Here is a 121,958-nt window from a genome sequence, read left to right on the forward strand (position 1 = left end):
ATTTCCCAATTTGGAATTATGAATTTTTCCATTTTTCCAATTTCTTTAATTTTCGACTTTCGACTTTCTATGTCTTTTTTTTTTCTATATTTCGATTCTTGGATTTTTACATTTACGATTTTCGGTTTTTCGGTTTCTTGGATTTTCAAGTTTTCTATTATTTCATTCATCGAATTTTTAGTTGGTTTCATTTCTTTTCCAAATTTTGATTTTTCAATTCCTTTTTTCTACTCCTCAGTTTTAGACTTTGCAATTTTTTAGTTTTAGATTATTCAATATTCGAATTCTCAATCTATCTATTTTTCGATTCCTCGAATTTTCAATTTTTACATTCTTCAATTTTTAGCTCTTAGGACTTTTTCGACCATTTTTCAACTATTTTGATATTTGCGGAACATAATTATCCCCACCCACCCACCCTGTCTCCCTTTCAGTGATTGATATTATCGGTCAGAATGAAATGAATAACCTTATACTTAACAGAAATAAAATTAGTCGTTAGAATGAGAAGAGGGTGGGTGGGCGGGGCTAGTACTTGCTAAGATAAAACTGATTTAGGCAAATGACATATCCTCTAAGAAAATAGTGGGTGGGTGGGAGGGGCTAATATTTGACAAGATGAGACTGATTTTGGCACTTGACATTTTCGACCATTTTTCAACTACTTTCAAAATGTAACTGAACACATTTTCTTGTAGATTTCGATATTCAGAAGCTATTTTCAGCTTCGTTGTAGTATTTTCGACTTTCGATATATCTTTTTTCTATATTTCGATTCTTTGATTTTTAGATTTTCAAATTTCGGTTTTCCGATTTTTTTCGATATTCGAATTTTCAGTTGGTTTCATTCCTGTTCAATTTCTCAATTTTTAAAGTTTTCGAATTTTTGATTTGTGATGTACTTTCAATTTTTTCGCTCTTCAGTTTCAGACTTTGAAATTTTTTTTACTTTTCGTTCTTTCGATATTCAAATTTTCAAGTTTTCTACTTTTCGATTTTTTTATTTTTCGAGTTCTCGATTTCTCGATGTTTCAATTTCTCAGTTATTCGGTTTTTCAACTTTTCGGCTTTTCGATTTTTCATATTTTCAATTTCCCAAATTTGGAATTTTCCATTTTTCGATATTAGAATTTTCGACTTTTCGACTTTCGATATACATATCTTTCTTCTGTATTTCGATTCTTCGATTTTTAGATTTTCAATTTTCGGTTTTCCGATTTCTTGGATTATCATGTTTTCGAATATTTGGTTCATCGAATTTTCGTTTTTTTCCGTTATTCGAATTTTCAATTAGTTTAATTCCCTTTCAGTTCCTTGATTTTTCAATTTTTCAATTCTTCAGTTTTTAAAATTTCCGCATTTTCGAATTTTTGATTTGTGATTTTTTCAATTTTTCCGCTCGCTTATTTAGACTTTCAATTATTTTAACTTTTCGAATTCCCAAATTTTCAATTTCATTCTTCAGTTTCTCGATTTTTTATTTTTTACTTTTCAATTTTTCTTTTAATTTCTTGATGTTTCAGTTTTTCAATATTTCGATGTTTCGATTTCTTTGTTATTATATTTTTCAACTTTTCGGCTCTTCAATTTTTAAAATTTTCGGTTTTCCAAATTTGCAATTAACGATATTTTCATTTTCCGATTTCTTAAATTTTCAAGTTTTCTATTATTTCGTTCATCGAATTTTCGATTTTTTCGATATTCGAATTTTCAATTGGTGTCATTTCATCTCGATTTCTCCATTTTTCCATTTTCAATTTTACAATTTTTTTAATTTTTCGACTTTTCAGTTTTAGACTTTTCACTTTTTTTGCTTCTTGATTATTCGATATTACAATTTTCAATCATTTTATTTTTCGAATTTTCAATTTTTCAATTTTTACATTCTTCAGACTTTCGATTTTTCATGACAGATTTTGGCACTTTTGACATTTTCGACCATTTTTCAACTACTTTCAAAATGTAACTGAACACATTTTCTTGTAGATTTCGATATCCAGAAGTCATTTTCAGCTTCGTTTTGGTATTTTCGGTCTTTCGATATTCAAATTTTCAATTTTTTTACTTTTAGATTTTTTGACATCTCGATGTTTCAGTTTTTCAATCATTTGGATGTTTCAATTTCCCAGTTATTCGATTTTTCAAATTTTCAATTTCCCAATATGGAATTTTCAATTTCCCAATTTGGAATTTTCAATTTTTCCATTTTTCCAAATTTCAACTTTTCGACATTCAATATAATTCAAATATTTATTTTTTTTTCTATATTTCGATTCTTGGATTTTTACATTTATGATTTTCGGTTTTTCGGTTTCTTGGATTTTCAAGTTTTCTATTATTTCATTCATCGAATTTTCAATTTTTACGTTATTCAGTTTTTAAAGTTGTCGGTTTTGTTTTCTTTTCGATTTTTCAAATTTTCAATTCCATTCTTCAGTCTTTCCATTTTTTAGGACAGATTTTGGCTCTTTTGACATTTTCGGAACATAATTTCCTCACCCACCGACCCTGCCTTCTTTTCAGTAATTGATTTTATCAAGAGGGTGGGTGGGCGGGGCTAGTACTTGCTACGATAAGAGTCATTATGGCAAATGAGACACTCTCTAAGAAAAGAGAGGGTGGGTGGGTGGGGCTAGTATCTGCTAAGATAAGACTGATTTTGGCAAATAAGAAACCCTATAAGAAAACAAAGGGCGGGTGGGCGGGGCTAGTATCTGCTAAGATAATACTGATTTTGGCAAAAATATGCTCTAAGAAAAGAGAGGGCGGGTGGGCGGGGCTATACTTGCTAAGATAAGATTAATTTTGGCAAATGACGTACCTTCTAAGGAAATAGAGGGTGGGCGGGAGGGCGGGGCTAATATTTAATAAGTTAAAACTGATTTTGGCACTTTTGACATTTTCGACCATTTTTCAGCCTTTTTCGGGTATTAGTTGGACATCTTTTGAACATAATTAGCCCCAAATTATGTCTTTTTTTCTACATTTCGATTCTTCTTTTTTTAGATTTTCGATTTTCGTTTTTCCGATTTCTTGGATTTTCAAGATTTCTATTGTTTCATTCATCGAATTTTCAATTTTTTTTCGATATTCGAATTTTCAATTGGTTTCATTTCTTCTCGATTTCTCCAGTTTTCTATTTTCAATTCTTCGATCTTTTCAATTTTTGCACTTCTCAGTTTTAGACTTTCCAATTTTTTTACTTTTCGATTCTTTGATATCTCGATTTTCAGTTTTTCAATATTTGGATGTTTCAATTTCCCAGTCATTCGATTTTTCAAATTTTCAATTTCCCAATTTGGAATTTTCAATTTTCTATATATTTTTTTTTACTTTTAGATTATTCGGTTCTTTAATTTTCGACTTTCTAATTTTTACGTTCTTCAGTTTTTAGAGTTGTGGGTTTTTTTTCTTTTCGACTTTTCAAATTTTCAATGCCATTCTTCAGTCTTTCTATTTTTTAGGACAGAGTTTGGCTCTTTTGACATTTTCGGAACGTGATTTCCCCACCCACCCACCCTGCCTCCTTTTCAGTGATTGATTTTATCCGATCTGAATGAATCTTATACTTAACAGAAATAAAATTAGTCATTAAAATGAGAAGAGGGTGGGTGGGCGGGGCCAGTACCTGCTAAGATAAGATTTATTTCAGCAATTTACATATCTTTTGAAACTTCGACTTTTAGATTTTTTATTTTCGTTTTTCCGAGTTCTTGGATTTTCATGTTTTCGAATATATGATTCATCGAATTTTCGATTAGTTTCATTTCTTTTTAGTTCCTTGATTTTTCAATTTTTCCGTTCGTTAGTTTTCGGCTTTTCAAATGTTTTGCTTTTCGGACTTTCGATATTCAAATGTTCAATTTTTTTACTTTTCGATTTTTTGATATCTCGATATTTCAGTTTTTCAGTATTTGGATGTTTCAATTTCCCAATTTGGAATTTTCAATTTTTCCATTTTTTCAATTTTCGATTTTTGTTTAATTTTGATTTTTCGATTCATTATGTTACGACTTTTCGACTTTCTATATTTCTTGTTTTCCTATATTTCGATTCTTGGATTTTTACATTTACGATTTTCGGTTTTTCGGTTTCTTGGATTTTCAAGTTTTCTATTATTTCATTCATCGAATTTTCAATTGGTTTCATTTCTTTTCGGTATCTAGATTTTTCAATTCTTTTTTTCCACTTCCCAGTTTTAGACTTCTCAATTTTTTACTTTTAGATTATTCGATATTCAAATTTTCAGTCTTTTCATTTTTCGATTCCTCGAATATTCAATTTTTACATTCTTCAATTTTAGCTCTTAGGACTTTTTCGACCATTTTTCAACTATTTTGATATTTGCGGAACATAATTATCCCCACCCACCCACCCTGCCTCCGTTTCAGTGATTGATTTTATCCGGTCAGAATGAAATGAATAATCTTATACTTAACAGAAATAAAATTAGTCGTTAGAATGAGAAGAGGGTGGGTGGGTGGGGCTAGTACTTGCTAAGATAAGATTAATTTTGGCAAATAACATACCTTCTATGGAAATAGAGGGTGGGTGGGCGGGGCTAATATTTGATAAGTTAAAACTGATTTTGGCACTTTTGACATTTTCGACCATTTTTCAGCCATTTCCGGATATTAGTTGGACATTTTTTGAACATAATTAACTCCAAATTATGTCTTTTTTTCTACATTTAGATTCTTCTTTTTTTAAATTTTCGATTTTCCGAGTTCTTGGATTTTCAAGTTTTCTATTGTTTCATTCATCGAATTTTTGATTTTTTTTCGATATTCGAATTTTCAATTGGTTTCATTTCTTCTCGATTTCTCCATTTTTCCATTTTCAATTCTTCGATTTTTTCAATTTTTCCACTTCTCAGTTTTAGACTTTCCAAGTTTTTTACTTTTCGATTATTCGATATTCCAATATCTTCAGACTTTCGATTTTCCATGACAGATTTTGGCACTTTTGACATTTTCGACCATGTTTCAACGTTATTCAAAATGATTTTCATCTAGTCGCCTATGGGTGCAGATTTTCATCAAGCGAAAGATAGGAGTTGAAGCGATTTCAAAGCTAGATGAAAATAATTTTGAAACGTCTTTTATATACCCACTAAATTTTGCTTACGTGAATTTATAGCGCTTAGCTCTTGCAGCGTAAATTAAGCGAGAAACACTCATTCCAAGATTTCCAAGAATAAAAAAGGTAAAAAACGTACGAATCATCAAGTCATCACACAAATGTTCTAAAAAGAGGTAGGGGGGCTACTACACGCATGCGGCGTGATAAGAAAGTGACGTTCAGCTGTTCGTTCTATGGCTAATTCATTGAACCTACGAAACGCACACATAAAAATACGGAGCTACGACATGGCTACGACCGTACGAATCCGTAAAGTATAAAGATACACCTTTCAACCGAGTGCGAGCTCATCCTCAATTCCTAATTATATTTTCACCATGTTATGATCACTACTGGCCTTAGTTCGACTAGTGTTCGGCTCGGAGTGTAACAATAATTGGATTGTGAACGTGACAGTGTTGTTTTTTAGCAGTGAATTGGAGATTTTTTGAGTTGACTATCGTTAAAAAATAAATTGACAGAGAAGTTGGCTGTCAAATCCGAAATAATCGATAGATTAAACCTAAACTTGACGAGGTATTGAAGACATTTTTGGATTGGGTGATACGGATTTATTTTGGTTTAGTGTTTAATGGCGTCATAATCGACGACTTGAACAACGTAATTTTGCGTTGAAAATTTTAGTGAAAATCACTACTAGACAATCATTGTGATTGTGAGAATATGGCAACAACGAAAGCGACCAGTAGTGCTCTTAGGGCCTTAGCTGTTGAATACAAGAGTTTGCAAGAGGAGCCTGTCGAAGGATTTTGTGTAAAGCTGGTGAATGAAGACAATCTATTCGAATGGGAAGTTGCAATATTTGGACCACCTGATACGCTCTACATGGGAGGGTGTTTCAAGGTATTTATAAGTCTTTGTTTGGTGTTTTAACATTACCCTCAAGGAACTGTACAATTTATACTGAGTATTGAGTAGTTGATACCCCACATTGTGAAAGTAAAGTACGTTCAGAGATAATCTATTAAAATCTACAGTAACAATTTAAACATTGACCCTTGAATGAAAATAATTAAAATTACCACGTCACACTTTTTTTTATTTATTATAGTTGTGTTGTATAGCACTAGTGAATAGAGTGCTGACCCATGCTAAGGACAAAGTACCATGACACATACTTTACTTACCTTCAAAACACTTCATTCTTTCCCTTATAAGTACTGTATAACAAAATGATTTTTGTTGTCACGTGTAGTTTAAGCATTGTTTATTATAATGCAAGCAATTTTAGTCTTAAATGTTGGGTAACATACGCCGTTTAAATATATTCAGCTATTACAAAGGATTATCAAAATTTTGAAAGATATTGGTACGGAACAACTTGCAAAATTTTCGTGTGATGGTCAGATGATCTAAATTTAGACGTTTTTGAATCTTGATAATAGAACTCAGTACAGAAATAGCCGTACAAAGGGATCTTCGACTCGTTGTTGGGGGCATTGCCACGTGATTGGTTGTTGCGTTATTTGTTTTCAATTTTTTTATTCTGTTCTATACGGAAGGATAATAAAGAAAATATGTATCTTCAATAGCAAATTGCCACCACATTAACAAGGTAATTATAATTTATTAAAACGTTACCTTGTTGGTTGTTTATTAATGTTGTTAATTAAAGATAACGTCGCAGACAAAACTTTAGTAACAAAGAAACGTCATTTGTGTTCAAATTTTCAGGAGATATTGTTGTGTAATAATTAATTAGTCAAAATTGTATAAGAACATTTACAATTTAATTTTGAAATTGCATAAATCGTATGATTTGCTTTGTTCATGCCGAGGAACTGATGTCGTCTTACAATTTTCTTGAATAATATGTTATTTAAATGTTAAAAAGTAACACAGTCCTGAAATCGTTTGAAAAAAATAGCAAACATAATTAAATAACAATTTTTCTATTTTTAGGATTTTAGATTCCCCGATTTTCAGTTTTTCAATATTTTGGGATTTTTCAACTTGGCGATCCTTCAATTTCTGGATTTTTCGTATTTTCGATTTCTTAATTTTTTTATTTTTCGATTTCTCAAATTTTCGGATATACATATCTGTTTTACTGTTTTTCAATTCTTCAATGTTTCGATTTTTAGTTCGATTTTTCAATTTTTTAATTTTTCGAATTTTTTTTGTTCTAGATTTTTCAGTTTTATATTTTGTCCATTTTTTTCTTAATATATGAAGCCTTGTTTTCCCAACAAGAAACTGACAACATGTTTAACTGTCCTATTATTGAAAAAGAACTCTTATTTATTAACAAAAAAAAACTTAGCCCCACCCACCCGCCCGGATCTCAATTGTGATGAGTTTTTCATTCCAAATCAGACGAAAGGGCGGAATTTAACTGCAAAATCCTCATTTCTCGATAAGAAATTATCATATGAAATATATTTTTACATCAATATTTCTCTAAAAATTTCTACCCTTGTAAAAAAGCATATTTCATATGGTAATTTCTTGTAGAGAAATCAGGAATTTGCAAACAAACTCCGCCGCTCAGCTCATGATGAATAAAACATTCGTCACAATTGACAAGGGGGTGGGTGGGCGGGGCTTATATTTTGTCCATTTTTTTTCTTAATATACGAAGTTTTCTTGTCCCAACCTGAAACTGACAACATGTTTAACTGTCCTGTTGTTGAAAAAGAACTCTATTTATTAACAAAAAAAAAACTTAAGCCCCACCCACCCGCCCGGATCTCAATTGTGATGAGTTTTTCATTCCTAATCAGATCGAAGGGCGGAGTTTAACTGCAAAATCCTCATTTCTCTATTTCTATATTTTGCAAACTAAACTGCGGCCGTCAGCTCATGATGAATAAAACATTCATCACAACTATAAAGGGGTGGGTGGGCGGGTTTTATATTTTGTCGATTTTTTCTTAATATACGAACTCTTCAATTTCCAACAAAAAACTAAAAACATGTTTAACTATCCAGTCATTGAAAGAAAACGTTACATGTTGAAAAATAAAAACAAAAATTAAGCCCCACCCACCCGCCCTGATCTCAATTGTGATGAATTTGTCATTCCTAATTAGATCGAAGGGCGGAGTTTAACTGCAAAATGTTCATTTCTCTACATGAAATTATCATATGAAATATGTTTTTACATCAAAATTTCTTTAAATATTCTACCCTTTTAAAAACATATTTCATATGGTAATTCTTGTAGAGAAATGATGATTTTGGAAACGAAAGTCCGTCCTTCAGCTCATAATAAATAAAACATTCATCACGATCGAGAAGGGGTGGGTGGGTGGGGCTTATATTTTGTCCATTTTTTCTTAATATACGAAGTCTTTTTTCCCAACAAGAAACTGAAAACATGTTAACTATCCTGTTGTTGAAAAAGAACTCTATTTATTAACAAAAAAAAACTTAAGCCCCACCCACCCGCCCGGATCTCAATTGTGATGAGTTCTTCATTCCTAATCAGATCGAGGGGCGGAGTTTAACTACAAAATACTCATTTCTCTACAAGAAATTATCATATGAAATATTTTTTTACATCAATATTTCTGTAAAAATTTGTACCCTTGTAAAAAAGCATATTTCATATGGTAATTTCTTGTAGAGAAATCAGGAATTTGCAAACTAAACTCCGCCGGTCAGCTCATGATGAATAAAACATTCGTCACAATTGACAAGGGGTGGGTGGGCGGGGCTTATATTTTCTCCATTTTTTTCTTAATATATGAAGCCTTTTTTTCCCAACAAGAAACTGACAACATGTTTAACTGTCCTATTATTGAAAAAGAACTCTATTTATTAACAAAAAAAAACAAAACTTAAGCCCCACCCACCCGCCCGGATCTCAATTGTGATGAGTTTTTCATTCCTAATCAGATCGAAGGGCGGAGTTTAACTGCAAAATCCTCATTTCTCTACAAGAAATGATCGTATGAAATTTTTTTTACGTCAATATGTCTCTAAAAATTTCTACCCTTGTAAAAAAACATATTTCATATGGTAATTTCTTGTAGAGAAATCAGGAATTTTCAAACTAAACTCCGCCGGTCAGCTCATGATGAATAAAACATTCGTCACAATTGACAAGGGGTGGGTGGGCGGGGCTTATATTTTGTCCATTTTTTTCTTAATATACGAAGTTTTCTTGTCCCAACCTGAAACTGACAACATGTTTAACTGTCCTGTTGTTGAAAAAGAACTCTATTTATTAACAAAAAAAAACTTAAGCCCCACCCACCCGCCCGGATCTCAATTGTGTTGAGTTTTTCATTCCTAATCAGATCGAAGGGCGGAGTTTAACTGCAAAATCCTCATTTCTCTACAAGAAATTATCATATGAAATATGTTTTTACATCAATATTTCTCCAAAAAAATTCTACGCTTTTAAAAACATATTTCATAAGGCAATTTCTTCTGGAAAAATAAGAATTTTGCAAACTAAACTCCGCCGGTCAGCTCATGATGAATAAAACATTCGTCACAATTGACAAGGGGTGGATGGGCGGGGCTTATATTTTGTTCATTTTTTTCTTAATATACGAAGTTTTCTTTTCCCAACAAGAAACTGACAACATGTTTAACTGTCCTATTGTTGAAAAAGAACTCTATTTATTTACAAAAAAAAAAACTTAAGCCCCATCCACCCGCCCGGATCTCAATTGTGATGAGTTTTTCATTCCAAATCAGACTAAAGGGCGGAGTTTAACTGCAAAATCCTCATTTCTCCATAAGAAATAATCAAATGAAATATTTTTTTTACATCAATATTTCTCTAAAAATTTCTACCCTTGTAAAAAAACATATTTCATATAGTAATTTCTTGTAGAGAAATCAGGAATTTGCAAAAACTACACTCCGCCGGTCAGCTCATGATGAATAAAACATTCGTCACAATTGACAAGGGGTGGGTGGGCGGGGCTTATATTTTGTCCATTTTTTCTTAATATACAGGGTGTCCCAGAATTCGCGCCATTCCCGTGAATGACATGTTCCCTGTCCCGAACTGTGCCGTAATTCGCAAAAAGAATTGTCCAGGCTTTAACCGTGTGAGAACTGGAAGGCGATTAAGTTGACCAATAGAGAGGCTGCTTTTATATCCGAACGTTTCTATGTTCAAAGTTACCTATGCCAAGAACAAAAAATCGGGTAATACTAAAGTTGAATGATTTTTTTCCGAATCCCCCTCCGTCAACAAAAGGAAACAGAAGTGTGGTTATAAATTTAATCATTTTGACAATTGTTTGTCATAAACTGTCACGAAGTTCATCACTGACCTGAAGAGACGCTTCTGCGCCAAAGATGACTGATTAATGTACACAGAGACAGAGACGTTTACTTTAAGGCAAGTAGCATGGGACAGAAGTTATTTCTGCTGCCACTCTAGTTAAATTGTGTTTAACTGGGCTGTACATGTCATAAGAGAAGCTGTTTCATTTCATCGTAGGCAAATAATACATTTATTACTATTCTACATAGAGTAGCTACCGAAGAGGAGGTATTAGAAGTCATTTTCTTAGAGCCCCGTGAATAATCGTCGGCACCCAGACCAACAAGTGTTTCACCGATTGTTACATCGAGCAAGAGAAGATGGATCTTTTCAACCTAGTCGGAAAGGCCGTGCTGGGGCTCCACGGAATGTACGTGTGGGTGCTGAAGAGCAAGTGTTAGAAAACATGGAAGCGGATCCTAGGAGAAGTGTCCTCTATGTAGCGCAAATGAGTGGATGCTCAAGATCGACCACTCATCGTATCCTTCAAGAGAGAATACTGCATCCTTACCATTACACGAGAGTGCAGCATCTGCGACCAACCGACTACCCGTGACGAGTACATTTTGCTCAGTGGTTTTTGCGACAAAATGAACTAAATCCTGATTTTTCACGGCGCATTCTTTTCACCGACGAATGTTCATTTTCCCGAGAAGGAATGTTTAATGCACACAATTGGCACTTCTGGGCACACGAAAATCCACATCTCACTAGGGTGAGAGCATATCAGGAGCGATTTACTATTAATCTATGGGCTGGAATCATTGGTACTACTGTGGTAAAAATTTTAATGCATCTGATAAAATCACTAAACTCCGTTCCTGTTTTTTAGGTGGGGCCGTTTGTGTTACCTGATCACCTTAATGGGGAGGCATATGCTAATTTTCTACGACTAGAGCTTCCGGCGTTGTTGGAAGACGTTCCTTTGAATGTACGGCGGAATATGTGGTTTCAGCACAACGGCGCTCCTCCACATAATTCGATACTTGCACGGCGAACATTGAAAAGAGTCTATCTATCTATGTTAAATAATATACAACACAACATAATGCGACGAGCTAGAACTGGCATTGAAGTTAATGGTGATCATTTTGAGCACATTGTTTAATAACGTTACAGTACAACGATTCCGGCCCATAGATTAATAGTATTGCTCTTGATATGCTCTCACGTTAGCTAAATGTGGATTTTCGTTTGCCCAGAAGTGCCAATTGTGCGCATTAAATATTCACATGCTGGTCAAGGAGCCGATGATTGGGGAAAAGACCTGTATATTCGCACACAGCAGTGGCTGCATAGCGTTTACATTCTCCATAAATTAACATCATTTCCAAATATTCTTTATACTAGTATGAATAAGACATCAGTGACTTAGTGGTATTGGTACTGATTTGTTTATAGTTTGTATTGTTCTTAAAAAAAATGCAACTACACGATTTTTGTTATAATTTTTATTCGTATCTTTTCACTGTCTAGAAAGTACTCGCAACTTTAAAGAAACTGTTTTAAATCATCATGTGCAACATCAATATTATTCTTGAATAAGTCTCAGTTTTCAGTATCTCCTCCACATGATTGACACCACAGCAGATACCTATGATCTTAATACACCAGAGAACTGGAGTCTCGTCTCTTTTTTCGTTGCTTAGATTAGGTATCAGCAACAAAGCTGTTCAGTAAAAATTGATACTGTTTATTGAAAATCATAAGCACCGATTAATCAAAAGCAATATTTATGTTTTAGTACACTAAATAACGTTCTTTGAATAGACATGTGGTACTCTTTTTTAGACATAACGATAAACTTAATATCAGGGATATGATGCAGAGTAAATTCTGAAAATGTACTAATTTTCGTTAAAAATAACAACACATTATTCACGGGGCTCTAAGAAAATGACTTCTAATACCTGCTCTTCGGTATCTACACTATGTAGGACAGTAATAAATGTATTATTTGCCTACGATGAAATGAAACAGCTTCTCTTATGACATGTACAGCCCAGTTAAACACAATTTAACTAGAATGGCAGCAGAAATAACTTCTGTCCCATGCTACTTGCCTCAAACTAAACCTTGACGTCTCTGTGTACATTAATCAGTCATCTTTGGCGTAGAAGCGTCTCTTCAGGTCAGTGATGAACTTCGTGACAGTTTATGACAAACAATTGTCAAAATGATTAAATTTATAACCACACTTCTGTTTCCTTTTGTTGACGGAGGGGGATTCGGAAAAAATTCATTCAACTTTAGTATTACCCGATTTTTTGTTCTTGGCATAGGTAACTTTGAACATAGAAACGTTCGGATATAAAAGCAGCCTCTCTATTGGTCAACTTAAGCGCCTTCCAGTTCTCACACGGTTAAAGCCTGGACAATTCTTTTTGCGAATTACGGCAGAGTTCGGGACAGGGAACATGTCATTCACGGGAATGGCGCGAATTCTGGGACACCCTGTATAACTCTTCGATTTCCAACAAAAAACTAAAAACATGTTTAACTATCCAGTCATTGAAAGAAAACGCTATGTATTGAAAAATAAAAACAAAAATTAAGCCCCACCCACCCGCCCTGATCTCAATTGTGATGAATTTGTCATTCCTAATTAGACCGAAGGGCGGAGTTTAACTGCAAAATGTTCATTTCTCTACAAGAAATTATCATATGAAATATGTTTTTACATAAAAATTTCTTTAAATATTCTTGTAGAAAAATGAGGATTTTGGAAACGAAACTCCGCCCTTCAGCTCATAATAAATAAAACATTCATCACGATTGAGAAGGGGTGGGTGGGCGGGGCTTAAATTATGATCATTTTTTCTTAATATACCAAGTCTTCGTTTCCCAACTAGAGACTGAAAACATGTTTTACTTTCCTGTTGTTGAAAGAAAACTATATATATTAAAAAAAAGAACAAAGATAACGTTATTATACCGTGTAATTGTTTTTGCCAATTCTGCAATGTTCGGTTTTTAATCAATCGATTTTTTAATTTTCAGTTTAATAATTCTTCGTTTTTCAACATTTTGGTTTTTCAAATAAACATTCAATTTTTGATTTTTCAATTATTCGAATTCATTGTTTCCATTTTCCAATTTTTTTGATTTTTAATTTTTCAAAATTTCGATTTTCAGTTTTTCAAGTTTTGAATTTTCAATTTCATAATTTCACATTTTTCGATTTTTAAGTTTTGTTATTTATCTATTTTGGAATTATGTATCTGATTTTTCAATTTTTCGACTTAAAAATGATTCCATTTTCAGTTCTTTATTTGTCCATTTTCTCAGATTTACAGTTTAATAATTTATCGATTTAACAATTATCCAATTTTTCAACTTTGTAATTTTGCAATTTTTTTTCAGTTCTATATTTTTACAATTAATTTTTCAATTTTCCAATTGTCAGGTTTTTAATTAATCAATTTTTTGTTTTTCAAAATTTTGAATTTTTCAATTACATACCTATTCAATTTTTGATTTTTCAAATATTTGAATTTCATTGTTTCGGTTTTCCGTTTTTTTTTATTTTTTATTTTTAAAAATTTTGATTTTCAGTTTCTCAAGTTTTCTATTTTAAAATTATTCGAATTTCAATACTTTATCTTTACAATTTCCCAGACTTATTTTCTTTTTTAATTAATATTTTATAGTTTTCTTTGTATAACACGATTACTTAAGTACATATTTCACATGGCAATTTTTCATAGAAAAATAAGGATTTTACAATTAAGCTCGGCCCCCCGGGTTACGACGAATAAAAAAACCATCAGAATTCAGATAGAGTGGGTGGGCGGGGCTTATATTTTGCCAATTTTTTTCTTAATATACACAGCCATCTTTTCACAACAAGAAACTTAAAATATGGTTAAAATGTATTATTTTTGCAAGGAAATATGGGGCGGAGCCTAATTGCAAAATCGATACTTCCTTTTCTAAATTTTCGAAGTTAAACATCTTTTAAGTTTCATGTTGTGAAAAAAAATCCACACATATTAAAACAAAAAGGCAAAATGTCTACTGGTTTACAGAGTGATAAGAATGTTTTGCAAAAATTTTGATTTTTTATCAAGTTTTTAACAACGTAACCTGTGCAACTGTACAAAGCATTTTTTTCTCTCAAAGAAAGTTCTTTTTTCTTCAAATTCCAATTTCTAGATAAAGCTAAATTTTCTTTTTCTTTAAGAACATCGTTTTCTTTTCTGTTATTATTTCTAATATAACTCAAAAAACTAACTAAAAGTGTAGTTTAGTCGGTTTCGTAACTTGAGTTATTTGAAACGTCCAAATATTGAGAAACTGATAAAAGTTTTAAGTCATACACATATTTAAATTGATTGGATGTCGACCGAATTTGGCAAAATAGATTTTCAAAACAATCTTGAGAAAATCTCGATGTTAATAAATATGAGTATTTTTTTTTTCGTTCAAAAACAAGTTTTGCAGGTCTAAAATTGATGTCGTGGTCAGAATTCTATAGTTTCCCTATAGACAGTCATATTAAACCTACTCAAGGCCAAAATAGTTGATCTAGAACTAATCAACTGGAACCACCTATGTACAACATCAACAAAAACAGCTGTCCCTAGAGAAGATTTGTCTTCTCTCTCCTCTTCCGCATCAAATTTTATTCCACAACTAACGTTTCGATTCAAAACGTTTAGAGAATTTGACATCTTCATTTTGTTAAAATGATTAGATTGTTTAAAGATCCATATTTAATTTAGACGCAAATTGCCTTCTTCTTCACAAAAATCTTTAATGCGTTGCACGTCAACCAAATCAGAAGCTAGTTTATATTTTTCAACAAAATCGTTTGGTAATTGAATGATTTTGTTCTGTACCAAACATTGCTTTATATTTTTTAATAAATGTGGCCCATCTGCTAAAAAGTAAATTTTTTCGCCATTAACTGGCTTTAGGACATAATTTTTTGTATCGCATTTTCTTCCAGCTTTTATTCCAAAGGTTTTCCACATAGCTTGAAACGCCGATCCCATATCTGAGGTTACAGAATGAACCTTCAAACCAATTGCACCGATTTTCGTAAAACCTTCTTTAAGAACGTTAGCTAGAACTGCCCCATTCATACTGTCTCCAGTAAAATAGTATGAAACAATTTGTTTCCAGCGAGTAGTAATACCTCCCACAAGAATTACCAACGCTTTTGTCGCTACTCCCTCATGTTTTGGTAAAGTAATTCCCCCAATATACGTCCCACTATGTACACAATAATCAATCCCAGCTTTTATATCCATTTCGTCCAACGCCACCATACAATCCCTCCCAAAATCCCGATTAAGCGATTCACATTTAATTTTCAAAAACCCTATAATTTCATCCAAAACTCCAGATTTAAACTCTAAATTTTGTAAATGAAAATTCAATGTTCGAATAGCTGGAAATGGTAGTTTCATTTTTCTTAACAAGTTATATCCACTGGTCCCACATCCAAATTTAAGCTTCAAAGATTTAATGATTGTTTGCTCGGAACATTTTTGAATTTTTTGCCTTTTAGAGCCTCAATTTGATCCTTTGTTAATATATTTGCCAAATTTTTCCTTAAATTTGCATTACACATTTTTTGCAAGTATAATTTTTGACTTAATTTTTTATTACTAATTTTTAACATTCTAACTTTTTTCTTAGCGTATCATTTTCATCTTTACTCGGCGCAATGTTCATGTTTTTTAACCATAGTGCACGAAAATACGGCTTTTGTGGAATAGCTTTAAAGAACATTCCATTCTCAGATCTATTTTTACAACCTTCCACGCTACAGCCAATCATCGTTCAAATTTCTACTTGACGAACGGTTATGAATGTCAAATTGACAACATTAAAATAAAATTTCTTTTAAACATGGCCGACTAGTATAAAGATTATGGCCTGTCCAAAGGAATGTCAAAGGTACATTACGTGCTGCCATCTATTAATAATTCAAAAACGACAAAAGAATTATTAACACCTTTTGAAAGGCACAAAGGCATTCATACCGAAACAAACCACCATTACACGTTTTGAAGTCCCATAATGTCAAGTCAAATTAAAATTTTGCTAAATTATTAAGTGTAATTATTAATAGATGGCAACACGTATCGTACCTCTTGGACAGGCCATAATCTTTATACTAGTCGGCCATGCTTTTAAATAGGCCGAAAAATGATACACCAATAAAAATGAATCCCGCTCTTTGCCTTACTCTTTTCATAATAATTATTATCTAGGTACACTAATAATAAGAATTGGTTTAAATTGATTAAAACATATAAATAGTGTTAAATTTAATTTAATGTTAGATACTGGTGCTGAAGTTAATATTTTGCCATTTAATTCGTATTGCAAAATAAAGCATAAAGTCAGATTAGAAAAAACTAATATAACACAACTAATACCTATTGGAACAATAACTATTAGAACTCAGTTTGTTATTGTAAATGGTAATCAAACAATTCCAATTTTGGGTTTAAAAAGTTGTATTAATTTAAATTTAATTAAACGAGTTGATTTAATTGAGGAAGTAGATTCAAAAAATGATTTCATTAATATGAATAAAGATATTTTTGATGGTTTTGGATGTTTTCCTGATTAATATAATATTCAGTTAAAAAATGATGCGGTTCCTAAAGCTAATTCTGCAAGAAGAGTTCCTATAGCAATTAGAGATTGTTTAGAAAAAAGTTTAAATTTACTTGTTATTCTAAAAACTAAATGAATTTATACTGAGAGATTTTTATGAAATTCCTTCTCTGGATGATATTAAACCAAAATTACTTCAAAAAAAATTCTTTACCCTTTTAGAACTCAAAGATAGATTTTGGCATGTGGGATTGACAGAATAATCTTCTAAATTATGTACATTATTAGTATACCTTTTGGACTGTATCGTTTTAATCGTATGCCGTTTATGAAGAATTATTTATGAAAGACATTGTACACACTGTCAGAGTTACGGAAATTAGCTTCACACAACAAAAGTTTGAATTATTTGTAAAAGAAACTAATGATGATCCAATGTTAAATAAAATCATGAATTTTGTAAAAATGGCTGGCCAGATAGAAAATATAATTGTCAGAGAGAACTGAAACGTTTTCTTAATTTAAAAAATCATATTTGTATATGTATAAAATCAGTTATTATATTATGAAAACAGGTTAACTGTATCTAAAAATTTAAGAAAACTAATGTTAAATAGTTTACATGGAACACATCTTGGCATCACCAAGACAAAACTAAATGCAAAAGCAACAGTATATTGGCCAGGAATAATGAGTAACATAGAAAACATGTTTGTATTGATGAGGCTGATACGTGTTTAAACTCCATATTAATTTTAATAATAATGAAAAAACTTTCAGAGTTTAAAAAATATATTTGTAGTCACTGCTACACGTGTTTCGGTACACAGTACCGTCTTCAGGCAGAAGAGAAACTGTTTCTCTTCTGCCTGAAGACGGTACTGTGTACCGAAACACGTGTAGCAGTGACTACAAATATATTTTTTAAACTCTGAAAGTTTTTTCATTATTATTAAAAAAAAAATAGAAAACATGATTATGTCGTGCATGATTTGTAACAGATTCAGTGCAGCTAATATTAGAGATTTAGTAGTTGATAATATTCTTATTGATTATTATTTTTCTAGGTGGTTGGAAGTAGAAAATTAAAAAACAAGACAAGTAATTCAGTTATATCAATTTTAAAAACAAGTTTTAGCAAATATGGAATTCCAAAAGTAATTATGCCAGACAATATGCCATTTACAGTTTTGGTTATAAACAATTTGCAAATGAGTGGCATTTTACTATTGCAACGTTTTTTTCTTCTCAATATATGTATATAGTTTTTTGTGAATAACACAATAATTAAACATGTTTTCAATTTCATGTTGCGAAAAGAAGACTTCACATATTAAGAAAAAAAATGTATAAAATATAAGCCCCGCCCACCCACCCCCTCTCAATTGTGATGATTTTTTTATTCATTGTGCGCCGAGGTCGCAGCTTGGTTGCAAAATCCTCATTTCCCTGCAAGAAATTCCTAAGTGAAATATGTTGTTGAAAAAGTAAAATTTTGCAATTAAACTCCGCCGCTCGGTGTGACAACGAATAAAAAAATCATTACTATTGAGATAGGGTGGGTGGGTGGGGCTTATATTTTGCCATTTCTTCTTAATATACATAGTCTTCTTTTCACAACAAGAAACTTAAAACATGTTCAAAATTTTTATAGGGAAATATGTATTTTGCAATTACCCCTTGGTCTGACAACGAATAATAACATCATTGAGATCGAAACTTTCTTTTAGTTACTTATGTTTTATTTGAACAACACGATAGTTACATTAACAAGTACTAGCCCCGCCCACCCACCCTCTCACTTCTTAGAGGGTATGTCATTAGCCAAAATCAGTTTTATCCTAGCAGCTGCTATCCCCACCCACCCACCCTCTCTTTTCTTACACGGTATCTCATTTGCCAAAGTCACTCTTTATCTTAGCAGGCACTAACCCCGCCCACCCACCCTCTCTTTTCTTAGAGGTTATGTCATCTGCCAAGATCAGTCTTATCTTGGCAGCTACTAGATAGGATAAGACTGATTTTGGCAGATGACATAGCCTCTAAGAAAAGAGAGGGTGGGTGGGCGGGGTTAGTACTTGTTAGGATAAGACTGATTTTGGCAAATGACATTCTCTAAGAAAATAGAGGGCGGGCAGCTGAAACTTCTAAGATCTCATTTTGTCAAAAATTTAGAAAACTATTCAGTACTTCGTAGAAATTCTAAATATTTAAAAAAGAGACTAGTTGATTTTGAATTTGACTCAATTGTAATTACAAGTAAACTTTGTCTAGAATTATAAGAATTTTATGGACTCCCAAAGTTAATTCGTTTTACAGCCCTGTTGTCAATTTTATTGTACAGCTGAAGAGCGGGGCGAACTCAGGTACAGAAAACATCGGCTTTCCCCTGACAGGCTCTTTACCTGTACAATAGAATTGATGCCTGGGCTGTAAAACGAATTAACGTTGGGAGTCCATAAAATTCTTATAATTCTGAACAAACTTTACAACAATACACGACAACGTTCCTTTTGTATACAATAAAATTTTATGGTGGTTTAAGTCAATTAACTTTACAGTGGTTCATACCCACCATAAGTTACAATTTTAAAACCGGACAAGTAAAAGACCAGTAATCCGAGCGGTACCCGAGAGGTACCCTTCTTCTGGTTAAACAAAGCGACGCATGCCAAGCCGGTGGGACACTCGGTGGGTGAACAGCTTAGCCAACCCCTTGTAATGACATTGTAAAATTTTATTGTATACAAATGGAACGTTTTTAGTATACAAACACCTACTAAAACACCAACACTTCTCATAGCACCAACACCAGAAATATCAAATAATAATATGTGTGTTACACGAAGTGGAAAAGTTGTAAAGCCTCCTCAATGGTTGATTTATTAAAAATTATTGTGTTTTGGAATTAAAAAAAGGAAGATATTGTGTAATAATTTATTAGTCATATTTTTATATAGATTATAAATCTAGTTAGATAAAATAATTTTAAACCTTACATAACTCTGATAAGCTCAGTTCATTATTTTCCATCGCTATTATTTCATTGGAAGAATCTAATTCATTATCTAGGTCGCCGTGATCATCTGATTCTGATTCAGGTTCTCCTAATGAAATAATAAATGGAGGAATATTTTCGAATATTTCCCATATGATTTTTTTTGAGTCGGCGAAAATTCTAGTTTTTCAGTAAGTCTACAAAAATTTTGCCATTGTCAGAGGTACATCTAGAGATGGCTTCCAGTCATAAATTTGCTACCCAATTTGGAGATTTAGGTCGCGAATTGATATGCTTATTGCAAAAATTCTTAGGATTGTATTGAATGTAATCTAAGAATTTACGAATTACACTTAATCTGTTTTAACAGTAGTTAGGATTATTCTCTGGTTGTTGGGGATAACCAAACAACGCTGGAATTATTTACAAAAAATTCTCTTTGCATCGGAACCGTAAAATGAGCACGAAATTGTAATTTAGCTTTTAATTTTTAGATCTGGCAAAGTATTTTATGTGAGTTGTTAAAACAGGGTCATGCGAGCACATGTGGTCTAATGCTTATTACTCTAACTTAAAAACAAATGCAAACAAAATTGTGGGTAAACTTTTACATACATTAGCATGGTAGGTAATACAAAAAAAATGTCGCTTAAGAGTTTCGAACTCTTTATGTTGAAAATAATTGGCTAGCGGAAGTTTTAATGACAACGACATAGTTTGAAGAAAACAGCTGGTCATAAATTCTTAAGTGAACAACCCTGTTTCTATCAGTTATTTTTGTTGTTGATCACTGTTTCAAAAATGTATAACTTGACTCAATTTCTTGTTAATAATGATTGCCAGATTATCTTATATTTGAATAGTTACTGAACTGTATATTTTTTGACAGTATCTCTGAATTCTAAATAAGAAATAAAAAAACTAACAAATAATTCTAAAGTATATAATATACCGGGACGATTTTTTAACACGCTTATATTAGCTTCACTTCTAACAAACTATGTAAACAAATCTAGGAAGTGTATTCGTATTCTTACTCTTGACAGTAGTGACAAAAGTCGTGTGCACGGTGACAGAAGTAAGGTGTGGAAACCTCATTTATAACTTTCCTCAAAATCACTGATTGAAAACACAAATCGCGTGGTTTGGATTATATGTCAATAGCTGTGTCCAGACGGTAGCAACATCTAGAGACATAAGTTGAAATAGAATTTATGGCAATGTCATTTATTAGCCAATCACAAATGTTGAATCATCCACCAATCATACTGTCGGACATAAAGGCTCTGAAAACGCTTTTTTTCGCGGCGATTTACAATTCCCAAAATAAATTTTACGTACCTTCATTCTGCTCAGCTTCGGGGTTATTAAAGGTTCTGTAGATCGCCTGCACAATTATGGACCACGTGTCCGATTTCGCGCCAACACAATACAAGAATGACGTCACAGAAGATGGCAACAACTGCGTTCACTTAACGCCCACCTTCTCGATGTTACCTTGACGAGGATTTCACGACAACAACGCAAACGCAACCCTTGGTATATATACTGGGATTTTTGCTCGGTACTATGGCGCCTTTGGCGGAAGGTGACCGAAACGAGGGAAACAAATAAAAATAAACAAAATATTAAGTAGACTTCGAACCGAAACACATACGATTCACATGAAACACCAACTAAAACTGTTGTAGTGCTTCCTCCAAAGAATCTGTCATTTAATTTATTCTTAAATAGACTTACAAGTTGAAATTTTACATAGATGGACAAAGTGTGCTGGTTACGATTTCGTAGTAAATAAGCCTACTGGGATGAGTGTTCTGTTTAGCAAATTGGAGCTGCTTGTTTCCTCACCTTACTTCTATCACCGTGTTTGTGTGTGCCATTTACCGTCAAAAGTGTGTTTTTTAGTTTTTTCCTCCCAAAAAGTAGGGGGGGTCCACTCTGCACTCTAAACTTGTCCATATGTCACAAAATTTGAGTACAATTGTACTCTTGACAGTAATGATAAAAGTCGTGTGTGATATTTAGGGGAAAAGTGCCTAAAATGATCCCCTCAGGTCAAATGATCCCCATCAATTGTAAGAAAATTTGTGGCTCCATCTACCAAACATAACTGTCATTTGATTAAGCGCTCTGTAATTAGTACCTTCTGAAAGTTTGATGGCGTTCTGTGTATTCTGCACAGTTTTGTGCCAAAATATGTAAAATAAGCACCTCTGATCTAAGGTAAGATATATTTTAAAAGTCCATTATTTCCATTTGAAAGGTCTTATAGCGGTGGTAGTTGTTTTGACAGAATTAGATACATTTCAGTCGTAGGTTAGTTATGATCTTTTTACCGCATGTAAAAATTGAAGATTAGTTTACAATTTTTGAATGCGGATATGCTACCTAAGGCGAAATGATCCCTTTTTCTTGAGGCAAAATGATCCGGGATCATTGGGCGGGGCTAGTACCTGCTAAGATAAGACTGATTTTTGCAAATCATATACCCTCTAAGAAAAGAGAGGGTGGGTGGGCAGGGCTAGTACCTGCTAAGATAAGACTGATTTTTGCAGATAACATATCCTCTAACCCCGCCCACCTACTCTTTATTTTCTTTGAGGGAATACCATTTGCCAATATCAGTTTTATCTTAGCAAGTACTAACCCCACCCACCCGCCCGTTATTTTCTTAGAATGTATGTTATTTGCCAATATCAGCCTTATCTTGCCAAGCACTAGCTCGGCCCATCCGCCCTTTATCTTGTTAGAGGGCTAGTACCTAATAAGATAAGACTGATTTTCGCAAATGACATATCCTCCAAGAAAAGAGAGGGTGGGTGGGCGGGGCTACTACCTGCTAAGATAAGACTGATTTTTGCAGATGACATATCCTCTAACCCCGCCCACCCACCCTTTAGTTTCTTCGAGGGAATACCATTTGCCAATACCAGTTTTATCTTAGCAGTTACTAGCCCCACCCACCTACTACCTGCTAAAATAAAACTGATTTTCGCAAATGAAATACCCTCTAAGAGAGGAGAGGGAGGGTGGGTGGAGCTAGTACCTCTTAAGACGGGGAAATTTAAATAATTTAAAAGAATTTTAGGGATTTTCGTGTTCTATTTTTGGGAAATTCTCAGTCTTAAGAGGTACTAATTCCAGTCACCCGCCGTCACTTTTCTTAAAGGGTATCTCATTTGCCAAAATCAGTTTTATATTAGCAAGTATTAGCCCCACCCACCCACCCTCTCTTTTCTTAGAGGGTATATCATTTGCCAAATTCAGTTTTACCTTAGCAGTTAGTAGACCCGCCCACCCGCCCTCTCTTTTCATAAAGGCTATATCATTTGCCAAATTCATTCTTATCTTAGCACTTACTAACCCCACCCACCCACCCTCTTTTTTCTTAGAGTGTATGTCATTTGCCAAATTCAGTTTTATCTTAGCAGTTACTAGCCCCACCCACCCACCCTCTCTTTGCTTAGAGGGTATATCATTTGCCAAATTCAGTCTTATCCTAGCAGTTACTAGCCCCACCCACCCACCCTCTCTTTTCTTAGAGGGTATATCATTTGCCAAATTCAGTTTTATCTTAGCAGGTAGTAGGCTCGCCCACCCGCCCTCTCTTTTCTTGGAGGGTATCCCATTTGGCAAAATTAGTCTTATCTTAGCACGTACTGATGACTAAATTATTGTCTCAAACTCTTCCAGAAATTATACACCCCCTATTTTCGGTGCTTTTCAAACTTTTTTTGTTTTTTTTTTTTAAGAATTTATTTTTTTGTTACTTTTTGAAATAAAATATTTATCAGTTATGTCATGATTTGATTTTTCTTGTTGATGCTGTCCCCTTATGGTCAAAATTCAAAGGGATCATTATGCCCATGCCGAGGGATCATTTTACCTATGGGGATGCCTAAAATGATCCTTTTGTAAGGTCCTGGAAAAACGTTAATAACTTTTTTTATAATTATCGAATCACCAATTGGCTTATACTGTTACCTAGATAAATCAATGTTCATACAAATAATGCTACAGTTTTACATGAATAATAATAATTTGTACTTTTTAAAGAATTTCTCCCTTAGGGGGATCATTTTAGGCACCTTTCCCCTACTATGAAAACCGTGTTTTTTTTTAACTATAATTATTCACTCTGAACATACACCATAAAGTTCATATATTCAATCAGAAAAAAAAACATCAATGCATTGGAAATACGTAACCAATGTTCCGTAAAAAAGTACATTCCTGATTTTGTAGAACAAAAATTCAAACAAATTGACACTTTTTTATTTGGTAACTTTGGTTGCATACTTCCAATACATTTTTTTAAAACTGAACATAGTGGTTAAGCCCATACTTACTTTCATATGTTCAGAGTTAAAAAATGTCTCGACATGATATTATTCATTTAAATTTGAAAATTACAAATAACTTTGCTTGTGACATGAAAGAATCCAGTTGGCACCACATTCTAGAGCTAAGTGTGCTGTGTATGGTATAAATGACGTGACGTGCGCAGAAGCGATGCGCGAGGTAGCCGCCGATTTCTGCCATCGGTTGTCGCTGCCTGCAAATGTTGGTAACCGATTGGAGCAATGGTTTGCGTCTCTGCTAAAAAAAGTCGATAAATGTCACATGGCTTTCTTGATAGTTAGTTTGACTTTGAGTCTATCGGATTGGCGGATGGGCAGAATTTCTATGTATGACACATATCATTTAGCGGAGTTTGGTAGAGCCATCTATTAAGAGAAATTGAAAATACTAAATGTATAAGATTGGTTGCATACTTGAATTACGAACAATTGTGATTTTAATAGAATTTTTAGATCAAAAATTATAAATATGTCTTTTATTTTAAAAAGTGTTGTCTTTTTATGTGGTTATTATTACCCCATATTTATTTATAATAAAATTGGCTGTGTAAATGGGGACCCCCGTCGGGAGCATCAGTGGAGTCCAGTTGACAGAATTTGGGTCTAGTCAAATCCATTCCAGTCGAGTCAGACTTATTCCATACATAATCACTGTAAGAATTATTAAACTGAAAATTAAAAAATCGATTGATTAAAAACCGAATCTTGGAGAATTGGCAAAAACAATTGCACGGTATAATAACGTTATCTTTGTTCTTTTTTTTAATATATAGGATCTTCTTTCAACAACAGGAAAGTAAAACATGTTTTCAGTCTCTTGTTGGGAAGCGAAGACTTGGTATATTAAGAAAAAATGGACAAAATATAAGCCCCGCCCGCCCACCCCTTCTCGATCGTGATGAATGTTTTATTTATTACGAGTTGAAGGGCGGAGTTTCGTTTCCAAAATCCTCATTTCTCTACAAGAAATTACCATAATTATGAAATATGTTTTTAAAAGGGTAGAATATTTAAAGAAATTTTGATTTAAAACATATTTCATATGATAATTTCTTGTAGAGAAATGAACATTTTGCAGTTAAACTCCGCCCTTCGGTCTAATTAGGAATGACAAATTCATCACAATTGAGATCAGGGCGGGTGGGTGGGGCTTAATTTTTGTTTTTATTTTTCAATATATAGCGTTTTCTTTCAATGACTGGATAGTTAAACATGTTTTTAGTTTTTTGTTGGAAATCGAAGAGTTCGTATATTAAGAAAAAATGGACAAAATATAAGCCCCGCCCACCCACACCTTCTCAGTTGTGATGAATGTTTTGTTCATCATGAGCTGACGGGCGGAGTTTAGTTTGCAAAATCCTTATTTTTCCAGAAGAAATTGCATTATGAAATATGTTTTTAAAAGCGTAGAATTTTTTAGAGAAATATTGATGTAAAAACATATTTCGTATGACAATTTCTTGTAGAGAAATGAGGATTTTGCAGTTAAACTCCACCCTTTAGTCTGATTTGGAATGAAAAACTCATCACAATTGAGATCCGGGCGGGTAGGTGGGGCTTAAGTTTTTTTTTTGTTAATAAATAGAGTTCTTTTTCAACAATAGGACAGTTAAACATGTTGTCAGTTTCTTGTTGGGAAAAGAAAACTTCGTATATTAAGAAAAAAATGGACAAAATATAAGCCCCGCCCACCCACCCCTTTTCAATTGTGACGAATGTTTTATTCATCATGAGCTGACCGGCGGAGTTTAGTTTGCAAATTCCTGATTTCTCTATAAGAAATTACCATATGAAATATGTTTTTCTACAAGGGTAGAAATTTTTAGAGAAATATTGATGTAAAAACAATATTTCATATGATAATTTCTTGTAGAGAAATGAGGATTTTGCAGTTAAACTCCGCCCTTCGATCTGATTAGGAATGAAAAACTCATCACAATTGAGATCGGGGCGGGTGGGTGGGGCTTAAGTTTTTTTTTATCACGCTTTTATTAGCTTGGGTTGTATGTATGTATGTAACGGAATCTTTGAGCTTAATTTTCATCGGTTTCTAAAAGTCTGATCATCTTGAAACTTTGCACACGTCTCAAGGATCGATGACAATGCAATAATTTGATAACAGTTTCCCATTATCCTTATTAGGACCGCCAGGATCCTCGATCCTACGGAGACCACTGAGTGGTTCTTTCTAGAAAAATCTAAATAAGTAATTAATTCCCCAATTTATGAATTTGTCGCAGACTAAAAAATGAAAAATAAATAATAGTTTAAAAAACTAAAAAAACACGCTTTTATTGCTAATCGAACTAAAAACTAGAAAATAATTTTTAATGACAGAGTTTAATATTACAGTAGTAGAAGATCAAACAATCAATCATAATAAATCACCTCAAATTAAAATTATAATAAAATTTAAGTTATTAACAGAATAATTCAATTCAGAGTAAAAAGCGTGGGGTGCATTTTACTGCGGTTCATAACTATCCTCTCATAGATAGTTGCCAATAGAATGATTGTAATATTTAAAATATCAAGCACCCCACGCTTTTTACTCTGAATTGAATTATTCTGTTAATAACTTAAATTTTATTATAATTTTAATTTGAGGTGATTTATTATGATTGATTGTTTGATCTTCTACTACTGTAATATTAAACTCTGTCATTAAAAATTATTTTCTAGTTTTTAGTTCGATTAGCAATAAAAGCGTGTTTTTTTAGTTTTTTAAACTATTATTTATTTTTCATTTTTTTTATTAATAAATAGAGTTATTTTTCAACAACAGGACAGTTAAAAATGTTGTCAGTTTCTTGTTGGGAAAAGAAGGCTTCGTATATTAAGAAAAAAATGGACAAAATATAAGCCCCGCCCACCCACCCCTTTTCAATTGTGACGAATGTTTTATTCATCATGAGCTGACCGGCGGAGTTTAGTTTGCAAATTCCTGATTTCTCTAAAAGAAATTACCATATGAAATATGTTTTTCTACAAGGGTAGAAATTTTTAGAGAAATATTGATGTAAAAAAATATTTCATATGATAATTTGTTGTAGAGAAATGAGGATTTTGCAGTTAAACACCGCCCTTTAGTCTGATTAGGAATGAAAAACTCATCACAATTGAGATCCGGGCGGGTGGGGCTTAAGTTTTTTTTTTGTTAATAAATAGAGTTCTTTTTCAACAACAGGACAGTTAAACATGTTGTCAGTTTCTTGTTGGGAAAAGAAAACTTCGTATATTAAGAAAAAAATGGACAAAATATAAGCCCCGCCCACCCACCCCCCTTGTTAATTGTGACGAATGTTTTATTCATCATGAGCTGACCGGCGGAGTTTAGTTTGTAAATTCCTGATTTCTCTATAAGAAATTACCATATGAAATATGTTTTTCTACAAGGGTAGAAATTTTTAGAGAAATATTGATGTAAAAAAATATTTCATATGATAATTTCTTGCAGAGAAATGAGGATTTTGCAGTTAAACTCCGCTCTTCGATCTGATTAGGAATGAAAAACTCATCAGAATTGAGATCCTTGCTTAAGTTTTAGTTTTTTTTGTTAATAAATAGACTTCTTTTTCAACAGGACAGTTAAACATGTTGTCAGTTTTTTGTGGGGAGAAGAAGGCTTCGTATATTAAGAAAAAATGGACAAAATATAAAAATATAAGTCGCGTAAATTAGTACTAGCGAGAAGTAAACTGAGTTTTACCCACGCCGATTTTAAATACTCATACAACGTAACAATAAATTAGGAAACAAAATTTTAACGCATGTTTTGTAGAGTTATAATATAGACAAATTTTAATAAGAGGAGCAAAATTTCAAGTCAAATAAAGATATAAAAGAAAAAAGAGAAACTAATATAAATATAGTGTAAAATCCTTCATCCGTCTGTCATTATACAAGGTGTTACGGAATTGATTGCAAAAAATTTAACCGGTTATAGAACTCATCATTGGCGTAAATTTTTCTCTATAACATTTTGTTCAAAACTCTTGTTCAAGAATTAAAATTGAAAATATATGGACTATGAAAATATCGCTACCCGCCTATATGTAATTAATACCTACCTTTTTCGATGCAACAAAAACTTTAAATGTAAATGTAATTAGGTTGTCGCTCACATATGTTCATAAAAAAAAACAATAATAAATATACTTAACTCACTCGACATATACATACTTAGTAAAACTTTTCTGACTTAAGCGGCTTAAGTCAAACCACCCTTATAAGTCAAACTGACTATTGTACTGTATTGTATTGTAAAATTTGTTGTTTTCTGCAGTGGCGGTTCGTAACTTTTTGAAATGGGGGGACACAATTTGATTGATTGATTGATGAGTTAAATATGAAGATACAAAACGTCTTCACAAAATTGTTATTGTTAAAATTAAGAACAAATCACCCCATTTTCTCGAAAATGTGAGAATACGCACGTGTTTACATAATAATGTTAAAATAAGAATTATAATATCCAGAACATTTTGTTCGAATGTGCTTTAATTAACAATAATCGTAGTCCTCTATTTTGAGAAGACAAACTCATTCAAAGAAAACTAATTTCTACGTGACATTCTTTCGATGTATAAACATAAATAAACAATTGAGCTTTAGACTGCTAATAAATAATAACTTATAATTGTTTTTTTTTTGCTTAATTTTACAAACATTTACTGTAGTTTTTGAAAGAACAAATGCTATCGATAGTTTTACTCGAAATCTAATAACAGTTGTCCAAATGATTTTGTTAAGTGTAGTGTATCAGTTTTCTTGATAAATCATTGATCAGCACAAAATACACCAATACGTTTCCAACTTAATTGTCTTGATATCAAAGATCAACGACACATAGAGACATCACATATATGTATTGTATATTATTATCACATTACTTGGCGGGCGTTTTTGAAAATTTGTAACCGTAACTTCTATTATTCTTATACAAATATAAACTTTTTTTTCCAGGCAAGAATGAAATTTCCGCCGGATTACCCATACTCTCCGCCGTCAATTAGGTTTTTAACCAAAGTTTGGCATCCCAATGTATATGAGGTAAGGATAAAATTGAAAGCAGTACAGTTGAATTTAATTTATCATTTCCATCACGTGATCACAGAGCGTCGGTACAGTTAACACTTCATGTTTAGTAAACGTCGAAAAACAGTAATATTTTTCGAAAATTTTAAATTGCAACTTTAACAAGAATTTTTATGTGAACAAAGATACAGGTGGACGTACAAACCGACCTTCTATAATTCCTCCATCGTTCTGGACTTTCCAAACACATATAATTTGTCATGTCTATATTATAGTTCCCTCATACTACACTTTACAACCACCAATGACCTTCGTGGTAGATGCGGTTTTTTTCTCGGTAAAAAAAGATAGCAATAATAATTTTGTTGCGGCGTGTAAACAAAATAGTCACTTGATGGAAAAGATAAAAAAATCCGACTTTATAATGCAGAGAATATTTATTGTTAAATATTATAAAGTGTGTTTAATAGAGTTGATACATGGAATGCCAATAAAAGTAGTACATAAAATTTATAAAATCTTTTTTCTTAATAATATTAAGGAAAGTTGGAATCACTTCTTTATAATCTTTATTTGCTATCAGTTGTTGGCTTCTATAATGAACAATGATTTTTTGAAAAATCATTGTTCATTTCAAAGTTTAAAGAAAATCTAAATTTTATAGTCACATTCTTGAAACTATTACTATTATTTATTAAATGTGGCAGAAATAATATATTCTGAGTCTGAATCCACGCCACTGCAAAGACGTTCTACTTTCGGACTGAGAAAAAAATAAATTGACACTATGCGCAGACCACGTGATGTCCCTTTCCTTTTGCACTAAATTGAAAAAAAGGTTAAGTTATTTAGTCTTTGACTGAATTTCGTATATAAAAATTGTAAAGCAACAACAGGTTGCTGTTGTGTTCATGCTCTACTTTTTTTACTCTCATGAAATTATTAAAGCGAAGAAATTTTAATGGTTAAGTGAATAGCTTATGTGATAGAATCACTTTCATTTAGTTTCACTTTTATTTCATTAATCATACTGTGGTTGTTAATAATAGTTCAGTTTAGTTTACTACTTCGGTTAAAAATTTTTAAACGTCTTTGTTATGTTTATGAACTGAAATTTCATTAGCATGAGTTAAACGTAATAATATCCGGTGGTACATCATAAAAGAAACTCGTTTTTTATTATTAATATATTAGATGTATATTATTTTAAGAAAACTATTGAACATTTATTAAACATATCCGATGCCAAAAAGAGTTTAAAACGTATAAACGTAAATATTTTTTAATGAAATTGTTTATTCGATTTTATGGTTTGTGTCTACAATTTTTCTGTCGAAAAAATATTTTTAATTTCTATACAATAATTTAATTGGTAAAAGCAGTGGTAAAAGTAAAAAAAGAAAGTATTATGTACAATCGCACGCAAATGTTTTGAGCCTATGGGCGGATCATTTTTGCCGGTCGTCACCGAAGGAGGCGGTCCAAATCGTCCAAGGGCAGAATTTGTAGGTAGGCTCAAACTACAACGAAATTTACGTGTTGACCAAATTCTTACTCTGAATTAGTTTTAATTTTATAAATACCCTGTCTAAAATGTTCAGAATATGATGAGTCTATACTTGTGATTTACCATTCCATTTATATTTTTTGGATTTGTTTATACATACAGGGTGACTCAAAAAAAATAATGACTGAGTCAATTTATTTTATTGAAGAAATCAAGAATTGCAAAACTGAATACTTTGAAATCTTGTCGATTAGTTGTAACCTGAGCCCAATTTTTTTTGCAATATGTGTGATGTGCTATTAGTTTCCGTAAGTTATAAAATTAGAAAAAAAAACCTATTTCTGCTCTAATAAAATCGAGAATATGCTCAAAATCACACTAATATTAGGTCTAATTGTGTAGTTATAAGATTCATATTAAAATAAGTCACGGACATTTTTTGAAGTGTACTACATTTCAAAAAACAAAAAAAATGTTCAGTTTATAAACTTCATAATTTTGGTTTAAAGTTTATCAATCATGTTTGAGGCTTTATTTTATCCGTTTCATTTGTTATCCGGTCTCTCTTGAGTCGAGGTGTAACACCGGACCGAACGTTCTTCGACCGATAGGATAATTTATTACTTCCGACATCTTTTCGGTGACAAATTTAATCTTCGCATACTTCAGCGTAGTTAGTGAACTCGTTGTGACCACTGAAATATACAAAGAGTAAATTTTGAAATGGAACGAAAGTCGAAGAATACTTTCAAAGCCACGATCAAAATGTGTTTGCTTATCTTCGCCAAAAAATGCATGACGTCATCGTAAAATTTGATATGATGAGTCTATACCTGTGATTTATCATTGCAGTAATATTTTTTAAATTTACTTATACAGCCTGTCTCAAAAAAAGATCACTTCGATTTTCGATTTTTCGTTTTTTGGACCAACCATTTCATCGAATTAGATTTTTCAGTTTCAATTTTTCTATCAACTTTTCGATTTTATTACTTTCCAATTTTCTGATTTTTCAAATTTGCGGTATTTTGAATATTCGAGTTTTTAGTTTTTTCGTTTTTCGATTTTTTAAGATTTCGTTTTTTTGATTTTTCGATGTTTCGATTTTTTGATTTGCCATTCTTTCAATTTTCGATTTTTCGTCTTTCCATTTTTAGATTTCTGGATTTTTCTGTTCGTCAGTTTTTAGATTTTGCATTTTTTTTGCATTTTTCGATTATATTTTACTTTCCGATTTTTTTGATTTTTGAATTCTCGATTTTACGTTTTTAATTCTTCTATTCTCGATTTTTCGATTTTCCATTAATCATTAAATTTTTCGATTTTTCGGTTGTTTTATTTCTCGACCATCGATTTTTCAAATTTCGATTATTCGATTTTCCATTTTCTGATTTTACGATTTTTCGATTTTCGTTTTTCCGCTTTTGTGGTTTTTCGATTTTTCTGTTTGTTTCAGTTTTTATAGTTCTGCAATTTGTTTTATTTTTCCATTTTTCGATTATTTTACTTTCCGATAGTTTGATTTTTGAATTTTCGGTTTTTCCATTTTTCGATTTGGGATTTTTCAATTTATCGGTTTTTTAATTTTTCGATTTTTAGAATATTGATTAATCGAATTTTCGATTTTTGAGTATTTCGATTTTTCGATTATCATTTTTACGATTTTTCAAAATCTCGATATTCGAGTTTTCGATTTTCCATTTTTCAAATTTTCAATTTTTAATTTTGCGTTTTTCGATTGTTGCTTTTTAGAATTTTCCCTTCGTCAGCTTTTAGATTTCAATTTTGTTACTTTCCGATTTTCCACTTTTCGATTTTTTTATTTTTTTTCGATCGTCGTTTTTTCGATTTTCATTTTTCCGATTTTTTAATTTTTCAATTTTTAGGCCTTGCAATTTTTTACTTTTCGTTTTTTTGAGTATTTGTTTCATCGAATTTTCGATTTTTCGGTTTTTCCATTTTCCAATTTTCGATTTTACGATTTTCCATTTTTAGATATTTTTCGATTTTTCTGTTCGTCAGTTTTGAAACTTTGCAATTTTTACTTTTCCACTTTTCTATTATTTTAGTTTCGGATTATTCGATTTTTGAATTTTCGTTTTTTTTTTTTCATTTTTCGATTTCCGATTTTTTAATTTTTCGATTTTTCGGTTTTTTAATTTGTCGATTCTCGATATTCCGATTTTCGATTTTTCGATTTTCCAATCTTCGATTTTTCAATTTCCAGTTTTCGATTTTCTACTTTTTGATTTTACGATTTTTCGATTTTTCTGTTCGTCAGTTTTTAGGCTTTGCAATTTGTTTACTTTTCGATTTTTCGATTATTTTACTTTCCAATTTTTTGATTTTTGAATTGTCGACTTTTAGAGTTTTCAATATTATGAATTTTCGAATTTTCGGTTTTCCTATTTTTCGATTTTTGATTTTTCCATTTTTCGGTTTTTTGTGTTTTCAATTCTCCGTTTTTCGATTTTTCAGATTTGTGAATTTCCAGTTTTTCGATCGACCTACGTATTAGATTCATTGAATTTTCGATTTTCGGTTTTTCCATTTTTAAATTTTTGATTTTCCAGTTTTGTATTTTCAGATTTTCTGTTTTTCGCACATCTGATTTATCAAATTTTCGATTTTTCGGCTTTTCGATTTTTCGATATTTGATTTTCCAATTTTCGATTGTTCAGTTTTGCATTTTTCAGCTTTTAGACTTCAATTTTTTTACTTTTCGATTTTCCAAATTTTCGAGTTTCAATTTTCAGATTTTTGATTTTTCGATTTTCTTTTTAAATCTTTGAATTTTTCGGTTTTGATTTTTCGAACTTTTGATTTTTAATTTTTCCATTTTTCGGTTTTTAGACTTCAATTTTCTTTCTTTTAAATTTTTCGATATTCTATTTTCCGCTTTTCAGAATTTTCGATTTTCAGTTTTCAGACTTTCGATCATTAGAATTTTGGATTTTTCAGTGTTATGATTTTTCGATTTTTAGAAAATTTGAGTAGTCGAATTTTCGATTTTTCTATGTTCAATTGTTCAATTTAAGTTTTGCGATTTTCAATTTGTCCATTGTCGATTTTTAGAATTTTCGGTTTTTCAGTTTTTCCATTCTCAACTGTTAGACTTCAATTTAGTTACTTCCCGATTTTTTGGTTTTCGATTTTCCAATTCTCAGAATTTCCAAGTTTCTTTATTCAGATTTCCAATTTTTTGCTTTTTCGATTTTTCTGTTCGTTTCAGTTTTTAGGCTTTGCAATTTTTTTCTACTTTTTATATTTTGATTATTTTAATTTCCGATTTTTTTTTATTTTTGTTTTTGATTTTTGAGGTTTGTGAATTTCCACTTTTCGATCGACCTAGGTATTTGATTAATTGAATTTTCGATTTTTTGATTAGCCATTTTTAGATTTTCGATTTTTACGATTTGTATTTTTCGATTTTCTGTTTTTTGCATTAGTGAATTTCAGTTTTCCCGATTTTTGGTTTTGCGCATATTTGATTAATCAAATTTTCGAAAAAGTTACCATGCTTACAAAAACTTCAAAACATCTACAATATTTCAAAGTATTCAGTTTTGCTATTCTTGATTTCTTCAATAAAATAAATTGACTCAGTCATTAACTTTTTTGAGACACCCTGTATAACCAAATCTAAAAAATATTAATGCAGTGATAAATCACAAGTATAAAAACTCATCATATTTTATACATTTAAGATAGGATTTATTCTGCAAAATTTTGAGGTGACGTCATAATTTTTTTAGAGGGGATAAGCAAATATATTTTAATTAAATCATGTTTATCGTGACTTTAAAACATCTGCAAGATTTCAAATTATTCGATTTTGCAAATTCAAAATTAAATTGCAAAATATTGTTTCATAATTTTGATTTTTTTTCCAAAATATAATAAAAACTCAACACGGAGTCATAAACTACATGTGTAGGACTATGTTACTGTATATAATTTAAAACCCATTTCCTATGCATAAATTTGAAGTGACGTCATCACATTATTGGTGGGGATGATTAGACAAATTTAATAATTTTGCGACATTTATGAAAAAAATATCAGTTAACAAAAATGGCACGTTTTTATTATTATGCCAGTTACATGTCACTCAACGACAATATCGTTTTTTTTAAGAGTATTTTATTTGAAAAAGTGATGAAATGTTTTATACGGGACAATTGGTCGAAAGATGTTATAAAGCAAAATAATTCATGTCCGGACCATCGTTACTCACGAACGAAAGGGACCATTATTTTATGGGAACAACTAGCTGCTAAATCTTCTCCGACAAATTCGAGAGAACTGGTGTGAGCCATAAATATTTCTTACCAAATGTAAATTTCGTTGTAGTTTGAGCCTACCTACAAATTCTGCCCTTGAAGGATTTGGACCGCCTTCTTCGGTGAGGGCAGGCAAAAACGATCCGCCCATAGGCTCAAAACATTTGCGTGCGATTGTACCTAGTGGTATTAAGCTTATTTACATAATATAATGGATAAAACATCGAAGATAACTAACTCAAAAAATTTTGGACAACGAAACTGTTACTCTTTATTTTTTTTTCAAATTTTTGATTTGCATTTTCAACCAAATCCCTCATTGCGTGGCTTTCGCTGGACCATTTTATTCTTTGTTTTTTCTTATTTCTTCTTTAGCTTTTCTGGTATAGATTTTCAGTCGGTAATCTATCGTTCTTGCAGTAAATTTTGTTTTGCTGTAGTCGAATTTTTCCCAATTTCTTTCTTCATGACTTCCAAAATATTACCATTGCAAAAATTATTATTCTTTAAATAATCTCTCAAATTACAAAATATTGGCTCTACTAAAATTGCTATTTGGAACGCGTTATCTGAAGCGTAATGTAAAGCACCAGTTTTATATTCTTTTAATGCCACAAATTTTGCATAATTTTCATTACAAGTCTTCTTAGAGACCGAAGCAACAATACATTTTTGCAAAAATTTTGATTTTTTATCAAGCTTTTAACAACGTAACGTGTGCAACTGTACAAAGCATTTTTTTTCTCTCAAAGAAAGTTCTCTTTTCGTCAAATTCCAATTTCTAGGTAAAGCTAAATTTTCTTTTCCTTTAGGAACATCGTTTTCTTTTCTGTTATTATTTTTAATATAACTCAAAAAACCAACTAAAGGTGTTGTTTTGTCGGTTTCGTAACTTGAATTATTTGAAACGTAGAAATATTGAGAAACTTATAAAAGTTTTATTTTTTTTAATTTGGGAAAATACATTTTCTAAACAATCTTGAGAAAATCTCTATGTTAATAAATATGAGTTTTTTTTTTTTCGTTCATAAACAAGTTTTTCAGGTCTAAAATTGATGTTATAGTCAGTATAACACTTGTTTGAATAGGCTTCCAAACTGTTTTTCCAAATTTGTCAGGAGCGACTTTTAAGTTTAAAAATAACTTAATGAACTCTTTTTCTTTTTTTTCTTAGCGTTTCATTTTCTTCTGTTGCGTTAAAGAACATTCCATTCTCAACTTTCTTAAACATTTTATTTACTAATTCCTTATTAATGTTGTACAATGATAACTTTTTGTGTTCACTATAATTCGACTGTAATAAATAATCTATTACGTCTTCTTTGCAGAATGGAGACCTCTGTATCAGTATTTTGCACTCGCCGGTAGACGATCCCCAATCAGGCGAACTACCCTGTGAACGCTGGAATCCCACACAAAGTGTGCGCACTATATTACTCAGCGTAATATCACTTCTCAACGAGCCCAACACATTTAGTCCTGCGAATGTTGATGCATCAGTAATGTATCGACGTTGGAGAGATTCAAAAGGACGCGATAAAGAATATGAAAATATCATTAGGTTTGTATGAAGTTTTGTACTGAACGCATTTTTTATAATGATATGAATTTATATACATTATATGGTTTTTGTAGGAAACAAGCAATGGCTGCTAGAGCAGAAGCCGAAAGAGATGGTATCCAAGTTCCACTAACCCTGGAAGACTACTGCATCAAAACCCAAATTAAACCAAATACATCAGACTCACAAGTTGAAATGACAGACTTCTACGACGACGATTATGACGAAGATTATGACGATCCCTCGGATGATTCAGAATATGCAGACGAAGATGAAAACGATAGCGGCAATGGGGAATCGTGATTAACTAAGTTCTATCGCGTCCCCTTTTTTATTTGTACATTTTTTTTTAGTTGTAATTTACTCTCTAATTTTACACGTGTAATGTTTCATATTATATTATTATTTTAGAGATTCAATACATACATAACACTTTTAAGAATACAATATTTGCAGATTACTCAAATGTAAATGTGGTCATCCTTGATAATTTATGTGCAAAGGGAGTTAAATTTGAACGATTCTGTTTGATCTAAGTAAATAAGTAGATGATAATAATAATGATTGGAATGTTGCTTTACTTACCATAAGAATAGCAAAAATATCTTGGGTGAACTATCATTAAGACTGTCATTAACGGGAAAAAACGTTGCAATTTTTTTTTACGATCTCATCAGTTGAAATACCTGTCTTATATCAACCGTGTACATAACAAAACTCACCATATATTTGTCTCCTAAGTATTTTACTGTTTTTATAAATAAAAACGCATCTAGTGTATAGTATCATAATGTGGTAATACCTCAACATCCCAGTTCATGGTATCCTTTATCCTGTAAAGTGAAGTAGTAACGACCGGTAAGGTGAACAACGCATATAACTTCAGTGTAAAAAGTTTAATTTTCCGTGATAAGAGGAAAAAATTCTTGCTTACCGGGTGGGTGCCCTGACCACTAGGCTACAGAGCGGCTGATTTTTATTCGCTTACTATTACTTATATTGTGTCGCCACATGATCTGTCAGCGACTCCACGGTAGTATGTGTACTCTTGCCTAAGCTTGTACACTTATTAATTGGTAAAGTTCCTCTCTTTGTGATTCCGCGCAAATGTTACTTGCGCACAAATTTCGAAAACCCGCGATGTTTGAAAAATGGTCATGAACTATGTGATCGTCAACAAAATGGAACCCTAAGTTGTGTTTTGAGATGGCGAAATGTGGTAATGCAAAGTGGTGATAGCAATACCAAAGTCATTGCAGTGGCGTGTCGACAAATTTTTAATATTGAAGTTTAAGTATTTAACTTCAACAAACCGAGCAAAAATTAAATGGAGCACGAACAACGATAGCTGTCACAGGTCCTCGTCCTTCTGCTTGTTCTCTCTAACCACAGTTCCATACAAACCAAACATTCAAATACATCAAAGCATTTAAAAGCTCGTAAATTCAATAAATCAAAATTAATCCGTCAAGACTACATCGTGAATCGAATTCTCCATTACATAAATAAAACGAAAAAATGTTAAATATGGTCAAAATCACAATAACGTCGCTCGGTACACACTTCGCTATGAGAGGAACGTCAAATCGTTCAAAAACTCCAGTCGTAGGACATATTATAAAACATAACAGAAATCCAGCATAAAATCATTGGCGACATTTTGAGCAACTTCACTTATGTGAGTGAGATGCGATACTGCAGTGATCTACATATTTGTTGATTTATTGTTATAGTCGAAGTGAAACAATTTGTAAAGTGTTAAGTTTGCAATTCTGCCAGCGCACGGTACTAGAGGGATCAAAATATGATTTTATTTTGTTGTTAATAAATGAGTCCTTCGCGGATTAAATTGGGTTTTCTTGTATTTGTTATTGCTTTTTTCATGAACACATGTGGGCGACAACCTGAATAAGGTAGGTATTAATTACACATAGGCAGGCAGCGATTTTTATGGTCTATGTATTATTTTCGATTTAAATTCTTAAACAATAGAGGTGTGTAGGTTAAATTCTTTACATTCAATTCTGATATTTTATTTATACATGGGGTAACGATGGTGACCCTTTAATTTACTGCAGATTTGCTCTTTCGTTAAATTTTACAAATAAAATTAAACATACAAGCTTTAGACACAAGTGACTTCCATTCACTCAAGACATGCGTCCTTCCACTATCAGTGACTGAATAAATCTCAATGTCGAGTGAGGAAGCGAAGGATACCCACTACCAAAGAAAAAATGCATGATCTCTATGTCACTGATGTTTGTTTTTTTTTACTGTGGCGACATAATAACACGTCGATAAGCGGAGAAAGATAAGTGGCCTCGTGGTCTAGTGGTCAGGATACCTGCCCGGTAGGCGGGAGGCGTGGGGTTCGATTCCCACCGAGACAATAACATTTTTCTTCGCTTATCGGAAATCACTGTCGCACTTCGCACTGCGTTCGTATTGTGAGAGTCGCTCACAAACTCCGAGAAACCAGGTAAAACGATACGCTTATCCAGTTGAGGGCAGGCCCGACCATGGGTTTACGGGCTGATTTTGGAATTATTTCTCGCAAGCAACTTGTAAAACAACTCGTGCTACCACCATTGCGGGCAAAGGATAAAATTGTCAGTGCAACAGAGAAAGTGGCGTTAGAGGAAATGATATTGGCAGGTAAAGAAGAACTTGAGTTGGCAAAAGAGGCTGGAGAAATTGACCCATAGGGGGCGTTGTAGCACGAACGGAGTTTGGGGCTCCTGGTCGTGGCTGTTCTCCTACCCACCCGATTCTATCTATCTCAAGCACATTGTGACGGGCTTGGGAGATTTTCAAAATTAACTTTTGTTAATTTATTATATATAAAACTGTAAAACTCTTGTCGTGGACCTTGTGCCCGACATATAGTGAAAATATTATTTATTTGTTCGTAGGCTGGTTCGTGATGATGGTAACACATTCTAGTGACTGGACAAAGGGACTACTTCAAGTATATGCATTTTGCTTAAATGAATAATTATATTTAATTTAGAAATGAGTATGTACAAAAGAGATTTAGTCATATGAGAATAATTTGGTATAACAATAAATTGTAGTGTAGTTTAATATGCAAAGATAATTATCAGAAAATGAACTTCAGTATTAAAACATTTTTAAATAAATTCAAGAAAACCTTATAAATTTGAAACTAAATCTTTGAAAGCATAATAAAACAAACATTTAAAAAAATCTAAAAGAAAAATATAACAAAACTCAAAATTGGTACCATAACTCAAAATTTGGTAAAATAATTCAAAATTTGGTAACATAACTCAAAATTTGGTAACAACTCAAAAATTTGGTAAGGAACATTATAGTAGTTGCGTGGTCAGCGTTCATCAAACAATACAACTGTTTAACTAATAATTTTAATGCAAATTAATCTTTAAAAATAGATATAAATCTCAAAACGTTATCCAATCAAGAATACAAAGGGCGATTTATCATCAAAATTAAACTGAACTTAAAAAATATTAATAAAACCAAAACTTTGAACTTTTTATGAAATCATGCACATTTTTGGAGATGTCAACACTTACCCCCTTGTGTCACAACACAAACACACACTAAACAGGCAACTGGCTAGAGGACTCTGGTCTTTTTTGGATCTTTCGATCTTTTATAAGTAAAGACCCCTCCAAAGGAGTTGTTTTCGCAAAATTGTTTACAAGTTACCAGTTTATTTGGGAAGTCGTAAAAGTATTTGTGTTTCCACCAAATTAGGCTTAATTAACTGTAATATGAAGATTTTTAGTGGCAAAATGTGCTTTTTGTTAAAATTAACAAATTTAAACCATGAAATTATAAAACTGGACAAAGACATCGTGTCCAGCCAAACGGCGCCAATATTTAACTGTGAAATTATAAACCTTGATTAGAATGGTGTGAAATCATAAAATCCAAGTTTCACAAGGACAACCTTGATTTTTACGACAATGACGATTGTTCTGATTCATACCAACATCTCCAAAAATAAGTAAATTTATCTCCATGACGAACGGCCCTTACTGTCGCAAACTCGCGGTTGGGTCTCGGCTATCACGAAGCCGACAGCGTCACGTCATCTCGACCGCCCCTGACTTCTATTCTAAACCTGCATCCTTTGTGCAGATGGCGCGATAAATTCGGCCAGCTCGACGAGGAACCGCGCACTCCGCTTCCGCTACATATTTAGGTGTTATTTAACCTCAGTTCCATTTAAATGTTCAATTTCTATGACGCTGATATTAACGACAACTGAACACGTCTTAAAGTTTCAAAAGAGCAATAAACAACAATTAAATTCGGCATACAATCTTGTGAAATTTTAAACAACAAATAATTCTTAATTTAAAAAATTATACAACAAAGAAAATTACTGAGGATTGGATTTCAACCATTCAAACAAAGAATTTATATTATGTTAAATAATGTCTTGATCCAAGTGATTGGTTACTTAAAATAATTAACTTTGAGAATTTATTGTGAACTGGTTACCCCAACAAAACACATAATGAATAAACACAAAAATATCCAGTCATCGTTGCGAGGAAAAAGCGTCTCGGTGATGTAATTAATCTTTAACGTAGCGAGGAAATACCTCGATGATGTAATGATAATAAGAATGATCACGGACAAAGGGAAAACATTATTTTACCCCCCGCCAGTTCACAGTATAATGAATTTTGTTAATTTATCTACCGTAGATGAACTATTAGCAATCTTGTGTGAAGAATTAAGAAGTGTTGTAATGTAACACTTACGTATTAGCATCCAGAAACTTATTTATATTTAAACAAACAAAATCAAACTAGTCCTGACTAAGTGAATTTCATGAAAGCTCTTAGCAAATGTCTGTTAAATTGTGTTAGCACCAGTTAACGATTAAAAATCCTAACCTGATCGGGGAATTTACAAACAATAAAACAAATTTACAGCATGTGTTGGCGTCATTTATAAATTCACATGTTTCCGATTAAAAAGAGCTACCAACTACCAGAAAAAGAACTAAACGTGCACAAGGCCTAGGTTTAACGATTTTTTTTATTGATTTTTTTTTCTCAAATTCAAATTATTTAAATGTGATTTCGGGCCACTGTTAATTAAATTCAGCGCGAAAATTTGATTCAAATTCGGCCACCACACGTTATTTTATGTTTTTATTGTACCAACGCACGATACTAGAGTAATCAAAATATACAGGGTGTTATTGAAAGGTACGTACAACAAAATTGACAGTTATTCGCGAAGCCTAAGAAGTCTTCAATTCCATAACAGCCTATATATTGTAATAACTCAAACGTTCCGCCAAAATTGACATATGAACGAAATTTAAAAAAACCCGCGAAAAATTGAGTGGCCATGAGCTGTGATCGTCAACAAGATGGGACCTGCGTTGTGTTTTGAAATGGGGGAATGTGTTCTGATGCAAAGTGGCGCAATGCGGAGCGGAAAGAGTGTAGGAAGTTAAAACTAGCACTGAAAAGGTACATCTTTTATTCAGTTTTGGAAAAAAATGATTAGAACTAAAAGGAAATATTTAGTTTTACATGCAACAAAACAAATGGCCGAAAAGGTGGTTCCTCTTTTGAGAGAGAACAACTGACTTTTATGAAAAATCAATAATAAATTCCGATATAAAATTATTAAAGATCGTATCAGGGACATAAACAAAAACAAGCAAGCTAAAGTATTGTTGTAGTGGCGTGTTGGAAGTTCTTTTTTTAGATCTTTTTTTTCCAGCTATAGTCTGTATGCTGATAGATTGACTGACAGAAAAGTTACTAGAAATTAAGTAGCGCGCGAAAATTTAAAAATTTAATTTTTTTATTTAAAATTTTGCGCACTACTAAATTTTAATAAAGCAATGAATTTTGAAGAAACTTTACAGCATTCTAAATAAAGTATGTTTAATCTCTTATAATTCGAGATATCTTATTATTAAGGTCTTAATTTTTAATTTAAATTGCTATACAAGAACTTTGTTAATTAGCCAATAACACGTGACGTCACGCTGTGGCGGGAACTCAGCGTTTGACAAGCGCCGTGAAACTCCATAAGTGACAATGTTAACATTTTCGCATTTTATTTAAAAGTGTGGGTATTTATCTAGAAAATAAACACGTGAATAGCTTCTTTCATATCTTTTCTGTGTATCAGGGTGCTTTTTTGGCGATTTGAGTTTAAAAATACATAATAAAAATAAAAATACAGAACGCTGTTTTGGTCTGAATTCCTCGTCACCCAAAATACACTCTTGTGTTTTAAGCGGTAAATCGGAAATTAATATTTTCGTTTGAGGTTAATGTGACGGGTTTAAGTGAAGGTGTATAATTTGTTTTTAAAGTATGGATAATTTAAGTGATTATGCACGATGTCTTTCCGTCAAAGAGAAAAGCAGATATGTACAAAAGTTAAACAATTTAAACGGCGTATATCCTTATATAATGAGTGCAAGTGATTTTAATTTGTGTTTAGACGATGTCCCTACCATAACAATATGAATATCATTCTAAACTTTTTTATTTTTGGAATAAGTAAAATAACCCACAATGAAATTTGTGCATTCAAAAGTCTAGAGGCATTTATTCAGTTTTCTCTATTTTTGTCTTTCAACATTACAAGTATTACGAGTGGATTTATTTTGATATCCTAAATTTTGTGATGGAACATAATCAGGATGGTCCACATCCGACAAATCTGCAGGTTTACCTAAAAGAGCACTAATGTAGTAATTTATTAAAAATTGTAAATCTAATAGGTAGTTACTGTACCAAAATAAAATGATTGAACAAACATAGGAATACTTTACTTTGGCTTCGTTAAATCCACTCGTTTCAAGGCTTTTAACCAAAGCTTCCGCCTTTTTCCCCATCCTGTATATATTTACCTTTATTGTTGCTAATTGCTGGGAAAGGAAAATAAAATTTGTCCGCATTTCTGGTGCTTCGATTCGCGCAATCTACAACAGCACAAAGTTTAGGCATTTTCTCCTAAAATACAAAATATTATATTAAGATGCTAGTGTATTTAAAAAACATTGATGTACATTAACAAAGAATTAATTTGCAAAACAAATAATATAAGATGCAGCGAAGTTAACCTGTACATCACATTGGAAAACATTATTTTTTAAGCATATTCTAACGTTATGGTGCGTTTTACAGATATCTACACAGTCTAGAAACTGTAACAAACTTACCAAACTATAAAAACACAGTTGACACGCTCTCAAATTTAAATGAATTCCGAAAATATTAGCATTGACTCTTGTGAGAAAACAGGCTAGTTGTCAAACGCTGCCATCTTGATGACCTCGGATGACGTCAGTGTATTTGGCTAATAGAACTTTATTTCTTCATATATCATTTTCAGCAAAATTAAAATCGCTATCACTCTCATCTGTCTCTACGTTTAAATTTATTATAATATTATTTACTTTTACAAACTTTTCTTTGTCCCAATAGGTTTTAATGATATTTTCTGTATGTTTAACATAGCTTTTCCATTGTTCCGGTGTTACATTTTGTAGGGCTCGGTTCCAGGCATCAAGTGGGTTTTTATATTTTAAAACCTCTTTGTCGTAGAAACGTTTTGTTTGACTCCATACCATCTCTATGGGATTAAATATACAATGGTATGGAGGCAAACGTAAAACATCATGACCAGCTGCAGTAATAATATTGTCTACTACATACACTGGCTTTTTATAATGAGCTTTACATAGCTTTAACAGTGTATCTTTTTTATCCAACTCTGAAAATGCGATACAGTTCTTTTGCAGCCACAATTGAAGATCAACTTTTTTCCACGCCGTTGTAGGTCGCTTTTCTTCAAGTCGACTATGGTAACTGGCGTTGTCTAAGACTATTATACTAGGTTCTTCCAGTTTTGGTAACAAATCGTTTTGCAGCCACTTTTCAAAATTTTCAGCGTTCATTTCGTGATGATAATCCAGAGTGTTATTTTTACTTTTAAATATAAGAGAAGCATTTTCTACAAATCTTACTTCGTTACCAGCATTGATTATAATGTATCTACCTAAAATTGTTTTGAGGTAACTTCAGTATTAGACATAAATGCATTGATCCTGTATTAGCCTAAATTAAACTCAGTGTAGTAGATACTCTACCGCCGTCTCCAGAAGTTCTTTTGACAGAACGTAGATCCTCATCCTGCCATGATCGCCTAACGGTTCCATTTGAAAATACCCAAGTTTCATCCAAATATATGAAAGGTTTTTTCTCTGCAGAATTAACATTCTCCATATATTTTGATAGAAATACTTTCCTCAGCGCTACAACATGTGGTTTTTCCATTAAAGCACGTCTGCTATCATCTTTTTTGTATGAAAATCCCAAATTCTTTAATAGAAGTGCTAAACTAGATCTTTTATATGTGTAGATAAATTTAGCTGATAATTCTGCTCCCAAGGTATCCAAATTTGCATGAATTCCTAGAACAAATTTAATGTGATTAAAATTTATTGTATCTATTTGAATTGAATCTCTGGGAATCTATAGAATAGTTAAGTTCAAATTCTAGTTGGAAGAAAATTGCGTCAGAAAAGTTAAATTTGATGTAAGTCTTACTGTTTTGCACCATATCGTACAAGACAAGACGAACTTCACGTTTGATGTTTGGATCCAGGTCAGATGTTGCTTTTTTTGGACGTTTTCGTTTTATTTTTCTTGCACTTGCATCAGTAAAATTTTTATACTTTATTACTTGGTTCCTACTAATTCCGAAACATTTAGCTGTGATCTATAAACATTCAAATACCCATAAGAAACCATGCATACAACTGCACAATTTGTTGACCTCAGCTGGCGATCCCAAGCATAGATTTTTATTTTTGAAGAAAGCGTAAGCATTTGCAATCATCTTTTGCGCCACAGTATTGTCTATTACTGTTAAGTAATTTCGCTTCATTTGGTTTTCCTAAAAAATATACACATGAAGCCTTTTAAATAAGCCATCATACACTTACCTGGGCAATATTACTCATTATTAGATCGTTATTGTTTATGGAGTTTATATTTTTGTCTAGGTAGGTTTGTATTTACCCACAACACTAGTTCACAGATAACACAATTTTAACTTAACTTACAAATATTATAATAAACACATCACTATACGATTAATGTAACCCAATACAAAAATCTAAAGCACAACATAAATTCTAAAAACCCGAAAAAATGTAATTTTTAATTTAAACGATTGAAACCAACGCATGCGCGTCTAACCTCAATGACATTTGTCAAAAAATTCAAGGCTGCAATTCACCAAACTAGAATTCGCGCGCTTAATTCTGGGGACTTTTGTGATCTATGGATATTTAAAATAGTTGAATCTATCACTGGAAATACTATACAAAAATCTCGTTCTTTTCAAGTGCAAAATTACAAATTTCGATCACATAAACACAGCTTGTTCTTAAATGTACACAATGGTCTAATATGTGCTTCTTATCTAAGGAAAATGGAAGGGAATGCCCAAATTATTATGGTGGCGTGTTAGCAGATTTATTAAACCACAGCTACCCCCAGTAAAGTTTCCTTTACCAGTAGGACACCCTCTGCATATCTCGCGTTGGTGGAATCCGGTATGCGAAATAAACAGTCATAAGAATGACAGGAAAAATTTGTCAATCTAGACTTGGACCGAACTCGCCAACCGAATTCAATAAAACAAAGTTACTGAAACAAGAGTACATCATGAATTGAATTCCCCGACACATAAATACATAAAACAAATGTTAAATATGGCCAAAAACACAAAATATCGTTCGATACGTACGTCGCTTTGAGAGGTGCGTCCAAGAATAAATGTTCCAAATTTGGAGTCAAAATCAGCATAAAATTCCCTTTCCCCTTTGTACTCACAATGATATTTAAAATTTAATTATTGAATACCGCCAATTACTAGGTTGGAATTCCAAATGGGAATCTATTTAAATTTAAATAATAATAATTGAAGACGAACCATCCATCCCCTGAGACATTTCACAATTTAGAAAATTATAAAATATTGCATCCAAACATTTCTGGTATAATATTGATGTGTTTTTTTCGTACGAGAAAATAAAATGAACAATTTCTAGAGATTTCGTGAAATTAAATAACAATTTTAACAAATCCGAACGCGTTCCGGGGAAATCCAGCAGCTGAACAATAAATGTCGCAATGTGTGGAATTTCTGAACGTCGCGTCTCGCCGTCGTCGCAATGCATGAGATTGACGAATTATCAATTAAAAATCATCGTAAAATTTATTTACACATGGGGGTAACGATGGTGTCCCTTTAATCTACTGCGAATTTGCCCTTCGGTTAGGTTTCACGAATAAATTGTGGTGACCGAATTTGAATTAAAAATTTCGAGCTGAAATAATTAACAAAAAAATCAATAAAAAAATCGTTAAACACAGGCAACCATGTGCACGTTAACGCTTTTTGGGTAGTTGGTAGCTCGCTGAGGAATTATAGTTAGAGGGTTGGTAGGGACAAGGTGGCTGCTTGGTGGTTAAGTTAGTTGGCTTTGTACTTAATAAAAGGGAGGAAGCCTTTGTTTAACGACAACTAATCGTAACGATGACGACGCCACAGTTTCCCCAACGTGTGTAGCTAATTCTTGCGGCTTTCTAATCGGAAAATGTGAATTTTTGACCGACGTGTAAATTTGCTTAATTGTTTGTACATTCACAGTTCATGTTAGGATTTTAATCATTAACTGGTTCTAACCCAATTTAACAGACATTAGATTTGTTTAAACAAACACTTGCTAGATTTCATGAAATTCACTGAGTCAGGACTCGTCACTGCCAAAGAAAAAATGCAAGATGTCTACGTCATGGATATGCATTTTTTTGTTACATCTTCTTGCTTTTTAATGTTTGAATAATTCGACATTAGTATCTTTAACCTACCTGTTAGAAGTCAACTAGTGTATGCATCTATAGCTTGGTTTTCGCATTAGACAAGTTAATTATTATGTCTGGCACCACAAGACCTGCCACATTTTGATCGCTACATCCGAATGCTTGCAGTTTGCATTCCGGTAATATTCTCCCTCCATGAATATATATACTTACCCTATCTCATAGTCACATGATAAGAGATTTCTTATCAAACTTCTTTATTTTTAAAATTCCCAAAAGACTGTTTACTTTAAAAAATCTACAAGAAAACTCGTATTTATAATAAAATATTTATTTGAATTATTCACAACTTCTTCGCACTCAAAATAGATAAGTTATAGCTTATCTACCGGTGCTGGATACAAATAGAACAATCAGCTCCAAAAATTCGATTCACCAACATCACGTGAAACGAATTTGGAGCTTCAATCACTGGCGGTGACTACGAATTTATCTCGGTGAGCGTTATTTTATATTTTCATTTAAAGCTTCAAATAAAACGAAATGTGCCAGTTACTCAAAAAAAAACTAAGGTAAAATCGGCGAGCTAACGGAAAGTCGTAAACAAAAGCAAATAATATTTCAAATAATCATAATTTTTATTGGGTTTTATACTCTTACAAGCTTTCACAAGCTTCTCGTATAAAAAAATAGGTATAATATAAGGCAAGTATTAGATTGAAAAAAATCCCAAGCGAAATATAAAACCCAGTCCTAAGCAAAAATATATATATGTGTATAATTGTTGTTGTTTACCTCTGCCATCTATAAAAATATATAATATTAATAAAATTATGATAATTAATAACAATAACAATATCACAATGTTAGAATGTTAGTTCGTAACAGTCCATATGTAGGTTGGAATGATAAATGTTATTTAAGACCCGGATTTGCCAGAAACCGGTGCGTAGAATTTGTGAGACTTGGTATCTCTGGTATGTTTGAACGGTCCTTTTGGCAAGTCAATCAGAACTGCAGGACACGGGCCAACGTTCCGCGGCATATATTCCTTCTTGTACGATGTAACTATAGTCGACTTGCTATCACCCAAACTGATATTCGATATATTCGACCGTCTTGTAACCCTTTCAACTCTTTGAACATTCTGCTCTTTTGTAAATTCCCCGTAGGATCTCGCTTCCGACTGACCATAAAAGTGTCCCCCTACCGAAAGATTATCTTTCCTAATAATTTTCTGTGGCCTTTCCACGACATGATATGAAGTTGACGATTGTTGATTACGTCGATTGATAATATTATTTTCTTGAGTCGATCTGTGGATGGAACTTAGACTGCGACGATCAGTATTTTGCGACACGTAGCCTTGATCATGAAGGTTGCAGATGGATTTTCTCATATCTAAAGCTGCCGAACTCGTCGCATGAAGCGCTTCCGTCGAGGTATGCAAACCTTTGCGATGCAGAATTTGGTTGTTGATTTCTTCCGCTGACGTCATCACGTTTTTACGGTGGTGTGTCGATTGTGAGATGTGTTTTTCTGTATGTTGTTTGTTAGCTACTTCTTGGCGACTTGTCACTTGGTTGATATTAGTGCTGGATTCATGTCGCGCGTTATCCACTACGTGACTTTCAGTATGGTGATTCGTGTGATGAACGCGCGTTTGCGACGACGATTTTCGTATTTCTTGGTTAGCTGCTGTAATTTCTTGACGTTGTTGTTGTTGTTGTTGTTGAACTTGATTGTGTGTCGCACCTTGTTCAGTTTTTTGTGCTCCTGTTGTGGTCTTGGTAGTTGTTCGGGTTGTAGTAACTATAGTACCATCAGCTAACGTCTTAGTGTCTGTAGTCACATTCGAGGTTTTATTAGCAGTCGTTTTAACATTCCTATTATCAACAATTTCTTTGCGATCGACGCGGTCGACTTTTCTTGTGTAAGTGTTATAGTTGCTTTGGTTGGTGGTTTGCATTACCGTTGTGTCATTACCAAGAGTGAAGTGCGACTCTTGATGGCGCCGTTTATTAATAACTGCATGTCCTCCTGGACCACCCACTGGTGACTTCTTGGGAGTCGTTTCAAAGGTTTGTTTCGTTGTAGTTATGTATTCGGTTTTACCTTCGCCAACTCTTAACGAGTCTTCGTGTTTTCTAATTTCAGCTCTTTCTCCTCGTGTGACAACAAACTCAGACTTTTGTATCGTCGTATCCTGGAAATCTCCTGTAATTTTCAAATTGTCTTGAGGTCGCTTAACAGGAGCATGTTCGCCTCGAGTTGGTTTAAAATCGTCTTTACTTTTAGGAGTACCAGTGAATTGTCCCTCGGGTTTGAGATTATCAGGATGTTTAACAACCGGGGCTCTTTCACCTGGTTGATATTTAGGTTTCGTAGGTGTTTCAAAATCACCTTCTGGTCGTAAATTATCGTGTGGTTTTTTCGGTGAAGGTCTCTCACCCGGGGCGTATTTAGGTTTTTCCGGACGCTCAAAATCTCCTTCTGGGTGCAAGTTATCGTCATGTCTAATTGGTGATCGGCGCTCACCAGGTCCCACAGTTCCAGGTGTACGTTTCACAAATTCACCTTCAGGTCTCAAGTTGTCTTGAGGCTTGGTAGGTGAAGGTCGTTCTCCAGGTGCATATTGCGATTTTTCGGGTCTAACAAAATCGCCTTCCGGTCTAAGATTATCCTGTTGTCTTATAGGACTACGTCTTTCGCCAGGTCCAACTTCAGACACCTTGGGACGGACGAAGTCGCCTTCGGTTTTTAAGTTATCTTGGGGTTTCTTGGCAACTGGGCGTTCACCTGGTTGGAACTTCGATTTTTGTGGACGGTCAAACCCACCCTCGGGGTGTAGATTATCTTCGTGTCGTATCGGTGTGCGACGTTCTCCAGGTCTATACCCAGGTCTAGTTGGAGTCTCGAAATCACCTTCAGGTTTAAGATTATCTTGTGGCTTTTTAGGTGATGGTCTATCACCTGGGTGATATTTGGGTCGTTCGGGACGCTCAAAATCTCCTTCAGGATGTAAATTGTCTTCGTGACGTATCGGCGTGCGACGTTCTCCTGGTCTATAACCCGGTCTAGTTGGAGTCTCGAAATCACCTTCAGGTTTAAGATTATCCTGCGGCTTTTTAGGGGTTGGCCTATCACCTGGTTGATATTGTGGCCGATCTGGTCGATCAAAATCTCCCTCGGGATGCAAATTATCGTCGTGTCGTATCGGTGTGCGACGTTCACCAGGCCCGATTTTCGTAGGAGTCGGTCTTTCGAAATCGCCCTCCAGTTTCAAGTTATCTTCATGTCGAATAACTTCAGTTCTTTCAATAACCCGCGTATTATATTCATCCCGTTTTCGATATTCGTTAAACTCGCCCTCCATTCTCAAGTTATCTTGTCGAGTAACAATCTCAGCACGTTCACCTCTGGTAACAGAATACGCGTCGCTGGTTTTAGTATCTATGAACTCGCCCTCTGTCTTCAGAGTATCTTTACGAATAATAGTTTCATATCGATCCCCTTTAACAAATTTGAAATCATCTCTAGTCCGTACATCGGTGAACTCTCCTTCCATTCTTAGATTGTCTTCGTGCTTTACCACATCCACACGATCAACGACTACCGTTCGACCGAAATCATCCCTGCGTCGGATGTCCCATTCTCCCTCCAAGCGCAAATTATCTTCGCGTTTAATTACATCAAGTCGTTCTCCTCTTGTAACCTGATAGTCATCCTTACGAGTAATGATAAGCTCACCTTCTTGTTTCAAATTATCTTCGTGTCTGTAAGGTCGTCGTATTTCGCAAGGTCCCACTTCCTTAAGCTCAGGTCTTTCGAATTCTCCTTCGGGTCGAAGATTATCCTCTGGACGTTTTTGTTTCGGACGTTCCGCTGGTTGATACCCGGGTTTGTGCGGACGATCAAATTCACCTTCAGGACGCAAGTTATCATCGTGTTTAATGGGACTTCTGCGTTCTGCTGGTCCGATTTTCGTAGGTGTAGGTCGCTCGAATTCGCCTTCGGGTTTAAGGTTATCCTCGGGTCGTTTTGGTTGCGGTCTTTCTCCAGGGCGATAGCCGGGTTTGTCGGGACGCTCAAAATCACCCTCTGGTCGTAAATTATCGTCGTGTTTGATTGGTGTTCTACGTTCCGCAGGTCCGACTTTAGTGGGACTTGGACGTTCGAAATCTCCTTCTGGACGAAGATTATCTTCGGGACGTTTCTGTTTTGGACGTTCCGCTGGCTGATATCCAGGTTTATCGGGTCTTTCGAAGTCGCCTTCAGGTCGTAAGTTGTCGTCGTGTTTGATAGGTGTTCTACGTTCCGCAGGTCCGACTTTAGTGGGAGTCGGGCGCTCAAAATCACCTTCTGGTCGCAGATTGTCTTCTGGACGTTTTTGTTTTGGACGTTCTGCTGGGCGATATCCAGGTTTATCGGGTCTTTCAAAGTCGCCTTCGGGACGTAAGTTATCGTCGTGTTTGATAGGTGTTCGACGTTCAGCGGGACCGACTTTAGTGGGACTTGGACGTTCGAATTCACCCTCGGGTCGAAGATTATCTTCAGGACGTTTTGGTTTCGGACGCTCGGCTGGTCTGAACCCTGGTTTTTCTGGTCGTTCAAAATCACCCTCTGGTCGTAAATTGTCGTCGTGTTTGATGGGGGTTCGACGTTCGGCAGGGCCGACTTTCGTGGGAGTCGGACGTTCGAATTCTCCTTCGGGTCGAAGATTGTCTTCGGGGCGCTTTTGTTTTGGACGTTCCCCGGGTCGATATTCAGGTTTATCAGGCCTGTCGAAGTCGCCTTCAGGACGTAAGTTATCGTCATGCTTAATCGGTGTTCTACGTTCCGCAGGTCCGACTTTAGTTGGAGTCGGGCGTTCAAAATCACCTTCTGGTCGAAGATTGTCTTCAGGACGTTTTTGCTTTGGACGTTCTGCTGGCCTATATCCAGGTTTGTCGGGTCTTTCAAAGTCACCTTCAGGACGTAAATTATCGTCGTGTTTGATAGGCGTTCGACGTTCAGCAGGACCTACTTTAGTTGGAGTTGGACGTTCAAATTCACCCTCGGGTCGAAGATTGTCTTCGGGACGTTTCTGTTTCGGACGTTCCCCTGGTCGATATTCAGGTTTATCAGGCCTTTCGAAGTCACCTTCAGGACGTAAGTTATCATCATGTTTGATAGGTTGTCTACGTTCCGCAGGTCCGACTTTAGTTGGGGTCGGGCGTTCAAAATCACCTTCTGGTCGAAGATTGTCTTCAGGACGCTTCTGTTTCGGACGTTCCCCTGGTCGATATTCAGGTTTATCAGGCCTGTCGAAGTCACCTTCAGGACGTAAGTTATCGTCATGCTTAATCGGTGTTCGACGTTCCGCAGGTCCGACTTTAGTTGGAGTCGGGCGTTCAAATTCTCCTTCTGGTCGAAGATTGTCTTCGGGGCGTTTTGGTTTTGGACGTTCCGCTGGCCGATATCCCGGTTTATCAGGTCTTTCAAAGTCACCTTCAGGACGTAAGTTATCGTCATGCTTAATCGGTGTTCTACGTTCCGCAGGACCTACTTTGGTTGGAGTTGGACGTTCAAATTCTCCCTCGGGTCGAAGATTATCTTCAGGACGCTTCTGTTTCGGACGTTCTGCTGGCCTAAATTCAGTTCTTTCCGGTCGTTCAAAGTCGCCCTCAGGTCGTAAATTATCATCATGTTTAATAGGACTTCGACGTTCAGCAGGACCAACTTTGGTTGGAGTCGGGCGTTCAAAATCACCCTCTGGTCGAAGATTGTCTTCAGGACGTTTCTGTTTCGGACGTTCCCCTGGTCTATATTCAGGTTTATCAGGCCTGTCAAAGTCACCTTCAGGTCGCAAGTTATCGTCATGCTTAATCGGTGTTCGACGTTCCCCAGGTCCGACCTTGGTAGGAGTTGGACGTTCAAATTCACCCTCGGGGCGAAGATTATCTTCAGGACGCTTCTGTTTCGGACGTTCTGCTGGCCTAAATTCTGGTCTTTCCGGTCGTTCAAAGTCACCCTCCGGTCGTAAATTATCATCATGCTTAATAGGACTTCGACGTTCAGCAGGACCAACTTTGGTTGGAGTCGGGCGTTCAAAATCACCTTCTGGTCGAAGATTGTCTTCAGGACGTTTCTGTTTCGGACGTTCCCCTGGTCGATATTCGGGTTTATCAGGCCTTTCAAAGTCACCTTCAGGACGTAAATTATCATCACGTTTGATAGGCGTTCGACGTTCACCAGGTCCGACTTTGGTAGGAGTTGGGCGTTCGAATTCTCCTTCGGGTCGAAGATTATCTTCAGGACGTTTTGGTTTCGGACGTTCTGCTGGTCTGTACCCTGGTTTTTCTGGTCGTTCAAAATCACCCTCAGGACGTAAGTTATCGTCATGTTTGATAGGTGTTCTACGTTCCGCAGGTCCAACTTTGGTAGGAGTTGGGCGTTCGAATTCTCCTTCTGGTCGAAGATTGTCTTCGGGGCGTTTTGCTTTTGGACGTTCTGCTGGCCGATATCCAGGTTTATCAGGTCTTTCAAAGTCACCTTCAGGACGTAAGTTATCGTCATGCTTAATCGGTGTTCGGCGTTCACCAGGTCCAACTTTGGTCGGAGTCGGGCGTTCGAATTCTCCTTCTGGTCGAAGATTATCTTCAGGACGTTTTGGTTTCGGACGTTCCGCTGGTCTGTACCCTGGTTTTTCTGGTCGTTCAAAATCACCCTCAGGCCGTAAGTTATCATCATGTTTGATAGGTGTTCTACGTTCCCCAGGTCCGACTTTAGTTGGAGTTGGACGTTCGAAATCTCCTTCGGGTCGAAGATTATCTTCAGGACGTTTCTGTTTTGGACGCTCTGCTGGTCTAAATTCCGGTTTTTCTGGCCGTTCAAAATCGCCTTCAGGTCGCAGATTATCATCATGTTTAATGGGAGTTCGACGTTCCGCAGGACCAATTTTAGTTGGAGTCGGACGTTCGAAATCGCCTTCAGGTTTTAGATTATCTTCAGGACGTTTGGGTTTTGGACGCTCGGCTGGTCTGAACCCTGGTTTTTCTGGTCGTTCAAAGTCACCTTCTGGTCGTAAATTGTCTTCAGGACGTTTCTGTTTTGGTCGTTCCCCTGGTCGATATTCAGGTTTATCAGGCCTTTCAAAGTCACCTTCAGGACGCAAGTTATCGTCATGTTTAATCGGTGTTCGACGTTCACCAGGACCCACTTTGGTGGGAGTTGGGCGTTCGAATTCTCCTTCTGGTCGAAGATTATCTTCAGGACGTTTTGGTTTTGGACGCTCAGCTGGTCTGTACCCTGGTTTTTCTGGTCGTTCAAAATCACCCTCAGGTCGTAAGTTATCATCATGTTTAATAGGTGTTCTACGTTCCCCAGGTCCGACTTTAGTTGGAGTTGGACGTTCGAAGTCTCCTTCGGGTCGAAGATTATCTTCAGGACGTTTTTGTTTAGGACGTTCTGCAGGTTTGAACTCCGGCCTTTCTGGTCGTTCAAAATCACCCTCCGGTCGAAGATTATCTTCAGGACGTTTCTGTTTTGGACGCTCGGCTGGCCTGTACCCTGGTTTCTCTGGTCGTTCAAAATCACCCTCTGGTCGTAAATTGTCATCAGGTTTAATGGGGGTTCGACGTTCTCCAGGACCAACTTTAGTGGGAGTTGGACGTTCGAAATCTCCTTCGGGTCGAAGATTATCTTCAGGGCGTTTTTGTTTTGGACGTTCAGTCGATCGATACTCGGGTTTCTCCGGTCTCTCAAAATCGCCTTCTGGTCGAAGATTATCTTCAGGACGTTTTTGTTTTGGACGCTCTGCTGGTCTAAATTCGGGTTTTTCCGGTCGTTCAAAATCACCCTCAGGTCGTAAATTGTCGTCATGTTTAATCGGGGTTCGACGTTCTCCAGGTCCAATTTTAGTTGGAGTTGGACGTTCGAAATCGCCTTCAGGTCTTAGATTATCTTCAGGACGTTTCGCTTTTGGACGTTCTGTTGGCTGATATTCCAGTTTCTCCGGTCTTTCGAAATCGCCTTCAGGTCTCAGATTATCCTCAGGACGCTTTTGTTTCGGACGTTCAGCTGGACGATACTTCGGCTTTTCAGGTCGTTCAAAATCACCTTCAGGACGCAAGTTATCGTCGTGTTTAATAGGAGTCCGACGTTCCCCAGGTCCGACTTTAGTTGAAGTTGGTCGTTCAAAATCTCCTTCAGGTCTAAGGTTATCTTCAGGCCGTTTTGGTTTCGGTCTTTCTGCTGGTTGGTATCCTGGCTTTTCTGGACGTTCAAAGTCACCTTCTGGTTTCAGATTGTCTTGAGGACGTTTTTGTTTCGGACGTTCTGTCGTACGATATTCCGGTCTCTCTGGACGCTCAAAATCTCCCTCTGGACGGAGATTGTCTTCAGGACGTTTCTGTTTCGGTCTTTCTGTTGGTTGGTAACCGGGTTTCTCTGGACGTTCAAAGTCACCTTCAGGCTTTAGGTTATCTTCGGGACGCTTTTGTTTCGGACGTTCCGCCGGACGAAACTCTGGTCTCTCTGGACGCTCGAAATCACCCTCAGGCCGCAGATTGTCGTCGTGTTTAATTGGACTTCTACGTTCTCCTTGTGTCACTTTAGTTGGCGTAGGACGTTCAAAATCTCCTTCTGGACGAAGATTATCTTCAGGTCGTTTCGGTTTCGGGCGTTCTGTAGGTTTGTATTTTGGTTTTTCCGGTCTCTCAAAATCGCCTTCGGGTTTCAAATTGTCTTCAGGCTTTTTCGGTTTAGGTCGTTCGGTAAGCTTGGGAATGTAATCTTCTTTAGATTTAGGAGAACCCTCGAATGGTCCCTCGGGTTTGAGGTTATCTCGGTGTATAATTGCGGTTTGACGGACGTATTGTTCGTCGAATTGTTTATAATTTTCTTGAGTTGTTGTCGTTACTTCTGTACTTTGCGTTGAATAGAATTTGTCTACATCGTCTTTAGTCCAAGTTCTTCGGCGTCGTTGTGGAACCTCAGGAACTTTTTCTGTGTAATCGGTTGTAGTTGAAGTATCAAATACCATTTCGCCTTCTACAGTTAGATTATCTTGTCTCTTTTTAACTAATGTTGTACGTTCAATTACAGTGCTGTAATCAACAAATTCTGATTTATTAGTGGTATCTGTAATAAAGTCTCCTTCGATCTTAGTCCAGGTATTGCGTCTAATAGGGCTAGGCCGTTCTACCAATTCGCCACTGAAGTCAACTCTGGTAGTGGTTTCGTCTGAAATATTCGTAGTTTAATGGCAAATTTTGGTTTAGATCAAAGAAAACATATCTTCTAGCGAGTCTAACTTAGCCATTAACAATGTATTTTGCATTTAAATTTAAGCTATAATAAGAATCAGACTCGGGAAGATCATGTTTTTTTTGGTAAACTCTACAGAAACTGCATCCAAATTTTTGAGTTAAGTAACCACTTATCTCTGGTTAATCTTACTTACCAATAAATTCTCCCCCAACGGTAATATTGTCTTCGTGACGTTTAATCTCTGCACGTTCTCCTCTTATAACGCGATAATCATCAATAATGGTCCGCGTTCCCGTAAAGTCTCCTTCAGGTTTTAAATTGTCCTGAGGTTTTCGTGCAATCGGTCGTTCGGCTGGTTTCCATTGTTCTGGTTCAGGAATTTCAAAATCTCCTTCTGGTCTTAGATTATCTTTTGGCTTTTTCACTGGTTCTCGTTCTCCCGGGGACCACTTTTCTGGAGTGCGTTTCTCAAATTCCCCTTCCGGGCGTAAATTATCTTCAGGTTTTTTAACTGGAGCTCGTTCACCAGGTCTCCAATCTTCCGGTTTGCGTTTCTGAAAATCTCCTTCCGGTTTAAGATTATCTTGAGGCTTTTTAACTGGGGCTCTATCTCCTGGCTTCCATTCATCAGGTTTGCGTTTTTCGAAATCTCCTTCCGGTCGAAGATTGTCTTGAGGTTTCTTGACCGGAGCACGATCACCAGGTTGCCATGGTTGCGGTTGTCTCTTTTCAAAATCACCTTCTGGTTTTAAGTGATCTTGAGGTTTAACAACCGGTGCTCTATCCCCTGGTTTCCATTCATCGGGTTTACGTTTTTCGAATTCTCCCTCAGGTTTAAGGTTATCTTCAGGTTTCTTCACTGGTGCCCGTTCGCCAGGTGCCCACTGTCCCGGTTTTCTTTTCTCAAATTCACCTTCCGGTCGAAGATTGTCTTGGGGTTTCTTAACGGGAGCACGATCACCAGGTTGCCATTCGTCAGGTTTACGTTTTTCGAATTCTCCCTCAGGTCTGAGGTTATCTTCGGGTTTCTTCACTGGTGCCCTTTCACCAGGCGACCACTGTTCTGGTTTTCTTTTTTCGAAGTCTCCTTCTGGGCGAAGATTGTCTTGAGGTTTTTTCACAGGGGCACGATCACCCGGTTGCCATTGTTCTGGGTGTCTTTTTTCGAATTCACCTTCAGGTTTTAAATGATCTTGAGGTTTTACAACTGGTGCCCTTTCGCCCGGTAACCATTTCTGTGGCTGTCGTTTTTCAAATTCTCCTTCTGGTTTTAAATTATCTTTTGGGATGATGATCGGTGCACGTTCACCTCTGATGGCATTGTATTCATCTTTGGGGTGACCTAAGAAAGGCCCGTCTAGATGGAGATGATCATTGTAATCTTCGGGATTGTGGGGACAAGTATGACGGCTGCAATTAAGAAAGACATCTATGTTAGGAAATTTAAACAACTAAACTTGAGTCTAATAGTATAGTAAGTCGTGTAATAATGAATTAGTCTTACTTTTATTTAGATTGTAAAGAAATATACCTACATGATTTAATTAATTCTTAATTACTTTACACCCTGCCAATTTCAACGAACAATAATCTGAAACGATCTTACCGGTTTATTTAGGGTGAATTACTGGTAATAATAATGTTGTACTAATGGTTGGTGAGCACTCTATTGATTTTACATAAAGCGCATTGATCATATTTTCAAACTATGTATGTTTATTCTGCGTTTGTTTTCTTTGCATTTTGTAAGGGGACATTTCTTATCAGCCGCACATTTATGTACAAACTTCTAAAGAAGTTTTATTATAAATTGTATCATTTTGTGGCTTACACTTTAAAGTTTAGACACTTATTTATTTTTCACGCTTGTACAAAAAAACTTGACTTGAATTTATTTGTTTCTGTATAATTATTGTTACCAATTATATATGTATACACTTATAACAAAAAAAGACTTCATCATTTTAAGTCAATTTTGCTGTCAGCAGGTATTATGTTCTATAATTAAATGAACCATGGACTAGTGCTTTTGTAAACACTAAACCTTGAGAAAATTAAGAAAAGAGAATAGCATAGTTCTATTAAAAAAGTCGACCATGACATTATCATTTAAACTTGTCTGGTAAGCTCATAAGGTGCACATTTGAAGTGCACTAGTGGAGATCAGGCGAGAGTGCATAGTAAATTTGATTTCGTTTTTTATTTTAGACCTATAAGGCCTCTCCTCAAACTGCCAAAGTCTAGTATTTCCGAAAGTAAACTAGCAGCACAAAATTACACACAAACCTATTGCACATGAGAACATTTTCAAACATTTTTGAGTAAATCTGGAGCGTTGTGTCCTCCTAAATAATTGCCAGTGCAACAATTCTAATTTTTGTTCAGCTGTAAATAAATAAATAAATAAATAAATAAATATTTAAAACGTGCAAAATATGATCAGTCTATTCTTTAATTTATCATTGCATTCATATTTTTGAGATTTGCTTATACAGGCTGACTCAAAAAAATTAACAAATCAGTCAATCTGTTTTATTGAATAAATCAAGAATTAATAATTTCCACGTGACATTCTTCCGATGAATAAATATAAACGCTTTCAAGTTGTTTTTCTTATCGAGGATAACCTAAGGACGTACAGTAATCGATTACGTCGGGCAATTTGGTACTTTCATATTTTCTCGATATTTCATAAACCCTAGACAAGGCCCTAGCTAGGGGGAGGCTAGGGGATGCCGAGCCCCCCCTATATCTAGACAAGTTATAATTAACCAAATGTGAATTACAACATCGAAAATCAAAATAAAATGCAGTGTTTTATGCAATAAGGGGAAGTCAGAGCAATAAAAAAGTCTGGACCGTCGGCATTGTGATCCGGTTATTCCAATTCGTAGAAAACATCTTTTAGTTTAGTTTCTGTTTCACTCTCTCATCTACAGGTTGATAAGTGTTATCGCTATTTGTCTTAAATTCCGAGTACCATAAATAATTTTCAGTTCAGTCTTCAGTCGCACCTCTGTTTTTATTAAATACGACAGACGTGATTAAATTGTTTCGTTATTTCAATGATTATATTATTAATGGCTATTCAAGAATAACGATAATACAATACTTTTATTACTAGTATTACAGTGCATCTTTCCAAACTGATAGATGCGTCTTTGCAAAAATGTGGATGACATCAACACAAAATTTTGTAATAGAAAAACTCACTTGTAGCAAACGGTTAGCACGTTTTTTTACCTTTACTCAAACATTAGATACATATTTTATTTTAGCTTATACAGGCATTTTAAATGGTACCTTAATTTTCTTCAAAATGATTTGCCACTGCTTCTAGAAGACAGAGATTTAGAAACAAGGCAAAATTTATAGTACCAACAGGATGGAGCTCCGCCACATTTTCGGCTAACTGTGCGGGAATATTTAAATGAAACATTTGAAGATCGTTGGATAGGAAGAGGTTCAGTAAATCCGTGGCACTCTGAAGGAACGGGTTTATTAAACACCAATCCTTAGTGTGGAACATTTGGAACAAAGAATTTCTGAAGAATGCCGTCTTATTACACCCGAAATTTTAGTATGAGTGAAAAGGTCGTTTTGGGCAAGACTCCAAGCCCGCCAACAGAATGAAGGACGGCATTTTGAGCATTTGTTGCATTAATATTGTTTATTTGTTTATGTTTTATATGTAATTTGTTTTTTTGTCAACATCAATTATGCCTCTGAAAATGTATTGTGTGTTGCATTTCAAATCCTGTAAGGCTCGGCATTACTCATGAAACACCCTGTATATTTACTTATCCCCTCCACAAAATTGATGAGTCTGTACTTGTGATTTATCATTCCATTCAAATTTTGTGGATTTGCATATACAGGGTGACTCAAAAAAAATAATGAATGCGTGAATTTATTTTATTGATTTAATCTGGAACTACAAAACCGAATGTTCTGAAATCTTGGAGATGTTTTAAAGTTATCATAGACATGGTAAATTTTGATCAAAATGGATTTGCTCTTCCCCCTAAAAAATTGATGACGCCACCCCATAAAAAAGAATAAAATTCGAAAAATCAAATATTTTAATTTTTCGAAAGAGCCGGATTTGACAAGCTGTACGTAAGTGATCTTCGACCATTTTTTTTTTTTTAAGAATGTCGAACCTTCTCGGGGTCCCACATCTCTTTTTTAAAAATGTAAAACCTCGGGGATCCCAATTGTCTTTCTTTTTAAATGTAAAACCTTCTCGGGGGCCCCAGATCTCATTTTTTGTATATGAAATCTTCTCGGGAATACCAACTGCCTTTTTTAAATCTAAAACCTTCTCCGAAGCGTCAAATGTCTTCTTTTTTAAATGTAAAACATTCTCGGGGCTCCCAATTTTTTTTTTTTTAATGTGAAACCTTCTCGGGGGTCCCAACTGTCTTTAATTACAAATGTAAAACCTTCTCGAGGGCGCAAAATGTATTTTTTTTTAATGTAAAACCTTCTCGGGGGTCCCAATTGTTTTTTGTTTTTTTTAATACAAAACCTTCTCGGGGGCGCCAAATGTCCTCTTTTTGAATGTAAAACCTTCTCGGGGGTCCTAATTGTTTTTTTTTATGTAAAGCCTTCTCGTGGGCGCCAAATGTCTTTTTTTAATGTAAAACCTTCTCGGAGGTCCCAATCGTCTTTTTTAAAATAAAATGTAAAACATTCTCGGGGACCCAAATGCCTTTTTTTAATGTAAAACCTTCTCAGGGGTCCCAAATGTATTTCTTAAAAATGTAAAACCTTCGCGGGGGCCCCAAATGTCACTTTTTTAATATGAAATCTTATAGAGTATACCAACCGCCTTTTAAAAAATGTAAAACCTTCTGGGGGTCCCAACTGTCCTTAATTAACAATGTAAAACCTTTTCGGAGGTCCCAATTGTCTTTTTCAAAAATGTAAAACCTTCTCGGGGGTCCCAAATGTCATTTTTTTTAATGTAAAATCTTCTTGGGGATACCACCTGATTTTTAAAAATATAAAACCTCGAGAGCGCCAAATGTCTTTTATTTTTAATATAAAACCTTCTCGGAGGTCCCAAGTGTCTTTAATTAAAAATGTAAAACCTTCTCGGGGGCCCCAAATGGCATTTTTTTAATCTGAAATCTTCTCGGGATTACCAACTACTTTTTAAAAATATAAAACCTTCTCGGGAGCGCCAAATGTCTCTTATTTTTAATGTAACACCTTCTCGGAGGTCCCAACTGTCTTATTTAAAATTGTAAAACCTTCTCGGGGCCCCAAATGTCATTTTTTTTAATGTGAAATCTTCTCGGGGGTCCCAATAGTTTTTTTAAAAATGTAGAACCTCTTCGGGAACGCCAAATGTCTTTTATTTTTAATGTAAAACCGTCTCGGAAGTCCCAACTGTCTTTAATTAAAAATTTAAAACCTTCTCGGGGGCGCCAAATGTCATTTTTTTAATGTGAAATCTTCTCAGGGATACCAACTGCCTTTTTAAAAATGTAAAACCTTCTCGGGACCTCCAAATTAATGTCTCTTATTTTTAATGTAAAACCTTCTCGGGGGTCCCAACTGTCTTGAATTACAAATGTAAAACCTTCTCGAGGGCGCCAAATGTCTTTTATTTTTAATGTAAAACCTTCTCGGGGGTCCCAATTGTATTTTTCTTTTAAATGTAAAACCCTGTCGGGGGTCTCACTTGTCTTTTTAAAAATGTAAAACTTTCTCGGGGGTCCCAAATGTCATTTTTTTAATCTGAAATCTTCTCGGGGATGCCAGCTACTTTTTAAAAATATAAAACCTTCTCGGGGGCGCCAAATGTCTTTTATTTTTAATGTAACACCTTCTCGGAGGTCCCAACTGTCTTATTTAAAAGTGTAAAACCTTCTCGGGGGGCGAAATGTCTTTTTTTAATGTAAAACCTTCTCGGAAGTCCGAACTGTCTTTCATTAAAAATGTAAAACCTTCTCGGGGGCGCCAAATGTCATTTTTTAATGTGAAATCTTCTCAGGGATACCAACTGCCTTTTTAAAAATATAAAACCTTCTCGGGAGCGCCAAATGTCTTTTATTTTTAATGTAACACCTTCTCGGAGGTCCCAACTGTCTTATTTAAAAGTGTAAAACCTTCTCGGGGGGCGAAATGTCTTTTTTTAATGTAAAACCTTCTCGGAAGTCCGAACTGTCTTTCATTAAAAATGTAAAACCTTCTCGGGGGCCCCAAATGTCATTTTTTTAATCTGAAATCTTCTCAGGGATACCAACTGCCTTTTTAAAAATGTAAAACCTTCTCGGGACCACCAAATTAATGTCTCTTATTTTTAATGCAAAACCTTCTCGGGGGTCCCAACTGCCTTGAATTACAAATGTAAAACCTTCTCGAGAGCCCCAAATGTCTTTTTTTTATTGTAAAACCATCTCGGAGTCAAACTTCTCTTTTTTAAAAATGTAAAACTTTCTCGTGGGTCCCAAATGTCATTTTTTTAAATGTAAAACCATCCCGGGGTCCCACTTCTCATTTTTAAAAATGTAAAACTTTCTCGTGGGTCCCAAATGACATTTTTTAATGTAAAATCTTCTCGAGGATACCAACTGCCTTTTTAAAAATGTAAAACCTTCTCGGGAACGCCACATGTCTTTTATTTTTAATTTAAAACCTTCTCGGGGGTCCCAATTGTATTTTTCTTTTAAATGTAAAACCCTGTCGGGGGTCACACTTGTATTTTTAAAAATGTAAAACCTTCTCGGGGGTCCCAAATGTCATTTTTTTTAAACTGAAATCTTCTCGGGGATACCAACTACTTTTTAAAAATATATAACCTTCTCGGGAGAGCCAAATGTCTTTTATTTTTAATGTAAAACCTCCTCGGAAGTCCCAACTGTCTTTAATTAAAAATGTAAAACCTTCTCGGGGGCGCCAAATGTAATTTTTTTAATGTGAAATCTTCTCAGGGATACCAACTGCCTTTTTAAAAATGTAAAACCTTCTCGGGACCACCAAATTAATGTCTTTTATTTTTAATGTAAAACCTTCTCGGGGGTCCCAACTGCCTTGAATTACAAATGTAAAACCTTCTCGAGGGCCCCAAATGTCTTTTTTTTATTGTAAAACCATCTCGGAGTCAAACTTCTCTTTTTTAAAAATGTAAAACTTTCTCGTGGGTCCCAAATGTCATTTTTTTAAATGTAACACCATCTCGGGGTCCCACTTCTCTTTTTTAAAAATGTAAAACTTTCCCGTGGGTCCCAAATGACACTTTTTTAATGTGAAATCTTCTCGGGGATACCAACTGCCTTTTTAAAAATGTTAAACCTTCTCGGAGACCCAAAATGTCATTTTTTTAAATGTGAAACCTTCTCGGGGCCCAACTTCTCTTTTTTAAAAATGTAAAACCTTCTGGGGGTTCCCAAATGTCATTTTTTTAATGCGAAATCTTTTCGGGGATACCAATTGCCTTTTTAAAAATGTAAAACCTTCTCGGGGGTCCCAACGGTTTTAATTAAAAATGTAAAACCTTTTTCTCGAGGGCGTCAAATGTTTTTTTATGATGACATGATGTTTCAAGTGAGATCATAACACAGTTTTGTGATGTCATCAACTTTTAATAAGGATAAAAATATCACATTTTATATAGGGTTTGTTGAGAAAAATTTTGAGATGACGTCATATTTTTGTCAAATTTTAGTTAGCATTTTATCATCTACACGATATACTTAAAATTCACCCAAACTTCCACAGCAACAGATACATATTCTACAATCTATGAAACCTCGAGAAAATGTGGAATTAATCATTCATCAAATAAATATCTTGTAACACTTTCCTAGTTTAAGCTTAGGACAGTAAAAATTACTTTATTGTACCAAAAAGTTTTTTTTTAATACCTAACTACTTTTAGAAAATATTTGCACATTAAAAAAATAACAACGAAATATTCTTATGCCACGTCTGAATTTCACTAACAATTGCACTTTCCACTATCGTAAACGGTCATTAAACCTTTGTAGTTGTACTTACTCCCTACAATCAATGAGTGTTAATTAATCAACATGTTGTATCTAATTTTATCGTGACTGCGAGAACAATAAATGGAACAGAAACGATTTCTTAGCACTTATTGATTACTCGTAGGTATCTACATATTTAAACTGACCGATGACTATAAATATTTAATGTAATCTTTTGTAATTATCGTACTAAACTACATGCAAAAAGACACCACAATATTTCATCAGTTCAAGGAAGGAACAAGGATTCTTAGAAGTTTAGTGGAATTTTCTGTGAGCGACAGTTTTTTAAGCAAAAAAAAAATGCATGCTATTGGACTACATCTGATTTAGAATATATCATATATGACCACACAGAAACTAATGCATATTGAAATCAGCAAAATGAAATTACTACGTAGTGATGAAAGGTGCGTTATTTATTTTTTTGCATACTTAAATGAATACGAAAATAGTGCGCTAAGTGTGTATAGTAAGTGAAATAATTTTTCTTACCGTTTAATCCCATTGACTAGTTTACGAAGGGTATTTTTGAGTATTAAATTCATATACTTAAATTACTGTTTTTTATTTACAACTATGCAGACTTTTAAAACTTGAGATCTTTATTTTTAGTTATTGAACTATTAAAATATTAACAGAAAAAATATTCTGGTATAGAAGAAGTTACAAATTCGCTGTCATTTGAACAGACTTCGGTTTCGATAACAGTTCTTTTCTTTCAATAATTTGTTAAGAGGATCACACTATAGAAACGACTTTTCTATTTACGTACGATCAATACGAACTTTTACAAATTCCGAACCGTACATCAATTATTAGGTTTCATTGTAGTAAACTAAAGAACAATCGTGCCTATATAACATTAAAAGTGAAGAACAGAACAAAAGACGTCCGACCTCGCGACGCAGAGCGTCAGTACTAATAAAACAAGCGCACAGGGCTGACACCGTGCCCTAGAAATCGGACGGACCGCAACAAATGGCGGATTTAGTATTCTAATTTCAATATTCTTGATAGTTTTCGAGCATGTAAAGGGTGGCTCGATCAGATAAGCATGATAGCTAAAATAGCGAATTAGTTCAAGGGTCTTTAACTATTTATACACTTTCAAAGAACACCGAAATTATTTATTATAATAAGTATTTATAAATTTAGCGAATTATTCGTATAATGCAAATTTGCACGAAAATTAAATCATTTTAAAATATCTCAACGATTTCACTTTTTAAATTAACTAGTCTAAATATGCTAGACGAAGATTGAAAGTTGTAAGTCAACTATATTGATGGGTATATTCGCCTAATATTAATGAAAAATATTTTGACACAAATTTGTTGCGTTCTATGTTTGATCAATGATTTGAAGCCTTCGTATAGGTATGCTAAAAATAAACTTGATGTTAAGTGTCACACTTTCCAGTAAAACTAATACTTGATTCCTTTAGTAATTGTGCTGCGAGTTCTTTATTATCGCAGCGCTGGTGGATTAATCATAGACCGCATTAACACATGATTTTGTTTAGTCAGTTAATTATACGGAATTTATTTGCATAGTCAGAAGCTCATTTAATTTTTAGAAATTCGTGCATTACTCTTATATACGGAAATACACACAGAAAGTAGGAAATTATACCATAGGTCAGCTCAGTTTTACAAAAAAAATCACACAAACGTCATGGCGTGTGTGTTACGTTACTACTTATTATAAAGTTATCTTCTTTTTTTTTGAGTGAGTCGTGGGCGGAGCTTAATTGCAAAATCGATTTTGTGATGAATTTTTCATTCGTTATCAGAATTGGAGGGAGGAGCTTAATTTCAAAATCGATGTTTCTCTACAAAAATTTATCATTTAGAACAGGTTTTAAACATTTGGTAATGAAAAGAAAAACGTACATTAAGAAAACAGAAGGGAAAATATAAGTCCCGCCCACACGCCCTCTCTCAAAAGTGACGTTTTATTTTTAAATCGTCGTGAGCCGGGGGCAGAGCTTAACTGCAAAATCCTTATTTTTCTACAAGAAATTATAGTCTGAAACATGTTTTTAAATAATCGTCTTGTTTAAAAAAAAACTCTATATATTAGATAAAAAAAGAAAGCCAAAGATTAAGCCTCACCTATAGCCGCACCAATTTCAATTATAATGAATTTTTCATTCGTTATCAGAATTGGGGGGAGGAGCTTAATTTCAAAATCGATATTTCTCTACTAAAATTTAAAATTTTGAACAATTTTAAGTATTTTGTAATGAAAAGGAAAACGTATACTAAGAAAAACAAAGGCAAAATATAAGCCCCGCCCACCCGCCCGATCTCAATTGTGACATTTTTTCTTTAAACCGTCGTGAGTTGGGGGTGGAGCTTAACTGCATAATCCTTAATTTTCGGCAAAAAATTACCATCTAAAACATGTTTTTAAGTAATCGTATTGTTTAAAGAAAACTATATGTATTAAATACAAAAGAAAGCCAAAGATTAAGCCCCGCCTATAGCCGCCCCGATTTCAAATGTGATGAATTTTCATTGGTTATCAGAATTGGGGGGAAGAGCTTAATTTCAAAAGCGATATTTCTGTACAAAAATTTAGCAGTTTAAACACGTTTTAAGTATTTTGTTATGAAAAGAAGAACCTATATTAAGAAAAAAACGGCAAAATATAAGCCCCACCCACCCGCCCGGTCTCAAATGTGACGCTTTTATTAAATCGTCGTGAGCCGGGGCGGAGCTTAACTGCAAAATCCTTATTTTTCTACAAGAAATTATAGTCTGAAACATGTTTTTAAATAATAGTATTGTTTAAAGAAAACGATATCTATTAAGTAAAAAATAAAGCCAAAGATTAAGCCTGACCCATAACCGCCCCGACTTCAACAGTGGTGAATTTTTCATTCGTTATCAGATTTGGGGGGGAGGAGCTTAATTTCAAAATCGATATTTCTCTACTAAAATTTACCATTTTGAACAATTTAAATATTTTGTAATGAAAAGGAAAACGTATACTAAGAAAAACAAAGGCAAAATATAAGCCCCGCCCACCCGCCCGATCTCAATTGTGACGTCTTTTTTTCTAATCGTCGTGAGTCGGGGGTGGAGCTTAACTGCAAAATCCTTAATTTTCTACAAGAAATTACCATCTAAAACATGTTTTTAAGTAATCGTATTGTTTAAAGAAAACGATATGTATTAAGTAAAAAAGAAAGCCAAAGATTAAGCCCCGCCTATAACCGCCCCGATTTCAAATGTGATGAATTTTCAATGGTTATCCGAATTGGGGGGAAGAGTTTAATTTCAAAATCAATATTTCTCTACAAAAATGTACTATTTTGAATATGTTTTAAGTATTTTGTAATGAAAAGAATCACGCATATTAAGAAAAAAAAAGGCAAAATATTAGCCCCGCCCACTCGCCCTATTTAAACTATGGTGTTTGTGTTTAAATCGTTGTAACCCGGGGGCGGAGCTTAACTGCAAAATCCTTATTTTTCTACAAGAAGTTAACATCTGAAACATTTTTTTAAATAATAATCGTCTTGTTAAAAAAAACTATATCTATTAGGTAAAGAAAGAAAGCCAGAGATGAAGCCTCACCTACAATCGCACCAATTTCAATTATCATAAATTTTTCATTCGTTATCAGAATTGGGGGGAGGAGCTTAATTTCAAAATGAATATTTCTCTGCAAAAATTTACTATTTTGAACATGTTTTAAATATTTTGTAATGAAAAGAAAAACGCACATTAAGAAAAAAAAGGCAAAATATTAACCCCGCCCGCCCGCCCTATCTCAACTATGGCGTTTTTTTTTTAAATCGTTGTGAGCCGGGGGCGGAGTTTAACTGCAAAATCCTTATGTTTCTACAAGAAATTAGCATCTGAAACATATTTTTAAATAATCGTCTTGTTTAAAAAAAGTTATATCTATTAGGTAAAAAAAGAAAGCCAAAGATTAAGCCTCACTTATAGCCGCCCCGATTTGAATTGTGATGAATTTTTCATTAGTTATCAGAAAGGGGGAGGAGCTTAATTTCAAAATCGATATTTCTCTACATAGTCAAATTTACCATTTTGAACAATTTAAGTATTTTGTAATGAAAAGGAAAACGTATACTAAGAAAAACAAAGGCAAAATACAGGCCCCGCCCACCCGCCCGATCTCAATTGTGACGTTTTTTCTTCAAGCCGTCGTGAGTCGGGGGCGGAGATTAACTGCAAAATCCTTATTTTTCTACAAGAAATTACCATCCAAAACATGTTTTTAAGTAATCGTATTGTTTAAAGAAAACTATATGTATTAAGTAAAAAAGAAAACCAAAGATTAAGCCCCGCCTATAGCCGCCCCGATTTCAAATGTGATGAATCTTCATTGGCTATCAGAATTGGGGGGAGGAGCTTAATTTCAAAATCGATATTTCTCTACAAAAATTTACAATTTTAAACATGTTTTAAGTATTTTGTTATGAAACGAAGAACGTATGTTAAGAAAATACGGCAAAATATAAGCCCCGCCCACCCGCCCGATCTCAATTGTGACGTTTTTTTTTAAATCGTCCTGAGTCGGAGGTGGAGCTTAACTGCAAAATCCTTAATTTTCTACAAGAAATAATCATTAAAACATGTTTTTAAATAATCGTATTCTTTAAAGAAAACTATATTTATTAAGTAAGAAATAAAGCCAAAAATTAAGCCTCACCTACAGCCGCCCCGATTTCAGTTATGATGAATTTTTCATTCGTTATCAGAATTGGAAGGGAGGAGCTTAATTTCAAAATCGATATTTCTCTACAAAAATTTACCATTTGAACATGTTTTAAGTATTTTGTAATGAAAAGAAAAACGCATATTAAGAAAAAAAAAAGGCAAAATATTAGCCCCGCCCACCCGCCCTATCTCAATTGTGGCGTTTATTTAATCGTTGTGAGCTGGGGGGGAGCTTAATTGCAAAATCCTTATTTTTCTACAAGAAATTAGCATTTGAAACATATTTTTAAATAATCGTCTTGTTTAAAAAAAGTTATATCTATTAGGTAAAAAAAGAAAGCCAAAGATTAAGCCTCACTTATAGCCGCCCCGATTTGAATTGTGATGAATTTTTCATTAGTTATCAGAAAGGGGGAGGAGCTTAATTTCAAAATCGATATTTCTCTACATAGTCAAATTTACCATTTTGAACAATTTAAGTATTTTGTAATGAAAAGGAAAACGTATACTAAGAAAAACAAAGGCAAAATACAGGCCCCGCCCACCCGCCCGATCTCAATTGTGACGTTTTTTCTTCAAGCCGTCGTGAGTCGGGGGCGGAGATTAACTGCAAAATCCTTATTTTTCTACAAGAAATTACCATCCAAAACATGTTTTTAAGTAATCGTATTGTTTAAAGAAAACTATATGTATTAAGTAAAAAAGAAAACCAAAGATTAAGCCCCGCCTATAGCCGCCCCGATTTCAAATGTGATGAATCTTCATTGGCTATCAGAATTGGGGGGAGGAGCTTAATTTCAAAATCGATATTTCTCTACAAAAATTTACAATTTTAAACATGTTTTAAGTATTTTGTTATGAAACGAAGAACGTATGTTAAGAAAATACGGCAAAATATAAGCCCCGCCCACCCGCCCGATCTCAATTGTGACGTTTTTTTTTAAATCGTCCTGAGTCGGAGGTGGAGCTTAACTGCAAAATCCTTAATTTTCTACAAGAAATAATCATTAAAACATGTTTTTAAACGATCGTATTGTTTAAAGAAAACTATATCTATTAAGTAAAAAAGAAAGCCGAAGATTAAGCCTCACCTAAAGCCGGCCCGATTTCTAATGTGATGAAGTTTTCATTCGTTAACAGAATTGGGGGGAGGAGCTTAATTTCAATATCGATATTTCTCTACAAAAATTTACCATTTTGAACATGTTTTAAGTATTTTGTAATGAAAAGAAAAACGCATATTAAGAAAAAAAAGGCAAAATATTAACCCCGCCCACCCGCCCTATCTTAACTGTGGCGTTTTTTTTTAAACCGTCGTGAGTCGGGGGTGGAGCTTAACTGCAAAATCCTTAATTTTCTACAAGAAATTACCATCTAAAACATGTTTTTAAGTAATCGTATTGTTTAAAGAAAACTATATGTATTAAGTAAAAAAGAAAACCAAAGATTAAGCCCCGCCTATAGCCGCCCCGATTTCAAATGTAATGAATCTTCATTGGCTATCAGAATTGGGGGGAGGAGCTTAATTTCAAAATCGATATTTCTCTACAAAAATTTACAATTTTAAACATGTTTTAAGTATTTTGTTATGAAACGAAGAACGTATGTTAAGAAAATACGGCAAAATATAAGCCCCGCCCACCCGCCCGATCTCAATTGTGACGTTTTTTTTTAAATCGTCCTGAGTCGGAGGTGGAGCTTAACTGCAAAATCCTTAATTTTCTACAAGAAATAATCATTAAAACATGTTTTTAAACGATCGTATTGTTTAAAGAAAACTATATCTATTAAGTAAAAAAGAAAGCCGAAGATTAAGCCTCACCTAAAGCCGGCCCGATTTCTAATGTGATGAAGTTTTCATTCGTTAACAGAATTGGGGGGAAGAGCTTAATTTCAATATTGATATTTCTCTACAAAAATTTACAATTTTGAACATGTTTTAAGTATTTTGTAATGAAAATAAAAACGCATATTAAGAAAAAAAAAGGCAAAATATTAACCCCGCCCACCCGCCCTATCTTAACTGTGGCGTTTTTTTTTAAATCGTTGTGAGCCGGGGGCGGAGCTTAACGGCAAAATCCTTATTGTTCTACAAGAAATTAGCATTTGAAACATGTTTTTAAATTATCGTCTTGTTTAAAGAAAACTATATCTATTAAGTAAAAAAGAAAGCCGAAGATTAAGCTTCACCTAAAGCCGGCCCGATTTCAATTGTGATGAATTTTTCATTAGTTATCAGAAAGGGGGAGGAGCTTAATTTCAAAATCGATATTTCTCTACATAGTCAAATTTACCATTTTGAACAATTTAAGTATTTTGTAATGAAAAGAAAAACGCATATTAAGAAAAAAAAAAGGCAAAATATTAGCCCCGCCCACCCGCCCTATGTCAATTGTGGCGTTTTTTTAATCGTTGTGAGCTGGGGGCGGAGCTTAATTGCAAAATCCTTATTTTTCTACAAGAAATTAGCATCTGAAACATATTTTTAAATAATCATCTTGTTTAAAAAAAGTTATATCTATTAGGTAAAAAAAGAAAGCCAAAGATTAAGCCTCACTTATAGCCGCCCCGATTTGAATTCTGATGAATTTTTCATTAGTTACTATCAGAAAAGGGGAGGAGCTTAATTTCAAAATCGATATTTCTCTACATTGTCAAATTTACCATTTTGAACAATTTAAGTATTTTGTAATGAAAAGGAAAACGTATACTAAGAAAAACAAAGGCAAAATATAGGCCCCGCCCACCCGCCCGATCTCAATTGTGACGTTTTTTCTTTAAACCGTCGTGAGTCGGGGGCGGAGATTAACTGCAAAATCCTTATTTTTCTACAAGAAATTACCATCTAAAACATGTTTTTAAGTAATCGTATTGTTTAAAGAAAACTATATGTATTAAGTAAAAAAGAAAACCAAAGATTAAGCTCCGCCTATGGCCGCCCCGATTTCAAATGTGATGAATCTTCATTGGCTATCAGAATTGGGGGGAGGAGCTTAATTTCAAATTCGATATTTCTCTGCAAAAATTTACCATTTTAAACATGTTTTAAGTATTTTGTTACGAAACGAAGAACGTATGTTAAGAAAATATGGCAAAATATAAGCCCCGCCCACCCGCCCGATCTCAATTGTGACGGTTTTTTTTAAATCGTCGTGAGTCGGAGGTGGAGCTTAATTGCAAAATCCTTAATTTTCTACAAGAAATAATCATTAAAACATGTTTTTAAATAATCGTATTATTTAAAGAAAACTATATTTATTAAGTAAGAAATAAAGCCAAAAATTAAGCCTCACCTACAGTCGCCCCGATTTCCGTTATGATGAATTTTTCATTCGTTATCAGAATTGGAAGGGAGGAGCTTAATTTCAAAATCGATATTTCTCTACAAAAATTTACCATTTGAACATGTTTTAAGTATTTTGTAATGAAAAGAAAAACGCATATTAAGAAAAAAAAAAAGGCAAAATATTAGCCCCGCCCACCCGCCCTATCTCAATTGTGGCGTTTTTTTAATCGTTGTGAGCTGGGGGCGGAGCTTAATTGCAAAATCCTTATTTTTCTACAAGAAATTAGCATCTGAAACATATTTTTAAATAATCGTCTTGTTTAAAAAAAGTTATATCTATTAGGTAAAAAAAGAAAGCCAAAGATTAAGCCTCACTTATAGCCGCCCCGATTTGAATTGTGATGAATTTTTCATTAGTTATCAGAAAGGGGGAGGAGCTTAATTTCAAAATCGATATTTCTCTACATAGTAAAATTTACCATTTTGAACAATTTAAGTATTTTGTAATGAAAAAAGGAAAACGTATACTAAGAAGAGAGCGCCAAATAAGTTTTATTTTTAATGTGAGACTTTCTCGGGGATCCCAACTTTTTTTTAATATAAAACCTTCTCGGAAGCCCCAAATGTCTTTTTTAAAAAATGTAAAACCTTCTCGGGGGCGCCAAATGTCTTTTTTTTTTTAATGTAAAACCTTCTCGGCAGGCCCAAATGTATGGAGGTTTTTAAGAATGTGAAACCTTCTCGGGGGTCCCAGTTGTCTTTTTTAAAAATGTAAAATCTTCTCGGGGGCCCCAAATGTCATTTTTTTTAATGTGAAATCTTCGCGAGGATACCAACTGCCTTTTTAAAAATATAAAACCTTCTCGGGAACGCCAAAAGGCCTTTATTTTTAATGTGAAACCTTTTCAGGTGGGCCCAACTGTCTTTATTTAAAAATGTAAAACCTTCTCGGGGACGCCAGATGTCTTTTATTTTTAATGTAAAACCTTCTCTGAGGTCCCAATTGTCTTTTTTTAAAAATGTAAAACCTTCTTGGAGGCCGCAAATGTCATTTTTGTAATATGAAACCTTCTCGGGGATACCAACTGTCTTTTTTAAAAATGTAAAACCTTCTTGGGGGCGCCAAATGTCTTTTTTAAAAATGTGAAACCTTCTCGGGGGCACCAAATGTCTTGTTTTTTATGTAAAACCTTTTCGGAGGGCCCAAATGTATTGTCCATGCCTCTGTTGCACAATCAATTAAACAACTTGAGTTTCTTAAATGAATTATGAAATTTTATTCTCCGAATAAAAACCCCATGATATGATGTTTCAAATGAGATCATAACACATTCGTCATCAGAGTGGGAGGAGGACCTTAATTTCAAAATCAATATGTCTCTACAAAATTTACCATTTTGAACATGCTTCAAGTATTTTGTAATGAAAATAAGAACGTATATTAAAAAAAAAGCAAATGACATTCCTTCCAAAAAAATAAAGGGTGGGTGGGCGGGCCTAGTACTTTAGAAAATACGACTGATTTTGGCAGACGACATAACCTCTAAGAACATAGAGGGCGGGTGGGCGGGGTTACTACTTACTTGTAAAACTGTACACGTACACTTCAACATTAAACTGTGATGCGTTAATAAATTCGCAGAAATAATCTCTAACAAGAATTTTAAAAATATAATAGTATCATTAAAAAGAAATTTGGATGTCATAGACAAACAAAAATTGTATAGGTTGTAAAAATACATTTATAGGATATCATTTGTCTTCTTACACTGTTACTTGTATTGCTTATCTATATTTATTTTAATTTATAGAGGTTATCACAAATAGCAATTTCAAATTTTTTAATTTTTTAAGGAGCGAAATAACCTTCGATCAATTTTTTAGAATTTACAATTTATATGTAATTTGTATAGGTATGACATTTTCCTAAATCAGTCGTATCTTAAGCAGGTTCTAGCCCCGCCCACCCGCGCTCTTCTCATTATAACGGTTTTATTTCTGTTTCATAAAATAAATCACTGAAATGGAGGCGGGGTGGGTGGGTGGGGTTCATTATGTGTTCTTTAATAAAGTGTGAGTGGGAATAACTAATAGAATATAGGTTGGTGAAAGCCACCCTTAATATTGTACGACCAAATGAGATATCTCATGCCATTTTTACTGTAGGTAGGTATAAAAAGAAATAAATATGTAACCACACCTAGTATATGTAATATTACAGGAGTAATATACAGTCATTTATCAATGAGCCAAATTATTTAGGTTCTGTAATCTTAAGAACTGATTAAATAAATACATATGTTTAATATTTGTCGTATTTTCAGACTGTTGGGTAAAACAGAACGCGGACTTTATTCATATTAAAATGATACCTAAATGACTCATAGGTAGGTGCTGATGTGGGTTCATTTTAAGTATAGGAATATTTTTTAATTATTACAAAAGTGTACATAAAAATACAAAAGGTACTGTCTTCTCAAAATAAAATACGAACACTTAAATTGGAAGTAAGATTGTGCAAATAATACTTATTTATATCTATATTTACTTATCACATGGGTTTCAGCTCCACTTTTCTTACTTTTGCAATACAAGAAACTAAATTTACTATCTCACTATTTTATCAGTTGACCTTCTCAATAAATAGTACACTTGAAAATGATATGGTGTAGGAATTTTAGTACTCGACGTAATACATTACATTTATAAGTGTGCACGTCGATTTAATTCAGTGATATAATAATAATTACATATCCACGTGTATTACTTAGTTTTTAATTCATTGTAAATGACTATTTTTTATTTTATTTTTATCTAAAAACGTTTTGTACGTTTACAGTTTCATATCAGAAGTATAAACATTACGCCTAACGTTTACAAACTCATGTGTAAAACATGACAGGAGCCAAAATTACCACTACAGAATGAATTATAATTAATGGACTTGTAATCGCCATGGCGGTACAACACTTCACACACTTAGTAGTAGGTAATGACCATGTTACGATTTGGTCATTTATACTTTTTACTTAGATGTCAATCAATTAATTATAATTAAATTAATTCATTTTGCGCGTTACTTTTTCAGCACCTTAAGTAACGTCTAACTGAAAAACCTACGTACACAAATATTTTTTCCTCATTTGCCATGATAAATTATTATTATTAGTTTAAATTATTACACGACTCTTATTCTAGGTACCAATGCATAAAATAACGAACAAAATCATAAATGTGTAACATCTCAACAAAAGGTAAAATTACTTTATAATTACACCAAACAAGGTCAGCATTAGACCTTACTGTGTTAATAATAACGATTACGTCAGTTTGCATAAAAATCTAGTAAACTAAAATAGCACTTACTTTTTCCATAAAGCGTGCAAATGGGATTTTTGTAACTGCTTTACAATCTAGTTTCTAGAAATTCGTACCAGATTATATATTTATTTATTATCCCAAGGTTTGTAGTATACTTTGATTAATTATAATGAGACGAAGTAAAATTATTATTAGACTTCTAGTAAAAATTAAAAAGTAAGTAACGAAAAAAATAACACCCAATATTCATCTAATACATTTTATTATAAACCAAAATAATATTTTATAACAAAGCTGTATCTGTTACAGCCAAAAATCTGGATGCTAAGGGCCAAAAGTCAACACGGATTCATGAATAACACATGTAAGGGCAAATTATTAATAAGTAAAATGGTACGTTTCACCTCACATTTTGTTTTTTAATTCATTATAATGTGCTTTATCTTTTTTTTTTAAGAAAATAGGCCAATTTTGACGTTGAAGAGGTTTTTATTTTTTTGTAAAATGTTTGAAGAAGGAGATTGTACGTAGGGGCTAGGGGAGAAATAGAGAGTTTCAAAGTAAAAAGGTAGAATCAGACCACATGCCACCAGAAACAAAATCAAAGGAAAAGAGCAAGCGTAGGAAAAACAAGAGTGAAAAAACAAGAGAAAAGAAATAAAAAAAAATATATCGGATGAAGAGGGAATTCAAAGATACAGAAGTAGACTAGAAAAAAAGAAATTCGAAGTAAAAGAAGATATAGAACCTATGATAGCAGAACTGATCAACTTAATTGTATAAGCTACGGAAAAAAGAAAGATATACATATGGCAAGCGAGGAATAAATGGATGGAACGGAGAATGTAGTGGGTTGAAGAGAAAAGCAAGGGAAAAATTAAGAAAATGGAAGAATAACAGGGGAAGGAAAGAAGAGAGTACTTAAAAGCAAGAGAGAATTATAGGAGAAAATGTGAAGAAAGAAAGAGAGAAAAACGAAAAGAAGAAGAAGCTTTGGGAGGAAAAACAAGAGGTGATGAAGAATAAAAATAAACTGAGAGGAAAGAGAATATATATTGATAATGATTGGACAGTACAAGAGCAAAAAATTCAAAAGGGAATTAGGGAGGTAGCTAAAAAGGAAAGAAAAAAAAAGGATACACAATAAGGGTGGAATATAGGAAGCTGGAAGTAGGGGACAAAATGTATACATGGAATGAAAATAAAGGATTTTTTATTTTGGGACTACGTGAAAAATTTTGATTTTGTGGGACTAACAGAAACATGGATACTAGAGAGAGACTGGAACAAACTGAAAGACGTGTTGCCAAAGGAATTTCAGTGGAAATTGCAAGGGGCAAAAAAAGAAAACGCAAGGGTAGAGCAAAAAGTGGAATCATAACAGGAGTGAAGAAATATATAAAAGAAATAGAAGATGGGGCGATAGAAATGGAAGGCATGGTTGAAAGAAAACTGACTGTAAATAAAAAAAGATGGAGAATCTGCACAATATATAGTAGAGGAATGAGAAACACGAAACAAGAAATACATACAAGAAAAAATCGAAGAGTCCGAAGAAAAATTTCTACTGTTAGGAGGGGACTTTAATGCCAGAATAGGGAACAAAAGCAGGGAAGAAGACGCGGAAAACACACGAAAACCGAAAGATAAAGTAGAAAACAAAGACCGAAAATTGCTATGGGAATTAATTGAAGGAAGAGTTTGGGAAGTCTTGAATGGGGTGAAGGAAGGGGACGAGGAGGGGGAATTTACCTGGATAGGATACGTAATAGTAAACGGATTAGCAGAAGAAGAGGTAGAAACATTCAAGATAGGAGAAAGAGTGGACTCCGATCACATGCCACTAGAAGTAAAAATGAGGGGCATAAGTAGAGGGAGCGGATGTTTAAGGAATGAAGTAGGAAAAGAGAAGAAGATATGGGTATAGAATGAAAAAGGAATTGAGCATTATAAAAAAAAAATGTTGGAAGTGGAATTTAAAGAAAAAGGAACTGAAAAGAAAATGGAAGAATTAAAAAGAGACACTGAAAAAGCAGCCATAAGAAAAGAAATTGTAACGAGAAATTTAGAAAAGAGAAACAGATGGTGGGATAGCAGATGCAGAGATTTAAAAGCAGAAGCAAGGTAATGTTTACGAAGGTGGAAAAAGGGGAAAGGTATAAAAGAAGAGTACTGGCAAGCAAAAAATAATTATAGAAAACGATGCAAAGAAAAGAAAGAAGAGATACAGCAAGAAGAAGAAGAAAAAATTAAAGCCATAAGAACTGAGCAAGAGGCATGGCAGTATATAAATAAAGAACTGAAGAACAAAATCACGATTAGTGAAGACATACCTACAATACAGTGGAAGAAACATTTTATGGAACTGGAGGTAAATGTAGAAAAAACAAAAATGATGGTGTTTAGAAAAAAAGGGAGAAAAGAGGAGGAAAAAGTGTGGCGTTGGGAAGATCGAATAATAGACACAGTAAAGGAGTTTAAATATTTAGGATTTAAGTTTACAACAACTAACACGGTAAAAGCACACATAAGAGAAAGAAGGGTCAAAGTAATGCAGATAATGAGAATGGTGTGGAGTATAGGTGCGATAATATTTGGACATGACGTAAGAAGAAGGATGAAAATGTTTGATAGTTTAGTTAGGTGTGTATTAATGTATGGAGCTGAGATTTGGGGATGGAGGGAATATGAAGAAATAGAGAGAGTGCAAGAAAAATACTTAAAATGGACATTGGGATTGGAAAAGTATACGCTGGGGTATATAGTGAAAGAAGAAACAAAAAGGGAGAAAATGAGAGTGGAAGCGGGTAAAAAGGTGATTGGATTTGACGAGAAGTTTAGTGAGAGAGGCGATTGTAAATTATTGAAGAATGTTGGAAAGAAATAAGAAAGGGAGGGAGAAAACATGTTTGGAACGAAAGAGACAAGTATTATGAAGGAAAAGGATATGCATGTGAAGTAATAGAGAGACTGAGAGAAATGGGAAGGGGTATGAAAGAAGAGTCTAGATATAATGCAAAGTATAGAAAAATAGTAAAGGATGAAGTACCAAAGTACACACAGAGAGAGAGAAATGAAACTGACAGAAGGAAAATTATAATGATGGTCGTATATTCTACCCCTAAATTCCAAAGTTGTGGAAATAACATTAATCGAACACTATTTTCAGGTTTAAATTTCGTGACATATGGCCAAATTTTGAGAGTACAGTGAACCCCCACTGCCCGATAGTACCAAATTATTGTATTGTCATCCAAATTACACACCTTTGCAAAGTTTCCAATCGATTAGATAATTAGAAGTAGGTTAAAATCGAATTCCTAGATTTGTTTACATAGTTTGTCACAAGTGAAGCTAATATAAGCGTGTTAAAAATAAAATAAATAGTAGCGATTACATTAGTTCTACAAACTGGTTTTCTAGAACACTATATATTTTATACTATTGTATGTCTTTTAAATATTCATCCCAATATTATTATATCCAACTTTGCGTTAAATCTCTTTTTTGAATTTGTAAATATCAGAGCACTTACGTGCTTGCAAAATGCTAAATCTATATGTCCATCAGAAAGTACACAGCTGTTAAAGAAGAACCAAACAATTCAGTCACGTAATGCTGTTTAACAGGATCCAATACCGAATGACGAATTTTTGCAGAATATAGCATTATGTGTGTATGAAGTAACGTTAAAAAATATTTTTACATCCATACAACTTTTTCACAATTTCCCAATTGAATTTCGTTTACTTAATCGTTTAACAATAAATGAACTGCTGATAAACAAATATGTTATACATATGATTCAAGATTCAAGTGATATTTTGATAAAATTGTATAAAGGAGCATCAACGAACAACACAGGTGTTCCCAGAACTCCAGAAAATGAGATAAGCCTTTTTTGACTTATCAGTATCGCAAAATATATTGCGTCATATGTACAACTTTTTTTGAGATAGCCTTTATAAATAATTCTGATGAATAGCAGTGTACAAAGATAATGCTCCTATTCATATTCAACAGTTTATAAAATGACACTTTTTATTTGGAGGACTTGTATTCTTCCTTTTTCCTCTACAATGGGCTAATTACTTCTGAAATCTAAAATTATCTTTTTTAACATTAACCGGCAAGGTTTCGGCAAATTGCATAATAATTGCATGAGAGTGCATTTCATAATCCGGCAAAAGTGACAGCGCTGAATCGTTATATAAAATTTAAAAGAGATTATAGCTCATTCCAGCAGTTGGAAGTAGGCCATTGCAACAGACTCCTACTTATCTCCGACTGGCCTTCCAATGAATAGCTTACCAGAAAACAACACCGTACATGGCAGTCAATATGAGAAAGAACTCGGCATTACCAATACCGGCCGGTTGTTAAGAGTCGAATCTCCATAGTCGCATGTTATCATTATGCACTTATGCAGCCAGTTTTTTATCCTTACAAAATAAGAAAAAATCAACAATTAAAGTGAAGAAAAAACTGATTTCGTTAGCAGTGCATTATTTGCTATTACCTTGTGTTCAAGGTTGCTAGTCCAAGAAACTATTGTTAAAAAAAATTACCTTGCGGCGCGCAATTTCTAAAGTTGTGAAGACTGCATATTTTGTTCTGGGGGATTATTAATTCAAGTTTGTTTCGTGTACCTATTTATTACTATTACGTGTCAAAGTAACACTACACAATGCTTACTTTTAAATTTAAATTAACGTAACTGATACATACTTAAAGACTTAAAGAAAACAGTAAGGAACGATTTTAATATAGTTGTTCCGAATTTGATCGTTTATTTTTACCATGAGGAAACACCCTATATAAAATACTGGTGTTTTATGCTGCACATGTATCTCCAATTTATTTTAAAAAGTAACGTTGCATCATTCTTTTATTAACTCAATTGGTTTTTATTGCTCTCTCTAATCAGAAGGACTTGCCAAATTAACCTTAAAGTGAAGATTGCAGTGAGCAACGCATTGGTCTAATGATTCCATGTTTAACAAGACAAACGACAGCAATAAAAACTTTTGATTTCACTTGATTTTTGGTACTTTGGAAAAGTTTTACAAAATTTGACTTCGTTTACACGTTTTTGTCAATTTTTGATTAAAACATATTGGACATAAATTGAAATTTTGTATTCCACAACAGGTGAAATGTGAAACTTATCATATAACATAATTTCCGGCTTGACGTCACTTTTCTATTTAATTCTGTTAATTCTTATTTGAGGAAGGTCACACACGGGAAGTGGACGTATCTACATCTGGTTTGTGTGGCAAAGTTATTCAGAATTTTAAGACGCCAATTATGTGGTAAATTGTATCATTGAGGTCTTGGTTCTTCTAACTATCGAATGTAATAAACATAGGATGCAATAATTTAATTTATTTTTGCAAACAAAACTATTATGCAAAACTTTCCAGATCTTGAGTTGCAGTTTTTGTATATAGTGGGCAGGTTATTTACACTTGGAACGACGTGTACCCACGTTTTCAGCTAAAATGCGAATGTGGTCGCAATTATTTAATGCCCACAGGATCACCCACTAGTTCCACGTCAGCGACAATTTGTATAAAACTTTGATGGTCAATTGTGTCGGCTTTGTTGCTGCATTTTGCTTAGTGGTTGGAGTGAATCCGCTCTATTGTGTTAAATATAGGTGTCTCAAATGAACATAAATTAACGCATGACATTTTTGTTGCTGGGTAATTTTATAATATAAACTTCATCCTGGGAATCAAAATAATAACATAATATATGGCAATCATGGCACGATGAAGCTGAAGTGGGTGTCTGCATAATGATCCAATTTGTGTATTTCTTTGGACGATATACCGAGAGAGCAATAAAACCACTATAACAGTGGATATAACTTATTAAGAAAAATAAAACTACCATTTCCAGCTATTCGAACATTAAATTTTTATTTACAAAATTTAGAGTTTAAATCTGGAGTTTTGGATAAAATTATAGGGTTTTTGAAAATTAAATGTGAATCGCTTAATCAGGATTTTGGGAATGATTAAGAAAAGAAGTTTTTAAGAAAATCGGTGCAATTGGTTTGAAGGTTCATTCTCTAACATCAGATATGGGATCGGCGAATCAAGCTATGTGGAAAACCTTTGGAATAAAAGCTGGAAGAAAATGCGAAACAAAAAATTATGTCCTAAACCCAGTTAATGGCGAAAAAAATTACTTTTCAGCAGATGAGCCACATTTATTAAAAAATATAAAGCAATGTTTGGTGCAAAACAAAATCATTCAATTACCAAATGATTTTGTTGAAAAATATAAACTAACTTCTGATTTGGTTGACGTGCAACACATTAAAGATTTTTGTGAAGCAGAAGGCAAATTTGAGCTGCAGTTGGCGTCTAAATTAAATGTGGATCTTTTATAACCTAATCATTTTAACAAAATGAAGGTGTCAAATTCTCTAAACGTTTTGAATCGAAATATTAGTTGTGGAATAAAAGTTGATGCTGAAGAGGAGAGAGAAGACAAATCTTCTCTAACGACAGCTGTTTTTATTGATGTTGTACATAGGTGATTCCAGTTGATTAGTTCTAGATCAACTATTTTGGCCTTAAGCAAGTTTAATATGGCTGTTTATAGGGAAAGTATAGAATTCCTTCAAGAGTTCATTAAGTTATTTTTAAACTTAAAAGTCGCTCCTGACAAAGCTGGAAAAGCAGTTTGGAAGCCTATTCAAACAGGTGTTATACTAACTACAACATCAATTTTAGACCTGCAAAACTTGTTTTTGAACAAAAAAAAAACTCATGTTTATTAACATCGAGATTTTCTCAAGATTGTTTAGAAAATGTATTTTCCCAAATTCGGTCGAGACATCCGGTCCCTACGGCCATTCAATTTAAATATGACTTAAAACTTTTATCAGTTTCTCAATATTTGGACGTTTCAAATAACTCGAGTTACCAAACCGACAAAACAACACTTTTAGTTGGTTTTTTGAGCTATATTAAAAATAATAACAGAAAAGAAAACGATGTTCCTAAAGGAAAAGAAAATTTAGCTTTACCTAGAAATTGGAATTTGAAGAAAAAAGAACTTTCTTTGAGAGAAAAAAAAATGCTTTGTACAGTTGCTCAGATTACGTTGTTAAAGGCTTGATAAAAAATCAAAATTTTTGCAAAAAAAAGAAGAATTGTAACGAAAATTATGCAAAATTTGTGGCATTAAAAGAATATAAAACTGGTGCTTTACGTTACGCCTCAGGGAACGCATTCCAAGTAGCAATTTTAGTAGAACAAATATTTTGTATTTGAGAGATTATTTAAAGAATAATAATTTTTGCACTGGTAATGTTTTGGAAGTCATGAAGAAAGAAATTAGGAAAAATTCGACTTACCGCTCAATACAATTTCAATTACATGCTGCAACAGCAAAACACAATTTACGGCAAGAATGATAGTTTACCGTCTGAAAATCTATACCAGAAAAGCTAAAGAAGAAATAAGAAAAAACAATGAATAAAATGGTCCAGGAAAAACCATACAATGAAGGATTTGGTTGAAAATGCAAATTAAAAATTTGAAAAAAAAAATAGTAACAGTTTCGTTGTTAAAAAATTGGTCTAAAGAGTTTAGACAGTACTTCCCTCGCTGTCGGAAACTTGACGACTGCATGCCTATTGTGTTTTTTTTCTCATTACATTTTTGTAGTCGGAATTTAAAAAAAAATTGCGATGACGTCATCAACATTTTTGCGAGGACACATATATCAGTTGGGGTAGATGTAGTGTAATACTAAGAATAAAATTATTATATTCTCAAATTTTCGGGAAAATGAATTGGGTCGTTTTGAATATTGATTTGTAATAATCAATAAAATAACGAAACAATACGTATCAGAGGCAACTGAAAATCGTGTATGTATAAACATTCTTAATTTAAGATGACAGGCGTAACAGCATACGTGAGAGTCAAACAGAGAAACTGTAAACAAAACGACCATCGGTTTTATTGCTTCGACTTCCGCTTATTATATAAAACATTGGGTTTTATTTTAATTCTTGACGGTGAAATTCACAATTGGTTGATTATAAACATGTCTATTTCACATTCGCGGAATCAAGTGAACGCATAAAACAAATGCAGGTCTGTAATGTTAAAGTCGATGTAAATAAGCGTGCTACCCTTATGTTTCAACCGAGTTTTTCCTTTAACAAATTTTGTGTCTACCAAATTGGGTTGGTTGGGGTGTAATACTAATAATAAGTGTTGCCTTTAATTTAATCAATAAAATAAATTGACTTCATTAATTTTTTTGAACCACCTCTTAAGAAAATCTAAAAAATATGAATGGAATGATAAATCACAAGTACAAACTAATCATATTTTTTGCATTTTAGATAGGATTTATTCAGCAAAATTTAAGGGTGACGTCATCAATTTTTTTAGGAGGGATGAACAAATACATTTTGAACAAAAGTTTACCATGCTTATAATAACTTTAAAATATTCCCAAGATTTCAAAGCATTCGGTTTTGTAATTCCTGATTAAATCGATAAAATAAATTCACGCCTTCATTAATTTTTTTGAGTCACCCTGCATATGCAAATCCAAAAATATGAATGGAATGATAAATCACAAGTACAGACTCATCATATTTTGTACATTTTAGATACGATTTATTCGGCAAACTTTTGAGCTGACGTCATCAGTTTTTTGTAGAAGATAACCAAATATATTTTGACTAAAAATTTATTATGCTCTTTATAACCTTAAAACATCTGCAAGATTTCAAAGCATTCGGTTTTGTAGTTCCTGATTAAATCAATAAAATAAATTTACGCATTCATTAATTTTTTTGAGTCACCCTGTATATGCAAATCGAAACAATTTGAATGGAATGATAAATCACAAGAAGAGACTCATCATATTTTGTACGTTTTAGATGGGATTTATTCAGCAAAATTTTGTGGTGACGTCATAAATTTTTTAGGGGGAACGACCAAATACGTTTTGATCAAAAAATTACCATGCTTATGATAATTTTAAAATATCTTCAAGATTTCGAAGCATTCGGTTTTGTAGTTCCTGAGTAAATCAGTAAAATATATTTAAGCTTTCATTTATTTTCTTGAATCACCCTGTATATGCAAATCCAAAAAATATGAATGGAGTGATAGATCACAAGTACAGACTGATCATATTTTGTACATTTTAGATATGATTTATTCGGCAAACTTTCGAGCTGACGTCATCAAGTTTTTGGAGGGTATAAGCAAATATATTTTGACTAAACATTTATTATGCTCTTTATGACCTTAAAACATCTGCAAGATTTCAGAGCATTCGGTTTTGTAGTTCCTGATTAAATCAATAAAATATATTTACCCATTCATTAATTTTTTTGAGTCACCCTGTATATGCAAATCCAAAAAATATGAATGGAGTGATAGATCACAAGTACAGACTCATCATATTTTGTACATTTTAGATATGATTTATTCCACAAACTTTTGAGCTGACGTCATCAAGTTTTTGGAGGGGATAAGCAAATATTTTTTGACTAAAGATTTATGATGCTCTTTATAGCCTTAAAACATCTGCAACATTTCAAAGCATTCTGGTTAGCAGATTAAAAATTAAATTTCAAAATGTTGTTTTATAATTTTGATTTTTTTTCCAAAAATCTGGACGTTTCGGGTGAAAAGTCGATTCAGAGTTGTAAACTACATGTGTAGGACTATGTTATTTTATACAATTGAAAACTAGAGATGTACCGGCTTTGTCAAAACCGGTTAAAATTAGTTTAATCGACCGAAAATTGGTGTCAAAGTGTAGACAATGTTCCGCTAGTTACGATTCTGAAATCTCCGTCACGATATATGGTCCAATAAACACGCAAAGCGAATTCAAAATTTCCAAAAATTTTCCAAAAAAGTGGTTAAAATTGGTTAAGTATTGTATAAACTGCCCTAAATTGTGTTATTCTTTATTTTTGTACTGAGTTACTACAAAAAATTAAATGTTAAAAATATTCAAAAAAATTTAACACATTTTTTGGAAAAAAAAAGAAACTTCAGTTATTCCTTTTATTAAAATAAAACAAGTTTTTAAGGTAGTCAGAGAAATAGAAAAAAAAACCACTGTCTGTTGCATTTATAAACAGTCGGCCGACTGTAGTCGGTACATCTCTATTGAAAACCCATTTACTATGTACAATTTTGAAGTGTCGTCATCGCATTAGTGGTGGGGATGATTAGACAAATTTTGGTTAGCGTTTTACCATCTACATGATATTCTTAATATAAGTACAAAATTTTACAACAATCGGTCGTGTACTTTCGGAGATTATCTGTCTAATAAAAATCCGGGACGGCAGACAGAAGGACAGACAGACGGAAACGGGAGACCCATTTCTTCGTCCTCTAGGGGTCATGATAGGTCGAGAAAATGCAAAAGTAGAGAGTCGGCCGACAGACTCGATTACAATACTTCCTTTGCGTACGCTTGGGAAGTAAAAATTACTCGTATTTCAAAAATTGTTGTTTTTCATGTATCGATTTTGAAAGAATTGTTGGAATTTTCGAAAAAACGAAGCCGGAAATAACTTCTACAAGAAAATAACAAAATACCTGTTTCTTTACAAAAAATGAAAAACATGTTTTTGAGTATCGTGTTGTTCAAAGAATACTATGTACAAGTATTTAAAAAAAAGGGAAAATATAAACCCCGCCCACCCACCCCATCTCAATTGTAATGATTTTTGTTATTCTTAAAAACTTAAAATATGTTTAAAAATAGTAAATTTTTATAGAGAATTCTGGATTTTGCAATTAGGCCGCCCCTCGGTCTAGCAACGAATGAAAACTTCATTACTATTTAGATCAGGGTAGAAATGGGTATAGCATAGTATTTTTTGAATAACAAGATACTTAAAAACATGTCTTACAAAAAACTTAAAACATGTACGGACGGACAGACGGACAGACAGACGGAAATGGGAGACCTATTTCTTCGTCTTCTAGGGGTCATGAAAGATCGAGAAAACGTAAAAGTAGAGAGTCGGCCGACGGACTCGATTACAATACTTCCTTTGCTTACGCTCGGGAAGTAAAAATAATTATCTTGGATATTTTGTTTATTATATGTACGAGTATTATGTAAATAAGCTTAATACCACTAATTCAATAGTAAGTAAATGTTTGGCATTAGTTTTGGATCAAAAATTGCTGTCACTTGTCAGTGTTTGCTTTACTCTTATTATTACTCCTATATTATTTAGGTACACTAGTCACTTTGTTAAATAAAAAGTTGAATCAAGTGAAACTTAAAAAATTAAAGAGGTTTTTACTAAAAATAATGATTTATCATATTAATATTAAATATTTACTTGCAAGATACATGTATACATATTGCAGATTTGTTGGCTAGGAATTTTAGTAAAGAAAAAACAAACCCGATGCTGTGAAAAAACATCACACACATCTTAAAAAAGTATTTCCAGGGGTTTTTAGTTAGATTTAAGGTGCTAAAAAAGTAAAGCGCAAGAATAATTAATTGATTGCCATCTAAGTATGTTAGGTAATGAATGACCGAATCGTAACATGGTGACTACTACTACTAAATTAATGAAAAAACTCTTCTAAGACAAGGTACTAGCCCCGCCCACCCACCCTTTATTTTCTTAGAGGGTAGATTACTTGGCAAGTGCTAGCCCCACCCACCCGCCCTTTGTTTTCTTAGAGAGTAGATCATTTGCCAAAATCAGTCTTATCGTAGCGAGTACTACTACATTTTTCAGTTTTTCCATATTTCAATTTTCGAATTTTTCAATTTCTCGTTTATTAAATTTTCAACTTTTTGATCTGTTTTTGGATTTTTGATTTCTCTGAGCAACTAAAACACTTTCTATTTTTTAATTTTACAATTTTGGCAGTTTCCGATTTCTCAATTATTTGATTTTTAAAAATATAGAGAAAATAGATGTTTATTTTTGTAAATTTTCGATTTTTTGAAACTAAATTTATGGAAGGGAGTAAAAAGTAATTTTGATCAGCGATTGCCATGTTTACCGTAACTTTAAAACATCTGAAAATTTTGTTCCTAATTTTTAATTTTTGGATTTTTCGATTTTTCAAAATTTCGGTTCGAATAAATTTGTTCTTATAGTTAAAAAATCTAAAAATGACAAATCGTGAAAAGGAAAAATTTTAACTTGAGCACTTGAAAAATCAAAAGATTGGAATTAAAAACTGCTAAATTGTCAAACAAATTATCAAATGCAATATTCAAAAATTGAAAAATATAAAAACTAAAAAAAAAATGAAAACTGGAATTTCGAATTCGATCGTATAATTGGCAGTTTTCTTATTTCTCAATTATTTGATTTTTAACAATATCGAGAAAATAGATGTTATTTTTTTAAATTTTCGATTTTTGATTTTTTGTCACCGACTTTTTGGAAAGGAGTAAAAAAGTAATTTTGTTCAGCGATTTGCCATGTTTACCGTAACTTTAAAACATCTGAAAATTTTGTTCCTGATTTTCAATTTTTGGATTTTTCGGTTTTTGAAAATTTCGGTTCGAATAAATTTGTTCTTTTAGTTAAAAAATCGGAAAATGACAAACCGTGAAAAGGAAAAATTTTAACTTGAGAACTTGAAAATCAAAAAATTAGAATTAAAAACTGCTAAATTGTCAAACAAATTACCAAATAAGAATAAGTCATTTGCAAAAATCAGTCTTATCTTGGCAAGTACTAGCCCCCGCCCACCCTCCCTTTATTTTCTTAGAAGAGTGGGTCATCTGCCAAAATCAGTCTTATCTTGACAAGTACTAGCCCCGCCCATCCACCCTTATTATCTCATTTGCAAAAATCATTCTCATACTTGCCAAGATAAGATTGATTTTGGCAGACGACCCACTCTTCTAAGAAAACAAAGGGTGGGTGGGCGGGGTTAGTATCTTTTTAGAAGAGTGGGTCATTTGTCATAAGTCTTATTATATACAAATATTATGACTACTTTAAAACGACACGTGGATATACCGTAAAACATTTATAGTAACAAACACTTCATAGATAGTAATCAGTTCTTTATATCATTTTCTCCATTATTTAAAAAAATAAGATAATATATGTTGCATCGGTAATATTGTAGTATGCAGATAATATTGTATACAAAATACGAACAATCAAAGATTAGCCAATGGAATTACTCAAGTATATTAATACTTGACTCGCACTTACTTACAACTACTACCACTATTATTACTACTACTACTAGTACTATTATCATTAAAAACGGGGTGAAAAACGAGGTGTCCTAATTGCAAACATAGCCTCTAAGAAAAGAAAGGGCGGGTGGGCGGGGCTAGTACTTGCTGAGATAAAACTGGTTTTGGGCAAATGACATATCTTTGAAGAAAAGAGAGGGTGGGTGGGCGGGGTTAATAGCTGCAAAAATAAGACGAATTTTGGCAAATGATATACACTGTAAGAAAAAAGAGGGTAGGAGAGCGGGGCTAGTACCTGATAAGATAAGACTGATTTTAGCAAATGACGTATCCTCTAAAAAATTTAATCAGATTATTATAACATAAGACACTAGACGGTCCAAAGCACTTTCAAATTCTTTCCAAACAGGAATACCTAGACCCTCAAGATTGTTTTAAATTAAAAAAACAAACCGGAGTCTCAAAATTAACTCAAAAACAGGTCAGGTCAGAATTTTCGTAAAATAGAACACCAAAGTCCTTCAAAACTGTTTTAAATAATTTACAAAAAAATCTCCATTTGTGATATTTCAATGCACTGAAATAATTATCTAATTCTGGAAAACAGGTTGAAGTTATGAGGCCGGAAGTGACTTCTGCGCCCCGAAATTTACAATAAAAAGTATTTAGTTAAATTTCGAAAATCGTCGAAAATAGGTCGAAATTTGCTAGTTCTTGCCAAATAACCTACCCTCGAAGGAAATAAAAGGAGCGGGCCAGGCTAGTACTTGCCAAAATAAGACTCATTTTGACAAATGAACTACTCTTCTAAGAAAATGTACTAGAACTGCCCGCCCACCCTTTGTTTTCTTAGAAGAGTGGGTTATCTGCCTAAATCAATCTTTTCTTGGCAAGTATGAGACTGATTTTTGCAAATGACACATCCTCTAAGAAAATAAAGGTGGGTGGGCGGGGCTAATACTTGTTAAGATAAGACTGATTTTAGCAGATGACCCACTCTTCTAAGAAAATAAAGGGTGGGTGGGCGGGGCTAGTACTTGTCAAGATGAGACTGATTTTGGCTTGGATTTTCTTAGCAGAATAAGTCATCTGCCAAAATCAGTCTTATCTTGGCAAGTACTAGCCCCGCCCACCTACCCTTATTTTCTTAGGGGATATGTCATTTGCAAAAATTAGTCTCATACATGACATGATTTTGGCAGATGACCTATTCTTTATTTTCTTAGAAGAGTAGGTCATTGGTCAAAATGACAAATACTACATTGGCAAATACTAGCCCAGCCCACCCGCCTTTTATTTTCTTAGAGGGTAGATTACTTGGCAAGTGCTAGCCCCACCCACTCGCCCTTTGTTTTCTTAGAGAGTAGATCATTTGCCAAAATCAGTCTTATCGTAGCGTACTACTACATTTTTCAGTTTTTCCATATTTCAATTTTCGAATTTTTCAATTTCTCGTTTATTAAATTTTCAATTTTTTGATCTGTTCTTCGATTTTTGATTTCTCTGGGCAACTAAAAAACTTTCTATTTTTTAATTTTACAATTTCGGCAGTTTTCCGATTTCTCAATTATTTAATTTTTAAAAATATCGAGAAAACAGATATTTCTTTTTGTAAATTTTTACGATTTTTTGAAACCGAGTTTATGGAAGGGAGTAAAAAGTAATTTTGATCAGCGATTGCCATGTTTACCGTGACTTTAAAACATCTGAAAATTTTGTTCCTAATTTTCAATTTTTGGATTTTTCGATTTTTCAAAATTTCGGTTCGAATAAATTTATTCTTATAGTTAAAAAATCTAAAAATGGCAAATCGTGAAAAGGAAAAATTTTAACTTGGGAACTTGAAAAATCAAAAGATTAGAATTTAAAACTGCAAAATTGTCAAACAAATTATAAAATGAATATTCAAAAGTTGCAAAATATAAAAACTAAAAGAAAAAATGAAAACTGGAATTTCGAATTCGATTGTATAAGATTTGTTTCTTTTTTTCAATTTTTCGATATTTCAGTTTTTGATTTTCCGATTAAACAGTTGTACAATTTTTCAATTTGTCATTTTTTGATTTTTAAGTTTTTTTATTTTTAGCAAGTACTAGTCCCACCCACCCAACCTTTATTTTCTTAGAAGAATAAGTCATTTGCAAAAATCAGTCTTATCTTAGCAAGTGCTAGCCGCCCGCCCACCCTCCCTTATTTTCTTAGAGGATATGTGATTTGCCAAAATCAGTCTCATCTTGACAAGTACTAAACCCGCCCACCCACCCTTATTTTCTTAGAGGATATGTCATTTGCAAAAATCAGTCTTATTTTGACAAATACTAGCCCAGCCCACCCGCCTTTTATTTTCTTAGAGGTTAAGTTATTTGGCAAGTGCTAGCCCCACCCATCCGCCCTTTGTTTTCTTAGAGAGTAGATCATTTGCCAAAATCAGTCTTATCGTAGCGAGTACTACTACATTTTTCAGTTTTTCCATATTTCAACTTTCGAATTTTTCAATTTCTCGTTTATTAAATTTTCAAATTTTTGATCTGTCTTTCGATTTTTGATTTCTCTGGGCAACTAAAAAACTTTCTATTTTTTTATTTTACAATTTTGGCAGTTATTCGATTTCTCAATTATTTGATTTTTAAAAATATCGAGAAAATGTATGTTTATTTTTTTAAATTTTCGATTTTTGATTTATTGAGTTTTTGGAATTGAGTAAAAAGTAATTTTGAACGGCGATTTGCCATGTTTACCGTAACTTTAAAACATCTGAAAATTTTGTTTCTAATTTTCAATGTTTGGATTTTTTTATTTTACAATTTTGGCAATTTTCCGACTTCTCAATTATTTGATTTTTAAAAATATCGAGAAAACAGATGTTTATTTTTTTAAATTTTCGATTTTTGAGTTTTTGTCACCGAGTTTTTGGAACGGAATAAAACGTGATTTTGATCAGCGATTTCCATGTTTACCGTAACTTTAAAACATCTGAAAATTTTGTTCCTAATTTTCAATTTTTGGATTTTTCGATTTTTCAAAATTTTGGTTCAAAGAAATGTGTTCTTTTAGTTAAAAAATAGAAAAATGACAAATCGTGAAAAGAAAAAATTTTAACTTGAGAACTTGAAAAATTAAAAATCAAAAAATTCAAAAATTGTAAAGTTAAAACTTGAAAAATCTAAAGATTGGAATTAAAAACTGCAAAATTGTCAAACAAATTATCAAATGAAATATTCAAAAGTTGATAAATCTAAAAACTAAAAAAAGAAATGAAAACTGGAATTTCGAATTCGGTTTTATAACATTTGTTTTTTTTTCAATTTTTCGATATTTCAGTTTTTGATTTTCCCATTAAACAGTTGTACAATTTTCCGATTTCTCATGTATCCAATTTTTCAATTTGTCATTTTTAGATTTTTAAGTTTTTTTATTTTTAGCAAGTACTAGCCCCACCCACCCAGCCTTTATTTTCTTAGAAGAATAAGTCATTTGCAAAAATCAGTATTATCTTGGCAAGTACTAGCCCCCCGCCCACCCTCCCTTATTTTCTTAGAGGATATGTGATTTGCCAAAATTAGTCCCATCTTGACAAGTACTAGCCCCGCCCACCCACCCTTTGTTTTCTTAGAAGAGTGGGTCATCTGCCAAAATCAGTCTTATCTTGACAAGTACTAGCCCCGCCCACCCACCCTTATTTTCTCATTTGCAAAAATCATTCTCATACTTGCCAAGATAAGATTGATTTTGGCAGACGACCTACTCTTCTAAGAAAACAAAGGGTGGGTGGGCGGGGCTAGTACCTTTTTAGAAGAGTAGGTCATTTGTCATAAGTCTTATTTTGGCAAATACTAGCCTGTTCCACCTGCCTTTTATTTTCTTAGAGGGTAGGTTATTTTTCAAATACTACCATAGTGTAAAATTTCATTTTCAAAGTTGTCTAAAAATTCTGAAAAATTGAGATATATATCCCGATGTGCTGATTCCAAAAATATAGCATGTTTATGGTACCGGAGCAATATTTTCGGAAAATTCGGTGTGAAATTCGGGTTTTTTGAAATTTTTGAAAATTGCGATATTTTGATGGACGATTCTGGAAAAAACAGTTTAAGTTATCGAAGAAATGAAGCCAGAATGGGTCGAAATTTGCATAAGGGATACCTAATACGAATACATAATGGGAAATTTAATTGTTGAAAAATTCATTAAAAATTGTGATTAAATTCAGGGACGTGTTGATTCCAAAAATACAGCGTGGTTAATCATCACGGAGTAATATTTTTTTAGAATGTATCTATTATCCATTGTTGATTAAGAATACTTTATTTCTGTTTAATAAAATTAAAATTTATCGCTAATCCGAATACACCTTTCCCCAATTAATTCGGATTATCGAAGTCATACTGTAATACGATGAGAAAAAATAAAATAAAGCAGGAAACGGACTACGATAAAAATGCAAAAATAATGTAACAAAATTTAAGGAGGCAGAAAATGCATATATAAAAATTTGGATTTTTCTAAAATGATATGGATAAAAGGAAAGATATTACACAACTGGAATTTCCAAGGTCTTATTTAGTCAAAAATTTAGAATAGAAAACAATTTAGTATTTCGTAGAAATTCTGAATATTAAAAAAAAAAGATTAGTTGACTTTGAATTTGACTCAGTTATAAATACAAGCACAACAATACAAACACCTACTAAAACACCAACACTTCTCAGAGTATCAACACCCGAAATATCAAATAATAATATGCATGTTGTCAAGCCTCCTCAAAAGTTGACTTATTAAAAGTTAGTTTTTGAAACCCTATGAATTTAAATATAAAACACATTATGTTAAATATCAAGAAATTTGTTGTATTTTAAGAAATACCAAACCAAGAACAATGTACTTATTACTTTGGAAGAAATTTGATTAAATAAGGGCGTGTAAAAACATCTACTTAATATTCCTGGAGCTTTCTAACCAACTACACCAATAAAAATTCAGTTCAGCTAACATTCGCGAAAGAAGAACGGCGAATAAAAATGCCCACACATAGCGTTGCTAAACAGGTTTATTCTCAATGCAGTAAAATATATTTCGACCGATGATGTCATGCCTCCAGTTTCTTTGAAGGTGTTTTGTCATTAACAATCTGTGTGGAAACACGATTGTGTGGTTAGCGCTTTTTATTATACACAACCGACAAACACATTTTGAAACTAAAACTGTTTAAAATTTCGTTTGTATGTACTTACAAACGGATTAATGACCGTTTAAAATAATAATTTATGTGTATTTCGATCGTACATATGCTTTTTTGTTAACATGTTTCAAGGGAAAGTTGACTACTTGCTCGAATACATGCATACGAATCGACAAGGCAAGTACAGGACTTTACGTAAGACAGTGTGGGTCAAAAAAACATCCTCAGTTGGTTATATAGCCAAAAAATATAAAAATGTGATCAAATCTGCCTAGTACATCGGAAAAACTCAGCGTTTAAGTTAAATTTCTTGCCTGTTTTTTTTTTTTTTTAATATGTACACAATGTGTTAAAACACCAATTTGTAAAAAAAACAAAAATCAAAGCTGTTTTTTCATTTTGTCGTGTCATATGCGGAACTTGATATTTTTGTTATAGTTACAAAGTCCAGTAACAAAGTCAAGGTGAAAATAATTTGTCGGACTGTAATTTTCATTAGCGATATAGTAATCAGTCCATCAATTTCCGAGTTTTGAAATAATTAAGAATAGGCAAATTTAAAAATAAAATTGCCACCTATAAGTTCTGTTTTATTAGTAATATTATTATTATGTGATCATTCGGTTATTTAACGACAATTTTTTTGGTGTAGCTACGTTGTTTTGGAATACATCTGTAATTCAGATTATAGTTTAGCATTCGATGCTTCGTTGAATACACGGAGATTTAATTAACAGATAACTCGTATTTCCACTCGGTTAACTTGGCAACATTCAACTTTTTTTTGTTAATGTAAAATGTTCACTCTAAAGATTCTTAGATTTTGTTTAATAGTAGTTCTACAATCTGCAGATGCATAATCAGCTGAAATTTCCATTTCGCCGAAAAGTATGTTCTGTCTAATCTCCCCTTTTAATTAATTTCTTTGTAAAGTGCAGTATGTTATTATATCTATTACTCAAAAAACCCTACAATTTTGGTCTGTTTTTTCTGTCTCTAATAGTTTTAGTGATTCATTCTGTATATAAACGTCACAGTGAATGTTCTACAGGGACATTAATATATTTGAATAAATAAAAAAAAAATGGTCTAAAGAGTTTAGACAGTAAGTATAGCAAAACGCATCTGTGCGTGATGTTCGACGTCCCGCATGCTGTTGAATGTGCCAAGGTCATCAATGGGGTGGCTCGTTCGTAATTTGATCAATAATAAATTGACTGGTTCATTTTTTTTTAGTCACCTGTTTAAGCAAATCCAAAAAATATGAATGCAATGATTAAAAGTCTGTTCATATTTTGCACATTTGCGAAAGAATTTATTCGGCAAACTTTTGAGGTGACGTCATTAATTTTTTGGAGGGGACAAGTAAACATATTTTGAATGAAAACTTATCCTGCTTATCATAACTGTAAACCATCTGCAAGATTTCAAAGCATTCGGTTCTGCAGATTCCAAATTAAATGTCAAAATCTTGTTTCCTAATTTTGATTTTTTTCCAAAAATCTGGACGTTTCGGGTAAAATCTCGATTCGGAGTCATAAACTACATGTGTAGGACTATGTTATTTTATACAATTTAAGACCTATTTACTATGTACAATTTTGAAGTGACGTCATCGCATTAGTGGTGGGGATGATTAGACAAATTTTGGTTAGCGTTTTACCATCTACATGATATAATTATACATAATATAAATACAAAATTTGACAACAATCGGCCCAGTACTTTCGGAAATAATCTGTCTAATAAAAATCCGGGAGACCTATTTCTTCGTCCTCTTGGGGTCATGATAGGTCGAGAAAATGCAAAAGTAGAGAGTCAGGAAGTAAAAATTTCTCGTATTTCAAAAATGGTTGTTTTTCATGTATCGATTTTGAAAAAATTGTTGGTATTTTCGAAAAAACGAAGCCTACTATGTATAGGTATTAAAAAAAATATACATATATAAACCCCGCCCACCCACCCCATCTCAATTGTAATGATCTTTGTTATTCTTAGAAACTTAAAACATATTTAAAATGGTAAATTTTTATAGGGAAATATGGATTTTGCAATTAGGCGCCGCCCCTCCGTCTGGCAACGAATGAAAACTTCATTATTATTTAGATCAGGGTAGAAATGGGTATAGCATAGTACTCTTTGAATAACAGGATACTTAAAAACATGTCTTACAAGAAACTTAAGACATATTCAAAATTGTAATTTTTTTAGACAAATATGGATTTTGCAATTAATCTCCGCCCTCCAGCTTACGACGAATAAAAAAAGATCACCAGAATTGAGATAGGGTGGGTGGGCGGGGCTTATATTTTGCCTTGTTTCTTTAATATTCCTACATAGCTATCTTTTCACAACAAGAAACTTAAAACATGGTTAAAATCGTACAATGCGTAATTGCAAAATCGATATTTCCTTATACAAATTTACCATTTTAAATATGTTTTATATTGTGAAAAGAAGTCTACATATGTATATTAAAACAAAAAGGCAAAATGTAAGACCACCCACCCGCCCTATCTCATTTGTGATAATTTTTTTTATTCGCCGTGAACCAAGAGGGCAGAACTTAACTGCAAACACTTATTTCTTTAAAAAAAATTAAAAATGTGTTTTTCAGCATAGTGTTGTTCAAAGAATACTATGTATATTAGGAAAAAAGACAAAATATAAAAACCCCGCCCACCCACCCCACCTCAATTTTGATGATTTTTTTACTCCTAAAATTTAAAACACGGCTAAAATGGTATATCTAGGGACTCTACTAAAATCTATATCTATCAGCGGCGGCTCATGAGTTAAGAAGTTGATGAGGTAAAGCCCAAGATGTTCAACTTACAACTAAATATCGAAAAAATTACATGCACTGTCGAAATTTTTTGGCAAAAAATGGAATTTTAAGAACCAAAAAACGTAAAATGTGTGGTTTTTTTATGCCAGAAAATCAATTTTCATTTGATTGATTTTCTTTTTATTTTTGATTTCTCAGTTTTTCGATTTTTAATTGGGAATTTTTTAAATGTACAATGTTTCGATTTGCAAGTTTTTCAAAATTTTGATTTATCAACATTTGATTTTTATCAAGGGAAAATATAAACCCCGCCCACCCACCCCATCTCAATTGTAATGATTTTTGTTATTCTTAGAAACTTAAAACATGTTTAAAATGGTAAATTTTTATAGAGAATTATTGATTTTGCAATTAGGCGCCGCCCCTCGGTCTAGCAACGAATGAAAATTTCATTACCATTTAGATCAGGGTAGAAATGGGTATAGCATAATATTTTTTGAATAACAGGATACTTAAAAACATGTCTTACAAAAAACTTAAAACATGTTCAAAATTGTAATTTTTTTAGACAAATATGGATTTTGCAATTAATCTCCGCTCCTCGGCTTACGACGAATAAAAAAAATCATCAGAATTGAGATAGGGCGGGTGGGCGGGGCTTATATTTTGCCTTGTTTCTTTAATATACATGGCCATCTTTTCACAACAAGAAACTTAAAACATGGTTAAAATTGTACATTTTTGCCAGTAAAAATGGATTTTGCAATTACGGGGCGAAGCGTACTTGCAAAATCGATATTTCCTTATACAAATTTACCATTTTAAACATGTTTTATGTTGTGAAAAGAAATCTACATATGTATAATAAAATAAAAAGACAAAATGTAAGCCCACCCACCCGCCCTATCTCATTTGTGATAATTTTTTTTATTCGCCGTAAACCAAGAGGGCAGAACTTAACTGCAAACACTTATTTCTTGAGAAAAAATTAAAAATGTTTTTCAGCATCGTGTTGTTCAAAGAATACTATGTATATTAGGAAAAAAGACAAAATATAAAAACCCCGCCCACCCACACCGTCTCAATTGTGATGATTTTTTTACTCCTAAAATTTAAAAGTACAAGGTTTCGATTTGCAAGTTTTTCAAAATTTTGATTTATCAACATTGAATTTTTATCAATTTTTTAATTTACGATTTTTCGATTTTACAGTTAGCTCGGTTTGTAAGTTTTTAGATCGTTTATTCAGTTTTTGAATTTTGCAGTTTCTCGATTTTAAATGTCACGATTTCCAAATTTTCCATTTGGAAATTTTTGTTTCTTCAACTTTTCGACTTTACAGTTTTCCGATTTTAGGTTTTCTAGTTTTCAATCTTTAATTTAAATCCTAATTTTGATTTTTTCCGGATTTGAAGTCATAAACTACATGTGTGTGATATACCTAACAAAAGTACAAAATTTGACAACAATCGGCCCAGTACTTTCGGAGATTATCTGTCTAATAAAAATCCGGGACGGCAGACAGACGGACAGACAGACGGAAACGGGAGACCTATTTCTTCGTCCTCTAGGGGTCATGATAGGTCGAGAAAATGCAAAAGTAGAGAGTCGGCCGACGGACTCGATTACAATACTTCCTTTGCGTACGCTCGGGAAGTAAAAATTACTCGTATTTCAAAAATTGTTGTTTTTCATGTATCGATTTTGAAAGAATTGTTGGAATTTTCGAAAAAACGAAGCCGGAAATAACTTCTACAAAAAAATAAAAAGATACCTGTTTCTTTACAAAAAATTAAAAACATGTTTTTGAGTATCGTGTTGTTCAAAGAATACTATGTATAGGTGTTAAGAAAAAAAAAGGGAAAATATAAACCCCGCCCACCCACCCCATCTCAATTGTAATGATCTTTGTTATTCTTAGAAACTTAAGACATGTTTAAAATGGTAAATTTTTATAGCGAAATATGGATTTTGCAATTAGGCGCCGCCCCTCGGTCTGGCAACGAATGAAAACTTCATTACTATTTAGATCAGGGCAGAAATGGGTATAGCATAGTATTCTTTGAATAACAGGATACTTAAAAACATGTCTTACAAGAATCTTAAGACATGTTCAAAATTGTAATTTTTTTAGACAAATATGGATTTTGCAATTAATCTCCGCCCCCCGGCTTACGACGAATAAAAAAAAATCATCAGAATTGAGATAGGGTGGGTGGGCGGGGCTTATATTTTGCCTTGTTTCTTTAATATACCTACATGGCCATCTTTTCACAACAAGAAACTGAAAACATGGTTAAAATCGTACATTTTTGCCAGGAAAATGGATTTTGCAATTACGGAGCGGAGCGTAAATGCAAAATCAATATTTCCTTATACAAATTTACCATTTTAAACATGTTTTATGTTGTGAAAAGAAGTCTACATATGTATATTAAAACAAAAAGGCAAAATGTAAGCCCGCCCACCCGCCCTATCTCTATTGTGATATTTTTTTTTATTCGCCGTAAACCAAGGGGGCAGAGCTTAACTGCAAACACTTATTTGTTTACAAGAAATTAAAAACATGTTTTTGAGTGTCGTGTTGTTCAAAAAATACTAAGTATATCAAGAAAAAAAGGCAAAACATACACCCCGCCCACCCATCCCAACTCAATTGTGATGATTTTTTTATCCTTAGAAATTTAAACACGTTTGACAGGGTAAATTTTTAAAGGGGAAATATGGATTTTGCAATGAGGCGCCGCACCTCGGTCTACAGTAAAGTATATCTAGGGACTCTGGAATTTTAGGTACCTTAAAGCAAGCCAAAAGACGTTAAATGTGTAGTTTTTTTTATGCCAGAAAATCAATTTTTATTTGATTGATTTTCTTTTTATTTTTGATGTCTCAGTTTTTCGATTTTTAATTTGGAATTTTTTAAATGTACAATGTTTCGATTTGCAAGTTTTTCAAAATTTGGATTTATCAACATCTGATTTTTATCAATTTTTTAATTTACGATTTTTCGTTTTTACAGTTAACTCGGTGTCAGTTTTTAGATCGGTTATTCAGTTTTTGAATTTTGCAGTGACGTCATCACGTTAGTGTAATTTTGGTTAGCGTTTTACCATCTACATGAGTGCAAAATTTGACAACAATCGGAGATTATCTGTCTAATAAAAATCCGGGACGACAGACAGACGGACAGACAGACCTCCAGGGGTCATGACAGGTAGAGAAAATGCAAAAGTAGAGAGTCAGTCGACGGACTCGAATGTTTTGAGGTAACAAATAACATTAACTTTACTAAATTTTATCAGCAATGTGGCTGTAATCACTTTTAAATTAGGTTTGTGATTATTTTATTAAACTTAATTAAGACATAAAAATCGCTTGATGTGGCGCCGTTCTAATAATAATTATTATTTTATATGTTTATCAATAAGACAGATATGATGTTTTGTATAACTTTATAATAAATAACTGGTGTATTTAAAAGTTTTGTAAAATTTACTTACCCACATGTGCACAGCTCGCAAATACATTGTTCTTTGTTTGGAATTTTCACTTTAGCAGGCTCCTTAGGCTCTCTTATAGTCTTGACGATGTTGATAACTTTGTTGTCACTAAATCGCTCAATATTGGTAATATTTTCAACCTCGTCCTAAAAAAATACAGTTCTTATTTAGTTCTTATAAAATATATACATACTTACTATGGTTTTGACATCGACAATATTTTCTTTAATGTAAACTTTATCGACTTCGTCTATTGTCTTTTTGCTTACGATATCCGTAACATCTGTAGTTACGTATTTCTTGTCGGTAAAATTTTTCACACTAATATCTTCTGTCGTACTTGTGCTTGTCAACTTGTCCGTTTTCTTAACATCATCTATTGTCTTCACTGTCGTTTTTGAAGTCGGTTTTGGAAAATCGTCGGTCCTTCCAGGCTTACCTCTGATAGTTTTTACATCGTCTGTAATTCTTCTTATATTTGTATCTTCATAATTATCTGTTACTACATAATGTTCCTCGAAACTCTTTTTGTCAACGAACGTTTTTGAGTCCGATTTGATTATAGTTTTCGAATCGGAGATGGTTTCAAAATTTTCGAAACTGTCTGTATAAGTCACAGAGTCAGGCAGTCTGGAGTCTTTCAATCTGGGTCTATCGCGATCTCTTGGTTCAGTTCCAAGCGTACCATCGTCAATTGTCTTCACTGGGGTTTTTGAAGTCTGTTTTGGAAAATCGTCAGTCCTTCCAGGCTTACCTCTCACAGTCTTTACATCGTCTTTAATTCTTCGTGTATTTGTATCTTCATAATTATCTGTTATCACATAATGTTCTTCGAAACTCTTTTTGTCAACAAACGTTTTCGAGTCCGATTTGATTATGGTTTTCGAATCGGAGGTGGTTTCAAAATTTTCGAAACTGTCTGTGTAAGTCACGGAGTCAGGAAGTCTGGAGTCCTTTAATCTGGGTCTATCGCGATCTCTTGGTTCAGTTCCAAGTGTACCATCGTCAATTGTCTTCACTGTGGTTTTTGGACTCTGTTTTGGAAAATCGTCAGTCCTTCCAGGTTTACCTCTGACAGTCTTTACATCGTCTGTAATTCTTCGTGTATTTGTATCTTCATAATTATCTGTTATTACATAATGTTCTTCGAAACTCTTTTTGTCAACAAACGTCTTCGAGTCCGATTTGATTATAGTTTTCGAATCGGAGATGGTTTCAAAATTTTCGAAACTGTCTGTGTAAGTCACGGAGTCAGGAAGTCTGGAGTCTTTTAATCTGGGTCTATCGCGATCTTTCGTAGTTGTTTCTTTAATTGTAAATGTTTGATTCAGTACGTCAACATTGTCTTTTTTGTCAGTAAAAGTTTCATAAAATTCAGTTGTAATAGATTCGTTTGGAAAATCGGGGCCTCGAGGATACTTTCCAGGTCCAGCAGCTAAATCTCGAACTTGATACGAATCAACCGACTGATTGTCCACAAAAATCTTAGAATCTTTAGTAGTAAAATTTTTGCGGTCAATGATTGTGTCTGTATCGGTGAATTGGTTAATATTTTCACTAACCTCAGTTGATAAAAAATCCTGCACGTTTTTTGTCGTTTTTCCCTTCGGACTCGCTCCCGGTTTTTGCGTTGTCGGCTTTTTCTCGTCCCGCGGCTTCGCGCCCGGCTGTTTCGACGGCGACGGTGTCCGTTTTTTCCCCGGTTCGTCTCTTTTAGGCTTAGTCGGTGTTTCGTAAGTAAATTTGCCGTTCCAACCCGTTTTTCCGTAGTTACGATCGTTCGAATAAATTACATCAGTCGAATCGATTATGTTATCCTTTATTACTCTTCCTTTTGTACCGATTGTGTTCTGAACCGCTTTGTCATCGTAAACATTTCTAACGACTGTCTTTGATGAGTCGGTTCCATGACCAAAAAAATTTTTAGAATCACTGGTCATTTGACTATTGCGAAATTTCGAAGTGTTAGTGTAATTTTCGTCTACGAGGAAACGATTATCTGTTGAAACTTGGTCTTTTCGGTCAACCAAATTGGACGAATGAGTCGTTTTCACATTCGACTGATTTGTGGTTGAAGAGGAAGCAAGGTTGTCCACAACTGCTTTGTCATCGTAAACATTTCTGACGGTTCCATGATCAAAAAAATTTTTCGAATCGCTGGACATTTGACTATTGCGAAATTTCGAAGTGTTGGTGTAGTTTTCGTCTGTCTGGTAAGTTTTGTCTACGAGGAAACGATTATCAGTGGAGTCTGTAGTTGAAACTAGGTCTTTTCGGTCAACCAAATTGGACGAATGAGTCGTTTTTACATTCGACTGATTTGTGGTTGAAGAGGAAGCAATGTTGTCTACAAAAGTGGTTGAAATTGTTTCATCGGTGACGTAAGTATTCGCAGAATCGGATACATTAACTGTTTCCGAGATAGGAATATCTTCAGAGACAGTCCTAATTACGTTACCCTTTGAATCATAGTATGTAGTGGTGGTGGTGGTGACTCCTCCAGTCTTTGAACTTTTTCTAAGATGATCGGACGTTTTTGAATCGCTTCTGCTCGTACTAGTACCGTAAAAATCCCGTGAATCAGTAGCTCCTTTTCTGGTCTTTTTTGCGTTGTTCGACTTCTCAACAATAAAGGAACCATCCCAGTTAGTGTCAGTTCTAATTTTGCTTGACTTCTTGTCATGACTGTCATGACTATCTTGTAGAGCAGTGTGTGAATCTCTACCTTTTTTGTCGCGACTGTCACGAATAGCCTTAGAACTGTCCTTCGTGACGTGAGAGCTGGACGAGTGTACATCCCCCACTTGGTGTATTTCTCTTACCGCTTCTGATGATTGGGTTTTCGGCTTCTGGTATTCGGGTATAGCCGAGTCATACTTAGTGGAACTTTCTTTAGCTTCTTGTTTATAGTGTATTTCAGGGGTAATATTAGTACCTGCTTTCATCGACAAGTGTTCTTTGTTGACTTCGGACGCTGCGCTGGCGGATTCATGATGTTTCTGATCAACGATTCGTTCTTTACCATCCACCACTTCAATAACGTAACTACTGGAGGAACTTTTAACTGAAGACGATCGTTCTTCATGGGAATCCGATGTTGACGACTGTTCCACAATAGTACCATGATCACGACTCACAAGCTGATTTTTTCTGCCCGCAGGCTGCTCGTAAACAAACTTACCATTCCATCCTGAATCGTTTTTATTGTATGTTAATTTCATTTCTTCCCTCGGTTCAGTCACAGTGTAAGTTGAGCCCGATTCTTGAGATACATTCGACGTGGAACGATTTAAGATAGAGCTAATTTGGGTGATGTTGGCGTTCGATGATTGTTTAGACGCCGAATCCCTTGCCACGAAATGGCGATATTCCGTACTCGTTCCTCCAGATTCATCATAAACTGTGATTTTTTCGCCACTACCGGTAGGTAAGGTCTCCGTTACGGTGTAAGTGACCACATTTGCATCTACCGGTAAATGGGAAATGTCGGATATTTGCAGACTGGACGAAGACGATGCCTTCGATAAATCTCCCACATTTTGCGAATATTCAACCGAAGTCGAACTCGAACCCACCACTTTTGACGTTTTTGTTGATTTCGTAGTTTTGGATGTGCTGGCCACTGAGGTCGAACTGGCCGAATTCGACACTGTACTCTTTTTTTTAGTTTTGGAAGTTGTCTTATTCACTGTCATTGTAAGGCACTTGGTTCACTAATATAAAAATAACAAAAAAAAAAAAATAAGAGTAATAAATAATAACACAAAATTGGAATCGGTACGTGCGAACGCGACCGCGCTCTTTTTGAAAGTGAAGAGCATGTACGTTTCCAGCGAGAATCAGGTTCTCCAGCACGATACGTCATGCCCAGTGCACCCACGTGAGTTCAACAGTTAAATACATATATGGAGAGTCTGCAAGATGTTGATATTCGTCACTTTCTAAGTCTGATTAATTTCGCTGTTCTCTCTCACTGCCATATACAGCGCACATAAAACTCCTCTTCTTACAATTGCTTAGTGAAATTCCGCATGATCCAAAAAAACAAACCAAGAGTGATAAAGTGGAGTAAATGTTTTCAGTTTAACATACTGTTATCGCAGGTTTAGCAAATATGTCAGTTTCTTATCGCACATATAGGTATCCGAAACGCAAGGCCATTTTGTAGACACATCGACATAAGTTAACAGTTAAGTTGCGTTAAATTTATAATATCTAAACACCGATTATCTCAATCTAATATTGTTATAACATTTCTACATTTTAATATCACATTTATAAATATTTTCGTATTATATGTGCTTAGCACTGTTATTTTGATAAAATTAAGAAGTTTTATTTATAATTTACATAGTCACCCTTATCAAAATCGGTGGATTAAACTCAATAAGCAACAAATGTTCGCATCAGGAGCGGCATTCGGCGAATTCCCATGGAAATTCCAATATTTTATTGCGGCTTAATCCTTCGATTTATTGGTACTTAGATTGTACCTACTTATGTATTTAGGTTGCGAATTTATTGTTGTGATTTTGATTTACAAGTATAAATATCCAAGTTATTCATATTTACTTCCTCGTATTTAAATTTTATAAAATAAGGTACTCCTGCATTTGTAATTTATGAATTCGTGTTGAATTTTAACCCTACACATCAAGAAAATATTCAAAACTGTATTTTACAATTTAACTTTTAAATGCAAAACCTATTATCACCTCCCCAAAAAATTGATGACGTCATCTTCCAATTCGCCGAATACATTTTCGTTAAATTTTATAAAATAACAAGCTCTTGTACGTGTGATTTATGAATCCCTGTTGAATTTTTACCCTTGGCACCCAGATTTTTGGGGAAAAAATAAAAATTGTCTAACAAGTTTAACTTTGAAACTGTAAAAACGGAATGCTGTAAAATTTTGCAAATTTTTTAAGGTAACAATAACACTACACAATCTGCTATAATAAGTAATGAATATAAAAACTATAATTAGTTATCGGGAAATATTCTATCTATGTTTTTTTTGTTACGTGCTGTTATTTATTTGTAGAGTTTGTTTCTTGTCTTCATATTTAATTTTACCACAACATGACCTTTGCTGTCCGTTTGCGATAAATTTTTATACAAAAAGTGTCTTCTGTTTACGATTTTTTCCGACAATTTCAAACATAAGAGAGGGAATAAGCGGCATACAACAGGGATGTCGTTAAAATTTAAATTCGGTCCAGGTTTTCGAATAACGACTTACATTTTATTAGTATGTTTTCTGTCTTGTGGCATTTTATTACTAAAAAAACTATATACATTTATTAAACAATGGTCCTATTAATATACGAATAATATTTTTAGAATGTCTGGCAAAATTACGTTTAATTAAATATCTGAAGTAGTAAAGAAAAAAACTAGTAAAACTATAGTTCCACCACTTCCACCGTGGGAGCAGTCTTAAGCAAGCAAAACCGGCAAAACCAATGTGAACTGTAAATTGCCGAATTTCAAATATTCAGATTAAAGTCACAGACATCAATTGCGCGCCCTCATACGGTCACAAGACAAACGACCACCTATGAAAACTGGTCACTAAAAATAGCGACACTACTGAATGGTCTCTATATGTTGGAGCGCCATCTCTTGTTCGCCGGTCGTCGGCATCTTCGCTCCGAACAATAGGATGGGAAAGAATATATTTATAAATTAACGAGTAAATTAATACAAAAAAATATATACAAATATAAACATATAATTATATTCATTCATCCATGGTATGTACTTACTTAATCAAAGACCAATAACCATGGTTAATTTATAGTGACTTTATGAATACAGCATAGATAATACATATAATAATAATATGTAAATGTAAATGTATTATTATTTTTATTTTTCTCACCGAGACATGTCCGCCCAATAATTTTTTTTCTAATATTTTAAAAATAAATGTGAAAAATTATTGTTATTCTTATCTTGGTAGGTGGATATTAGCTGTTTCGAAGAATCTAGAGGAAAATAGAAGAATCTGAAAGAGTCTGTAGGGATCTGAAATGATTTGGAAAAATGTGAATAAAGCTGAGAGAATTTGACGGAGTTTCTAAGAATCTGAGAGAATCTAGAAAAATCTGGAAGAATCTGAAAAAAATCGAAAGAATCTGAAACAATCCGGAAGCATCGAAAAGTATCCGGAATAATCCGAAAGAATTAAAAAAAAATCGAAAGAATCTGAAAGACAGAATCAAAAAGAAAATGAAAGAATCTGGAGAAAATTGAGGGAATTTGAGAGAATTTGAGGGAATGTGAGAGAATCGAGACAATCTGAGAGATTCCGAAAGAATCTAACAAAACTTAAAAGAATCTAGCAAAATCTGGAATAATCCAGAAGAATTTGGAAGGGCCTGCAGGAATCTGAAAGGATTTGTAAGAATCTCAAAGCATCTGAAAAAATTCGAAAGAATCTGAAACAATCCGGAAGCATCGAAAAGCATCCGATCGAAAGAATCTGAAAGAGAGAATCAGAAAGAAAATTAAAGAATCTAAAAGCATCTGAAAGAATCTGGAGAAATTTGAGGGAATCTAGAAAAATTTGAGGGAATTTGAGAGAAATTGGGAGATTCGGAAAGAATTGGAAGGATTCTGAGAGAATTTAAGGAAATGTGAGAGAATCCGAGAGAATCTGGAAGAATTTGAGATAGTTTGTAAGAATCTGAGAGAATCTTGAAGAATCTAGCAAAATCTAAAAGAATCTAGAAAAATCTGGAAGAATCTGGAAGAGTCTGCAGGGATCTGAAAGGATTTGTAAGGATCTCAAACAATCTGAACAGAACTGAAAAATTTTAAAAAATCTTGAGTATTTCGATTCAGCAGGAAGAGTCGTAAAGAAATTGAAAGAATTTGAAAGAATCTGGACGAATTTGAGGGAATCTCGAAGAATCTGAACCAATTTGCAGGAATCTGAGGCGATGTGGAAAAATTGGAAATGATTTGGAAGGATCTGAGATGATTTGAAAGGTAAAAAAATTTGTAAGGCTCTGGGAGAATCTACGAGAATGTGTGAAAATCGAGAGAATCTGAGGAAATCTAAGAGAATTTGAAGGAATCTGAGAGAATCTGAGGGATTCTGAGAAAATCTGAGAGAAACTGGAAGATTCGAAAAGAATCTGAAGGAATCTAAGAGAACTTGTGAGAATTTGAGCGAATTTTGAGGAATTTCTAAGGATTTAAAAAAATCTAAGAGAATCTAAAAAACTGGAAGAATTTGGAAGAATTTTGAAGAATCTGCAGGAATCTGAAAGGTTCTGAAATAATCTAAATAAAACTGAAAAATTTGAAAGAATCTTAAGGATTCCTGACGGTGTCTTTGAAAGCATCTGAAAAAATTCGAAAGAATCTAAAACAATCCGGAAGCATCGAAAAGCATCCGGAATAATGCGAAAAAATTAAAAAAAAATCGAAAGAATCTGAAATAGAGAATCAGAAAAAAATGAAAGAATGTAAAAGCATCTGAAAGAATCTGGAGGCACTTGAGGGAATCAGAGAGAATGTGAAAGAAATCGGGAGATTCGGAAAGAATTGGAAGGATTCTGAGAGAATTTAAGAGAATGTGAGAAAATTTGAGATAGTTTGTAAGAATCTAAGAGAATCTCAAAGAATCTAGCAAAATCTAAAAGAATCTAAAAAAATCTGGAAGAATGTGGAAGAATTTGGAAGAGTCTACAGGGATCTGAAACGATTTGTAAGAATCTCAAATAATCTGAACAGAACTGAAATTTTGAAAGAATCTTGAGTATTTCGATTCATCAGGAAGAGTCGTAAAGAAAATGAAGGGATTTGAAAGAATCTGGAGGAATTTAAGGGAATCTGGAAGAATCCGAACTAGTTTGCAGGAATCTGAAGCGATGTGGAAAAATTTGAAAGGATCTGAGATGATTTGAAAGGTAAAACATCTGAAAGGCTCTGGGAGAATCTACGAGAATGTGAGAAAATCGAGAGAATTTGAGGGAATTTAAGAGAATTTGAAGGAATCTGAGTGATTCTGAGAGAATCTGAGAAAAACTGAAAGACTCGAAAAGAATCTGAAGGAATCTGAGTGAATTTGTGAGAATCTGAGCGAATGTTGAGGAATTTCGAAGAATTTATAAAAATCTAAGAGAATCTAAAAAACTGAAGGATCTGAAATGATCTAAATAAAACTAAAAAAATTGAAGGAATCTTAAAAATTCCTGATGGTGTCTTTGAAGACATCTGCAAAAATTCGAAAGAATCTGAAACAATCCGGAAGCATCGAAAAGCATCCGGAATAATGCGAAAGAATCTGGAGGAATTTGAAGGAATCTGATAGAATTTGGATAGTTTGGACGAATCCGGAAGAATTTGGAAGAGTCTGCAGGGATCTGAAAGGATTTGTAAGGATCTCAAACAATCTGAACAGAACTGAAAAATCTTAAAGAATCTTGAGGATTTCGATTCAAAAGGAAAAGTCGTAAAGAAAATGAAAGGATTTGAAAGAATCTGGAGAAATTTGAGGGAATCTGGAAGAATCTGAATCCGTTTGCAGGAATCTGAAGCGATGTGGAAAAATTTGAAAGGATCTGGAAGGATCTGAGATTATTTGAAAGGTAAAAAATCTGTAAGGCTCTGGGAGAATCTACCAGAATGTGTGAAAATCGAGAGAATCTGAGAGAATCAGAAAAAAATGAAAGAATCTAAAAGCATCTGAAAGACTCTGGAGGAATTTGAGGGAATCTGAGAGAAATTGGGAGATTCGAAAAGAATTGGAAGGATTTTGAGAGAATTTAAGGGAATGTGAGAGAATCTGACAGATTCCGAAAGAATATAGGAGAATCTGAGAGAATCTAGCAAAATCTACAAGAATCTAAAAAAAGGAAATGTCGTAAAGAAAATGAAGGAATCTGGAGGAATTTGAGGGAATCTGGAAGAATCTGAACCTGTTTGCAGAAATATGAAACGATGTGGAAAAATTTGAAAGAATCTGGAAGGATCTGAAACGATTTGACAGGTAAAAAATTCGTGACAATCTAAGAGACTATGAGAAACTCTGGAGAATCTGAGGGAATATTAGAAAATCTGAAGGAATCTGAAAGAATCTGAGGGAAATTGTGAGAATCTGAGCCAATTTTAAGGAATCTAAAAAAAAACTGGAAGAATTCTGAAGAATCTGAAGAAATCTGAAAGGACCTGAAATGATCTGAATAGAACTCAAAAATTTGAAAGAATCTTGAGGATTCCTGAACGTGTCTTTGACAGCATCTGAAAAAATTCGAAAAACTTAAAAAAAATCGAAAGAATCTGAAAGAGAGAATCAGAAAGAAAATGAAAGAATCTACAAGCATCTGAAAGAATCTAGAGGAATTTGAGGGAATCTGAGAGAATTTGAAAGAAATTTGGGGATTCTAAAAGAATTGGAAGGATTCTCAGAGAATTTAAGAGAATGTGAGAGAATCCTAGAGAATCTGAGAGATTCCGAAAGAATGTGGAAGAATCTGAGAGAATTTGAGATAGTTTGTAAGAATCTGAGAGAATCTCGAAGTATCTAGCATAAGCAAAAAGAATCTAGAAGAATCTGGAAGAATTGGGAAGAGAGATGATTTGAAATGTAAAATATCTGAAAGACTCTGGGAGAATCTACGAGAAAGTGAAAAAATCGAGAGAATCTGAGGAAATGTAGGACAATCTCAGGAATTCTGAGAGAGTTTGAGAGAAATTGGAAGATTCGAAAGGAATCTGAAGGAATCTGAGGGAACTTGTGAGAATCTGAGCGAATTTTGAGGAATTTCGAAGAATTTAAAAAATCTAAGAGAATCTAAAAAACTGGAAGAATTTTGAAGAATCTGCAGGAATCTGAAAGGATCTGAAATGATTTAAATAAAACTGAAAAATTTGAAAGAATCTTAAAAATTCCTGGCGGTGTCTTTGAAAGCATCTGAAAAAATTCGAAAGAATCTGAAACAATCCGGAAGCATCGAAAAACATCCGGAATAATCCGTAAGAATTACAAAAAAATCGAAAGAATCTGAAAGAGAGAATCCGAAATAAAATGAAAGAATCTAAAAGCATCTGAAAAAATCTGGAGGAATTAGAGGGAATCTGAGAAAATTTGAGAGAAATTGGGAGATTCGGAAAGAATTTAAGGGAATGTGAGAGAATCCGAGAAAATCTTATAGATTCCGGAAGAATCTGAGAGAATTTGAGAGAGTTTGTAAGAATCTGAGAGAATGTCAAAGAATCTAGCAAAATCTAAAAGAATCTAGAAAAATCTGGAAGAATGTGGAAGAATTTGGAAGAGTCTGCAGGGATCTGAAAGGATTTGTAAGTATCTCAAACAATCTGAGCACAACTGAAAAATTTGAAAGAATCGTGACTATTTCGATTCAGCAGGAAGAATCGTAAAGAAAATGAAAGAAATTGAAAAAATCTGGAGGAATTTGAGGGAATCTGGAAGAAATTGAACCAGTTTGAAGGAATCTGAAGGGATGTGGAAAAATTTGAAAGGATCTAAAACAATTCGGAAGCATCGAAGAGCATCCGGAATAATCCGAAAGAATTAAAAAAAAATCAAAAGAACCTGAAAATTATTTTAAAAATAAATGTGAAAAATTATTGTTATTCTTATCTTCGTAGGTAGATGTTAGAAAAATCTGAAATGATCTATATAAAACTAAAAAAATTGAAAGAATCTTAAAAATTCCTGATGGTGTCTTTGAAGACATCTGCAAAAATTCGAAACAATCTGAAACAATTCGGCAGCATCGAAAAGCATCCGGAATAATGCGAAAGAATTAAAAAAAAAAATCGAAAGAATCTAAAAGCATCTGAAAGAATCTGGAGGAATTTGAGGGAATCTGAAAGAATTTGAAAGAAATTTGGGGATTCTAAAAGAATTGGAAGGATTCTCAGAGAATTTAAGAGAATGTGAGAGAATCCTAGAGAATCTGAGAGATTCCGAAAGAATGTGGAAGAATCTGAGAGAATTTGAGATAGTTTGTAAGAGTCTGAGAGAGTCTCAAAGAATCTAGCAAAAGCAAAAGAATATAGAAGAATCTGGAAGAATCTGGAAGAATTTGGAAGAGTCTACAGGGATCTGAAACGATTTGTAAGAATCTCAAATAATCTGAACAGAACTGAAATTTTGAAAGAATCTTGAGTGTTTCGATTCAGCAGGAAGAGTCGTACAGAAAATGAAAGAAATTGAAAGAATCTGGAGGAATTTGAGGGAATCTGGAAGAAACTGAACCAGTTTGCAGGAATCTGAAGGGATGTGGAAAAATTTGAAAGGATCTGGAAGGATCTGAGATGATTTAAAACATAAAAAATCTGTAAGGCTCTGGGAGAATCTACGAGAATGTGAGAAAATCGAGAGGATCTGAGAGAATCTAAGGCAATCTGAAGGATTCTGAGAGAATTTAAGAAAAATTGGAAGATTCGAAAAGAATCTAAAAGAATCTGAGGGAACTTGCGAGAATCTGAGCGAATTTTGAGAAATTTCGAAAAATTTAGAAAAATCTAAGAGAGTCGAAAAAACTGGAAGAAGTTGGAAGAATTTTGAAGAATCTACAGTGATCTGAAAGGATCTGAATTGTGTGAATAAAACTGAAAAATTTGAAAGAATCTTAGGAATTCCTGACGGTGTCTTTGAAGGCATCTGAAAAAATTCGAAAGAATCTAAAACAATTCGGAAGCATCGAAAACTATCCGGAATAATCCGAAAGAATTAAAAAAAATCGAAAGAATCTGAAAGACAGAATCAAAAAGAAAACGAAAGAATCTGAAGAAATTTGAGGGAATTTGAGAGAATTTGAGGAAATGTGAGAGAATCCGAGACAATCTGAGAGATTCCGAAAGAATCTGGAAGAATCTGAGGGAATTTGAGATAGTTTGTAAGAATCTGAGAGAATCTCGAAGAATCTAGCAAAATTTAAGAATCTAGGAAAATCTGGAAGAATCTAGAAGAATTTGGAAGAGCCTGCAGGGATCTGAAAGCATTTATAAGAATCTCAAAGCATTTGAAAAAATTCGAAAAAATCTGAAACAATCCCCAAGCATAGAAAAGCATCCGATCGAAAGAATCTGAAAGAAAGAATCAGAAAGAAAATGAAAGAATCTAAAAGCATCTGAAAGAATCTGGAGAAATTTGAGGGAATCTAGAGAAATTTGAGGGAATTTGAGAGAAATTGGGAGATTCGGAAAGAATTGGAAGGATTCTGAGAGAATTTAAGGAAATGTGAGAAAATCCGAGAGAATCTGGAAGAATTTGAGATAGTTTGTAAGAATCTGAGACAATCCTGAAGAATCTAGCAAAATCGAAAAGAATCTAGAAAAATCTGGAAGAATCTGGAAGAGTCTGCGGGGATCTGAAAGGATTTGTAAGGATCTCAAACAATCTGAACAGAATTGAAAAATTTTAAAGAATTTTGAGTATTTCAATTCAACAGGAAGAGTCGTGAAGAAAATGAAAGAATCTGGAGGAATTTGAGGGAATCTGGAAGAATCTGAAGCAGGTTGAAGGAATCTGAAGAGATGTGGAAAAATTTGAAAGGATCTGGAAGCATCTGAGATGATTTGAAAGGTAAAAAATCTGTAAGGCTCTGGGAGAATTTACGAGAATGTGAGAAAATCGAGATAATCTGAGGGAATTTAAGAGAATTTGAAGGAATCTGAGTGATTCTGAGAGAATTTGAGAGAAACTGGAAGATTTGAAAAGAACCTGAAGGAATCTGAGGGAACTTGTGACAATCTGAGCGAACTTTGAGGAATTTCGAAGAATTTAAAAAAAATCAAAGAGAATCTAAAAAACTGGAAGAAGTTGGAAGAATTTTAAAGAATCTGCAGGCATATGAAAGAATCTGATTGGTATGAATAAAACGGAAAAATTTGAAATAATTATAAGGATTCCTGACGGTGTCTTCGAAAGCATCTGTAAAAATTCGAAAGAATCTAAAACAGTCCGGAATAATCTAAAGGAATTTGAGGGAATCTGAGAGAATCTGAGAGAAATTGAGAGATTCGGACAGAATTGGAAAGATTTTGAGAGAATTTAAAGGAGTGTGAGAACATTCGGGAGAATCTGAGAGAATCTGGAAGAATCTGAGAGAATTTGAGAGAGTCTGTAAGCATCTTGGAGAATCTCGAAGAATCGAGCAAAATCTAAAAAAATCTAGAAAAATCTGGAAGAATCTAGAAGAATTTGGAAGAGTCTGCAGGGATCTGAAAGGTTTTGTAACGATCTCAAACAATCTGAATAGAATTGAAAAATTTTAAAAAATCTTGAGTATTTCGATTCAGCAGGAAGAGTCGTAAAGAAAATGAAAGAATTCGAAAGAATCTGGAGGAATTTAAGGGAATCTGGAAGAATCTGAACCAGTTTGCAAGAATCTGCATATGCAGCGATGTGGAATAATTTGAAAGGATCTGAGATGATTTGAAAGGTAAAAAATCTGAAAGGATGTGGGAGAATCTACGAGAATGTGAGAAAATTGAGAGAATCTGAGGGAATTTAAGAGAATTTGAAGGAATCTGAGTGATTCTGAGAGAATTTGAGAGGAATTAGAAGATTCGAAAAGAATCTGACGGAATCTGAGCAAACTTGTGAGAATCTGAGCGAATTTTGAGGAATTTCGAAGAATTTAGAAAAATCCAAGAGAATCTAAAAAACTGGAAGAATTCAGAAGAATTTTAAACAATCTTCAGGAATCTGAAAGGATCTGAATTGATCTAAATAAAACTAAAAAAATTGAAACAATCTTAAAAATTCCTGACAGTGTCTTTAAAGACATCTGCAAAAATTCGAAAGAATCTGAAACAATTCGGAAGCATCGAAAAGCATCCGGAATAATGCGAAAGAATTAAAAAAAAAGTCGAAAAAAATCTGAAAAAGAGATTCAGAAAGAAAATGAAAGAATCTAAAAGCATCTGAAAGAATCTGAAGGAATTTGAAGTAATCTGGGAGAATTTGGGATAGTTTAGAAGAATCTGGAAGAATTTAGAAGAGTCTGCAGGGATCTGCAAGGATTTGTAAGGATCTCAAACAATCTGAACAGAACTGAAAAATTTGAAAAAATCTTGAGTATTTCGATTCAGCAGGAAGAGTCGTAAAGAAAATGAAAGAATTTGAAAGAATCTGGAGGAATTTGAGGGAATCTGGAAGAATCTGAACCAGTTTGCATGAATCTGAGGCGATGTGGAAAAATTGGAAAGGAACTGGAAGGATCTGAGATGATTTGAAAGGTAAAAAATCTGTAAGGTTCTGGGAGAATCTACGAGAATGTGTGAAAATCGAGAGACTCTGAGAAAATCTAAGAGAATTTGAAGGCATCTGAGAGAATCTGAGGGATTCTGAGAGAATCTGAGAGAAATTGGAAGATTCGAAAAGAATCTGAAGGAATCTGAGGGAACTTGTGAGAATCTGAGCGAATTTTGAGGAATTTCGAAGGATTTAAAAAAATCTAAGAGAATCTAAAAAACTGGAAGAAGTTGGAAGAATTTTACAGAATCTGAAAAGATCTGAAATGACCTAAATAAAACTGAAAAATCTGAAAGAATCTTAAGGATTCCTGACGGTGTCTTTGACAGCATCTGAAAAAATTCGAAAGAATTTGAAAGCATCTGAAAGAATCAGGAGGAATTTGAGGGAATCTGAGAGAATTTAAGGGAATGTGAGAAAATCTGAGAGAATCTGAAAGATTCCGAAAGAATCTGGAAGAATCTAAAAGAATTTGAGATGGTTTGTAAGAATCTTAGAGAATCTCTAAGAATCTAGCAAAATCTAAAAGAATCTAGAAAAATCTTAAAGAATCTACAAGAATTTGGAAGAGTCTGCAGAGATCTGAAAAGATTGTAAGAATCTCAAACAATTTGAACAGAACTGAAATATTTGAGAGAATCTTGAGTATTTGGATTTAGTAGGAAGAGTCGTAAAGAAACCGAAAGAATCTGGAGGAATTTAAGGAAATCTGGAAGAATCTGAACCAGTTTGCACGAATCTGAAACGATGTGGAAAAACTTGAAAGGATCTGGCGGGATCTGAGATGATTTGAGAGGTAAAAAATCTGTCAGACTCTGGCAGAATCTACGAAAATGTGAGAAAATCAAATAAATCTGAGAGAAATTGGAAAATTCGAAAAGAATTTGAAGGAATCTGAGGAAACTTGTGAGAATCTGAGGGAATTTTGAGGAATTTCGAAGGAAGAGAATCTAAGAAACTGGAAGAATTTGGAAGAATTTTGAAGAATCTGCAAGAATCTGAAAGGTGCTGAAATAATCTAAATAAAACTGAAAAATTTGAAAGAATCTTAAGGATTCCTGACGGTGTCTTTGAAAGCATCTGAAAAAATTCGAAAGAATCTAAAACAATCCGGAAGCATCGAAAAGCATTCGGAATAATGCAAAAAATTAAAACAAAATCGAAAGAATCTGAAATAGAGAATCAGAAAAAAATGAAGGAATGTAAAAGCATCTGAAAGAATCTGGAGGCACTTGAGGGAATCAGAGAGAATGTGAGAGAAATCGGGGGATTAGGAAAAAATTGGAAAGATTCTGAGAGAATTTAAGGGAATGTGAGAGAACCTGAAAGGTTCCGAAAGAATCTAAAAAATCTGGAAGAATCTGAAAGTAATTGGAGGGATCTGAAAGGATTTGTAAAAATCGTGAGTATTTCAATTCAACAGGAAGAGTCGTAAAGAAATTGAAAGAATTTGAAAGAATCTGGACGAATTTGAGGGAATCTCGAAGAATCTGAACCAATTTGCAGAAATCTGAGGCGATGTGGAAAAATTGGAAATGATTTGGAAGGATCTGAGATGATTTGAAAGGTAAAAAAATATGTAAGGCTCTGGGAGAATCTACGAGAATGTGTGAAAATCGAGAGAATCTGAGGGAATCTAAGAGAATTTGAAGGAATCTGAGAGAATCTGAAGGATTCTGAGAGAATCTGAGAGAAACTGGAAGATTCGAAAAGAATCTGAAGGAATCTGAGAGAACTTGTGAGAATTTGAGCGAATTTTGAAGAATTTCTAAGGATTTAAAAAAATCTAAGAGAATCTAAAAAACTGGAAGAATTTGGAAGAATTTTAAAGAATCTGCAGGAATCTGAAAAGTTCTGAAATAATCTAAATAAAACTGAAAAATTTGAAAGAATCTTAAGGATTCCTGACGGTGTCTTTGAAAGCATCTGAAAAAATTCGAAAGAATCTAAAAGCATCTGAAAGAATTTGGAGGAATTTGAGGGAATCTGAGAGAATTTAAGGGATTGTGAGAGAATTTGAGGGAATCTGTAAGAATCTGAACTACGTAGTTTACAGGAATCTGAAGCGATGTGGAAAAATTTGAAAGCATTTGGGAGGATCTGAGATGATTTGAAAGGTAAAAAATCCGTAAGACTCTGGGAAAATCTACGAGAATGTGAGAAAATCGGGAGAATCTGAGGGAATCTAAGAGAATCTGAAGGAATCTGAGGGATTCTGAGAGAATCTGAGAGAAATTGGAAGACTCGAAAAGAATCTGGAGGAACCTGAGGGAACTTGTGAGAATCTGAGCGAATTTGAGGAATTTAGAAGATTTAAAAAAAAATCTAAGAGAATCTAAAAAACTGGAAGAATTTTGAAGAATCTGTAGCGATCTGAAAGGATCTGAAATGATCTAAATAAAACAAAAAATGTGAAAGAATCTTAAGGATTCTTGACGGTATCTTCGAAGCATCTGAAAAAATTCGAAAGAATTTTAAACATTTCGAAAGCATTGAAAAGCATCCAGAATAATCCAAAAGAATTAAAAAAAAATCGAAAGAATCTGAAAGAGAGGATCAGAAAAAAATTAAAGAATCTAAAAACATCTGAAACAATCTGGAGGAATTTGAGAGAATGTGAGAGAATCCGAGAAAATCTGAGAGAATTTGAGATAGTTTGTAAGAATCTGAGAGAATCTCGAAGAATCTTGAGAAATCTAAAAGAATCTAGAAAAATCTGGACGAATTTGGAAGAGTCTGCAGGGATCTGAGAAAATTTGTAAGAATCTCAAACAATCTGAACAGAACTGAGAAATTTAAAAGAATTTTGAGTATTGCGATTCAGCAGGAAGAGTCGTAAAGAAATTGAAAGAATTTGAAAGAATCTGGAGGAATTTGAGGGAATCTGGAAGAATCTGAACCAGTTTGCAGGAATCTGAAGGGATGTGGAAAAATTTGAAAGGATCTGGCGGGATCTGAGATGATTTGAGAGGTAAAAAATCTGTCAGACTCTCGCAGAATCTACGAAAATGTGAGAAAATCGAACGAATCTGAAGGAATCTGAGAGAATCTGAGAGAAATTGGAAAATTCGAAAAGGATCTGAAGGAATCTGAGGAAACTTCTTAGAATCTGAGCGAATTTTGAGGAATTTCGAAGGATTTAAAAAAATCAAAGAGAATCTAAAATCTGGAAGAATTGGAAGAATTTTGAAGAATCTGCAGGAATTTGAAACGATCTGAAGTGATCTAAATAAAACTGAAAAATTTGAAAGAATCTTAAGGATTCCTGACGGTGTCTTTGAAAGCATCTGCAAAAATTAGAAGAATCGGAAACAATCCGGAAACATCGAAAAGCATCGGGAATAATACAAAAGAATAAAAAAAAATCGAAAGAATCTGAAAGAGCATTTGAGGGAGTCAGAGAGAATTTGAGAGAAATCGGGAGATTCGGAAAGAATTGGAAGGATTCTGAGAGAATTTAAGGGAATGTGAGAAAATTTGAGACAGTTTGTAAGAATCTGATAGAATCTCAAAGAGTCTAGCAAAATCTAAACGAATCTAGAAAAATCCGGAAGAATATGGAAGAATTTGGAAGAGTCTACAGGGATCTGAAACGATTTGTAAGAATCTCAAATAATCTGAACAGAACAGAAATTTAGAAAGAATCTTGAGTATTTCGATTCAGCAGGAAGAGTCGTAAAGAAAATGAAGGGATTTGAAAGAATCTGGAGGAATTTAAGGGAATCTGGAAGAATCCGACCCAGTTTGCTGGAATCTGAAGCGATGTGGAAAAATTTGAAAGGTTCTGAGATTATTTGAAAGGTAACACATCTGAAAGGCTCTGGGAGAATCTACGAGAATGTGAGAAAATCGAGAGAATTTGAGGGAATTTAAGAGAGTTTGAAGGAATCTGAGTGATTCTGAGAGAATCTGGGAAAAACTGGAAGATTTCAAAAGAATCTGAAGGAATCTGAGGGAACTTGTAAGAATCTGAGAGAAACTGGAAGATTCGAAAAGAATCTGAGGGAATTTTGAGGAATTTCGAAGAATTTAGAAAAATCTAAAAGATTCTAAAAACTGAAGGATCTGGAATGATCTAAATAAAATTAAAAAAATTTAAAGAATCTTAAAAATTTCTGATGGTGTCTTTGAAGAAATCTGCAAAAATTCGAAAGGATCTGAAACAATCCGGAAGCATCGAAAAGCATTCGGAATAATGCGAAAGAATTTAAAAAAGTCGAAAAAATCTGAAAGAGAGAAAATTAAAGAATCTAGAAGCATCTGAAAGAAACTGGAGGAATTTGAAGGAATTTGAGAGAATTTGGATAGCTTGGAAGAATCCGGAAGCATTTGCAAAAGTCTGTAGGGATCTGAAAGGATGTGTAAGAATCTCAAACAATCTGAATAGAATTGAAAAATTTTAAGGAATCTTAAGTATTTCAATTCAGCAGGAAAAGTCGTAAAGAATTCGAAAGAATCTGGAGGAATTTGAGGGAATCTAGAAGAATATGAACTAGTTTGCAGGAATCTGAAGCAGTGTGGAAAAATTTGAAAGGATCGGGACGGGTCTGAGATGATTCGAAATGAAAAAAATCTGTAAGGCTCTGGGAGAATCTACGAGAATGTGAGAAAATCGAGAGAATCTGAGGGAATCTAAGAAAATTTGAAAGAATCTGAAGCATTCTGAGAGAATCTGGGAGAAACTGGAAGATTCGAAAAGAATCTGGAGGAATGTGAGGGAACTTCTGAGAATCTGAGCGAATTTTGAAGAATTTAGAAGAATTTAAAAAAATTAAAGGGAATCTAAAAAACTGGAAGAAGTTGGAAGAATTTTGAAATGATCTAAATAAAACTCAAAAATTTGAAAGAATCTTAAGTATTCCTGACGGTGCTTTTGAAGGCATCTGAAAAAATTCGAAAGAATCTGAAACAATCCGGAAGCATCGAAAAGCATCCGGAATAATCCGAAAGAATTAAAAAAAAATCGAAAGAATCTGAAAGACAAATTCAGAAAGAAAATGAAAAAATCTAAAAGCATCTGAAAGAATCTGGAGTAATTTGAGGGAATCTGAGAGAATTTGAGAAAAATTGAGGGATTAGGAAAAAATTGGAAAAATTCTGAGAGAATTTAAGGGAATGTGAGAGAACCTGAAAGGTTTCGAAAGAATCTGAAAGAATCTAAAAAATCTGGAAGTGTTTACAGGGATCTGAAAGGATTTGTAAAAATCTGGAGTATTTCAATTCAGCAGGAAGAGTCGTAAAGAAAGTGAAAAAATTTGAAATAATCTGGACGAATTTGAGGGAATCTGGAAGAATCTGAACCAGTTTGCAGGAATCTGAAGCGATGTGGAAACATTTAAAGGATCTGGAAGGATTTGAGATGATTTGAAAGGTAACAAATGTGTAAGGCTCTGGGAGAATCCATGAGGATGTGAGAAAATCGAGAGAATCTGAGGAAATTTAAGAAAATTTGAAGAAATCTGAGAGATTCTGAAAGAATCTGAGAGAAATTGGAAGATTCGAAAAGAATCTGAAGGAATCGGAGGGAATTTTGAGTAATTTCGAAGAATTTAGAAAAATATAAGAGAATCTAAAAAACTGGAAGAAGTTGGAAGAATTTTGAAGAATCTACAGGAGTCTGAAAGCATCTGAAAAAATTCGAAAGAATCTTAAACAATCCGAAAGCATCCAAAAAGCACCCGAAAAAAGCCGAAAGAATTAAAAAAAATCGAAAGCATTTGAAAGAATTGGAAGGATTCTGAGAGAATTTAAGGGAATGTGAGAGAACCCGAGAGAATCTGAGAGATTCCGAAAGAATCTGGAACAATCTGAGAGAATTTGAGATAGTTTGTAAGAATCTAGAAGGATCTGAAACTATTTGAAAGATAAAAAATTCTTGAGACTGAAAGAATTTGAGAAAATCGGGAGAATCTGAGAGAATCTGAGAGAATCTGAAGGAATCTGAGAGAAATTGGAAGTTTCGAAGGAATCTGAAAGAATCTGAGAGAATTTGTGAGAATCTGAGCCAATTTTGAGGAATATCGAAGAATTTGGAAAAATCTAAGAGAATCTAAAAAAAACTGGAATAATTTTGAAGAATCTGCAGGAATCTGAAAGGATCTTAAATGATCTGAATAAAATTGAAAAATTTGAAAGAATCTTAAGGATTCCTGAAGGTGTTTTTGAAATCGTCTGAAAAAATTCGAAAGAATTTGAAACAATCCGCAAGCATCGAAAATCATTCGGAATAAGTCGGAAAGACTAAAAAAAATCGATAGAATCTGAAAGAGCGAATCAAAAAGTGAATGAGATCGTCTAAAAGAATCTGGAGGAACTTGAGGGAATCTGAAAGAATTTAGGAGTCGGAAAGAATTGGAAATCTAGAAGAATAAAAAAAAAACTGGAAGGATCTAGAACAATCTGCAGTCATTTGAAACGATCAAATGGAAAAATTGATAGAATATGAAAAATTTTGAGAAAATCTGAGTGAAACTTGATAGATTTTGGCATAGGCCGCAGGTATATTAGCAGTTATTAATAACTTCAACCGTTTTTCTAGACTCGGTCGTTGAAATATCTAAATTTTTGGAATTTTTGAAAAAATTGATTTTAAACCCGAACAGTTTAAAAATGTTGCGCGGTGAACATTAACACGCTATATTTTTGGAATCAGCACGTCGAGATCTACGTCCATAAATTTTTTGATAATTTTTGGACAACTTTTTTATAAATTAATTTTTTTCATTCTTCAAATTCGACCCATTTTTCACCATTTTCGAAACTTAACTAAATACATTTTCTTGTAGATTTCGGGCCGCAGAAATCACTTGCGGCCTCATTTCTTCGATAGCAACAATCGTTTTTCCAGAATCGCGCTCCGAAATAAAAATCTATACAAATTACGACCAATTTTCGACGAAA

The 121,958-nt window shown here is 33.7% G+C and overlaps 2 protein-coding genes and 1 long non-coding RNA gene across 3 annotated transcripts; 1 reads left to right on the forward strand and 2 right to left on the reverse strand.

The window, feature by feature from the left end:
* Positions 1-5,287: 5,287 nt before the first annotated feature.
* LOC135136320 (ubiquitin-conjugating enzyme E2 R2) lies at positions 5,288-37,489 on the forward strand. The gene is made up of 4 exons (XM_064065544.1): positions 5,288-5,985; positions 29,276-29,362; positions 36,466-36,698; positions 36,773-37,489. Exons 1-4 carry the CDS (start codon positions 5,806-5,808, stop codon positions 36,999-37,001), a joined length of 729 nt encoding a protein of 242 aa, XP_063921614.1. The 5' UTR covers positions 5,288-5,805; the 3' UTR covers positions 37,002-37,489.
* A 5,774-nt stretch (positions 37,490-43,263) lies between these two features.
* Positions 43,264-44,016, reverse strand: LOC135136693 (uncharacterized). Its single transcript, XR_010281746.1, has 2 exons — positions 43,900-44,016; positions 43,264-43,659 (listed from the first exon to the last, which is right to left on the reverse strand). It is a non-coding gene; the product is annotated as an uncharacterized LOC135136693 (long non-coding RNA).
* Positions 44,017-47,890: 3,874 nt separating this feature from the next.
* Positions 47,891-104,620, reverse strand: LOC135136351 (uncharacterized). Its single transcript, XM_064065589.1, has 4 exons — positions 101,008-104,620; positions 100,811-100,956; positions 57,021-58,237; positions 47,891-56,800 (listed from the first exon to the last, which is right to left on the reverse strand). The coding sequence occupies exons 1-4, from the start codon at positions 104,503-104,505 to the stop codon at positions 48,495-48,497; spliced, it is 13,167 nt and encodes a 4,388-aa protein (XP_063921659.1). The 5' UTR covers positions 104,506-104,620; the 3' UTR covers positions 47,891-48,494.
* Positions 104,621-121,958: the final 17,338 nt, after the last annotated feature.

The sequence above is a fragment of the Zophobas morio genome, unplaced genomic scaffold (assembly GCF_036711695.1).
Source record: "Zophobas morio isolate AGI-343-1 ecotype UQ-CSIRO unplaced genomic scaffold, CSIRO_AGI_Zmor_V1 ptg000026l, whole genome shotgun sequence".
Lineage (NCBI taxonomy): Eukaryota > Metazoa > Arthropoda > Insecta > Coleoptera > Tenebrionidae > Zophobas > Zophobas morio.

Excerpts from the sequence above, each read along its gene's own strand:
- LOC135136320 (XM_064065544.1), top strand. The coding sequence starts at position 5,806 with ATGGCAACAACGAAAGCGACCAGTAGTGCTCTTAGGGCCTTAGCTGTT. Across the intron at positions 29,363-36,465 it reads GGCATCCCAATGTATATGAG|AATGGAGACCTCTGTATCAG; the intron begins GTAAGGATAAAA and ends TCTTCTTTGCAG. Across the intron at positions 36,699-36,772 it reads GAATATGAAAATATCATTAG|GAAACAAGCAATGGCTGCTA; the intron begins GTTTGTATGAAG and ends TGGTTTTTGTAG.
- LOC135136351 (XM_064065589.1), bottom strand. The coding sequence starts at position 104,505 with ATGACAGTGAATAAGACAACTTCCAAAACTAAAAAAAAGAGTACAGTG. Across the intron at positions 58,238-100,810 it reads TGCGAGCTGTGCACATGTGG|CCGTCATACTTGTCCCCACA; the intron begins GTAAGTAAATTT and ends TCTTAATTGCAG. Across the intron at positions 56,801-57,020 it reads CGTTGGGGGAGAATTTATTG|ACGAAACCACTACCAGAGTT; the intron begins GTAAGTAAGATT and ends CGAATATTTCAG.